The sequence below is a fragment of the Varroa destructor genome, unplaced genomic scaffold (assembly GCF_002443255.2).
Source record: "Varroa destructor unplaced genomic scaffold, Vdes_3.0 BEIS01000005.1, whole genome shotgun sequence".
NCBI lineage: Eukaryota > Metazoa > Arthropoda > Arachnida > Mesostigmata > Varroidae > Varroa > Varroa destructor.
In genome coordinates, this window is record NW_019211458.1 from 30,193,791 (window position 1) to 30,312,186 (window position 118,396).

The 118,396-nt window shown below is 39.8% G+C and overlaps 12 protein-coding genes across 23 annotated transcripts in view; 9 read left to right on the forward strand and 3 right to left on the reverse strand.

Moving 5' to 3' along the window:
* Nt5b (5' nucleotidase B) overlaps positions 1-4,228 on the reverse strand; it is an 18,422-nt gene extending 14,194 nt beyond the window's left edge. The window contains exons 1-2 of one of the 7 annotated variants that reach the window (XM_022806751.2): positions 2,319-2,550; positions 1,867-1,976 (exon numbers count right to left, since the gene is read on the reverse strand). In XM_022806751.2, the coding sequence (XP_022662486.1) occupies positions 1,867-1,896 (30 nt within the window). In that variant the 5' untranslated portion in view covers positions 1,897-1,976; positions 2,319-2,550. Of the gene's footprint in view, positions 1-1,866; positions 2,551-3,937 lie in introns of those variants that run through there. The other 6 variants (XM_022806749.2, XM_022806750.2, XM_086990015.1 and 3 more) reach the window with 6 other exon arrangements.
* A 14,034-nt stretch (positions 4,229-18,262) lies between these two features.
* Positions 18,263-21,698, reverse strand: IntS10 (integrator complex subunit 10). Of its 3 annotated transcripts, none has more exons than XM_022806735.2 (3): positions 21,528-21,698; positions 20,589-20,954; positions 18,263-20,226 (listed from the first exon to the last, which is right to left on the reverse strand). In XM_022806735.2, exons 2-3 carry the CDS (start codon positions 20,890-20,892, stop codon positions 18,434-18,436), a joined length of 2,097 nt encoding a protein of 698 aa, XP_022662470.1. In that variant the 5' UTR covers positions 20,893-20,954; positions 21,528-21,698; the 3' UTR covers positions 18,263-18,433. The 3 variants fall into 3 exon arrangements, with proteins under 3 accessions (XP_022662470.1, XP_086846129.1, XP_086846130.1); XM_086990003.1 differs by having other exon boundaries at positions 21,524-21,698; XM_086990004.1 differs by having other exon boundaries at positions 21,514-21,698.
* Positions 21,699-21,821: 123 nt separating this feature from the next.
* Positions 21,822-23,387, forward strand: LOC111250872 (diphthine--ammonia ligase). The gene is made up of 2 exons (XM_022806783.2): positions 21,822-22,400; positions 22,739-23,387. The coding sequence occupies exons 1-2, from the start codon at positions 22,270-22,272 to the stop codon at positions 23,346-23,348; spliced, it is 741 nt and encodes a 246-aa protein (XP_022662518.1). The 5' UTR covers positions 21,822-22,269; the 3' UTR covers positions 23,349-23,387.
* A 4,862-nt stretch (positions 23,388-28,249) lies between these two features.
* On the forward strand, positions 28,250-47,093 carry LOC111250871 (ubiquitin-conjugating enzyme E2 R1). Its single transcript, XM_022806781.2, has 5 exons — positions 28,250-29,542; positions 29,687-29,938; positions 41,060-41,244; positions 42,586-42,720; positions 43,121-47,093. Exons 2-5 carry the CDS (start codon positions 29,756-29,758, stop codon positions 43,371-43,373), a joined length of 756 nt encoding a protein of 251 aa, XP_022662516.1. The 5' UTR covers positions 28,250-29,542; positions 29,687-29,755; the 3' UTR covers positions 43,374-47,093.
* Positions 47,094-47,728: 635 nt separating this feature from the next.
* Positions 47,729-58,537, reverse strand: LOC111250849 (protein shuttle craft-like). 4 transcript variants are annotated; one of them, XM_022806705.2, is made up of 10 exons: positions 58,379-58,537; positions 57,255-57,358; positions 53,189-54,911; positions 52,095-52,330; positions 51,205-51,434; positions 50,747-50,932; positions 50,312-50,446; positions 49,764-49,973; positions 48,203-48,348; positions 47,729-48,060 (listed from the first exon to the last, which is right to left on the reverse strand). In XM_022806705.2, exons 2-10 carry the CDS (start codon positions 57,355-57,357, stop codon positions 47,982-47,984), a joined length of 3,048 nt encoding a protein of 1,015 aa, XP_022662440.1. In that variant the 5' UTR covers position 57,358; positions 58,379-58,537; the 3' UTR covers positions 47,729-47,981. The 4 variants fall into 4 exon arrangements, with proteins under 4 accessions (XP_022662440.1, XP_086846128.1, XP_086846127.1 ...); XM_086990002.1 differs by having other exon boundaries at positions 57,255-57,369; positions 58,379-58,531; XM_086990001.1 differs by lacking the exon at positions 58,379-58,537 and adding an exon at positions 58,018-58,355.
* Positions 58,538-58,779: 242 nt separating this feature from the next.
* Positions 58,780-68,770, forward strand: LOC111250855 (U4/U6.U5 tri-snRNP-associated protein 1). Its single transcript, XM_022806730.2, has 7 exons — positions 58,780-59,889; positions 63,881-64,049; positions 64,251-64,540; positions 64,911-65,043; positions 65,205-66,167; positions 66,539-66,856; positions 67,154-68,770. Exons 1-7 carry the CDS (start codon positions 59,749-59,751, stop codon positions 67,519-67,521), a joined length of 2,382 nt encoding a protein of 793 aa, XP_022662465.1. The 5' UTR covers positions 58,780-59,748; the 3' UTR covers positions 67,522-68,770.
* Positions 68,771-68,883: 113 nt separating this feature from the next.
* On the forward strand, positions 68,884-76,195 carry LOC147755526 (uncharacterized). Its single transcript, XM_086990029.1, has 3 exons — positions 68,884-69,557; positions 69,884-72,596; positions 72,864-76,195. The coding sequence occupies exons 2-3, from the start codon at positions 72,575-72,577 to the stop codon at positions 73,379-73,381; spliced, it is 540 nt and encodes a 179-aa protein (XP_086846155.1). The 5' UTR covers positions 68,884-69,557; positions 69,884-72,574; the 3' UTR covers positions 73,382-76,195.
* Positions 76,196-78,444: 2,249 nt separating this feature from the next.
* LOC147755527 (zinc finger and BTB domain-containing protein 41-like) lies at positions 78,445-83,161 on the forward strand. The gene has a single exon (XM_086990027.1). The coding sequence runs from the start codon at positions 79,123-79,125 to the stop codon at positions 79,678-79,680; it is 558 nt and encodes a 185-aa protein (XP_086846153.1). The 5' UTR covers positions 78,445-79,122; the 3' UTR covers positions 79,681-83,161.
* A 1,046-nt stretch (positions 83,162-84,207) lies between these two features.
* LOC147755528 (uncharacterized) lies at positions 84,208-97,679 on the forward strand. The gene is made up of 3 exons (XM_086990500.1): positions 84,208-87,059; positions 93,025-93,921; positions 94,144-97,679. The coding sequence occupies exons 1-3, from the start codon at positions 86,652-86,654 to the stop codon at positions 94,408-94,410; spliced, it is 1,572 nt and encodes a 523-aa protein (XP_086846626.1). The 5' UTR covers positions 84,208-86,651; the 3' UTR covers positions 94,411-97,679.
* An 88-nt stretch (positions 97,680-97,767) lies between these two features.
* On the forward strand, positions 97,768-117,173 carry LOC111250866 (uncharacterized). Its single transcript, XM_086990501.1, has 4 exons — positions 97,768-102,921; positions 113,662-113,910; positions 114,068-114,329; positions 116,524-117,173. Exons 1-4 carry the CDS (start codon positions 101,753-101,755, stop codon positions 117,028-117,030), a joined length of 2,187 nt encoding a protein of 728 aa, XP_086846627.1. The 5' UTR covers positions 97,768-101,752; the 3' UTR covers positions 117,031-117,173.
* Positions 102,924-105,599, forward strand: LOC147755529 (uncharacterized). Its single transcript, XM_086990032.1, has 2 exons — positions 102,924-103,792; positions 104,193-105,599. The coding sequence occupies exons 1-2, from the start codon at positions 103,780-103,782 to the stop codon at positions 104,561-104,563; spliced, it is 384 nt and encodes a 127-aa protein (XP_086846158.1). The 5' UTR covers positions 102,924-103,779; the 3' UTR covers positions 104,564-105,599.
* On the forward strand, positions 105,753-113,022 carry LOC147755530 (uncharacterized). Its single transcript, XM_086990018.1, has 2 exons — positions 105,753-108,020; positions 108,640-113,022. Exons 1-2 carry the CDS (start codon positions 107,426-107,428, stop codon positions 109,122-109,124), a joined length of 1,080 nt encoding a protein of 359 aa, XP_086846144.1. The 5' UTR covers positions 105,753-107,425; the 3' UTR covers positions 109,125-113,022.
* Positions 117,174-118,396: the final 1,223 nt, after the last annotated feature.

Sequence of the window (118,396 nt, forward strand, 5' to 3'; positions counted from 1 at the left end):
TATATATATTTATTGCATGATACTATAAACGTGAAGCTTGAGACCTGTTAATTAATATTTTTGTGAAAATTTTCACTAGAGATTACGGTTCAACAAAAACCGTTACATAATCTGAATGATATCTCAGATATAAAAATTGTAGTCGAAAGATCTCTACTCTAAGATAAAATCTGTGAGAGACTATTAATTAACTATAATGTGAAATTAAAACTTGACAAAAGACTGCTTTATGATTCCACGCAACGGCGCTGTGCTCGATTGTCAGCTATACCACAAGCATCCTTTTCTAATACCGCCCTTTATTTCCTCAACGGTAACGAAACTTGATACAAACGCAGGCCTCGCACCGGCAGCCCTTAGGACTCATAGGAAAAGCGAGGCCAAGAACCAACAACGGAGCTGAGTCGTCGTAATACAATACTATGGATGCACTTTTTGCACACGTATGTCTAGATGGGAGACTCATTCTTTCAAAAGAGAGGTCAGTGTTCTGTTGAGAGTAGCCTTTTGTATGATTGTTCAAGAACACTACTTGAGAACTTCGACTTAACAAACGAGAGATCTGAAAAAGCGGACTTCACAGACTATGCCGCATATAATTCACCGATTAGCTCACCACTGAGCTTGGAGTTCGGCTTACGCGCCATCTCAAGTAGTCGATATCAGACTCCTATATGATGACGCAATTTGTCGAATTAAACTAGATGGAGAAAAAAATCGTCATGTCCGCTTTTAGGTTGAGATAAACCCCACTCCAGCTTGTGCTTGTTGTCGAAGGAAATACCTAACAGAGGTATCGGACGAAACATTTAACACGGGTGATGTACTGTTCAGACTTTATGCAGTACGCAAATCAGTTTTATTCAGCAATACCTGTAGTTCCCACAAGCAGTATTCAACGTTATCTGCTCTGAAAAGTAAGTCTCCTGTAGAAACTAGGCAAAGAAATTCGCAAGTTCGATGATATTGAAAAAAAAAAGACAAAATGAGTTTCGATAAAACAGTTCTGTTCGTTACAATGGTTCAAATAAATGCTTGTTTTCGATAAGTGTATTGTTATGGTGTTTAGACTTAACTATGTTGCTTTGGTTTAACTTAACCATGATTAATCAATGATAGTGCTTCGATATACTATGAAACCGAAAGGCTTTCCTTTATCAGTCCAATGAACTCCAAGCTCAGTGGTGAGCGAATCGGTGAATTATATGCGGCATAGTCTGTGAAGTCCGCTTTTTCAGATCTCTCGTTTGTTAAGTCGAAGTTCTCAAGTAATGTTCTTGAGCAATCATACAAAAGGCTACTCTCAACAGAACACTGACCCCTCTTTTGAAAGGATAGAGCGTAGAAAGTGGCGTAATCATATGAATAACACGATTCACTAACCTACACGTTTTTAGTATTTCTCACCTTCACCATCAATAACTAAGGAGCGTTATTCAACGAAATAAGTTGTATAGATGTAAGATAGTTCTTCTCGACTGAGCTGTTTTTATCAATCGAAATTAGCTTGTAGATAGTTGACCCAATAAATTTAAGGTAATTATGCACCCCTCTTAAATGAAAGCTTTAGAGTAAGGAGAACCCGTCATACTTTATCTGCAGACCATCCATGTACGTAGGCGAACAACCCATTCAATTTACGCAGAATTATAGTATATATCATTAAAAGCGATATCATGAGGTCGATACAATTTTTTCATTGTACTAGTCATGTCTTACTTGCAGTGTCCTGCATTTGGTTCTATTTTACTAAATACTGACATATAACGACGTATCTTCTGGCATATACAATGCATTTCGTAGATAGCCAGGCTGTAATGATTTGTCTGTAGCTCTTAACAGTTTCTGTCAGAAAAAGAAACTTACATTGTGGTCATAGTCGTTTCCTCCGTTCATGATTCCTCTGCGTGATTTTCACCTCACTTTTCACTTGTAAACGCGCTCTGGATTAACGTCCTGACAGCGTGGTCTTTGGCCTCAAAGAAAAAAGGGGGCTTTAATACCCTCCTGACACTATGCCAGAAATCTATGCACAAAAAAGGCTTCTTATCTATGATGAGCCTGATAACTAGCTCCGTGTTTTCGTCAAACTAAACTATTTCTACTAATTATCCATAGAGCTATAGTGCAGAACACAGAGGATAGTAGAAATCTATACGCACATATGTAATGAGCCTTGCAGAGAGACTGTATTCAATGCGACTAGTCGACAACAACAACAGACACTGATTGACAAGACGGGAGGATTCAACGAGATCAACGCGCGAAGTTACATCAACTCATACTTCGCCTTTATCAAATGTGTTGGGGTAACGTACTTCGCTTTCTCCCGTCAGTTCATCGACAACCTACACATGCATTCAACCAATACGACCGCCTTTTGTTTGAACACAACGACAACAACATACGGCAGCAGCAGCAAGCGAATCAATGATATACTTTGGCTGTAGGGACTAAATACACTTCGATACACGCCACCGCCGTCAGTCACCTACAACCTGTCTTGGTCCAACGTTGTTCTGACAACATGCGGATCTGATCAACGTGCGTACCGCGACTACAATCCAGGTTTGAGCGGAAAGAGTCTTCTAACTATGACAGATCTTTCCCTTTCCCATTGATTCGTGCTACTGACGCGACAGTCATCACAGAGCGCTAATATGCTCGTAGTTATCTGGACTTGGCAAAGGGCAAGCGCACCGAATTCCGCCTGATGAACAGAATAAATGGCCACGACGTAACAAAAGGATAGACCGACGAAATGAAGTAAATTGAGAAGAGCGCGCCGCTACTAGTGGCCGAATATACAATAGGCACACAACGTGTAAAATTATGTGCTTATTCTTGCTTAAATGGCGGTCGACGATGGGTGATTATTTTGGGCGCAATTCGATTGATGCGTTGCTAGAAAAAATAATAATATAGCAATTCCTTCAATATTGCCTTTATTGATGATTATTCTACGCACCATTGTTGTTTCAAGAGATGCGTACCCACACAGCATTTGCTGCTTAATGGAAAAATGCTATGACAATATTAAACTTTAAAGTGAAGATTCATCAATCTCCAGTAATTATTCACAGATAACTTGTAACGCGTTGCAGAGTCATATGATGCCACTAATTCGGGCGTTCCATAGAAATATAACGGAACCTTGCAAGCAAACAAAAATTAATTATTTGGTTAAAAAAAAACAGTTACTGGGGAGTAACTGATTTCTTTTTTTAAGTAAGTAGAAGCATTTGCTACAAATTAACGACGGCAGAAATCCAGAGAGGTTGGTTGGCTGTTTAAGGCACAATCTGATAATACATTTAATAAAACAGTTATTACGACAAATATTCGCAAAGGGCGTTCAATAAATTATGTGTTGATCGTTGACGCACAATGTCCGACTGGACGTATCTGCATAGCGTACAGGCAAACAAAGATCGTACTTGCCTGACTGTCTTATATCAAATGTTTGATCTGCCGTTTAATATCTGCGGCAACAGAATAACTCCACTTCCACGAAGGGAGCGTTCTTAGTACTCAGTTCCTTTGAATATTATATCACATCTAAGACCGCTGATAACTTTCCTGCGAATTATCGAACTTTGGCGTTTAATTAATACTGAACTTTTTTTTTATTGATTTTCTTGTTAACTTGAGCACATTACATAAATACCACAGATGGAGTGTTTGTATAATAAGATATTCCAACAACAGTTGCTACAAATTAGCCCCCATTAGTTCCCTTCGAAATTCTAGATATAAAAAATTAAATAATTTTTTATAGCTATTAGAAAAAGTAGATTTGATCAATCCTTCGTTTATGAACCTATAAAACCTCATTAATCTATCCAGGTTGTCCACTTAAGTGTTTATACTCCATGCATGTCTTAGTTACATTCGGTAAGTAAACATCAATAGAGATTAACGAAAAAAAAAAAATTACCCTTTATGTGAACCGATCCTTATTGTTAACCTGGAGGAGATTTCTTCGTCGTGTTGTTTTTCTTTGACTTGCTATTGCTTTTACCGGCAGTGCTGAAACATTGCGCAACTCCTCACGCAAATCTGCTCCCCAATCGTTAGTGAAAGCCGCGCTGCTCACCCCAGAGTTGCCCACAGGAGTGGAAATCGTAGTCAATGACACCAAGGCTCGAATCGCAGCTACGGCACCGTAATCGTGTCTGAGAGGCCTACTTGTTGCTCGCGCTCTGACCTGCTTACTCCAATCGTTGTATGAACTAAAAATATAGAACCAGACACGACATACAGATCAGGGTTAAGTGTTTTGGAGAGACTAGCGTAGCTACGAGGAATTGTAAAGTGCGAATGTTTTTTCAGTCTGTTTTATTACAACTTTTAAATACCTATCTGGTAGTAGCGATTTATGAGCAACGTACACATGTCTATTGAATCTAATCAGCTATATTAAACACTAGGTTAGTTACACAAGAATTGAAGATTTAATGGACTTGATCGTCCTCATACACATGATTAACGCTCACTATTTGCAGAAAGCATCACATATTACACAATCTGGTAAGAAACTGTTGCTGATCTGTTCAACGGGTGATTTCTATGCATCTTTGGGCTTATAACATAATTTGTTCGTAAACAAAGCGATCCTTTCTTTGTATCGTTTGTATGTCTCTCAAAATGTACCTAAATCCTCACAAAGGGTTATTTCCACCAGCTTGCTCTATCGCAAACGAATCTCAGCTACTTTTAAATAGAACTGAATCAGTCATTGAGCAGTCACCTTTCGGTGCATTCGTATTTTTGAGAGACGTATATAAACTCGTGTATGGTAGATAAAAGGCTCACAAAAAGACGTAACGTCGCGAAAAGTTACACAGGACTCGGCATTTTCAATCCAACTTCTTGTGAGACATGTTGTTAGCTGTTTACTCTAAAAACGTTTCAAGGGAAATACGCGAAGAAGAGGACATGGTGAATTGAGAAAATTTTATTTTGTAAAGAGGAAGTAAAATGTCTATTAGGAATTCTAAACAAAATGCGCCGCCGTCAAGACTTTTTTGTAGAGTTTTACTGTTTCTTTATTAATTAATTAAATAAGAGGCAAAGCTTCCACGAAAGGTTACTGGTCGAAAACATCGGACCCTAATTAGTACCCCACGATTGTGTCATTTGTAAAATATCCACCGTGTACTAGCGAAGGAACACGCCATTAACCTTTAGGATCTATTGTTAAAATATTTTTTAGTAGAAATCGTTTTTATCAAAACATTTCTTAACTGCCCTTGTTCAGCTATGCTTATTCGAGCTTGCCCTTCTTTAAAATGTGCCTCATAAAACGACCATGAAGGGCTAACCTTTCCAAATATTAACAAATTAACTTGCTGATTATGCGCTTTCAAAGAAAAACTTTCAACAGCAAATAAACCTCTCCCTACAGTATATTTCTGTTATAATGGATTTCTCCGATAAAGATTATTTACCTCGCCGACTTCCGACCAGCCTGATTTGGGTTAAGCCACAAAATCAGTTCATTGATGAAGCTATCAGACGAATTAGAACTAGCTTGTCTAAATGTTTGAAGTTCTGTACACAATAGTTGCTATCTTACGAGTAACTTCATTACTATTACATATTAGCACTGTTCATTTAGTAATGAATCTCCCATATTATTTTTCTTAATATTAATTACTTTACCGATGATATATGAATGATGTTTACTGATTAGCTCTTTGCAGCCTGTTTACTACTATCCAAGCAATAATCTCAAGGTCAACCTTGATTCAGGAATATTGATACAGCCATTTCTATCGCCTTTATGCATACTTGGATACACAGCTGGAGTTTGAGAATGTCCGAGACCTTGTAATTCGCATTCTCCCGCTGAACTAGCAACAGCTAAACCATAACATATACATTACAAGTTATAAATTTAATACAATTAAGCTAATTAGGGGAGTTAAAAAATCTCAATTTCTCGAATTAGCTACTGACTAGATTAATTAAATCGTCAACCAGACATGTAAGAAACCTTTGCGAATTAAGACCAGGCATGTTTTCGTATCTTGATGTATCTGTGTCCCGGTGTGTTTAACTGTTTGGAAGTTTATGTGTGTATGTGTCAAAGGTACCAGGCTTATATTCCCATTTACTGCACTATTAGACTGATAATCCAATAGTTGCATCAGACTTTGCGCGAAGAAGGACAAACTGGTTCAATGAACCCGTTCTTTTTTTATGTTCTTCACCGTAATGAGAAAACGGACTCGTCATCCTTCGAGTGGTGACTCCATTCGGCGCCAACAGAATCTTCTTGTATCCTGTCTAACACAATGAGAAAGCCAGAATCGGGGTTGGCCCACGTGGCAGAAACAATAGTAGTTTTCTAATGTGTTTATTATACAAGCGACCTTCGGCTGATAAAATTAGCCTCCGTCCTTTTCCCAACGGCGTATCGTGACAGTCGTGTTTTACAAAACACTAAACGAATAGATATATCGCGCGGTAGTTAATACAGTGTTGACTTTGTCCCGTGATTTTTCCCTTATCTTACATGCATTTTCCTATTACCTGGCCCACTTAATCTAGACGATAATAGATCAATTTTTTTGTTGGGGGCATCCCGTTCTAACAGTCAGATTATTATGACTGACATTTTTGCATGAATACGTATACACATTGGTGTAATAACTTTGTACCATATCATAATAATGCAACGTATACTAACTCATTGTCTTTTTTACATTTTATTTTCTATTAGCTATCGCAGAAAGGTTATGCCTTGTGCTCTTTATTGTCGACGTTGAATTGTCACTGTCGATGTTTGAGTAGACGGTATCGTGTCTAGATGCAATAAAGATTACGGTTATCAGGCTCGACCATAGGGTAGGCAGTACCTACCATATATCGCCATAGACGCAATAGTCCATAAAAGCTAACCACTAGCGGAAAGGGAAACAGCGATAACATTACTATTAATTCAATATCGATAATAGCTACGAGGTAAACAGTGATATAGAAGATAACGAATCAGTTATATCCGTCGGTTTAAACCTTTCATACTAGTTGAAATCGAGAATTATTGTTCAGTATAAAAAGAACTTGGGTGTTGGTTCACTGCAGTCACGCGTCACAAATAGAACGTCGCTAAGTGCCGCAAAGCGATTTTAAGAGGCTTTTCTTGGCGCCAGATATTTCTACACGAGATATCAGATGATGAATTGGTCTTCTCAAGTACTGAATGAGTTGCATCCTTCCCTCACGTAGTCGAATATCTCCTTTAGATACCAGACTTCCCAAGTCTGCTGTTTACCTCGCGCATCGTTATAGTCAAGCATTACGAAACGCTTGCCGATCAGCCATTAAATGCGAAGCGCATAATTGTACACTCACAGAAAAAGAACCACGTTCATACCACAGTGCCCATACTACATAAACAAATTCTCCCAGATTTCTCATTACTCCTCATCCAAAATCTTTTCCGTGTAAGAGCAGCCTACAGAGTTTATTGTCTATTATTGGCCAACCAGATTACCGTCATTTGTTTCTGATAATTTGTGTCTATGATATCGGCGTTCGAAGTCGTACGTTCAGCTAAGCTTCTTTAGTTTCCTGCGAAGATCATTCGTTCAGTTTTTTTTCTCCAGCATGTCATGCACTAAATTCGATCTCATCCGTGATGTTGCCTCAGAGGCAATACGAAACCAGCAAATGTAGATTAAACATGAACGCGGTGATAAGTTGAGACAACCGTATTTTTTTGCGCTAATTCAGCGGAAGCTAAATTAGCTGCAAGTATACTTCTAAATAAAGCGATACATCGAATGAATAAATTTTGACGGATACATTCCTCTGATAAGACGAATTGTAACATGTTGTGTTCAGCCACAACTACGTTGTATTTGAATATCCAAAAGGCTTTACGTGTTGCTCGTCCTAATTCTCATAAAGTTACGTTTTTGTTTAGCAAGATTATGTGCAAGTATCTTGCTCAAGGCAAATATACTCGAAGGAGCTGTTTTGATAGCCATGAAAGCTAAATATAAATAGACAAAATAAAAACGTGGAAAAAACGTTTCAAATTAGTTTATATCTGTTTGCAGGGAAAACCATAGTAATTTCAGTCGTATAGACGACGTTGTCTTCGATCTGTGCTTCAGGTTTCGCGTCCGAAATCGCCTTTTTACATCATACAGTTGACCCCCAGCACCAAAGTAGATGTATCCAATCCCCGATCCTGACACATAGTTCATACACCATTCTGCTTTTTAACAACATCAGTGGATCATGCGTCACTCCCGATGACACCTTCCTGTTTCTGTTAATAAAGATCGAAAAGCCTTAATAATCCATTAACAGAGCTAATTGTGCGATATGCATAGAATAATCCTTCTTGCTTTATATGAGACACAAAACATAGTTAAATTTAATGTATTACATTTGACTGTAGAATAGAATTCTAAAAGATGTTTATGACTAGATATTGCGTCCTATATAGCGACGCTGTTTCATAGATTTGAAGATGTGCTTCTAGTATCATTCCGGACGGCCAGTCACAAGTATTTAGTCTCTAGATGTATTGTTGAATAGCCTACTTAATTATTTTTCTTTTAACCATGATGATAATTACCCATAGGATTTTCTGGTAAAATAAATTTGTGAGCGTTAAATTACTTGAACTCTGGGAAATATATGATCAACAGTAAATGTGTAACATTGTTTACCTGCCATTTAACACAGATAACGTAATTATCATCTTTATTACCAATCAATTAATATCTAGTTTACATTATCATAAAAGAAAAGGTGTTTCCGATCAAAACATCCGTTTTTGACGACACATGATCTCATTTATCTGCAGCTTTGGCGCGGTAAAGTAGTTGTGTATTTGATGCCCAACTATTATTATAATGTTTGAATCTGTCTGTCTGCCTTCTGACAGCCACTTGCGATACATTACATTTATTTTAATTCAATTTTTTTTGCCTTTTGCGTTTGTCACGAGTTCGAGTTAATTGGTATGGCAACTAGTAAGAAAACTAAAACGTTTTCCTATCAGACATATAAAGAGGTGCTAATATCGTCAACAGTAATATATCAACTGATAAGGCGCCATCAGCAGCTTTTCGCGTAACGTCAATAGACAGATTAGTATGGAGAGGCTCCGCTCATTGAGTTGTTATCTTATCGAACTCAGGTCAACCTGAAAGACGATTTCCTCGAATCATTTAGACAGTCTCTTGCAGATTATTTTTTTTTTTCTATATCTTTCGAATTTCGAATAACGCTGAATGATCACGAATCAAGCGGCGGTCCTCACGAGTTAGGAAAGTGGCATTCATAAGCGAACTTATGTAACAACGTTTAAGTCATTCCTTTTTATCCGTACGATTCTACATATGTTTTTCTCAGAATTGTATGATGCGTCAAAAATACGTTGCCTAAATTATGTATAACGTGCTACTATCAGCCACCCTATTTAGTTAATAAGGTTATTTATTCGGTTTTATTTACCCTCTTAAAGTTTACAAAACTCTGATTCAAACTTAACGACCTACAGTGATGATAGTTTGTACAACATTCGTTTATTCTACACTAGTAGATACACATGGGTAGCTAAATCATACGACTTAGCTTTACTTGATATAAAAAAGAAATCTAGAGCAGCCGGGACATATTGGTGGTCCTTATTAGTAAAAATATCCTGTTTTTTGTCAACTGAGAGCCACTGGAACAGGTCTTTGAAAATATTCAGTCCAATGCACTTCATTGTATATCTCTTCTGGAACGTAGCTATTTCATGGCTACGTTAGAGGTAGGTCTTCTTTGTAAGGCGATACCCGGAAAAGTCGCTTCTAGAGGCCAGTGCTGCCGAGCTCGTCTGCGCTATAGCAAACGACGTCATGAACCAACAAACCTGTCAAACAACACTGCAAGAATCTAACACATGCGAAACATCGCTGGGAACATGCCTGTTCATTCCAGTGTTCTCAATTGGGTGAATTGATTTATTGTAGGTTTCACAACCGCATTGGAACATGCTCTTGAGCACCACAGTTTTCTACTACTATGTCTTCGCGACGCAGTATTTTGCATCTTATTTTCACTCCCTACGGGGATGGACCTGGACCCCCTTTCCAAAACTTAGCTGAAATTATATTGGAATCGAAGGATTTCAAAGGAGATTTCTCGGGATAGACCTGTGAAGCCAGATATCACGTCTTATCCTTCCTATGTTTTGTTAGTGCACGTACATTCTAGCGAATGCACATAAAAGATTACCTAGGTAATGCGTTTACACGAATAAGCTAAAATCAGAATTTTTTGACCGTGAAAGTGATCAGCATTTACGTTGTCACTACTCACCAAAGCCTAATTAAAAAAACGGCAAAAAGATCATCTCAGAGATTGCTTCATTAGAAAAGAGTATGTAAAATAATTTTCTTTTTTTGCGTTTTTTACAAAGAGTATTCGTATTTTATTCACTATACATTTAAAATATATTTATACACCGTAACGCGGAATTGTCCGGCCAATTTTCAGATTTTATTTCTACTTGTGACAGCTCTCTCGTCTATTTATCCGCTACGAATTCTAACTTTCCAAATTTCAGAGCTCCTTTACTCTCAACACGACCGTCCGTAATAGTTTTTCAAAAAATTTTGCGACTTGTCGTCGGCGGTAACAGACTCGGCGTTTTAACAACATAAAGATAGAAACAAGGAGAAAATAATTCGTCTTGAGGCCGGTACGCCGCTACGGTATGATATGGCCCGCGGACCGACGTTTTACCTGTCCACTTCATTTACGCATACTCGTCCATCGGGATCAAATGGTGGGTCGAACTGTCGACGGCCAGCTAAGCGAATCTAAAGGTAAGCAGCTTTCGCCGCCCTGCCGCCGTCGTTGCCATCAGCACAGCGACGTCCAGTAAGAGTTGTTGGCCTATGGAAGAATTGACAAAGGTCATATTTGGGAAGGCCACACCGATATAAGAACAACAAGTATGTATTCGCTCTGCTTGTTAGATTCATGATAACAGAGGCCAAAACGCTATCGCGAACAAGGCTATATTGCTAAAATGATCTCATTATATCGACATATGTTAGTGCTTCGATCAAATACACCCTTTCTTTGGAAGATTCGCGCGAAGGGCGAAGCATGCAGAACGGACAACCGTCAACGAAGGTGCTAACTAACAAAACATCAAAATTCTTCTTTGCTAATGGGATGATACGTTCATTGTTTATTTTGTATTTGTTCTAAAGTAGGGGATATTTGGTTCATGTTTGTTCTATATGTCCCGCTTTCGTAGTGTGTATAAAGATGTTCTTAGGTATTAGCAAAGCAGTGACTTTTTCTAGTTTTTTTTTTTTTTGTCAGCATAGCTAAATCCAGTACGTGGCCACCATTGAAACAGAAATCATCATTCAGCTTTTTCTGTTTCTTCCATATCTTGATTGTATATTTGATCATCTCCGCTACATATCCTCTAAATATCACGTTGTCTTCGTAACGCTGTATGTTTGAATCGCCAACAAAGCATCTATAAAACGCACTCAGAACAAGTGCTACTTACCAATCTCGAGTTTATATTTAATCTATGTCTAGCAAATAATCATCCTAGGCCATTGGGAATATCCGCTTTTTTGTAGTCTCTGTGATTTTTTTTTTCGTTTCTTTGTCACTCTAAACCAGCAATGTCCCGCACCGACTAAAAGGAACCTAGCGGACCTTGCGGCCTTGCTTTAGCGATGTTAACTACCCGATACCGCGTACCACCCGCCCTCACCGACCCCTAAATGCCTACACTATATTCTGAAACTGCTATATTTCTCTATTAGTTCTAGCAGAGGTATTTCTCACAGCTTTCGGACCAGACCTATGCCGTTTGCTTCTGCTTCAAGTTGTAAAGTGCGGTATGTGTGTAACACCGGCATTTGGCTACGTTGTTAGGAAACGGGTGATAAGCGCTGACCGGCGAACCGGCAAACCAAACGATGATGGCTCTATTGCCGCTATTGTTGCTAGCTCAGTGGCATAGCAACCAGATAGATGTGTTTTTTTCGTGCCCACTATATGTTGCAATCGAACTGATTATCTATAGGTCCATAAGTATAGATGCTCTGTTTGACGTATGGTTGTTAATGATGTCAGTTCGCGGCAGCCGATTTACCGATAAATCTAATCCTTCGTTTAGGTTCAACCGCAAACGGTGTCCTTGATTCTACTTCTAACATTCATTTCGCCGTAACTTCATTGCAGACACAGACTGGTTTTTCGCTAAATAGCCTGAGCTGCTTAGACAGCCCGGCGAACTAAGGAGCTGTTTTGGTTTGAGCGGAAGTTTCGGCATCACATGAGGTTCACAGATAAGCCAGACCAGTTCAGTGGCTAATGCGGGCTTCAACGGTCGAACATAACGATTAGATGAACTAAATTTTTTACGTGTTCTACGTCCGGTAGTTGAGCTGTTATCTTTCATTCCAGAGGATTGGCTCCCAGCACGAAGCGCGGCATCCCTACACCTGAACTCGGACCTAAACTACCACGTGTCCCTACTTTTAGCAAGCAAACACGTTATTTGCTGCGCTATTGTAAGGAAAGGGCGAACAAACTGGCTGTGTATAATTAAGCGCTGGTATTTCGTTATAACGAAAGGTGGCCTGCTTATCAAGTGAACTCCGATAATATACATGACTTCGTGTTTCGTATACATGGGTCTAGTTGGCGAGGTGAGTAAGCGGACTGGTTACACAGAGCACGTCCTTCCGTTACAGCTAGGACCGCAGTGAGATCAGATGAGATCGATCGCATTGCACCGCTGAACCAGTCACTCAGCTCCTTTGCAATTAAATACCACCTATAAGCGGTAGAGAAACAGGCTTGAGTCGAGCTGCATGAGATTTTAATCTTTTTTTCGCAGTTAATCTTTGAACTGGCGCGACTTTTTTCACATGCATACCTGTACGTACATTTTGATCAAAGAGGCTATCTTTTTTACAAATGTCTTTAGATAACAAAAGAAATTGTATATTAACCAGCATTTACTATATATTTGCTCATACTAATGACCATACAACGTATAGCATTGATAATAACGCCGACACCTCTAATTTAATATCTCCACACTTTTATACATCTGAACCTATTAGGGCTTCATTACATAAAGAGCACAACTCCGTCATGACTCTCTTGTACAAGCATATTTTCCATAAAAAGGTTCACTTTGCAACTACCACACCTAATTTATTCATCACTTTTGGAGCACGCAATCTGATATCTTGCCCGAAATTTACTTGAAAATCTCCTACTTACCCGGATTCCCCAGAAATCCTAACAGTCCCACGGAGTCAGCGGAGAACCGGATGAAAGGCGGGAACAGGTGAGTTCGTTGGAACAGTTTCAGAAGCACTACCTTTTTCTCTTTTGGCCCTGATGTATCTGTCCCCTTCTTCACCGCACCCACTCACTCACACAAAAAGCTATCCTTTTCGTCCCCCCAACTAATACACCCTCGTAAAGTTGAAGCGTGGCAATACCTTTGTGATACCAACAGAATCAGCAGTGGTTATAATAGATGGGCGAGTCCAACTGTCCCGTTCCGTCGACGCTTAACCTCCGCCTACAACTGTACAGACACTTTACGGTATCACGGTAAGGCGCTTCCAAATAAGCTAACAACATGAACAACACAGGATGACGACAACGTCGCTTAATCAACAGCTGTACTACACTCTATGAGACGGAGCGAAGCCCACAGCGGCAGTGTTCCTCGGACAGGGGATTTCGAACGGACATTATAGCTTGTGGCTGCCGGCCGCTGCGTCTGTTTGTGTAAATAGCAGCAACAATCATGATTGTCCCGTCTCTGCAGTGCAGTCCGCTCAGGGAGAGTTGACCGGCGGCGGGACGATCGGTTCTGATCCTGCGACAAGCGCGTACCTGAGGGGGAGGGATGGTGAGAAGGAAAACGAAAACAGGCCGTACTGCTCACCTGCTTTCTAATGCTACCGCTGCCGATGCTGTTCTCTGCGGCGATGGCTGTAGCGCCAAAAATGAATTTATGCAGTAGATACGCGAAGAGCGTCACTAAACGTCGCAGGCAGACAGAGAGGGGAGGCAGGCTTAGCTGATCTACGGCCATATACGCCATTGTCAAAATCGTCGTCATAGAGGTGTCATGGATAGGACAGCTGTAATAATAGATATCTTTGAAAAAACTTGGCATAGTCGACGCAAAAAGTAGTATACGCCCATAAGTAGACAGAAAAATGGCTGAAATTATAGTAAATAAAGAATGTTCCGAGTTTTACGTCAGCTATTGCCGCTGAGTATTGTTTGGCCGATGTCGCTCCCAGTACAAAACGAATGGTAGTTTCGGTTCTAAACCAGCGCACAAAGCGTCGTTAAGTTGAATAAGCAACTACTACGCCATCACGAAGATAACTGAAATTACAGTAACTTCGCCTACCTGTCCCGTGAAGAAGAAAATACCTTCTTAACGTAATATTATTATGACTTAATGGCACAACAACATAAATAGGGTTGCATAAATATAATTGAAATGAACGATGTGGATAGCAGGGGATCACTTCTGTTAGAAAAAACATTTAACACGTAAAATTAAAGTACGTAATTAATTTAAGTAAAGTGTTGTGATTGACAATCACTTGGCCTCTTTTGCCAAATGCTATCTATTAAGTCAGATATATATAGTGACTTTCTATTTGCTACGACTGATTAACGCAGACTAAGAAACAAAAAAATGTTTCGAGTTCAGTTTGGTGCTATTTTCAACTATAATGCCTTTTTAAAGATATTTAAGGCTTTTATTATTATTACATCAGTATTAAGGTATTTGTCTAATTTTACGAAAATCTCATTTACTAAACAAACTGAAATACCTGTTTTTTTCGTACCACACGTGCCTAGTCAACACTTTATAGAGAACAACCTACAGGCATTTAAACGAAGGGTGCCTATCTAGAAAAGGGCAAATAAGAGGCCCAATACACGCTCTACGCTAGTCACATGCAAATAACTTAATACACACTCTATGTTATACATTCGTTGTTATATATATATTGTGATAGATCCATACTAGAGTTCAACTCGTACTACTCACAAGCGTAGCGCAAAATTCAAAACAAATGATGTAGCTAAGTGAAGCGTTTTCCCGTTGGTACAATGTAGCCGGTGCCATTGGCCACTTCACTGTATCAGAAACTGCGTCTAAAAAAACGGGAATGGGAACAACAAATTCGCCACCGGTGAATCATGGATCTCCACGAATACCGATGTTATTACGAAGCCCTTTTGCTGTAGAAAATTTACAGTATTCGTTGACACGTCGCCCGACTATTGTGAAAATAAAGATTACAGACTAGAAAAACAAATAGTTTATTTTCAATTGCTCACTAAATCCGACGTCGTGTGAAATACAGCTGTAACGAGTATGGCAACCAAAATTGGAAACTAACCGAAAGTTTCACAAGATAAAGAAGAAAACTTATTTACTGGACAGGAAGCAATCTGTGGCCAAGTGTCATTTGTTTCCTGCTTCGGTTTGCAGATGCAGCATCATACTTGCGAAGGATTACGCAGTTGACTAGCAACCATCGGTCTCTGGTTAGAATCCGAAAGACGCATGCAAATAGAATCGCCTGTCTCGCATCTTTGTGGATAAACATGACAGTACACTTCTTGTAATTTCTTGGTTATGCCCTACATAAAGTATCATGACCTAGATTACTTTCAAACGCATCTATAAAATATTTAGCCAATACGGAATGCATTTAAAACGCTCGATACCAGAGCAAGGTCGAAAATGCATTTTAATAAGATTCTCCCATTAGAAAAGTGACGCATTTTTTCGTGCTCACTATTAGGTGTGTTGACATTTATCGATTCCGTATTGATTATTATAGTACTTAAATATTGACACAACGACTAGCCATCTCTGCGTGAAGATAGATTGTTAATTTTGCCACTAATAGATGGCGCTTACCTTATTCGTCATTACGTTAAGTCCTAGGTCTGTCTGGTGACCAAACGAAATCGTATTTAGACCACACAATTCCTATGGCAAGTCAATCAAGTCAGGATACATTGTTCAATCAATGTTCGATCAATGTTGTCTAACCACACTGGAATTTGAAAGGTATGGGTCAACATAGATTAGTTATAACTAAATTTGTTAAGAAGTTTTGTGCTCATAGTCGGCTCTGTTAAAATACATTCTATTTGTTTTTTTAATATAAACTATGAAAAACTAAATACATTTTTCTGCTCAATCTATTCGATGTTGTCGCCGCATACAAAACGAATAGACCGAAAACGTCCAGATCAATAAGGACAGTTGATTCTTGAATAAGGCCTTCTTGTCGTAATTTTTGTCGAGCTATCAGTACTACCACCTCATAGCATTTTTTTAATACACCTAGGAAAGCCACACCAGGAGCTCATAGTACACAAGCAACTGCGTCGACCAATTGTAAAAGAACTGTAACAACAACGCTATCATTAAAGTACACCACGGTTTGAATAAGACTTTTCGCTTTAATTTAGTAGAAAGAAACAAGAAAAAATACACGCGTTGTTCTACGTACTTCGCCTTTTGCGCGGTTAGGTTGATGCGATATCGATCCAGTTAATATATTGTTTTCGTGGTCGAACGGAAACTCAGGAAGTTCACGGGAGTACACTTAGCGTAATTGTGGAAGTACTGGTTTACATAGTAGATGTTCCTCTTTATAAATAAGGAAAAGTGATTTAAAGTTGGGTACATACTAAACAAATAGCATATAGTTTCAAAGAGAGACGAAAAGGTAAAAGTGTTTATCATTTTTAATGATAAATACGAAGCAGATACTACTCAACCTGCTCATTTGTTATGTTAAGTCGTTCGGAAATCTCCTAAAGGGCCCAACACATGGGAATGATCAAAAATAATCGTACACGGAGTAACTTGTTCCTGCTTAACGATGGTAATTTATGGTCCGGCAGAAACGTCATCAGAAACGATATGCAACAAACTGACACAAAAATAATGTAAGCCAATATTTTAGTCTCTGTGTATATTAAGGGCTCAAGAGCTAACGGTTTTCCAGTCAGTAAGCGCAGCCAGCGGTTTCAGTGAGGACTCTAGCATATTAGCTTGACGAAACACCACTATACAATCCATATACCGAATTCTGCCGCAATTTATCTCTCGACAGGCAATGGTGGATGAACCGTGTTTGAGTAAAGGCTGACTTCTGACGCCAAGTTGCTGCCGTTTCCTAATAATGACACTAATTAGTTGTGGCTGACGAAGTATTCTTCACTTGGGTCAGTATAAAGCATTATTGTTCTGTTTAATGAATCTGCGCTTGCAAACCTCTTTGGCTAGTTATACATGCTCTCAGAATAAAAGCATATATAACACTTCCGGCTAAATAGTTCCTTTAAACAAAGGAGGAGGGTCTGTACAACTACTAGAATGCTCAAATTATTTTGCTGTACCGTCAGCTTTCTTGTATTCGCCACTAAACGAAAAATATTGAACGTAGTATTAATTTGGAATTGGCGTTAGGGTTGGTTGGCCTACACAAGATTCACAACCAAAAGGACCTGTCAATACGTAGTTATTTTATAAGATCAGCTGCCGTAAAGTACAATGCTAGGTATCGCTATAATGCTAAGTCGGTTTTAAAGAAACTCATTAATACATTAACACCGATAAACTTGTAAAAAGAATATGTGGTTGATTGCTTTTGTTCTATGGGAGCTTCTATTAGATCATTATAAGAAAAAAGCTTAGCGCCGAAAAAATCGAAAGTCCCGTCAATATCTAGATAATATTTTGTACTAATTTTACACCTTGATGTTATCCAGTTTTTTATTGATAATGATTCTTCTCAAGATACCACTATTTTACATGCAAAAAGGTAGTAATAATTTTTAGAGTTCGAAGGCAGCTAAAGTTACTATGATAGCCTAGCAGATATTTTAGCCTAAAAGGTTAAGTTACATGTCAAATATATGGCTATTAATCGATTATGTAACAAATGTACAAATATTTGAACATAGCTAAGTCTATAGTCAGTTCGTAATCTGAATTCAGCCTAGTGATCCATGGTATTCAAAGCTAGTTGGGCTATCTTTGTCCACGAGTTGGTTGATTTACCTAACAAATCTGGCGGATATGAACTTCATTATTCATCACGCTCACATAATTCAAAATATCCTCTTATCACTTCAGCAAAATAACATTGTATAGTGTACAATCTTCATATACCCACGAAACACTAGGTACGTTTTATCTTGCAACAAATTTTATTTACAAAAGAAATTAGTCAAACAAAATACTATCTTGGTTCGTATATGTATATACAACGGATGAATTGGGATCTATTCATTCATATGAACATCGGCCACATCGAGCATGTTTTTTACTGACCGCTATCTGCTAATTTTTCTGTTATCATCGACCCTTCGGAGACACTAAGTGTCGTTCATTAAGCAGAAATGCAATGATCAACTGGTTCACATCTTCATTAGCTCGGCCCATCTGTTTCTCCATAGCCGCACGGAGTTCTTCCTTGGCGCCTTTGTTGACGCCTCGAGTCACCGTACGCGACCTCGACCCGACGCCCTGCGTTGCTGGCAGAAGGTCTAGCTGCAGTTCCTGTTGATGGTCTGATGCGAGAAACGCGAATTCTTCAAGGATGTCGGGCACGACGACATAGTTCATAAAGAGCGGGTAGCTAAATGACTTTAAACGGCGAATATTTGCAATTAGCTGAAGTAGTTGGGCTTCATGCTTCGGCCACTCTGCCTGGCTAAGTACAATGAGGCTGCCTAGCGCCGAATCATCTCTTTGGTCTGACCCAACACGTTCTTTCAGAATTGTCATTAGTATTTTGACGAAAAAGCGAAGAACCTCATCGCGAGTGCATACAACGAAACACAGGCTTTGACTCGTTTCAGAAGTCGTCGCAGACGTCGTTTTCGTCGTTGAGCTGCTTGCCCGATCTTTGCCATCATCCGACTGGGAAGCGAATAGAGTCAAAGTTTCGGTTAGCCTCGTAAAAGCCGTCTCTCTATCACCAGTAGCAAAAAGACAGCTTGCCATCTGAAGATTTGCCTTTACTCTACTGATCCAATCTGAGCTGGTCGCCAATTCGCCAAGAAGCTTACAACCCAGCTGAAGTGCTTCATCTAGACGGTTCTGATAAACAGCAGCATCAATGAAGAACATGTTCAGAAAATAATTCCAATGTTCAGTCAGTCCAAGGAGCTTCGAGATTCGATCGAAATCTGCCTTATACGCAATAGTTAGCGTAGTCCAGCATCTTACAGCGATTTGAAAATGCGCGATGAGCGGGATAGCCACGTCTGCAGGCAATAGTTTACTAGCTGACAGTTGGCCGGGCGGCTTTTCGAGTTTTTTCTTCTTCGGTGGTTGTAGAATTGGCTCCCGATAGTCGACCAATACGCAGCCTGGCATCGTATACTCGTCACTTTCCAAAGCATTTGTGTACCGCCCATAAAAATAAACTGATCGAAGGAATAATACCAATGTTATGTAAAACTTCTGCGTCCTGTCTTCCGGAGGAGTTACTTTAGCCGAACTTCGAGGTTTCGAAAGATCAACAACATCCCCACTATGTGGCGCGTCCGCCTTCAGTCGAGTTAATTGCTCTTCCGACAAACCTGACGATCCTTCTAGAAGATCAACCATGCTCCAATTTAGCTTGGATGCAACAAGCTGACATAGCTCGTATAATCGTGCCCAAGTCTCCTTGGTATCGTCAGTCGAGGTTGGCCCCTGTTTCAACATCGAGCCATGCACCGTATACATATTTCGCACGTAAAAGACGATCCCATGTTCTAGTAGCTCTATAACAAGTAGCGCGGACAACTGCAATCTGGGCAGAACCAATGGTAGCACGTCACACACCAGAAGTCGCCTTAGTTGTGTCGCAATCAGTGATTGTTGCCCGCCGTGTTGAGTGGCCAAGAGCTCTTCAATTAGTGGTGCACCATGTTCCGTGATGCTGTCTGGGAATCGACGCAATAGGAGCAGCGTGCACTTGCAACGGTCGGCTACATCTGTGGCACGTCCACAAACTGCTAGTAAGAGAGCGTATTGTGACTGGGACGTGAGCTGGGCGAAGATCGCCGAAGCAGCGCTGGTCGTAGACGAGCAGTTGGCAACAGAAAATTGAGCAGAACTGGCGGAGTCGTTGTTTAACGCTTCCTGCAGCGGAACACCTGTAACGGCGACCAATGAACTATGGCATTAGAACTTGACGTGACTCTAAGCTAAAAGATTTAAATTTTTTACACAAACAGCCATGCAGATAAATGAATTATGAAGGATGCAGATGAATTAGTCGATGATACTTGCAGCTGCAGAAGTTAGCTAATCCAACAACTAAAATTTTAATTCTAGATTTAACTCTATTATAGTTTTCATCTACTTTTATATAAAACTTTGAGAGGCTCACAGTTGTTAATGTATAACATGCACATATTGTCTTACTTTATCATCGAGTGGCAATGATTTCCTTTTACTGAGTAGTTATGGATTCGAATCCTAGTTGTAAATAGATCTGATAAAGTTGTCTGTTCACCTGCAGTAGCACCGGCCGCAATTAATCGCATCTCTGGCCAAAGAGCTGGTTCTCTTCCAAACGCGACAAGTAGATCAGTGAGTTGAGTGGCGGCTTCAGCGTAGCGTTGGCTTTCCTTATACATCGCGTAGATAGCAAATTGCACCGAAAAACTACCCGGAAAGAGTGTTTTCGCCGTGAGTAGCCATGCATCTGATTCATACGGGTCTGAGCAGCTTGACCGTGAGATCAGGTATTCCTCCGCGCCTGTGCCTGTGAGCGACACGCCGCCTGTTCCACACGGGCTTTCCACTGGGGCTAACATTGATATGCTATTACAGCCAAACCGAAAAAAAAGCTAACAAAAGGTCTGCTGCGAGTGTTCGCCTACAAAACAGAAAAGATCAAGTGGTGTTATGGAGAGGTATTTAGTGTATTTTATTCTTTAGTTGTTTTGTAAAAGGGATATCGGATTGCCAAACCCATACAATTTCTGTGTCATTGTTATGATGATAATTAAGGATTCACTGCAGGCCTTGAAATGAAACACTGTGAGGAAGTTTCATATAGTTAGTTGCAGAGACGAATGTTGCCGTATCTCCAAAAATATGCTTATAAAACGGGTGTATATAATGTTCTGTATGCTAGATATAATTATTGGCCAGAAAAACGCTCGCGTTAATTCCTAATCCCCCTTATATCACTCCTAATCAAATATAACTTACAACAATTACATCGGTGTTCCATCCCATAATATAAAATTTCGCACATGCCTTGTGAGAGTCACATTAACTACATGTTTTATTAATTATAAACTTACTAATTCTTATCAATCGTTTTTTTGCATGGTGAGATTCTGTATTAAATTTGCTTTTATTGATATAAATAGCAATCATAAACGAATAAATAAAAAGAAGTTACTGTACTAAAACACCTTTTTACTTACTAAAACGTACATACGTTTTAGATGAATGGCCTTCCTATATATACAATTCTTTTTCCGTCATATTCACCGCACCCGAAGGTAATTCGAGGCCTAAAGGAAATACAATTTTCAAAGATTTGATTATTAATAACACAGCACATAAATTTGCTAAATCACTGAAACCGACCGGCGCACCCAAAAGTATACGACAACAAACCCTTCTTGCGCAATATTGTCCTCTTGGAGCAGCTCGGCAACTTCCGCCGAATTATACTACTTGTCGGATTCTATTTATGACTCAAACAAAGTAAGCTGTGTTGGTTGGTCGAATCTCCACGAAACCGGCGGCCACTTTTACTGTCTAATACGGCATGAACGACGTCCACGCGGAAAGTTCCTCTAATATCAATAGCGTAATATGACGATGTCATATTAATTGATAGCTAAAAGTGTTCATTCAGGAATTGTGATAAATAACTTGTTTTACTGTAAGTTAAAAAATGTTACAAATTTGTATACTGTTATTAGTTTTATTTGATAGAACTTTGTGACTTTTGAACACCTTCCAATTCTACCACTGTCTTAGGTTTAAAACGTTTATGTGCCATTACTACTCCGTGCTTCGTTCAAGTTGGAGAGAACACCAGCTACTTAATTTCTTGACAATATAGTGAGCCGCAATAAACTTTGATCAATTTTACTAGTCACGATGAACAGCTGATATGGAAAAGCAGGCTCCAAGTTTGTCTTAAAACTAAGAAAAGTGTCAGGATAACAATGAGGGTTGTGGCCCTGGTGTCCGGTGGGAAGGACAGCTGTTTCAATATGATGCAATGCGTGAAGAACGGACATGAGATCGTGGCCCTGGCAAACCTAACAGGAGGTGAAGGAAAGGAAGAGCTTGACAGGTGAGTTTGATATACTCGGTGTGTAGATAATAAAGCTGAAGTTCAATTCATAGACGAAAACGATAAAGTATGTAGCCTAGCTTAATATTTGCACATATTAAAATGTATCACTTTAGCTTTTTCGCAAAGTATATGCGTGATTATACTATATTAAATCAGAACATAATTAAATAGTAAAAGAAAAAACAGTATTTTTTGTTTACTTGGAGTCGTGAAGAAATTATTCGATTATGCCATTCGGAAAATCTTCCATTTTAAATTATTCATTTCATTTGTTAGTTTTAACGCTGTACTTGTTCTTGTATTGCTTAATTGACAGGTCATATTTTATATTTCAGTTACATGTACCAGACCGTCGGGACAAGTGCTCTTCATGTGTATGCCGAAGCAATGAATCTGCCGCTGTTCCAGGAGACGATTACTGGTATCCCACGAGATACTCGAATGGAGTATACCCCGTCTGAAAATGATGAAGTAGAAGACTTGTTTCGATTGCTGAGTAAAGTTCGCGAACAAGTCAAGTTTGACGCGATATCCGTTGGAGCGATCTTTTCAGACTACCAGCGCATCCGATGTGAAAATGTATGCGCACGCCTAGGTCTAAAAATGTTGGCATATCTGTGGCACCGTGAACAAACTGCCCTTCTTCAGGATATGGTAGATTCAGGTCTGCATGCAATTATTATTAAGACAGCTGCTATGGGTCTTCTGCCACGTCATCTGGGCCTAACTCTCAACGAGATCCTTCCTGAAATGCTGAAGCTCAAGGAAAAGTACGACCTAAACGTATGTGGCGAAGGAGGCGAATTTGAGAGTTTCACACTCGATTGTCCACTGTTCAAAAAGAGAATTATTCTCGACAGCCTAGAAACTGTGATACACTCAGACGATGCTTTTTCACCAGTGGCTTACTTACGTTTGAAAAAACTTCATCTAGAAAATAAATAATAAACAGATAATAAAGATGTATGTGCAAAAAACGTTGAATACCTATATTTTTTACTACTGTAATATTCAAACGATGGATAAACCATTTATCCACCGCCCTATTGACTTAAGCTTAATAATATATAATTGGATCTCATTTCATAGTGTAAATTATGTCTAAAATGTATTAAATGTGTCACATTTTGTTCTGGGGAAAGGTGAACTAGGTGTTTACTTTTTTGCGCAGCTAACACATGTTTCTGCTCACTCCTAGATGCAATTTAGACTAAAAGTGGACTAGGAGTAATGTATTTAACATGTTCCCTAGCGCACCAATAAGCAGCGTACGAATCTGTTTTGACTGTTAAAAGAAAACATTTACTGTCGACGAGCTGCTGATCATTGATTCCTTGTTGCTTGCTTCAGGCTGCGTACATGTTTCACACAGCCATACTCAACGCCTTTTTAGGTTCAACTCGATGATGATGGCATTCTATTTACAACCGAGTTTGCTTTATTCGCTTTTTGAGCAACCTTAGCGGTAGTCCCGTCGTATAGATGCGTACAGGAGATGTTAGTCATTTAAGGTAATTCCTTCTTAAAAGCACCAAGCGATTGGTGGCACATCCGAATCTTTAATTAACAGCATTACGGAAACCGTTTGGCACTTCCACAAAGAAAGCGTCGAAAAGTCTTTTCGGGCTCAGCATCAGTGAAATAAAATCCAGAAGGCCTTCGTACTTGTTGTAGTTAATCTTTTTCGAAGAATAAATAACACTCAGTTGAAATAGCGTATCTTAAAGCTGCTCTTCCCTTCAACTAAGCCAATAGTAATAGCCGGGAATGCTACTTATGCGTTCAACTTTTGAAGAAGTAAGCAGAGCCCTAATTAAGCTTTTTTGCGAGTTCAACAGCTAGTCGCGTTAATCACTGGCAAATCAGTTGGTGACATTCCAACCTTAATGTTGACTCTGCGAACGCTATATAGCACTTCATCATTCGTAGTAAGTCATTTCATATAAAAATGATGAATTTTTATATGGCAAAAGTCTTATTTATTACCAATAAGTTACAATATTAATTACAATATAAAACAATCTATCGCGAGGGAACAGAGACCCTTTGACATTAGTATAGCAGCACAATGGCTCTTGTGTTGCTAGTCTCGTCTTATAATTAATATTACAAGAGAATTCTGAGATCTCGAACAACAGAATTGGCCGCGAGTTTGCTTTTTATAAAATATTTTTACAATAGATCGAACAGCATTCACTCAATGTGATACTCATGACAGGTCCTAGCTTAGTGTTTTTAGTCTCCTTTAAACAATTCATTAAAGATTATGTTATAGATTGGATAGAATTGATAACAACTTCAAGTGACTATTGTATTTTAGCAGTATTAGTACCTACCAATAGACGATGGGGTCTAATGCGGCAATGTGTCGTTAACTAACCGCTAATTGTTTTGCATAGAAAGAGCTTACATTTTTCTTTCTGTATGCGTCGTCTTGAGAGTGCGCTTCGAGAGGCACTGTTCTCTTGAAAACATTGCGCTCGGGCGACTGATATATGTAAATGTAATATATGCCCATATGATTATACCGCTTAAACCTGCTCGCGTTGCAATAGCACCGAAGGGTTTATGAGGACGCAAGAAAGAAAAAGCGCTGTTAAGTGATCGACTTTTGTGACGACCGGTCGACGAAAAGGGCGCAGCGATCTGTCAAGTCTAGGATAGGTTATCCGCATAAGAAATTCGCATTCCGGTTTAACGACAGCTAGAATCTCTAAGGTTAATAGGATTATGTCGTTCAGCAAGATAGTGAATACAGCTCATATTTGGATAAGGTCGAGTTTTTCTTGAATGGATTTATAAAAAAATTATTTTACCTGAAGTGGTAGATATCTGTATTAGGGCTACATGAATAATCTAAATAGATAACATACATAGATAAATAAAAACATTAAAATAATTATGGGAGTTTAAAATAGGTAGAAAAAAAGTATTTTGTTGCATGATACAATGAAGGACTTCCATGTTTCCTGACACGTATATATTAAATTTCCTAGAATCCGGCAGCCTAAAATAAGCCTTGAGGTTGGCAAACCATCGTGACATAAGTGGGGAAAAAAGTGACTCATTCGGGCAGCCTAACTGAGTCAGCTGAAAGCAGAATTCTGTAATTTCTACTTTTCATTAACTAGATTTTTACCATTGAAATTCAGATCGATTTTGGCCGTCAGCACTATTAGAATGTGCTCTTATGTTTATGAGTCCTTTTAGTGGAGAACTTAATCGACAATAAATGAGTTTTTTAGTAGGCTTTTCATTTTTAAAACCTGTTTTTTCACAACTCTGCTGCAATCTCTATTACAGTCATATCTGCCGACAGTCTTGACGCTATCTCTAACTAAATTCACAGTAGTTTGTCCGTAGGTTTTAGCTTCCAATGGAATTCAACAATAAAAAGAACGTGCTTGCGAAAAATGACTCTTATGTTCATATACACAAAAATGGCCTTAAATTGATATGATTCGTGCTACACATGTACTATATTGAGAATCATGAGGAAATGTTGTTATGTCTCGGTAACTATAGCTGTTGAATAATGTACAAGTCTGGTAAGCTTCAATCAAGAACCCACAGCGTCTACTCCGAGAGATGATAAAACAAAGATTTCATTTGTTGGGACATACCGCTAAGGTTGGTCGTGCTCCCACTGTTAGTACGATCAGGATCGTCTTTGCACCAGCAAAAATGGATTGCAAAATAACTTCATTGAAATAACAAACTAAAGAGAACGACTAACTCTTTTAGAAAAAAAAAGGTAGTATAATATAATCTGGTGTGTGCGAGCGAGCAACAAGTCGAAGGGTATAAGACAACATGAGTTAAATACGGCTAAAAGCGGACGGGAAAGTCGACTTGGTACTTTGCAAATATCTCAACTGTCTTGTTTACATTTTCTCAACCGATGCGTTTATACTGAGGAAACATTGGGCTACCTCAACTATAATTAGCGAACGAACCAATTAGCACGCCACGAGAATTGCAATGCTTGCTCTCTCAGTTACCGTGCCCGTTTTGGCATGTGGAACTTATTTTGAATCGAGTCCAGAGCCACGGTAGCCTCAGCCACGGTATTATTTTGCTGAAAGGGTGTTTCTTTATTTGATGGAGTATAAACGTTGACCCATTTAGTTGTGTGAGTCGACTCAATTTTGTACCTTATACTAATGCATGAATTTTTGGTTAGATTAAATGTTTCGAGTGTTACGTTTGGTATTTGAACCGCTGAGCTCCTGACTATGTCATTAAACTTTGAGGACTTTGGGTATCGATATCGACCTATGAGCATATTTCGTCTCTATGATATGTCTGCACTTAGTTGTAAAAGTTGTTTTAATTACACTCCTTTGCGTGACTATCGATCGATTACTTTTACATTTTAAACGCAAAATAATCATAGGTGAGGAAATCCTTAGGATACGTGATCTGCTTTTCATAACTACGACAGAGCTTCTTGTGAGAGACTTTCAATAGGCCAAACATTAACACGCGAGGTGAGGCTTAACGACAGTATTGAATGTAAAACTAAAAAAAATCGATTAAACTAGCCACGACGCAAAATATCACTAATTTTCTCCTATTGTAGTGTAATAAAACGACACATATTAACTGTGTGCTTAATTAAAGGAATATATTTTTTCCCTAATATCAGCAGATAAAACTGCAATGTTTTTTTAGAATTAAAAGATGTTTTTTAGAAGTTCAGTGAAATGAAGGCCCCTAGAAAAACCGGAGCACAGGTTTTGTTGGCCTTATTGTGTGCTTTTTTTAGGAGAACCCTAAATTATTCGTAATAAATGTATTCTTTCAGGTCGTTAACTCAGCTCGGTTAGAAGTTTCTAGCTCCCGCTAACGTTGCGTATTCTCTCTGTGGATAAGGTGTTCCATTTGCGCTTTATAATTCTTTATAATTTTTCTTCTTTATAATTTTCTTTATAATTTTGCAGCATTAAAAGGGGCAGATATGAAAAAGCCTAAACTGAAAGTGTTCAGATGTGAAAATATTGCCAACTTGATTTTAAGTGTTCCTTTATTACATAGCTAAACAATGTAAAAATGAAAACTAGTGTTGTAAGTTCTATTGGTCAAACGATTAATAAGATTTCGAAAATATCGTGCTTGTAATTATCGCATCAAAATGCTCAATTTGATAGGCTGTATGAAGTTAGTATTATATTTGACAATCTAGAGCACATTCGACTTAAACATGGTGCCACGTTTGCCAATTGATATCCTTTGAGAAAATTTGTTTATAAAATATTAAAAGATAGAGGACTGACGTTACTGGTAATGTTATTCAATAGCAGTTTTTGTTACCTTTGTGACTCTATACTAGCAATATGGAATGCTTTGAACGCTAACGAAAGTATCGATCTTATCCTACTACCGGTTGTAGCTTGTTAAGATCTCTTGTTCCGAAATGATAAAGAACATATGGTCCGATGCCAGTGGTAGGAATAAGAAAAATAACACAATTATGCAATTTGACCTCTGATATCTTCAGTTCTTAATTCTAATATATTCGATGCTCTCTATGCGCTCTAAATAACACTGAATAAATCTGAAAACAGAGAATATAAGCCTTGTTTAGTCACTTGATGTTGTACATTGAGGCAAGGAGTTCAGCGCCACCGCACTTCTTTTTTGTTTCTTTTACTATGATCTTCTAACAATACGGCTACGTTTTTTTAAGCAACTCTTCTGAAAACTACACCTTTTACTTCGTTATGTTATCTGTCCTTCTTATCCCATTTTCATTGGGCTCCTCTATCCCGTCAACTTTTTCAATCAATCGATTTCCCCAAAAGTTGTCCGTCGATTCAATAACACACCTTCCTGTAGGTAGATACGCGGCGAAAATCTGCTACATGCGCTCTCAATTTGACAATTTCGCACCACATTCGTATCAACTGATAGCTTGTGGTACGCTCTAGAGTGCCACAGCTGCTTCCAGCTGGAAGTAGCTCTGTGTGTTGTTTCGCACTGACCAAACGGCTGTGTGGCTGTTGTTCGCTTCGTTTGGAGTGCTCCAGACGATCGCTCAGTTGAGAGCCAGGCGCCGCCGCTGTAGGATTATAAGGCCAGCACCAGTGGGCTTATAAGGGGCAGGGTTTATCCTTCGAATCGAGTGGTGTTTCTTCGGTGGCCTTGCTACTGTTGAGCGCGGCCCACAAATTCGGGTGGTCTCCCTCATGCGTGCACAAGGCATAACAACAACGGTGCTGTGCAGTTGTGTTTCAAGATAGTGCCTACGGTTGGGCCACTATTCCTCTGTTAAACGACCATCCACTTCTGTTCAACAGCAGCGGCAGCCACGGTCGTTCCAGTGGCAAACCTACTTTTTTTATTGGTGGCCTCTCAGTTGATTTTTGTTTAGACGTGGTTGTCCTGACGCTGTCGTACGACGCTAACCACACACATCTGTAATTCTGTCTAGCGATTTTTATACTGCCGCTGATGCTACTGCTGCTGCTGCCAGTCAGCGGTGCTTACTTCGACTTGCAGCGCTATATTCTTAAAAACGCTATTGGTCTTCGTAGCAGGCAAAACGGCACTCATCGTTGGCAACTCTCGTGAATCGCGTGTGTCGTCGACTCGTATCGGCAGCACCAGCAGCAGTGGTCTGTGCCGTGAACAAAAGGCAGAACAAGAAGTTACATAGCTCCAGTCAACTGGTGGCGTATAGTTCAAACCTTTTATTTGGTTACTAACTACAGCATCGCCGTCCGTTCGAAAATCCATCTTCGCTAAAGGCCACATTGGTCTGCCAGAAATAAAAGCCAGACGAGCTGTTCACTTGCACAACAAATGCCATCTTCGTGTTTCTAGAGTTTTGTGCTGGTTATACCACTAACGTGGTACTATTGCTTTACGTTCGTTGTGCGGCGTGAGGCTGCTCTGCTGATGTACCACATCACAAATTAGTTCTAGTTACGCGGGTGCTATGCCGTATGGAAGATTCTGATTCAGATGGTGCTGTTTATTGCCGTAATAGTTAGGGTTTAGAAGTTGTCTTCTTGCGCTCGATAGTTAGCAGGAAAGAATACGAGCGACGCAGAGAGAACAAGAAAAAACCGGGGAGAAGAATTTGCGAACTGTGATTTTTGTCATCGCGTCGATTGGGCACCGTATGACGCATTTTGGTGGGGTCATTTGCCGTCGATTTGTTTCAGTAAAGGAAGTTGTTCATCATTCTTATCATCATCATCATCACCCGCACAAGCTCATTATCGTGTACCTTGCGGTGGCTCTCGTTTGTGATTCCGCCTAAAGACGTCCTAACGTAGTTTCAGGGCTTGTTGGAGTGTCTGTATCGAGTAGTGGTGATCAACGAAGAAACCACGGTGGCGGGAAGGATGCAGGTGGCCACAGGGCCAACGGCCGTTTCGGTAAAAGCCCTCCAGAAGGAGCTACGACTCATACAAGAAGAGGGTGTCGAAGGCTTTACGGTGAAGCTTGCAAATGAAAACAATCTATTCGAATGGGAGGTCGTTATCTTTGGCCCGCCACAAACGCTATACGAAGGCGGCTACTTTAAGGTAAGAAGAACACACAGCACAACCAAGAATATAGCATAGAACAGACACAATATCTACTTCAACGGTACTTATAGTCCGGGTGAATAGTCGCTGCCAAAAGTACCAGCTGGACGGAGTACTGGAACGCATAGTACTATCTTATCGGCTAGGTAAGACAGCAGCTGCAACCTTGTGTATCACGATTCTTCTGTTTTCCATCATCGAGTAGAGGGATCCCTAAGATGTAAAGCTGTTCATTATGTTATATTATCCTACTATGATTTAACTCTTGTATATTTTGACTTTTTTCTTCCATCTGACGTTCGATTGATGTCAGAATGCTCTTATTTCTCATCGGACCTATGTTATCTCACTGCTACAGTCAGTCCTAAAGGAAAATCAACCCAATGCCCATAATCTGTGTTATTAGTGTATATGTGATAGACCGGCCCATACACTCGCCAAGAGAGGTGAACGAGAGTGCTTCGGCTGACGAACTCTCTCCCGATTTCCACTTTCTGCGATAGAACCCTGCGACACAGGATAGACACATTTAGCGATTATCTGGGAGGCTAGGCCACTACCAGGAACTACACAGCAGCTATGTCGTCAGGAAGACCCGAAACAAAATTAGAAAAAATTGCCGAGTTATTATGCTAACAGCAAGCACAGATTGACCAATAACACCATCAGCCGCAGCCTCTAGAGGAAAAACAAGCAAATCTGGAGAAAAAGGGACCCTTCTATGTCGTTGCCATCTGTCAAGCTTAGGTTGGAAAAGAGTGCAAGAAATCATTGCGCAACAAAAAACTTTTTTTATACCACGTTCTGCCATCCGACGTGACACCAGGATGACCATAAACGGGCTCAATTCTACGACATTCACTGTGTTTTATGCGGCTAACGTGATACGACGGGTTAGCTTTACGTTAGCCTGCGTGCAGCAGTATTCTGTTAGGCGGAAGCAGCAATGGAAAGATCGCTTCGATTGCGGAGCTATTGTAGTATTACAGTTATAACTAATGCGCCGTTGATGCCATTGTAGAATCTGTTGTTGTTATCAGCGTACTTCCAGGTTATGGTAGTCATGGTGTGAAACGCTGTTGATTTGATTACGATGTTTTGTGTACTTGGTGGCTGTATTATCGTTAGCGGGCTGCTAGCGCTGGGTTGCCTATGTGCGCTTACTATTATTGTTCCTGTCGAAGCTACCGTGAGCACAAGAAACTGAGTGGCAAATGAGAAACACGAGCATGGACGGACAGCCAATCAATTGGAGACCGCACAAAAACGAGTCGTTATGATATAGCAATAGCAGATGAAGCGAGCCAGTCGACGTGTAGCGGGGATTAGACGTTGATTTTGTTGTTTCTGCCCTTGTCGTTGTTACTACCGCTGCTGCTGGTCGCTCGTTCAGTGGAGTTCAAAAACGTCACTACGTTTTTGCGGCGAAGCGATACTCGCCTTGTGAGTTCTGGGTACCAATGATTGCAGTATGGTAATGTAGTTGCTGCTGTTACTGTTGCAGGGTCTGCCTACTTTCTCTTCCTGTATGTGGATTTCCTATGGCTGTACAGTGATACAAATACTATGAGGAGCTATGGTCGGCGGGACGGCAGGTCGTGAAAGCCTCGTGTCAGCTAATAGCAGACGCAGCGGCAAAGGAAGATGTATCAACGTGGATGCGTCTCAGTCGTCTTGAAATCTGATGACAGATAATTCGGTGATTATGATATAATTTTGCAAACACGCACAAGAGAATTTGTGAGAGAAATTGTGAAAAAAAGAATTTCTCTATACATCGCAGTAATCATTAAGTCGGGGGTTTGCTGTTGGGTCTATTTTTTTTAAAGTGTGTACGCACACATTTTTGTTGATAGTGATCAAATTAAGGCCGACGCTGCCATCATCACAAAGGGAAACTCCCCAGAATAATTTTATGATAACTGGTCTACATAGCTGAACCTTTTAAAGACACATGTGAGGTGTATTTTAAATATTGGCAGTAAAAAATGTTTGTACTGTTGGAGGGGTAGATCAGCTGCCTGATGAAGTTCTTTCTAACGGTAGTTATAGATAAATAAATTGGAAACCTTTTTGTATACGTGTGTTTTTATCTATAAACATCCTGTCCAGCTATATAGCGCTGATGTTCCCTGCGCTTCGCCTACTTTTCAAACAGCAGCAGCAGCAGTAGGAAAAGCGACTAAGGAATGGCTGGTTTACTACATATCGTGATGGCTATAGGTGATACTCTCGATCAGGCAGCGGAGCCGACGCTGAGCCGCCAATGGCGATGACGGTGGGGTTGACATCGGTCTATATAGACTGCCCGATGGTCCATTCGTCGTTGTCGTCAGCGTCGTTTTTTTAATAGTTTAATTCTTTAGCTCTAGCACAGTAGTTGTACTGACTGGCTTGTCTACTGGGTAACAACTACTCAGTCAGATAGCTGATCATGAACGTTACTGCTAGTGATGGCATTGTTCGGTCGCAGCATCAGTCCCACGTGAAGAAACGTGTGTGAAGACAGCGAATGGCCGTATACGTTTCTTAATGCTATTATCAATAATAATCATTGCATCTGGGGTCTCTATGGTGAACTGGAAACAGTAAATTTGTTTGGCGATGATAATAGCTGCGGCTGTGAAGCAAGATGTCCGAAAATGGATATCAACGCCAAGCTAGTTTAATAGGGTTTTTTTCCAGTGCATGGAGACTGTTTACCGTATCGGTTTTTCGTGGCTGATACTTTTCAATAATTGCTTTTACTTATGACGCTGCGATTCTTTCTCTTGAATAGATAGAGTGTTCTGGGCTGTGAATAATTTTGTCGTCGTGGCCGAATCGTGTTTCTGATTTGCTAACGAAGACGCGTTCAAGTAAAAAATACATGGCCACTGATGTTACCAAATTAAAATTATTTTTATTACTAAAGTATATATAACAATTTATTGATACACTGAGTGCCTCAGTTATCACTTCCCTGTGTTCTGTAAAGGAAAACTACGCAATAGTTGTTTCGCATTTCCTCTTTCACATGGCTCACGTAAGTTCTAAATACTTGCAGGTTATCACAAAAATCGTGCAGTGGTATGCTACAACGATACTACCAAGTCCGTTGTTGCTATTTTACCCGTTGTACTGAAAGTTAATGGTGTGTCCGCAAATATATTAGTTACGATTGATACCAATAACCCTGATATTTCCCTCGCTGTGTCTAAACAAGGATGAGGTGCCGCTTGAATAAGTAGTGTTTGTGGGTGTACTAATGCTTCGTCGCTAAAACTGGTGGCAGCAAGCGGAAAGCTAATCATTGAGTCGCAGAAGGACTAGACAAAAATTGAAGATCGATTAAGTGATCGGCCAAAATACAAAATTAAGGTCTCTGGTAAAGCTTTAAAGTGCAGAAGGAAACGCCATTAACATCATCATTTCTTAACTCGATAGTCGTAGAAGCGTGTACGGATGCACTTCCAGTAGCTGAAGAAAAGGGCTGCGAGTTGAGCAGGTAGAGCGGGCATCAATGACAGCTCATCAATGTTGGGAAAAATGGCACGACTTTGTTGGAGTAAACCCTAGATGATTCTTAATTGAGAATAACTCATGCCTGAAGGATAAATAAGATTTAGTTTGAAAGTGCAAATGGCTATGGGCCATATGTTGTTACACATGCGTAAGTATCGCGGCTGAGTGTTGCGGTCTGTACCATTAATACTAGGCATCTCCATCGTTATGGCTAAATAAGGACGAGGTGTTGTTTGAATAAATACCGCTTGTGGCGGTACTAGTTTGGCAGGCGCACAATTGGTTTTCTCCTGAGTCCTTTGAATAGCTGTCCCTGTTAAACAGAATAGCTAATTGTTTACGTAAACCAAGTACGTCATATGGACTCAATGTCACGATGCACTTAGTTGTACGAACAACTCATTACAGCAGAAATTAAACAATCTCGTGGTGGCAATGTGCGCTTTTTTTAGGCTAATTTGGAGCTAGGCAAGGTACGAACCTCGAACCGAAACTCTGAATAGCGCACGAAATCATATTGTTCTTATACCCGGTCTCATATCTGGCGTTAAGGTCGACTGGTGCGAAAAAGCTACAGGTGTGGAATAGCAACCCTTGGCATAGCCATCGTCCTTCGTGGAGTTGTGCCGTTTTTTTTCATATGTATCATTGTATGCTCTTGATTACTAACGAAACCACAGCTGAGCGCCAATGCTTTTATTGCCACGAAAGTACATAAGTACACGAATATACAAGCAACCTCTGTCTCGCACACCGGGTTGATAGCACGCAAGTGCCCGCAGTAAGTATCATTTACACATTGACAGCATATAATGTAGCAGGAATAATAGGAGTACCGGCATCGTCGAAGTAGTAGATACCTGCATTCCAATTCATTGCTAGTAGGTTGCACGAAAAGAGCAGCCAAGCAACAGGAGAGTACAATTAAAAGTTGACATGATTTGGTTCATTGAAGAAGCTACAATATTGTTCACGATGTGTTCCTTCAAGTTCATAGGCTTTGGCTAATATTTAGAATAATTTTGGCTTATTTCCGTTTTATTGACAACGCTCATATAACAACAAATCTTCACAAACGTTAACGTTATTATCGCATATTAAGAGGGCTTGAGATTCGCTTAAGGCTTCATGCCCAACTCGTAGAACTGTTCCTTCGTATGCTGAACGCACAATGAAACGAGACCTATACAAGAAAATGTTGTACTAGTTACAATTATTTTTAGTTTATTCTATATTGAAGTGGCTTTGGTATATTGTTGGACAATAAATCTGTTGATCCAGCACCTCCACGATTGGATAAATGAAGTTATTTTACAGAAACGGAAACCTACACAGCTATGTCATTTACTCTAGGTGCCGCTATTAATATTAGCTGGGTAAAAGAGGAAGAGCTATACGTCCGTTACTAAATACAGGCAAAGATACATTCCACTTGGCATTCTCTTATCCAATTTATCTTCCGAAATTTGGGTAACGAAATACACTTAGGCGAGAAGTGGATCGTCGGTGTGACTGCATAAATGTGTAGCTTAATGGGACTCCACGACTACTGAACTGCTGACTACTGTTGGCACAATGGTGGAAAAACTAGTTGCGTTTAAAGTGTTACGAAAAGACCTTTTACCCTGATTGAATGAACAGTTAATGTGATTGATTCTGGAGCATTGTCCGCATTCAATTAAAAAATATCACCTATGCCATATATCTAATCGCCCATTAACAGAAATATACATAAAATTGTTACGAACAGGCATAATGGTCTACTACGCATATCGCAACGAAAAATAACATTGGTAATTTAAACGCATTTCACTTAAGGACTAATTATGTTCAGTAATATTTTCGAGTCTGAGAAAAGCGCTACGGACGAATTTTATAGAGTTGTGAATATTAGTGATCGAATGAGCTGTGCGATCCTATGGGCGTATATTGATACCAGACTTGCATGGAACAGAAATGGAATCGATTTGCTAATCGATTCAGTTATTTGTAGAGTTGGATGTAAAATACACGCTGACATGCTCTTGGCATCTTAAGGTTTCATTTGAATATATGTCATCCTTTCGTTCCAAATGGCAGCAAAGTTGAAACATATGCAGGTCTGCCAGGTATTCTGTGCAGCTATTTTAATCGCAGTTATCCTTTAACATTAGCATTAGTAGCATGAGCATTAGTAGGCCTAAACGATCGTAAATATAGTTAGGCCACACGGTAGCAATAAAAAATCAAACTTGTATCTCCTCATCAGCCCAGGTTTATCCACTGTGCTCTTAGTTTTAGGAGATCACAGTCAGTTATATTTTAAAAATCTAGCAATTAAACAGAATGTATTTTTCAGAAGCCTATAGTAGAGCGAAAGTCTTGCAATATACATTAAGATATTACATTTGAGGTGCGTAAAATAAAATCTAAACTAAGAACAAACCCTAGCTTTGCCGGTGGCTTCACTTTATTAACTACTCTAATCCACAGTGCTTCAACTTGTGATAAACCCGAGCTCGCTTTGAAGTAAATCGCCTAGATGGAGACCAAATGCGATTTCGGATTGAAACTCGTATCAGACAGCCTCATGACTGTATTTCCCTTAGAGCCTAAAACATGGATAGCTTCGTGTATTTAAATCACAGGACTACGCGTATGATGTCGGGCTACATTGCCTTGCAAAGTTTGCACCTTGTTTATTTAAGATCCTTTAAATTTCTTTTATCACGGAGTGAGCGTACATAAGCATAAATGAGCTTTTCGTTTCTCGGCGGATTATGATTTATAGGTGAACGGAGTGGTTTTGCGAGGCTTTATGAAGAACAAATGCTAATAATCTCGGTCATTCCAGGAGATTAACCATAGACGCCGTCCACTTCAGGTAGTGCCGTCGTATATTCTGTTAAAGAAACTTCATTTTTCTTAATTGGGGGGGGGGGGGGGGGTAATTGCTAATAAGATGAAATGTATCATACGCGATGAGCATATTTTTCAAATCTGCAGGCAAAGACTAACTCCGACTATACCCTTATATCGTCTGCTTCTATTAAGCAAAGTGCCCCCTTATAGCAACCAAAGGACTATTCTATGAGCCATTTTTGAGTGAAAACGCTGCGTAAAACGGGGAGTTGAATTAAGGCTTACACCAGCAATCAGAGCCGTTGTTGTCTTAATTTTGATAATGATTAATTTTTAGCGAAATTAATCGTGGTCATTATGTGTTGAGATCTAACACATAATAACAATAATAATAAAAAACTTATATGCTTTGGTCGTCACCATTGACATCACTAATTAGCTTAAAGCCGACATACAGAATTATGGATTTGTTAAGTACTCCATCTGTGCAACTTCTTTATAATACATTATAACTACCTAGCTTACATCGGTAGCAATGAAAAATAAACTCCTGAAATGAAAAATAAGAATGTTGCCTAACATGATATCGGACGCGTCTAAAGATGTTTATCATCACCCCACTAAATATTTCTCTATTCGTATGGCCAAATCTTCTTCTCGGACAGAGTGAATTTGTTTTGTACGTTAGCGGGTTGATGCAGATAACAGGGGTACTTCCATGTCGAAAGAAGACTCCTCGATCCTGTGACCAGGTTCACGAATAAGAGATGGTTTAGCGGAATCAACGAGCTTTTGTCAACTTTGACCCAAGTCAACAGCTTACTCTTCAAATGAATTGCAGTTGATCACAATTAGGATAGATCGATAATGAAGGCCTCTTTAGCGAACTGCGTGGGTTTTTGTCGCGGAAACGACTACTATGGTCATAATGGGCAGAGTCTTTCGGATATAGCCAGGCAGCATACGTTTGATCCTCATTGTGTATTCGTTACCATGCAGTTGATCTGTTAGCGACAAAGTTCCGCAAATAAGAAAGTGCGAACTTCGTGTGGATCAAAGCTTTTGGTAGGCTCTCTGTTGCTTTAGTACCAACAAAATTTGTAGACAAGAATATGGCAGTCTCATTTACGGCGGTTGAGTTACGGTGACGACTGGTATTTAGTCTAGAAGTTATCGTAATATAAACATATCAATATTATGTATCGAAACAGTAGAAGATATTCACCTTGTTACCCTCATCACCAGCATCGAGAATCGGTAATATCGGTGTTAATGACTAAACGATCAATCTATCTATTGAATGCTATCATATTGTTTCATTGTTGACCCTAGTACTACGAGAAAACCTCATCGCGCCATCTTAGCTCCTCCCCCGTCTTCAACCTGCTGCTTTGCTACGGGTCTATATTTTTATCGCCGATCATACGATTATTAAGCTTGTAACCTAGTGACCGAATGGACTTGTTGTCATTGCGTTGTTACGCTGCGTGGTCCCAATAGTCGACTAAGTGCGTGAACTGTGCTCAGTTATTTTGCGTGTCTTTAGGTGGCTTTGCCCACTAGATGGAATGTGACGTTTATTCCGTCGCTTGGAACGAAATGTTGCTGATTGACAGCTTGCTACCTCGAATGTCGATGATGACTCGGTGTTGGCCATCGAGGAGTATCTTTGTTTCCATCAATGGCGCGAAAGCCGCCTGCGGCCGTTGCTGCTGTTATAGTTACGTTAAGGACCAACACTGTTAAGTGCATATATATACCTACACATATATTGTGTATATACTGTGCATATATACATATATTGTGTATTTGAAACGCGAGTGAATAAGTGAACTCAACGTTATTGCTGCTGCTATAGGTCTGTTGCTTAATTTTACTTGCTTTTCGTTAACAAAGAGCTAGCGAATTCAGGACCTAAGCGATTATCCACGTCTGTCAGATAGAAAGCTCGACACTACGAGTGAAGCGCCTGTTCCTGTCTGCAAATTTTTATAGGAACCTCGTGTAAACACTCAGTAAGGCTGATCGTCTTGTCAACCCACTGAGAACGCGTATTCACTTGCAGGCAAACGTTTTTTAAACCAGTTTGATAATTTAATACAAGCTAGACCTTTATACCGTTTAGGATGATTGTTAATATTTATAGAAACCTGTTGGCGGACTTGGGTCGTCCACCGAGCTAGCCACCAAGACTATCTAGTTTACCAAAGCATTGCATTCGAACTAACTGTCTAAGTAAAAAAACATGGAATGGACGTACGTAAATAGAGCCGAAACGTCCGCTAGGATAAAAAATCTTCGCAAATAGTTGGAATGGTGGCTTAATTTGGAGTCAGAAAGCAATAGACAATACATACGAACACATAGTAGACATCTGATTAGATACAGTTTGTGTTTCAGCTATTATATTGAAGTACTTTGAATTACAAAAATCAGCATTATATAAAACGTTACTGGATGTAGATAATACTCTGATTACGCACTTAGTTGAGGAACTCCAGAAGCGTATGCTATGTTAAGAGTGAGAAAATACACGTGTTAATTTTTTTGGTCACATAATAATTGTATTCAGTGTTCGACGCAAGGTAACCAAGGTGTCGCTTTCCTACCCTTCGCATAATCGAACTTCTCCCGGGAACCTGTAAGGAACACCCGTTAACTAACTATGTTTTGATTTCCAAGTGACATCACGCACCGAAGCTACGCTTTGAGGGTTTTAAAGTTTTCCGTAGCAGTCATCCATTGTGGGGTGAAAACGTCAACCTTCTAGCTAGGTACAATGGTACAAACCAGTGCCTGATTAGCAGGAGAAGACAAATGAGATTAAAAAAGTGAAATGGTTTTTACGCATATTATGTATAGTGTATATACCGTGGACCCAACCAGATACATTTTGTGGTAACAAAATAAATGCAATTGACACAAGTTTCTTCTTTTTTTAACAAATAGTCTTTATTACCTTGAATATACAACACATGCCTATAGAAATATTGTTATGTATTTTTTCCTTATCAATCTAGTTCGTTAATTCGCCATTGTACCCGCCAACAGTACTCAATAGTGCCATTGTGAGCTGGGTTATTTTACATAGTCTGAGCTAAACTACGATCAGGCAGAGACATCATGAATATCTTACATGCAAGGTAAATCATAGTACAGACCATTCACAAACATTTCAGTATTATTCAAGCCAGTAGCGTGTCGTCTGACTGCATCGGTGCACTAGGTTATGTCTGAAAGAGCTCCATAAATGAAACTAGCCCTTGATATGTTTCACTCGCACTTGAAGCTTTTTTAATCAGGTAAAGGGCCGCTTGAACGGTATAGGAAACGGTTAGAAGAAGCCTTTTTTTGACGACAAAAATACATCGTACATTTTTCTATCGTATGAGTTTTACTTAAGTTCTTTTTTATAGACACGCTATGTATCACTCTATATACAAGTGATATTATTCTTTACCTCTTTTAGTTTGAGAAAGTAAATGAATTGCCTTTTCTTACGTGAGGATTTGTTAAATTTGTTTTTTTTTAATGCCCCTTACTGTTGCTTCTGTGGGAGCAAATTCTCTAAATCACTTCTTCGGTATAGCATCAAAAACCTTTCGTTCCAAGTGTGCATCTAGTACCTATTTGATAGTGATATTATCGAAGTTAAAGTATTTTTGTCTTCGCGTTTCTGCTGCGTTTTAAATGCGTCATCATTGAACACTTTCATCATACCTCAATAGGTTACTGACGTAAAAACATGTCATGTAAATAAATCATTACTACTGAACGAAGAGTTCATCTCCAGAAAAACACAGAGAGAAAAAGAATAATGTTGAAAATATCGAAAGCGAGTAAACATATAAATTTGCGCAGCTTTAATTTTGTTTAGATATTGGTAGTATAGCATGAGGACATAAGAATTCCTTTCCAATTTCATAATCTGTAATATAGGTCAGCGCTACTGAATGCGACATAGATTCACGATGCACATCAAAGTGAGTTAAATATAGAAGTTTAATACGAACTTTTTCTGGTCATTGTAACACTATTGCTTACCTAAAGTTAGCGAAAAAAAGCAGCGAAGGAGAAACGCCAGAGGTGCCAAGGTGATAAATAAGCTCTAGGGTTTTGATGCCTTGTTCATGTGTCCAGATCGATACAAAGGCTGACCTAGAATAACAAAGGAAAGCTTCAGTATAGGTATAGTCTTGTGTATTTTTTTGTGAAATGTGTGAACTGTATGCCAAAGGAAGACATATTTTTTAAATCGCTTTCGCTTTAAATAAATTTAAAATTAGCAATCGTTGTTTTGTCATCACCGCCATTACTGTCATACCTTATACATCTGTCGATGCGATTATGTACAGCTGTACTTCGATGATGTTAGACGTTGTTTTTTAACCTATAGAAGACAAGATCCTGAAGCGCTATGCTTACTGTTGCTATTAAAGGAATTCATTTCTTTTTTCACCATTTTCCGCGTGCAAATGTGTGAGCTACAGTTAACGGACGGAGTTGGCTCATATAACCTAGATACGGTTAGTAAAAGATGTGTTTTTTTTACGATACCGAAACGTCTCTACCTTATTGCTGATAGTCGTAACGATAGCACGTATTTGCAAGTTATCAGTAGAGCGGTAGTCATAGCAGTATTCACGTTAGTACTACGAAACTATAATCAGACTCTAATAATATATATTTAGTGGCCGTATCTGATTAATCCTTAAGTATTGTCTCTAACTTTAAAATCACGCGATGTGTGCCGTTGTGGTTGTATATTTGCAGTTGTTAATGAAGTTCCCAGGCGATTACCCATACTCGCCTCCTTCTGTTCGATTCTTAACGAGGTTGTGGCACCCGAATGTTTATGAAAATGGTGATCTCTGCATTTCCATTCTTCATCCACCCGTTGATGATCCGCAGTCTGGCGAACTGCCTTCGGAGAGGTGGAATCCCACTCAGAATGTCAGGTCCGTAAATCTTTATGAACTGCTTCATAAAAAGGAACTCTCAAGGCGTGCCAAGACGTAAACTTTATCGATTGGAGTATTGGATTATGAAAAAGTATTGATCGTTTTATTGTTTTTACTATATTATTATATTTATTTACTTACTAAAATCGAAGCAAATATTGTTATTTAAAATAATATGGCTAATCAAAATATGCGCCAGTAGAACGCCAAATAAAATTTTTATCAATGGTTTTCTGCTTATTTTTCTGATAACATTATAATTCCACCATTATGGATCTACCATGGTTTCTGAGCAAACAATTGTGACAAGAAATTTTTGTATTTTTCCATTAAAACTAAATTAACAGCATTAAAAGAGCCTTGCAGAGACTGGAGCAGACGATATGGATAGGAATAATGTACGATCTTTTTCGGTTCTATCCCTACACATGGCATTACTTTGTTTGACGTCAGTCTGTACACATTTTCAAGTTTTTGTCATTTGCGCATTACTATCGTATTTAATTCACCTTTCATCACTAGTAATCAACCGCTTCAGAACAGGTTTACTTGCGTTTCTGTAGGGTTTCTCAGACGGAATTATCTTGCGCCAATTTGTGTAGCACAAAAACACTGTTTTCTTTTGAAGCCTTTGAAGGTTTCGTCAAATAGTGCAAAACTGTTTAGTACTAGATCTGTAGTTCTTTGACGATTTTACAGCTAGTCACTCGTCGATCTTGGTTAAGTTTCGCAACAATTTCATTGACATTTTCTGTGCCTAGTCGACCATCGCATTTTTCACAACGAAATTTTCAAAACAAAAACGACAGAACAACCTTTTTTTTTGCATTTAAGCGTAAGCTGTGCAATTTTTTCCATTGATGCTTATATTTTAATAATGCAGTAAAATCACTTATTTCTAAGGCGCTCCGTCTTAAGTCTAATAAGGGCATCACAACAATAAGATGGATCTAAACTTTCAAATAATATCAACGCCAACCCGCACCACTATATTATCTGAGATATATAATTCTAAAGCCATCTAGCGAGAAAAATGTTCAATACTTTTTCAACAATTTAATATTAATATTATAATTGCTCATAGATAAGATTTTCATCGTGATTACAACTTAATTAGGCTTACATTCTACCATCACCAGGTAATTTGCTCAAATATATTATGTCATCAAAGAGCCTTAGAGCATCGTTGACTGTTCTGTTTGCAAATTTAGAGAACAAGAACGCGTTCGTTGTAAACAAGTTGTACCACTTATGCTCTCTGCTTTGATTTCTTGCCGGCTCATATTATCTAGTGGAAGTTTGAAGGGTAGCACTAACTTGATGAAGTAACTTTTACAGGACTGTTCTACTATCCGTAATATCATTGTTAAATGAGCCCAATACGTTCTCGCCTGCAAATGTGGACGCTTCTGTGATGTATCGTCGGTGGAAAGAAAGCAATGGGGAAAATAAAGAGTACGAAGAATACGTTCGGTTAGTAAAAGTTCACTTTACTTTCCTTCAATTTCGGCCCCGGCGTTTGACCGGTAAAGTAGATCTGAAGTCTGTCAGTAGATAGCAAGAAATATTCAGTATTATCTGATCTATATACAATGAAACTGAGAGTTTACAATACAGATAATGAGACTGCTGTTCAGTTTTTTAAAGTCTATAAAATGCTGTTAAACTTTCAGTAGATCCACTGACTAGGACTAATTATCCTATAAACGTTGTACGACTTTGATTACTACCTATTTTTTTTTTATTACTATACGATTGTTATTAGGGAATAGCGATAGTGAGTAAGAGAAGGAAACCCACAACATCAAGTTGGGCCTTTATTAAATCAATATACGTAACATGTGTTTACCGATATTGCATCATCCATTTACAGAAAACTGGTGGCCGACACCCAGGTTGAGGCGGCCCGTGACAATGTCAAGGTTCCAACCACCATTGAAGAGTACGTCGCAACGTGGCGGGCACCCGGCCATGGACACGGCGGCGGAAGCAGTCATCACAGACAGGATGTCCCCGATTGTGATTTCTATGACGACGATTATGACGACTATGACGAAGACGACGATGAGGCAGGTGACGAAGACCAAGATAACGGAAGCGATGATTCGGGTAACGGCGAATCGTGAACCCTTCCGAAGCCATTGAGAAACAAGTCTGGCCTTAAAAAACATTTAATTGTCCGGGTTCTTCGGCGTCATGATGCAGATGTCAGAAAAAATGCCAATCATTGCCGCTGTCGTTGTCGGAGACGCCAAAGCGTGATGTTGTTCAAGCAATGCTAGTATCGAACATAAGTCAAAGCAGACTGTTTATAATGAGCAGAGGATGGACGGGTTTTTTTTTCGAGCCAGCCTGGTCCAAACAAGACTAACCACAAACATCTGCCTTTTCTGCCTCAGAAAGTTCTTAAGGAGAAGAGTGGGAAAACGGGAACCAGCCGAATCTGATATCATTCATAAAGGAAACCATATGACCACAGGCAGAAGAATGCTCGCAAAAACGATAGTAGCCAGAGCAAAGATTTTTGACAATAATAGTGGTGGTGATTATGTTGGTGATGATCATGGTAGTGATGTCGATTGTACTGCGAATAGCGTGGTACGCTAGAACAGAACAATCTATCTTTCTCTCCCATCACCACTCCGCAGGTAGTGTTTGGCGGTCACGGCTAACTGTTTCGTCGATATATTTAGCGCAACGAAGACAGATATTTTGTGGCGGGGGTTGAAATCACCGATCGAAATTGTGCCCCATACGCCTCCTGTTCTTGTTTTCACGGGCTAGTGTGATGCTATGGCTCCAAAACCATTTTTAACTTCCGAGTCTATTGATAATCATTAATCAATTACCATCATCATTAATATAGATCGTGGTAGAGATAGTCTCATAATGTTTGGTGAATGAACCGTAATTACACTAGATCATCAGTATGATATAATGCAACAGCAGCACCTACAAATACATGACACTCACATACACACACACTTGAGAGTAGATAAAAATGAACGCAAAACAAGCACAGGAAGGTTTTTCGTAAAGAAGCGCCTAAGAAATACATAAATAGTATATAGTCGTTCTATAAGCAGCTGCTCGGCGGCTCTACGCCCTGACACGTTTTCTGTCTCCTTGACAGAGTCTTCGTAGAGTCTCTAGAAGTTCTCCGCTAAAGCCCTCCCTGATAAAGTTCCGATCATTTATAGCTTGGTAGTCGCGTCCTCCTTTGAGTGTTTCAAATTAACAAAACGTGTAAAAAATGTGATTTCGTTTGTTCCCATAACTTCTAATAGCGCATCTTTTATAGTATATTTGGGCATTTCAACAATACACACAATAATGTACAGAAGAGAAATGAAAAGTATATGAAACATAAATCCACTTTTCCCTCGGATAGATCTGCACACTGCTATTAATTTGAGCATCATAATTATCATTGCTGCTTATTATGACTGTCGTAAGATTACTCTCCAATGTGATAATACTTCTGCAGCACGCATGACACGGTAAGGATTCAATCGCGAAAGAGGTAAGGAGACGATGGCTTTGAAGGTGATTGATTTGGTCTGCGAGGTGATACCTATGACAATGTTCTTATTGACTGATGTCATTTTATTAATGAATAATTATAGGTAGCAGTACGTGAGCTATCTACGTAGTGCTGAATACAGATGCGAGATAAGAATTATTATTAATAATAACAATAATATAATAATAATAATGACGCGGTGTGAACGATGGTACGGTAGAAATGGCAAATAGGTCGTTTGCTAACGTCGATAAACGGTTTGTAGATATTGGAGGATATAAACGATAATAATGGTCAGGTGTAGCAAGATATATAATACCTTGCCGAGGAATGGCTGTACTTCACATGAAAATGGGCTATATATATATATATATATATATATAGGCCAAGGATGATAAATAAAACGTAAAACAGGAATGAAATATTAAATGTCTAATAGGTCGTTCAATTGGATTAAAATTATTGTCTACAAAAAGTTTATAAGAGATCGCTGCGTTGGTAAATAAATATATAGACTCTTAATAAAGAGTGTTGTACGAAAACCACTAGCAACAATAAATGAATTGTCGAGCACGATACTGAAAATCGTTGTAGAAAAAACAAAAACACATGGTGATGATGGTGGCATGAGCAATTTAAGGGAGTGGTATCATGATAAGAAAAAAAAACTCTTGTCCAGGCGAATATAAAATAAAGAACTTGTAAGGAAACCTACCTATTTGCAAAACATGAAAAAGGATTTGAGGGCAAAGGCTCCATTTAACTATTTTAGTCTTCAGGTTTTTACTGAAGTTTAGAGAAGTTTTTTAAAGCATCGCTTAGCCTCACATATGTAAGATAACAGCAGTAAATCAAAAGAAATTTAGATACCCATACAAGACAGCAACAAGATCCAACAGTGGGTAGAGTTGAACAAGCAAAAAATGCAGGTTAGTACTAGAGCCAAATACGCCCAGGATGGAGCGGGATGGCAACAAAAAAAGGCAGAATAGAATAAAGGAACAGTAAACAAGTTACATTGACGCTAACAGTCGATATTGGGCAAAAGTGCTGAATGATAGTTTCTATTGCGTATCTCTATATGCTTAATCGGTTGTTCTCCAATCCCTCTAAGCAATTAAAAAAATTGTAAACGTACGGCTGTTTCCCTTTTTAGTTGAGTAAGCGCATTTATTTGTAAAAGAGTGATGTTACGGATTTTGTCGAATCGCGTGTAAAAGGATAAGCCATTCAAGTACTGCTTTGAGCCTCACTGCGGTGTGTGTGCTGCACTATAAGCATAAGAAGATGAAACTCTTTTTACCTATGTTTTAAAGTACACATAATGTACAGAAAATAATCTTCCGCGGCTCCTTTTTATCCGGCATTTTTCTCGACGAATTCGTTTGCATATGATTTGTTAGTATAGCTTTTACTAAAAATGATCACAGGATTCCTGGAACTTCGCAGAATGCGTCACATTCGCTACATTTTAAGACAAAACGACGACCGTTTCCGGGAATTCCGCAGAGAACTGAGAAGCTACTGAAAAGGACCAATGTTAGGCTGCAAAAATTTCTACTAGAGACTTATATAAGGATTATAGTGCGGGATGCATGTAGCATGCGATGCAGCGACTCAGTTTTTCTACAAGCAAATTGACTACATGTAAAACTGGACTCGCGGAAGAAATATGGAGTTCGCATTAAAAATTGTCGACATCATACGAAAAATAATTTTTAGCAAATCTATCATTTAATTGAAGGGTAGGAATAGCGTCTTGGAAAGGATAGGTTTGCGGGCTGTGTACTGCCATTAGTAGCCTACGGGGCAACTTTCTGAGATGTAGTTTTACTTGTATTTGTCTGGAATTCAAACATTGAAAGAGACTCTTGATTTCAGAGCCTACGAAGAAGGTAGCAGCTTTGAAGGACGTCCAGCCCCAGCAAAAAATAATCTGTGTATGCCGTAGAACATGCGTTGTTACATTTAACTTTGAATGGATTAGGACGTAAAAAATTAGCGAATCGGCAAGGTTCTCTGTTGTATGCATGATTTTCGACATGAATAGGAATGTGTCAAGAAGAGGCCACATGACGAAATCTACTAGTAAGGATATTTTTCACCGGCATAATAGGGATTTTGACACTGAACACAAGCGATACTGTGACGAAACGTCTGCTTCAACAGCAATTAACCGAGTGTCACAATCTTTCGATAGCCAGGTCACTCACTTGTAGTTCATTCGCCTACAAAAGTTATTCATGAAGAAAAGCTTTTATAATAACAGCTAGAAATTTTAAAGTCAATTAATAATAAAAAAGCAAGGGAAGTGTCTCTAAAACATTGCGAATTTATTTGGAAGATAAGAAATGGAAGAACCTGATACGAAATAGCATCATGCAGAAATGCATTAACAAAGAGCTGACGACTTTGTTGTCAGGTAGAGAGCACCGGGTCTTTGTTTACATGACGTGAATGTCTCTTCAAACAGTTTATAATATAATGTGTTAGGCTGTTCTGAAAATTATGATAATTTTTTCTATCGCTTCGCTTTTTTTAATTGTCTGTTTTTTACTGGTCAAATGTTAAATATCGTTAAACCGATCTTACTTCGGAGTCTATATTCACGGTAAATTTTTATAATCCGACAACGGTTTTTAGCAAGTAAAGAGCCGTACACCATACTTGAGTATCAACAAAGAGCGAAAAAAACAAAGTGAGACATAAAACCGCCATTACTTCTCGAACAACCTAAAATATTAACAGTACGTTCAATTTAGCTAACACCTTTTTCCGTAGCTGCAAAAAATAGCAGGAATGCCTATATATCATTAAAATAGAAAAGATTTTCGTGTTCATTGTCCGGTGCTTAAAGCCAATACTTGGATCGTCCAGTAACTGGTGACACTTACAAGGATTCATCTCGTTTTCGCCATTTGAGGACTAACTATTATCGATTAAACATGCCAGTCAATATTACCAAATTACATCTTTTTTCATTTTATTATTAGTAAGGAATAACAGCATAATTACTGTGAATTGACATGGACATATGCGCGTCCATATGCCGTGCTCTTCTACTAATTGCTGTGAAACACTTTAATCATCTTTGTGTGCTATACATCTATATTTTTCGTCTTAAGATTATGATTAGCGTAAAGATTATTATTATCGGCTTACGACAGACTGTGACCGTAGTTGTGGTAGTGGTGAATCATCGGCCATCACATTACATCTTCCACAAAGGGATGGGGTTGACAATTCCAATCGCACTTGCCAGGCTCATTGACGGAATAACAGATTTATCCCTAGAGAGGAACCCGATATTGGTCAGAATGGTACCACAAATAACGTAGGCTTTGTCATAACATAAGAATGTAATACACAGTACCAAGGATACAGTGATTATAAAACCATGACAGAGCAGTTACTGCATAATTGAAAACTCACTTGTAAGCTGTTACCACGATATTTCTTTTCGGTTCCTGGTCATAGCTTTGTCCAGTGCAGCGATACACTTCGAGGAGCTCATATATAAAGCGGCGTTGCTCACGAGGCATCGGTTCAAATCCGTAAGATCGACTTGCTTGTACAGACTGAGGAGCATAACGTAAAAGAATTAAAAAATAGTTTCAATTGCGATCACACTTTCGGAAAATACTAGTCACATCCAGCAGTATGATCATTACTGTGCCTTTTATTTATTTATAAACGATGCTATGCGAATACTTCCTTTATTGACGATTTCTTTAATAATCAGTTATCGCTAGGCGCCTAGCAACAGCTAGCTAAGCAATTCTATTTGGTGAAGCTATATACATATAATAGCAAAAGCTATTCCAGCATATAAAATACGCGCCAGCAGACGATTTTATTGAATTTTACTCCGTAGCACACATACTTGAGAGTGACGGATTAAGATACGTGTATAAACCTAAAATTTCGTTGGCAAATTATTAGTACTGCGAGTATCAACGTCAATAATATTTTTTAAAGTACGAACTGCTAAGATATTCTAAGTCGAAAATCTGCTCGCAAGGAATCAGAACGTCGCTTGCTTGCTTGCAGTACTGTATTCGTTATGCCTATGAAGTACGAAATCTCGCAAGCAGTATGTTGCGGTTCACTTATGCCGCCAAAAGAGTCCGCGCACATGACGGTTTGAACCAGACAGTACAAGTTTATGCAGCCGAACGCTTAAAGTTTCACTTGCTTGAACGAGTTACTAAGGTTGTCGTCTAATTAGCCAATCTACTTATCTGATACATAATGCCTTTTTTAAAAAGGTGACGGGCTAACGAATTATATCCAAAAATATCCAATTTCACCCCTAATAAGGTATCCGTCTGGTGTTGGAGGACCCATGCACTAAACTCGGGACCCCATTTGTATGAGCCCTGGTTTGGGACGAATTCTATTATTACTTCAGGGGTACATAACACTAAAACCGATGTATGCCTGATGGTCTGTAACGTGAATCACTCCAAAGCCTTGTTGTGTTGATTTATGAAGTGAGATGGAGTTTCTAGAAAAGGAGGACAATAAGGAAGCCCTTGTGGGCTAAAGCCCACGGAAACACGTCATTGTTTTCAGCACACAGGCTAAGTAGTAAAGCAAATGCGGGGAGCTAAAAGTAACCTTCGCAACGGTCAAGATGACACGCTCACTAAGGAAACGACAGGAAGGACATTTTTTCATGTCGTCTGAAACGAAAGCTGGTAACCGACCAGTTGGTAAAATGCAGTAACGAATGCGTATAGGCGAACACGTATGAAAAATGAGCAAAACAGTCAGGTTCGTCCGTTATGTGTGTCTAGAGATAGATCAGTAAGACAGATGAAATGAAACCATATAATTAAAAAACAGATTATTTAAGGCATTCTAGTTTTGTACAATGATTAATTGCATTGCAATTGGTTACGAGTCTCGGTACTGAAAATTGAACAGTAACATAACTGTACTACATATATGACTGATCTAACAATATTACCTAGGAGAAAAAAGCACTCACATTTTTTGCAAGTTCCACAAGATCGTTAAGTTTGTTGACAACTTTTGACGCAAAGTGCCAGTTTTTCCTTGCTTCTTCCTTAACAAAATCTGAGTAAAGCGATAAGGTGAATACGGGCGCATCTGGATTAATTTTAAGAGCTTCCGCAAAACGCCGATTTCGCTCCTCTACTGCACATCTTTCTACACACTTCAGGATACCCTTAGAAAGCTAATAATCAAGGGACAAAAACAAGTTTCAAACGGAATGTTAGAGATACGCGGAAATAATTTTCAGAGGTGGGTTATTTTCTTATTTCTATCTACTCTACGATCAAACATTTATCCGTGGTCTCGAGATGTATATTTTTTAAAAGCTCATATTTTGTGAACAACTAAAATATAGTAACTGCTTTTGTAATGCACGACGTTTGGAAAGAAAGGAAGATAACAGTTAAACCATACCGCCATTCCCATAGTTACCATTTTCATCCCCTTCAAGGTCAAGTAACAATAAACATTACCTACAGAGAGGAAATATGCTACATTCCGAAGCACGTGTTGTCGTACCTGGCTGAGGTCTTTAGCGAGGTTGACTTCCTCACCTCGGCGAACTTTTTGTTGCACTATACTGCTGACTGCTTGTTGGAACTCATGGCAGGTGCGCGGTTCTACTAACCGTCCACATGTACATGACACTTCAACCTGAATCATATCAATCCGTTAACAAATGTATTATTACAAATGTGTATTGTTGTAAGGTATGAAAGCTTTAAGATAGATTCGGTTTGCAATATCAATAGGTTTCTGCAAAAAACCATTAATGGATTTTTACGAAGAGCTAAGAAACTTTTTTTTTTATAGATTTCAAAACTCGACCGCATGCAACAGCAGAAAAGATGAAATAGCCGCTTCAATCCGAATCCGCTCTTTCGCTGCATTTAAGGTACTTTATACTTACATATCAATAAAAAAATTATATACATATTTATAAAGTAGGGATACCTGTGTGAAACATGTGCTCGTCGGGCATTCGTCGTGACATGGCAGTTTACAAGGGTGTCCACATTTTCGAGGCACCTTGCAGGGTTGTTCGCATGAGGTCGGGCATTCACCTGCGTGGCACGTTTTGTCACACGAATGTCTACCACATGACAGAGGCCGTCCACAAGGGCGTCCACATGAAACGTTCTGTTCGAAAGAAATGCATAAGATGAACACGTTCAAAACCTGACTTAACATTTCAGCTGAGCTTAGCTACGACGTTATAACATGTAATGTTAATATGTATTTAAATTCATAGCTTCAGATAAACCGAGAGCATTGTTAGTAAAACGAATATTTTTCTCTACAAAGTTTAAAAGACGAAAATACGTTTTCATTGTGCTGCATAAGTTATTGTTCTTTTCTTTCGGTCGTTGCAGAACAACGACATACTTTATGTTGAGTAGGCTGCAACTTACATCAAGATGGCAAGGTATATTTCTTCGAAGTTCGTGCCCACCATGGCATTTCTTCTCTGTTAGTGAGGTGCATGGAGGACATACCGGCTCTGAATGGCACGGATGAGTCACCGGATGCCGGCACCGATGCTCGCGTGCGCACAGCTGTTTGCATTCCGGAACCGGAGTGTTGCAAGGCACTGGCGGGTACACCACCGAATGTCCGCAGTGACAACGTAGCTCGTCGAAGCCTAAAAACATGTCGTCCAAAATATAATAATTACATTGAATATTGTAAGAAACAGGAACCACGTCGTGCGGATCGTACATTCTTCACCTGTGTTTTATTTCTCGAAATTTTGACATAAAGTACCCTTCTGCAAAGCAGAAGCAAAATCATTGTTAACAGTATTTCTATTCCGTGGAATAATCGCAGCTATTTTGCACACGATTTTTTTAGACAATTTAAAGCGTAAATCTATTTCAAGAAATCAAAACGTAGATGTTTTCTATATTCTTCGTGGCTTAGTGGTTATATGTAACGTTAACATTGTTTTATTGATATTTATAAACGTTTTGAGTTTCACGTCCAGTAGTGTCAAAAAGAACCGCCTCAACTGTTGATATTATTTACATATAAACAATAAGTAAATAAATTTTCCTATTCACACAAATTCGCCTATTCGCAACACATATATACGCTCCTTGGCACACTTGACCCGAAATTCCTTGTAGCATTCAGGTGAATTAGCTATATAATAATCTAGATATAATTAACGATATATTCGCCAAAGGTTGCTCAATAGTTTTAATTTTTAAATTAATTTCAGCGGTGACTAGTAAATCCAAATTGGAGTCATAGAAAGGTAGTCAGAAAGTAACAAAATGCGTAAAATATAAATGATACTTACTGACGTGTTGGCATTTACGACATATTCCTTTGTGACAAAGAGTAAAACATGAATGGATACCGCAAGAGAGTTTTTTTCCGCAGACAAGATCGCAGATGTGGAACTCCTTGTCACAACACTCATCGAGGCATTTATGCCGTCCACAGGTTTTTTTCTTATTGCAACGCCTTCGACAAACAAGCACTTTCTCGCCACACTCAGCCTCTTCTACAACCGCGCCACATCGACATCGCCTCCTGCATAACAACGACTATAATATTTAAGGGTGCTATTCAATAAATGTCTAGAATTGACTTAATGAGCTGAAGCTATTTTTTGGTACCACATGCATTTGAGCGAAGCTAACCACCCACATGAAAAAACACATGGCGCTTCCATTTGAACTGAGAAATTGCTCTTGTCGCTTAATTCTAATATAGCTAACGTTTCATGAAAACAAACTTGCTCGAAAATCCTACTTATGTTTAGTAGAAGCTAGATTTAATGAAGTAATATTTTTTGAGAAAAACCTCTACTCGACTGATATTGCTCTACATTCAAATAAGTTTTTTATGGGAACTTCTATTCTCAATGTTTGATAAGAGTCGTCTGCTTGTCGACCCTTAATATGAAATACATTTGATTCGTTTAACATTGTTATTGAATGACATTATTCTATTGAAATTTTTTATGAACTGTATACGCGTAACCCGCTTTTAAAATGCAATGAAAATCTAAAATTGCGACTTAAACACCCTCTATAACTGCTGAATTATAAGCAATCATTTTTCTTGTCGATGCTTCGAATGAGCGTTAAAAAGACTGCAGTCAATTACAAAAATTCTTAATACCATATTCTATATAAACTAATAGCGAAGTAAGAATTTCAGTTTTCATGTGCCTGGCTATTTGACACGTCTAGTCAATGAAATTGCAACTTAGTGAGTTCCTAAACCATTGTACTTTCATCTATATTCTGCAAAAAGATATTTTGCTGACGGAACCGCTTGAAAATATATACTTTGCTTGTAAAACCTGCACAGAGAACTCGGCCACGTTCGAACTGTTTAGCTATCTAACAAACTAGAAACAATGTAAAGTTTAATAAAACCAACCCTTTCACAAGAGCAGGGCATGGGGGACAATCTCCCTCGTGACATTTCTGCTCGCAAAGATGTTCGCAATCTTGAAATTTACGTCCACATTTGGCATCGCACAAGGGCACTGGCTTCGAACAATCCCAACCATTAGGTATAGAGCTTCGACCACAAGGGCATGACTTCAACAAAGATAACTGACATTCACCGCATTCACCGTTACGATGACATGTCTTCTCACAGTGATGATTACCACAGGACAACATTTGTTTACAGATTTGATCGCAGCTGTAATCATTGGGCTCAGCGCATAACACTTGCTTCGTGTTCTTCCCACAGAAACAACTAATATCCTTGAGCTCTTTACACGATTCGCAATCCCCGGGGTGGCATACTGTTTGACATTCGTGCTTAGCGCATGATAAAACCATTCCGCAGACTTGCCCGCAAATAAGCGCAATTTTGCTGCTGCACTTCACGTATTTGCTAGTTTTCCCACATTGACAAGGCTTCGATACGCTAGCTTCGCACGGAGGACATCGGCCCGGGTGGCAAAGTTTATTGCATTTGTGCGGACAGGATCGTGACTTCTGACATAGTTCAGTACAACTATGGGGCAGTGACATCTTTGATGGTTGGGGATTCTTCTGTTTGCGACAGAAACACCAGTAGTTCCTTGGCACTTTGCTGTTCTCGCCCTGACACGCCGGACACCGCCAGGTTTTGTTATCGTCTGACAGCGATGTTTCGGCCCATTCAGCTATGCAACGTAGATGAAAAATATGAAAACAAGCCTGGCAGTTCCATATCGACTGTGTTGCGCGTATTCGGCTACAACAGATGACACAGTCGTAAATGTCTTTTAGGAGTTGTTCCTCCATTGACTCCTTTTGCGCTTTACTCTCTTCTATTGGTTGTTTCCTTGCAACTGATCGGGGCGGATCACGTCTGACTTGTGACATGGCCAGCATAATCGTCCGGGGCACAGAAGCAGACGTGTCCCCGCGACCATCATTTTGACTGAAGCCGTCCAACCTGCTATTTGATGTGACCAAATCTCCATTCGCCTCTGTACGTTTTGTAACGCCGGTGTCATTCTGGGTCGCCGCGCAAGCACCTTGTGCTGATGGCGCACGCATCGCTGGGGTAAATTCTTGCGCGTGAACATTTAACCTTAACACCGGCTGGATTAAGTCAACATCCGAATGTGCGCTCTGCTGGAAACCATGTTGGAAACTAGTATTTCCATTTGCGCCATCAGCTTCTCTAAGTACAGCACAGCTTCCACTTCGCCTGTCTCTGACATGACCTCGACTGGTTGTTGCATTTTCCTCATCGTTACTTTCGTCCTTTTGCATTCGTTTATCTCTACGTGGTGGTTGTTGTTGTTGTTGCTGGTTCTGTTGTTGTCCTTTTTGCGAGCACGGCAGTTGTTGCTTTTCCTTCTGTGACGACGGCTGGTTTGGCTCCCTAACGTAATCCTCAAATAGCCGATCGCGAGGTTTTGTCAATAGACGCCGATTGCTGCTACCGCTGCCGCCGACACTAGGACCTCTTATAAAATCTGCGGCAAATTTAGTAGTACCTGCTCTGTTCTCTCGCCAATTTTTATTTAGGTGACTGCTCCGTCCTTGGTCACATAGTCGGTCATCATTTTGACTTGCTTCTCGGTGGCGGGCTGACGTCGAGAAATTACCGTGCCTCAATTGGAGTGCGGAGTTACACCCTCGATCCAATTGGTCTGATAGCCCCGACGGACATGAAATGAAAATGATCCCTTTTTAATGACTCGAAATCCACGGATAAAAGTAGTTTAGACGAAGGTAGTTTTATGTCTCCCCTTACTTTGGGGGCTGGTATTTTAAAAATATATTACGTTTATTCTAAGCGCCTTTTTCGATCAAAGCTCTCCATTAAGACATTCACCGGGCCTATTAGGGCTATTTTTATAGTGTTTTAACGCTTGAATACAGAATTTGTCTAATGCGAAATGTATACCACAAAGTATAGTATTCGCGATAGAGCAGAAGGTAACCTGATAATTAATCCCTCGATCAAATTAACACCCTCGATCCAATTGGTCTGATAGCCCCGACGGACATGAAATGAAAATGATCCCTTTTTAATGACTCGAAATCGACGGATAAAAGTAGTTTAGACGAAGGTAGTTTTATGTCTCCCCTTACATTGGGGGCTGGTATTTTAAAAATATATTGCGTTTATTCTAAGCGCCTTTTTCGATCAAAGCTCTCCATTAAGACATTCACCGGGCCTATTAGGGCTATTTTTATAGTGTTTTAACGCTTGAATACAGAATTTGTCTAATGCGAAATGTATACCACAAAGTATAGTATTCGTGGTAGAGCAGAAGGTAACCTGATAATTAATCCCTCGATCAAATTAACACCCTCGATCCAATTGGTCTGATAGCCCCGACGGACATGAAATGAAAATGATCCGTTTTTAATGACTCGAAATCGACGGATAAAAGTAGTTTAGACGAAGGTAGTTTTATGTCTCCCCTTACTTTGGGGCTGGTATTTTAAAAATATATTACGTTTATTCTAAGTGCCTTTTTCGATCAAAGCTCTCCATTAAGACATTCACCGGGTTTATTAGGTCTATTTTTATAGTGTTTTAACACTTGAAAACAGAATTTGTCTAATGCGAAATGTATAGTACAAAGTATAGTATTCGCGGTAGAGCAGAAGGTAACCTGATAATTAATAGTAAGAGTGCTGTAAAGAAATGCGCAGCTTCTGTAGGATAAATATTGTACAACAGTCTTCTAAAAATAGGCACAACTTAATATTTTTTTCTGATAAGGAGAACCAGTCCTATTATCCATCTAATTTAGGGCTTTCTGGTTTACTAGATCAGCAAATATTACCTGGTATCATTTGTACTCTAGAGAACTAGTGAAGCAACATCCACAATTGTGAATTCTGTACACAAAAACAAATTAAGCTAATATACACTATATATGCTATTTTGAAATACAACCATCTGAATATATAATCAATCAAATTACAGTTGTTCCCATAGACTACACATTGGCAGCACTGATAGGTAGGTATCTATTAGATCGACTTCAAACCAAATACGGGCCTTTGTGCAAAAAGCAAAAAAATTTTTTAAAGAAAGGTAAAGGAGCAGCAACGGTTGTGACATTATCGGTACAGATTTTTCTGAGGAAATACCTGTCCAATTTAAGGTTAAATTTAGGTGCATTCATCTGGATGGTTGTCCTTGGCTTAGCGAAATGTTAGAAGCTTGTAAGTATGGCAAATCGTTAATGAGCTGGTAATAAGTACTTGGAATAAAATAATTTGAATGTACACTTATATGTATTACGGTTATAATCGAATGAATATAATCATTTGTTTGTATGTTAAAGAAAACATATTGCTAATGACTGTTAATATCATTACTTTACAATGAAAATGGAAAACCTAAGGTGGTGTTTTTTTACTTGAATATCATTAGTAAAAACTTCAGGCGGAATAATAAAATGTCACTTGTTCTCAAAATCAAGAATATATATATAAACTGAATGGGTTGGAAAATACCAGCAAAAGATTAGGAAATGCTCCTTATAGGTCAACCCCATGAATGAGGTTAGATTCGCGTACTTCATGAAAATTCATTTGCAAAATTTTGTTGGCGCTTCACAATCCGCCACGCAGATCTTCACGAACCGCTTAGGCACTCATAACATAAGCTTGATACGTATCGAAATATGTTGGATCGCTTGGGTTCATTCGTACGAAATCTGCTTTATTTTACCACAGTATGATCACGACAAATCCTATCTTTTTTCGATGTTCGCTATTTGCCAGTACGTTGAAATAATAATTATCGGTACGTAACATACGAATAAATAGCACTTTTTATTCACAAAAATTGTATAGTATGCAGGCCGCTAGTACACCTTTTTTGCATAGTACACTTCTGGCCATTAAAATATGTACATAAAACGGTTAGATCCAACCCACGAAATATACCTGTCTTCATTGTCATCCCCCATTTATATGCTCCATTTTCGAAATAATTTTACCCACACTTCCATGAGATGGTAACGTACCGTTGTAGTCATAACGTTGTCTGCTCCTACAATCTCGATGTGTCCCGTTAGCGGGAGTCTCTTTCGAGAGGTTTCCGGAAGCGCTTGAGCTCTCCGCCGACATGCTGTAATTAATCTGATAATAAAACACCTTGCAATTTTATGAACACACGCGAGCGTTATTGTCAAGTTGTGACATTAAAGATATCAATCTCTCTTTATTTGTCACAGGCACACATTAAAACCTTCAAGAACACCCCCCTACTCAGTGACCGTGGTATAGCGTGTGCACCCTAACAGGCCAATCGAACTAATCGAACTCGAGCGGACCTGTGTTACGAAGTACTATGAGCAAGTCTATGCATCCATTCTTATTAAATATAGCAAAGGAGCCCTAACAAGTGGAAGGGGCGAACGAGACTAAATAATCATTTTTAAACGAGTGCACTATTCTCGGATGGTCCGGATTAGAAAATAACAAACAACGCATCTACACTACTGTTGAGTCATGCTGTTGCTGTATGAACGCTAGCGATCGACTAGTCATCGTGGGTGATCACAACAGCAAGATATTGTCCTCTGATTGGTGGAGTCGGGCGACTTGGCAGATAAGAAAAGTTGGATAGAACAGATAGATAGACTAAAAAATACATGGTGGGGTGTCCATAATCTGCGAATGAGCCCAGAGCGTATAGCAACCGTCAATTATCCTTGTTACACAACTATACTATACTGGCGGTATATGAGCTTCACGAGCACGTGAACACTTCAGAACTAAACACACTTGCACATTATCGAGTGCCGTTCTTCTATGTCACCCGCACTCTCAACCCGATCCGAAGAGTGATAGGGTATCTGCAACTAAACGCAACGGTGACATGTCTTCAAACGCTACAAGGGCGGATCAAGGCTTGGCACTTTATAGTGCTACCGCACATTATTAGGCAGCGTCCCAACGAAACCACTCCTGTTCTAACTAGATTGGTAGGCACTTTCTAGGGTCGCAACGGTGCTATTAAAAGTAAGGGTCAATATGTGATAAGAGATCTTTGCTTGAATACAGCTGTTCGTCCGAAGGTGTTCAAACCGACCACGTAAAGCGAACGCTAGAGGAGCCTTAAAAGAGGCGCAACTGATAATCTTACAAATTTGTAGATAAGCCGAAATGGGGAGCTGGTGCTGAGCGTTTTGCACTGCCTGGCCCGGCGAATTATCGGTAAATATCAGAGAACGGTCTCGCGCAAAAGCTTCCCCTGGGCCTCTTCTTACCAGGGCCCATTCAAAATAACGATCTTCTAACTTCCGTCAAGTTTGGACTAGTTGGCGGTAGTTGTTGGATACGCAAAACGGTACATAACAATATGCTGTTGTATGAAATTGTCAACCTATTTTAACTTAATAAACTTCGCTGGATTGAACATTTACTAATATCGCAGCAAAGATAATGCAAGTAAGCACACTTGAAGCTAACTGCCCGAGCGTATGAGAAGGCATTGAAGTTCATTCAAATATGGCGCCATTGAACTTGAAAAGATTGTAAACACGACAGATCCAACGACGATCATTGTTTGCCTGCGTGAGGTTTATGCTACAAGAAAAGTGAAAATTCTATATTTTTCAATTTTGTGCGTTGTTTCTATTTTTTCATAGAACTCTAAGAGCCTATCGATACGTCAGGGCCAGGCCCTGAGTAGCTGGGCAGCTCCGGAGGCCGATATTGAAATTGCAAATTTTTACGTGATTTTTCGTCGGGGCGTAAAAAATCGCGTCGTGAAGGCGTCTACGTGACGCTCAATGCTGCTCAGTGATATCGCGCCTCGAACTGTGAATTCTCGGCCGATTCGATAAAGGTGCCGCACTATAGGCACCCTAACTTCTATGAATTATAGCGGCTTCCATACATTACGTGCACCGCTAAAATTCCCCGATGTTGTGACGGGTAGATGTGTGTTGTGATGTCGAGTGCCTTCCACTATACGAGTTTGTTATGTGTTTGCTTAGTGCTCTCTGCGAACCGAAGTTACCCAGAAGATTTTATTAGAATAGCATCTACTTAATACTGCCGTGTAACTTTCCGTTCTGTGTGCACTCTTGGAATTTACGTGTGTGCGTGCTTATCGCCGGAATTCTGACGTTTATCTATCTCTCGACGGTGTTGTGCTTGTGCACCAATCGAGTCCGTGGTCCACAGGAGTAAAAATTTCATGTTTATTTTTTGTGGCCAGTATGTGCTCAGTTAGTGCGAGTTACCTGTGTATTTTCCTTTTCAGTGCCAATATTACCCGTGGATACCAGTTTGTCGATGTAGTGTTGTGTATGCTGGTGTTGTGATTCGAACATCGCTGTTGCTTTTTGCGGTTCGTTGTTTGTTATTGTGAGTTCCAACGGTGGCCAGTTGGATCGACACCAGTGTCTTCTACGAAAGAAAACATATCAGAATATACGAATAAGCACAAGACGTGCTTAAGAGAAACAGCGCCGTCACTAATACTGCATAACTGACCGTCAGCGAAAGATGGGTTCGAAAAAAAACCACAAGGATCGCAAACGGAGCAAGCGCGACAGACGTTCGAGATCTCGATCGTCCAGCGCTAGTTCTCGATCCGAGAGCGAAATCTATGAACGTCGCCGAAAACGACCGCATCGCGAGGAAGCCGTGAGTTGGTCTTCAATTTGGAACGGGGCGACCCAGCCGGTCGCTACGTAAGAAAAATAGACGTGAAAAGCTTTATTTTCAATAAGAAACCTGCCATTTATCGTTATATTGATTTGAATATATTTCCAAACGATTATCTGTTTTGGGTGTGATTCTGGCTGTGGTTTCTGTTACTACGGAGAGCAAGGAAAAATTGACATTTGTCGAAACGAATCCTATTGTTTCAAAATGGCGTAGAGGAATCATGTTATAACATGTACACCGCGGTTCAGTAGTGGAGATATAGTGGGGTCGATGTTTAGAGCAAAGAGATGACGTTTTTAATGTTCCAAACAAGCCGTAAGTTCAGTTTTCACATTTATGTGTGTAAATCGCTCGTTATCGTCGTTCCAGACACGTACACTATATTATACATCCGTCAATAACAACAAATTATGAGTGCGTGCGCAAGAATATATGGTTATCATTATTATTATTATAGAAAAAGTTTTTCTTTTTTCTAAACTTTCTTGAGCAGATATGTACTATATAAAAACAACAAAAGAACCAGTAGAAAGTGTAGCGAAATTCTCAGCACAGATGCTGCAGCTGTTGTGTAGTTCGCCTGATGCCTACCGTACGAGGTTGCCCCGATAATCGATGCCGCACGATGTACATAAAAGATGATTTTACACACACACAGATCTTTGCGCGTGCTCGATGCGTACATGTGTGCTAACAATCCCCTACTTTCCACTGGATACATTAGCACGTACATATTCAGAAACTATTGTTCCGTTTTTTATCGCTTCTGCTGCCTATGGCTGCAATAAGTTCGTGTAAATTTCTGGCCCGATTTGAGTTCCATGGGTCATTTTCGCTAATAGCTCTCATCATCATGTTTCATGTGCTCACTTGATTGTTTAGATCACGGGACAATTCCATTCACTTTAGTATTCTATGCGCTATTTTTGTCATCACAGTTAATTCTGCCGGTGATGCTGGTTTTATTTGTAACGCAATTAGATGCGATCGCATATATTCGTTTTTGAGATCGCCACTGTTATTGTTGATCATTTTGGTGTTCTACTGGATCTTTAAAAAGAAACAAAGAGATCCAAAAAATGATCATGGAAACAAAATAGAATACTGCATCACAGGTATACAGTAGTGTGTACCGATTTTTTGTCTGTTCGATTCGAATGCTATATGGTGAACAGCCGACATCGTGGGGGTATAAATGCCTTATGCTCTTGTGTAAGGGTTCTTGGCTCGATACAAAACGCTTACATAGCGCTTGTCGGCTTTTTTTGGCGGGTTGCAGCGCGGGGTGTTGACTATGTCTCGTGGTGACAGCGTTTCACCGTACTGGCTGGCGTGCTTCATGATAGCGAACAGCAGCCGCAGTGCATCATGACAGAAAGTCGTTTGGTTTTTTTTTACACGTATGTCGTTGCCGGTTAGTGGCGACGTCGGTTTGCCCGGCTAGTAATGCTACTAGTTATTTTTCTTTGAGTAGCAAGGTGCTAAAGAAGTGTCTGATTTCGCATTTGTGGACCTCTCTTAATAAATGTTGAGTGCACAGGAGTGATTAACAATATTGTGCGACATTCAAGTACGATATGTGAAAAAAATATATCGATAAGCATATCATTACATATGATTTTCACTCCCTTCTATTGAACACAATTGCGTGTCCATGTCTTGGCCATTGCCGTTAACCTTAGTAGCTGATAACCTAAGAGAAGCTCTGTTTTATCAAATCGTAGCATTAGAGCTGGTCTACAGAACGTATAATCATGCATCAGAGCTGGTGTACATGAACCCAGTGTTGTCTATTGTTCAAAGCATACATGTAGCAATTCGTCAGGAATAGCAGACAATTCAGAGATCACACAAAGTAGCCGTCTATCATGGCTTGTCTATATCATAAGTTCTCCTCCTATTTCCTCTACGGATCATTTTATTCCAACAGCTCCAGGTATGCTCTGATAATTATGATATGTGCAGATATGTGGTACCGTTTGTGCTTCCTTGGGCTGTGCATGTCCAAACCAACTTTTTATACTTTTATGTGTAAACATGTATTGTTCTTGATACACAGCGTTGTCCCGCCATTTGTTTTCAATTTCTCGATGTTTATTAGACTTACTTTATCGATGAGCTGCTGAAATATTTCGGGCAGATGGTGACGAGAAAGTTAGCTACGAGGTTCTTTTACTTGTGTATGGTGCGATTGCCTCATGCCAAGAACGGCATTGCAGTTGTGAGAGCTTTATGAGAATTTCTTTGAACATCGTTGTGTGGTAACCACACTTTGGATTGACAGTGTATGAAAATGCCGCTAGGCTGTTTTTATTTATACGGCTATATTTCTTTTGATGTTGTCAGGCTATTCGTGCAAAGCATGTCCGCTTTATTAGACTTGTTTGCATATATTGAATTGTACATTATGATTTTAATAAGCTACTCGCAAAAATAAATAAGCCATGCACAATAACGTAAACAGAGATGACGTTTAAGGGCCTAAAACCTCATATCATGGGCTTGTCGCTCAAGCCAGGCGGTATTTCACTGTTTCGAAATTATTTTTATTTTCACGTAGGCGAGGCTGCCAATTGTTAAGAAGGATCTGGATAGCTAAAAATTAAACTCACTATCAGAATGAAGTGAAATGCTGCTTTGACAAGCGCTGAGACTATACGTAGCCAAAGCCTTCTTATTCTAAAGGTAAATGGATAATATGCAAATTCAAAAATGACAATGTTTTAGAGGATTTGCCATTTTTACATGACTGTGTCCATTTTCAGAAAAATTAGATGCGTTTAATTGAACTTGACTGTATATACCTGCTTAATCATAGGTTTCGCATGGCTCCACGTTCGACCCGAAAAGTATCCATGTTTTAAGTCATTTCGTATCTTTTTCTGTCGTACCAGAGAAGAATGCATTGCGAAAAAATACGAACGTTTCGGCTACATGCGATAGGTTTGCTCTGAATTTTCCACAGAAGCTTTCGTGCTGGCTGCAGTTTTGCGGGTTTATCGGTTGGAACCCCCTTTTAAAATTAATAGAAAAACGTTTCGTATCAGTCCCAGCTAAATAACGATCCCAGAATCTAATCACATTATTTTCTTTTCAGCTCTAACGTTTAGGTAGCTTTGTAGACCACAGCCGAATCTCTTAGCCCTAAATGAGGTGCGCGCCCCGTTCCTTGCATGCTATTATTTCTTTTCAGCCAACCTGTTGCCTCAAAGTTGTGCGGTCTGACCAACCCTGCAATTTTGAGGCAACATTATCTTACAGGGTTTCAGGTTTCTATTCCTTCCAGATTGGACAATGCTTAGGTAGAGCAAAGATATTTTGTATATGTTCATATGTGATTTGTACATATAAAATAATAAGATCGTTGAAATGCAAGGAAAAAGTATTCGAAGCTACCAAAAGTTAGCTAAAGATGGCTGTGTGAATACACGATGAATGTAATATAATACGCAATAAATGACGCACATGAGCAGTGCGTAAAAATTGTCGGTATAATTTCTGTGTCTATAGGGGATGAGTGACCTGGTAAATTTTCGGTTCCTGCCTATGGGACGGTGCTGTCTCCTGAACGAGTCGTGAGATGGTGCTACAGGTATACATGTCTATGAAGAGGAGGTGCTTTTGCTCAACAATCCTTTTTATTCCCGCTTGGCGGTAACCCAGCTGGGTTGCATTTTTTTGGTAACAAAAACTTGAAGAGGAGGTTTCTTGCCCGTCGATTTTCGCCTTTAGTGGCACTTTTTTGCTTTTACCAACTTTTTTCGGCTATTTCATCGCGGCACAAATATTTTACGCCATCGTTTGCCTCGTGCGCAAACGATCTTACACCGACAACAACGCTACGATCATCGCATCGACGTTCAGCCGGATATTCAGGTCGGTTTAGTCCACAATGGAGTTATGCTTTGGTTGCATGCGTTTTCAAGAAACATCATAAAAACTTTCTTTTATGTTGACTGTCTTAAAGCGAGAAGAACCACGCAAAGATGCAGGCAGGGATTGTCATGATCGGAGGCGTTCTCCATCCGAGGACCACGGCAGGGTGGTACCAGACAGTTCGCGTTATGCCTCCTATCGAGAAGAGAAGGCCGAACAGAAGAAAAGGGATGATACGTTAGATAGGAGAATTGCAAAAGGTACTTGTTGTTGACGTGCAAACTTTAATAGATAATGCTTCCAGTTTTACTCTCGGTATTACCGTCAAGATTAATACACTTTACTATGACGCTTGATACGGTGTCTTCTGACATTTTGATATTAATCACTCTTGGAAATGACTGTATTCGTTAGACGTATAGTTTTTTAGTGTGTGAGTTTGCCAATTTGCTTCTATCCAGAGCGAGCTCGGAGTGCAACACCCGAAGGACCTTCACAGGAACGCGAGGTTACTCCTGAGATTGACGATGGAAAGGAAAAGCTTTCTATGAGTATTGAGGAAACCAACCGACTCAGAGCGAAGTTGGGCCTCAAGCCACTTCAAGCCGACAGTGAGGAAAAGAAAGACGATGAAAATAAGGAAGTGTTTGTACGAACTGAAAATATTTCCGAAAAAAAAGAGGCCGAGGCGTTTCGAGATAAGATTCGCACTCTGCGCAAGAAGCAAGAAATCAAGCGGAGATATGAGAAGGTGAGCTATATTACAGTTGGACTTTTGTATGCCCTATTTTTCCTGTGTGACTTGAATCAATATAAGATAGTGCTTTTCTATTTCAGACATATATATTAGTTCAGTTGTTTTTGCATATTACTGTTCGTATTATTACTAGAGTACCCTGAAAACTTGCGTGTGTTGACTATATTGGAATATGTGTGTTCTTTTGATTCCGGGTTCGATGTGAAATAGCGCTGTTACGTCGAGTATGATGAAAAAAGCAAGTTCGTATTACAAGGAACTGTAGTATGTCATAGATTAAATAATATACATATCATGCGTTTGTATTACAACAAATATGGACGTACGATAAGAAGTGTATTATTATCATGCGATTTTCTTACAGGTGAAGGGTTTGGCTGATTCTGATGAAGATGACGATGCAGCAAAGTGGATTGCAAAGTCCCGTGCCATAGCTGACGAAAAAGCAAGAGCTGCTAAGCGTGAAAAAATGCTCCAAGAGATGGAAAATGAGCTCGGTATGATCATCTAGCTCAAAAATTGGCATTTGCAACTTGCAGCTAAATTATGACACAGTATATACTGTTGACCTTAGCCCTTTTGGCGTAAATCTTCTTTCTAGGATGGGCCAGTATACAATACATATGTATATACTGTGAGATAATTTTTTTTCTTTCAGGTATTGATGATCTTGTCAAGAAAGAACTTAAGTTGCCTAAGAAAGACTACAGCGCTAAGGACCTGGAAGGCATCGAAATCGCTCACAGGGAAGACCGTATTAGGGAAGGCCAAACAGTGGTGCTTACTCTAAAGGATCAGGGAGTCCTCGACGATGGTGAAGACGTTTTAGAGAATGCGAATCTTATAGATGACGAACGGGTCGAAAGGAACAATCTAAATAAAAAGCTAGGCGTCAATACCTATAATCCATACGACGACGCTGAGGTAGACGAGTTTGGCATTGTGCATAAGAAAAACGTCCTCTCGAAGTACGACGAAGAGATCTCCGGAGCAAAGAAGGATAGTTTTAAAATTGGTGTTAACAAAGAGGAACGCCGCCAGAAAGAACTAGAAGCGATTCGAAGTAAACTCCAAAAACAGAAGGAATCGCTTATTCTTTCGCTACCAGAAGTTGCAAGGGACTATATGACCATTGATGAAATGGCATCATTCAAGAAACCAAAAAAAAAGATTCGCAAGATTCGCAAACGCGAAATCCTAAAGGCGGAAGACCTAGTGCCAATTGGCGAAGAACCTGCTGCAGGTAGCGACATCGATCACGGGTATAGAAGAAGGCGTGAAAGGCCCACTGATGATGATGATATCTTGGGACCTGACACTGATCTATCCAATATTAAAGTCGAGGATGATTTACCAGAACAAAGATATCGTGAGAAATTGAACAAGAGTAAAAAAGTCGTGCGTCCTGAGGAGTCAATTAAGCAAGTGGCGTCGCAGATAGCTGCTATAAAAGAAGAACCCGAGGAGCAGATTACCAGCGGCGTGAACTTTAGCTCCTCGATGGTTCTTAATGCCACAGCCGAATTTTGCAGGACACTTGGGACTATCTCAGCGTATACTCTCAAAGAGGAGCGTTTAGAAAAGAAGCCCAAAGAAGAAGACGAAGTGGAGATCGACGATGGTACCTGATAAGCTTTTCTCTTTTTTAAACAATACGTATTCATCGATCATTATTTTTCAGTTATTTAGAATTTTAAATATGTAGAAACAAAACGGGAATTTTGCTAAGAAATACGTTCAGTGAATACGGTTTTTATTTCGTCTGGAATCTAACGTTTTGGCACAAGTTTAATTAGAATATAGATCTATCTTAGAAAAAAGAAATATGTTATCTGTCACTGGCGATTGTGACGATGTTATAATAATACAATATTTGTGATTTAGAGCGAATGTGTAATTTGGCATTCCTTTTTCATTGTTACTTCGCCAAAATTTAGGCGTTGTCAAAATAGCTATTCTGTAAATAAACGAAGAGTTTATATGTTATCCCAGGTAACGGAGAAAACGTGCCCATGGAAGAGGAGGAAGAACAACGTAACACTTGGGCCGAAGTAGATCCGTCGGTGCAGAGGCATAGGACACTGTCTGCACGAACAGAAGATCGAGTAACGGTCTCGAAGGAGGCTATGCCGATCCTTGAGGAAGAACCAAATGTGTCCTTAGGAGTGGCTGGAGCCCTTGAACTAGCTAGGAAAAAGGGCTATATTGAGGATGGGTCCAAAAACAAGCCTGCCACTGTGAAAAAACTACAAGATCTACAGGCTAAGAACTATACGATCGAGGAAAAATACTACGATGATGAAGGTCGAGGTAAGCTGCTGAAAACAATTGTCATCTAACATTTCCAACTTGTCGGCAAATGTAGCTTGGGTTATCAGGAAAATGCTAAAGCTTAGATTTTATACAAAATGGATAGAATGTTAGCTAGTCACATTGTTTATCTGCTGGAGATACCTACGGACGTCAAAAAATAGATGACAGTTTTCCTTTGAAAACTGTCGGCTATTTTCTATTTATATTTTTCTATATTTCTACAGGAAAGTAATTAATAAAGATAAAATCAAGATAAAACAATTTCAGTATTTTCAATATTGTCAACTCTTTCAGGTCGCCGAAGTGGCGGAGCAGGTCATTATCATGGACCCGTCTCTGACTTTAAGGATAAAATTAATTATAAGCCTGAGGTTAATATCGACTATATTGATGACAGTGGGCGTCCAATTAATCAGAAAGAGGCTTTCCGTTACCTTTCACACAAATTCCACGGGAAAGGCTCCGGTAAAAACAAGATCGACAAGCGGCAGAAGAAAATCGAACAGCTAAACAAGCTCGAACAAATGTCCAGCGTAGACACTCCACTTAACACGTTGAAGCTTCTACAGGAAAAACAGAAACAATTACAGACGCCGTATATTATGCTAAGTGGCGGAGCTGCCAATGCGCTGACCGGACCCAGCGGGCTCAGTAAAAAATAGTTCACGAAACCCTATGGCCGAAATACGATCTTCAAGTTTTGTTATCAGGCCACATAACTTCGATAATAGTTACAGTTAGGCATTTCCGGCGAGGTATATAGTCGGAAGATGCACGCCATCAAAAAACAAGAGACCATCACGAAACCAGGATTCATCATAAGACGTGGATTAAACCGGAATCATGACCAGCGAACGCAATTTTGCGTTGACATAATTACTGTGTTTATGTTGAAGATCTCATAACATTTTCACCTTTCTACCGCTTTCGAATATCAAAAACGGGGAATTTTACTTAGCCTGTCTGTTCGATTCGACCTAGTCTTACACTCCGGTTTACTGAAACATGGCCAGTTAACTTGAAGTTAGTTTGATCGAGCTGGAACAACCAGTTAAGGTTATTACATAAATCCCATTTACAACGTTAATTAAAAAAATATTCCCTTAAGCATTTCTTAGTATAAAAACAGCTGTAACTAAAACAGCTATAATCACCACAATTATAGATATTTGCAGAAAGTATGATGATGTCTTCCGAACCGAAAAACAGGAATTAAATATTGGGAATGCAAACCACTATTCAACTTCGCTTTTGATTTTCGAAAAGGTTCTAATTAATAATCAATGATGTTTGCTAATATGTTAAGGTAGTGATAGGTTAGGTGGTAAAAAAGATAATAAACAGGATACATAAGAATATTAAAAAAGGACTGAAAAAATAGATTCCTTGGTTGAGAAAATGGGGAAAAACTTGTTGCTTTAAAAGCAAAATAAAAGGTATTAGGCAGAAAGTAGAAAACCGAGGAAAATATAAGTAAACAATTTGTGTCCAGCCTCTTTAAAATAGAAGCAGTTCTACTAAATTACATCGCTCTTTGAAATTCAACATGTTTAGAGTTTTTAGAGACATTTTGTTTTTTTTTTCTATCTCACAGACATAGTATGTTCTATTTCATAATATGTTTAGATCGATATTTTTGGGTTAATTTTTTTTTTTATTACACGGATACATAAAGGCTGGAGTGTATGATTTTTTATATGATATTATAATTTTTTGAAGAAATAGCAAGTTGGAGGCGAACCACGGTAATTGGCGCTTTCTCGATGAGAAGCTACAACGGGCAGAGATAAAGGAAGCTAATTTTGTATAAATGATAGAGGTAATAATGTTTTGTATCATGACGAGAAAAACTTTATTCTCTGTAATACTCCATAATATACCAATACATGTTAATTGTACTATTAACGCGAATGTTACGTGTTTTTATTGCGTTTCGTGTATAATACCCCTATGGCAACCGCAACTGTTTGGCAGCTTAGCCTTTATAGCTGAAGTAAAATGGTTTGCATAAGTGAAATCGTTCTAACGTTGTATTTTATTTCAGATTAATATGCTCGTCAACATTGTCACCCAGCGCACCGCTGCACTTGCACCCATGATATTGATCTTCTCTTGTTTACGTTACCTTTCATAGATTATTTGATTGCAATATTTTTTGGTTGGTTTTGCTCACACAATAAAATTGGTTATTGAGTTCGCTATTATTACAATCTTAAGGTTGGATGGTTCTCATAACCAATTGGTTGTATCAGTTCATCATGAGTTGCATGTTTTTTGTTTCCAGCTGCATAATGACGTTGTGTGCAAAAGCTTGATGTTTCAGTATCGTCCCTTTTTTCCTTTATTCCAGTATGTCCCTTATTTCCTATTCCTAGTAGCGGAATAGGGAATGCTTTCCCTTATGTCAGTTATCACAATCGTAAACCAGTTGAGATTTTCAAACCTTGACTTTATCGATGTACAAATACGTGCAGGATGAACAACAATAATTACTTATCAATTAGACATGGGGTAAACCGATAAAGCGCCGACTACAATAAACGTTGAGGACTACCTGGCCAATCTTCAATGTAACTAGCATTTCTATCCTGCGAAACAGCCCAAGTGCTTATGTCAACTCGGAAAAATGCATGTTAGGGAACGGCTTTACAAGCGCCGATTTTGCTCAGTGACGGCAAGGACATCGACAAGTTTAAAGGTAGCTACGATGAAGAATCGGAAACGATATCATACAGAAAATATTACGCTTCGTTCATGTCGAAATGAAGTAGCATCGTTTTTACCGGTGGTAAAAAATAAAAATATAATGACCCTTCAAGCATTAATCGAAATATAGATTTTCTAAATTAAATACTCTGTAGAGCTAAGGTCTGTCATTGGCAGTCAATCCGAAGCGTTTGGATCAAGCTAACTAAATATATATATCCGCCTCAAATTGCTAATGGAACTTACACGTATATGTTAACTGCGATCTGCCAAATTTTAAGCCAATTTCGAACTAACATTTCGCGTGATTTTTTTCAGGTTCATGAATGGATTTATACAAACGCATAGCCTCGCAAGTGAATGCAGAGTCTGCTATAGAAAAAAGCCATCGCTGCGTGAGCACCATATCGGATTCGCCTTCTCCAGTAGTCGTAACCTCAAGAGTAGAAGCAGTAAAAATCGCCTTAATTGATAGCAAAGTTCGAATAAGCACGACCCTAACAACATGAACCTTGTCCGCAGACTGTTCAAGCATCAGACAAATGATCTATTGAGAAACAAGATTTGGCTGAGCGGTAATGTAACAGTTGACGACCCTGCATAACCCGGATTTGTACTACACATTGCCAACTTTGAGAGTTGGCTGTTCATGCTTGGGTACGAGGTACCATTATTACTTAAAATGAGCTCGTTTATTAAGAAATGTAACAACCCTAACTGATACTCAATTAGCTTAAAGCAAAGTCAGGTATGACTAAGATTCATAGTGCATTACAGTAGCACTGACCGTTCTGTAGCGAAGTTGTAGGTTAACATGCGATGACTGTCCGGCTTTTGTCTCTATTGACCTGACGCATACGACAGATTGTACAAAAAACATTGGTAGTAGTCGTAACGGCATCAGCTCAAGCGCCCTCTTCACGGACACATATCAACAGAATGATTCTTGTATTTCGTGAATAAAGCGTAAACTTTGAGAGAAAACGTTAAAAGATTTATCACATTCGTATTGACACACTCATAACATTACACGATAATATTACTGGTATTATATTTTAATTGAGGTAAATAAGAATAGTCACGCCTTAGGTACTGCAGAGTTAGGCTGCTAGCAGTTGCAGTTTTCGAGCTTACGTGGCTGCATTTGCTCAGCCAAAAGAATTGCAACTTTGTCACTTTACACATTTTTAATTCGATATGGTATGTGTTTTGTGAAAAGTGTAAAACCTACATGTGGGTAAAACAAAAAAGGACAAGTTGAAGTTAATTAGATATATTTTAAAAGAGATATTAAGGTAAATTTGGTGAAAAATCGTTGGAAGTTATAAAGGCTGTTGGTAAATGTCATTGCTCTTATCTTGATTTACATGCCTGCTCCTTTTTTAGGAACTTCTAATTAAGACCGCTCTGACGATGTATGAGTGCAGTATGAGATTTCATAATTTGCTTTTCTTATCCGACATCGTGGAAAGGAACCGGCCAATTCCGGTGCAAGGTATTGCTCATGAATATACGGTTCGATATATTGTACCTATGGTTATTTTTTAGTTTATCGAACATTTTTATTGTGTTTGTTATTATATTTATTATTACTATAGAATCGTACGAGAATATGCGAACAAGTTGATGTATCAAACAACGTATGCTACCTAAATTTCTTGGTTTTGTTCAATGCTATTGTCATCGCTATATATATAGTAATATGAATCGTTTGAGCTCGTGTATATATACTTAGAGTGGACTATTTTTAGAGTGGTATTAATCTTGTGACAAGGACGAAACTATTGCCTCGCATATATGGAGCAAATAAACGTGACTGTGGGCCTAGTTCAAGCCAACATGAATGAAATAGTTTTTTTTTTGTATGCCAGTACGGTCGCTGCGTTAACTAACTTCAATAAAGTTATGAAATCGAAATCATGAAACTGCTGAAATTGGTGAACCATTCTAATATAATAATAAACTCTAGCAAATGTAGGTTTAACCTTTTAGGTAAACGGTACTCGCAAAGAAGTTGAATCGGCTAAATAAACCTGTGATGCTAGCTATCGCTGTTGAGTAGTAGGAATAGTTGCATCTGCAAGAGTGCTAGTAAAAATAGAGCATGTGCACTAAACTTAATAGTCAGGCTCCGTCTGTAATATCAGTCCCGTTCTGAATAAAAAACTGTTCTAGCTTCAAGTTGTTGCAGATATGCCTATTTTTTTTATTATCGCTGTTTGAAATAAATGCACCCTTACAAGTATCTAATAAGTCAGGAAAGACTTCGTTTGTAAAACTGATCTATTCCGCAGTCTCTGATACATTAAATGCGTTGCTCAGCTAACATATAAGAACTCAATAGGTCGCGTGTGCGCATTCTAGTACAGCTTCTAATACTGCTTCTTCTTTTAGGTTGTTTTAAGCATGCGGATCTTCTGCGACGACCTCTTTCCATCCTGCGTAGCTATCTGAAATTATAAGTCTGAACATACGCGTTTTTGCGTCAATTTATTATATTATTTTTATTCACATTTTGTTGTTTTTACGGTTACTTTTTTGCATTCATAGAACAACATCAATGACTTCCAGCACGTTTTGTATGTTTTTCAAATTCTAATATCCACGCACTTATTAGATCTGCAAGAATTGGCTATCAATCCTACAGTAGCTCAACAAGTGAGCATCGAGTTTGGACGTACGCAAAACGAATACAGTGAACAAAACGAGAACAGCAAGATTCGCCCGTTGACAACAACGACGGAAATAAAGACGACCCATCACATAAGCCAGAAGCTATTCCATATTATCGGATCGTGTCTGTATGAAAAGTTTTAATTCAGATCGTCGTGTAATATCAGAAGTGAGAACGCATACCGTTATTTATAGCAATATTAAAGCTGTTCTATTTTTAGATTTGCAACAGTTACGAAGGCAAGCCCCTAATGACATTGCGTGTCTATTGCAGTCGCTTCCGGCAGCGGAATTCTGATCCCCACGAGTGAAGCTGCTCCCGTTGTTGACACGGGCATGGCGGGTGTTTCCATTCTTGGTAGGTTGCTGCTCAGCAACCCAATTAATCGGTCCCAGCGTCCAACGAACCTATATCCAATTGTCATATCTTATTTGCAAACGAATAATAAGTACTGCAAATATCTAATTACCATATGTCATTTTCTTCGTTCGTCACACCTGTCTAGAATGCATTGCCTAAATGCGTTGATGATATCATATAAGCTTAAGCTAGCCTCTAATGATAATGGAGCAACCGTTAACTTCACCATTTCCATATGCCCTCATATCTGCGGATAATCAACAGCTCAGCGGCTTCAGGCGCGAACACCTCCTCCAGACGACGCAGCATCGGGTCCACCTTTACTCTCGTCGGGTAGCGCAGCGTCTGCACTGGCAGGACCGTCAGCGTCTGCTGCTGCTGCTGCGGCGGCGGCAGCTGCTGCTGCTGCCGCCGCCGCCGCTGTCGGTCTTCCAGCAGCATTAGCTACTGCGCTCGGGGATAACCTGCCTCCCCTTCCTGCGTTACCGCCGCTTGCGACACTTGGACCTCCACACGGGGGCCCAGTGGTGCCTGGCGGACTGGGGGCTTGTACAGCAGACGCTCGTTGCGTGGGATGCGGGTTCGAAGCCAGCGACGACAACGCGTTACTTGTGCACTCGTACCAGTGTGGGGTGTTACGACGAACGGTGCGCGGGGGATGGAGCCAGCAGTCGGAGATGCGGGCGCTTGGCACTCACAAATGTCGCTTTTGTGATTATCGCGACTATGCCGAGTACAATGTGAAGAAACATGAGCAAAGGAGCCATTTTGGCCTCCGCTGATAGTAGTAATAGTTGGATAGTGTAGTATTAGTAACTAGGGTGAGAAGAGTGACGTTGTTACAGAAAAAAGTGACATCAGTGCATGATACGCAATATTATATGACTATGAACGAAATAAATTAAGTGGGGTGACAACGAGTGCAACTGGTAAAGTAATATATAATAGCCGAGCTAGTGGATGATTTCAGCGATTAGTAACGGGGTGTAAAACGTGCAATCGATTGAGGTATTACTATACATCATAAGTGTATATGATTATTATTATGTAGTAAGTTGAGAATGGCTTTGGGTGTCAAACGTTGACAACAGTATAAAAATATGTGTATATTAGATAGCATTTTCAACAAGTGTTTTCGTATTGCTTTGAATCAGGGCGATAACAAACTGCAAACTATTTTGAAAAGTTGGCAAGAGCTGAATGAGTCTGCGTACCGATGTTGATATTACTTCGTGAAACAATGCACATATAGAGTTGGATATGGAGTAGAGTTCTTTTGCCTATAACAAATAACCCGTAGGTAAAGGTTCTTATATAGGTTAAGTGGGGAGATAAATAAAAGCTGCTCTATTAAAAAAGAAGCTTTTACCAATATGGTGGCGTTCATTAGCACTGAAATTACTTGTAAATTGATGTACCCGGTCAATGCCGCTTTTAAAGGCCTACCTAAAGAAACTCTTTGTGATAACAAGATGATAACTTATGATCAAAGGGAATTTAAGTTTTGACTTCCTCAACATGGGCATGGATTTGAATTGTGGATTCACTCTAGGCTATAAGAGGTTGTATGTTCAGCGATGAAAGCAAGAAAATTTGTGGCTGTAAAGAAGAACGTCTTTAATTGTATTCGAACAAAAACGAAGAGTTTGGAGCCTATCTAGAGCTGTGCACCTGAGGAACATGAACCATAATTCAAACTAATAACTGAGTACGTAAAGCAAAACTATTGATGGAGGGTCAGCATAAAATATCTTTAATACTCTACAATAATAATAATTGCTCTATTGCATAATTGCTATATTATGTTAGAAGTCGCGATTTTTATTACATCGAAGAATTGCGCGTAGAATTGCGCTTCAAACCGCCATATCCGGCCGAACATGCAACTCAAGTTATGTCCACGTACCAGGAAGCCGGGTCCATACAACTATATATAATAATAGAATAACTGTGTGCTTGTGCTTACGACCGAAACATAGGCTGTGAAGCATTTGAAAATATTGCAATACGATTATTGTCCGATTGTAATAATGCCATGCATTTATGGAAAAACTTAGTAATGGGATGTTTGCGATACTTGCGTATGATGTATTATAGAAAATATTTAAAATAGCTTCAGATCGATAAACCTTGTTTTTGGATCGTGACTGCGGTCTTCCATTTTCTTTTGGCTCTTCACAGTTTGAGCAAGGCCATAGCATCTAACTGTTGATGGTGACGTACCTTAATAAAAGTCAGTGTTTCGCTCTGTGTGGGTAGGATATGTGCGCCCGTGTATTTCTGAGCCTGTATGTGTAACGTGTAGCTGTGACCGCGTGAAGTTTTCAATGTACGAGGGCTACGAGCTCATTGAATATACTATAAGGTTCTTCTCAATGTGGGGGTATCACAGCGTATTATATTTAATAGCTCCTGCCTTAGAAAACAAGATAAAAAAAAATCGAAAATCTTACAAAGTGAGAAATAGGTATTTATTAAAAAAAATTTTACTACAATGTGGTACTTTCTTGCGAATCTACTTGCCCTGCTCTTTTATGTAGCAATTGAACCGTAACTTTGTCAGGAAGTGTTATTCCTCTTATCTTTCTATTAACCTGCATATTTTCTGCACGTTTCTCATGTGTGTATGGCTCAAAAATCGTATCTTACTAAAACATGGCCAGATTTGGTTGTACATTTGTTTGCTAAAAGATGATGCTTGCCAACTACGACGTCACCGAACGGGCTGTGGTATTTTCCCATAGAGAGAAAATCTGCTTTACTAAGCGGACATGATTGCTATTTCTTGCCCCTGTGGCGTACGAAAAATTACGTGCGTTTCGAACCATATTCAATGCGTTCATCCTGTTCATAGTAGACTGTTGTGTGTAATTTATAATTACTGCTGAGATGGAAAAAGCCAACGATAACGAATTAGCACGGCTGATGCTATGTATTTGACTCCGCTTTTGTTTGTCGTCGTAGTGTACAATGACTTCCTTCTATAAAAATAGCAATGACATATATTTATAGGCAAAGAAGCCGGTTTGGACGGACCAGTCGAAACATAATCAATATTTTTGTACATGGTTGTCCACTTTTAAAATAATTATCACTATTTTTACCAACATCAATATTAGAAAACGACGTTGAAATAAGTGATGAACCTTAGTTGTTTGGTGTTGTCCCGTAAGCTCCAGTGGCTTTTGTTTGCATTGTGAGTCCTGTGTGTTATCATGAACTCGATGGTAGTAAACGTGCGAAATGGTTATATTACCGAAAACAGAAAAATACTAATAGTTTCTGTATTTTATTACTAAGTGATTTCTTTTGATAACCCTAGCGTACTCGTTTACTTCAACGAAACATAAACATTTAATATATTTATTGACTTTGGATTGTATCCATATATGTAAAAGAAATTTATTTTTTGCGCAGATTATATTTACAAAGCCAATCTTTACATACACATATTTATATGTCTATATACATCTTGCTCTCAATATATACACACCCACATATATACATAAAGCAAGTATACGTACATTTACATGCGAGACTTCACGTGTTCGCTTATGAAGTATGGTAAAGTAAAATAAATATATTTCTCAAATCTATTAGCTTGGAGTTTTAATTTTGCAATGTTGTTTTGAGGTAAGCAGTTCTTAATTATGCGAGTGTGTTATATAAAATTCTATTTAAACGTATATGTAATGCGTACATATCTGTTTTTTCCAGCTATAAAAATCAGATACCCTGTTGAATAACACTAGTTGGACATATACTACGAGTAACAGTTCTAACAGTTCCCTTTACTTACAGGTGATACGGTCGCATCTTTGAAGGACACGTCCACGGCATAATTAGCTTCTCTGGCAGCATTTTTTGTGTCGACTATGTCGAAATTGCAAGATCTAGAAACTGCATAAAATGATATACTAATCAATCCGATAGATTTGCAACACCTTCAAGTTACCAATACACCACAACTGAACAATATTAACAAATTTTAATGCACTAGATCGACAAATTTTGCTTATTCTCAACGTGCGGCTTACGGTTTACGGTGCCTAACTTTCCTGAGGATAACCGGTACACCACGAACGTCTCACTTATGCACACCACTATTTAGGTGGGATACTTATAATGGCAATAAACGCAAACATAAAAATTGGTTACTTACAGCTCGCATTACGTTGTACTTGTAAACAAGTCGGAGCTATTATTGGTTTTCCTCGTTGACTTCCTCCATCCTGATTCACCTGACATCCGATCGATTGACCCTATTACTGTTATTGTTATTGGCATATTTCCAGGTACACAAGCGGATGTTGTTACGGTTGCAGCTGCCACTGCAGTTGCTGGATCAGCTGCTTTGCGTCTGTCCATAGCCCGACTGGCGGACGAAGAGCTTGAGACAATGGAGATCCCGGTCGATCCCCCACTGGACCTCGCAGTCGCTATCGGCTCTGGTGATAACTGTAACGCTGTGTATCACGCGATCGCGCAGTGCTTTCGCAAAGATGAACGCTGCTTCGTCTGCTGCTACTGTACGAATTCTTACAGCCAACTCACGCAGCTGCTTCTCCACCTGCAGATGCATCCGGGCCGGCGACCTTACCGATGTCATGCGTGTGGCCAGGCATATAAGACCTGGAACAACCTCGACTCGCATCGAATGATGACCCACGAACGCGGCCTGTACACGTGCGACAAGTGCAGCTACAAAACGCAGTGGGGTAGCGAATTCTCATTTCATGTTGACAACGAATGTTAGAAAAGAAAACAGACGAACAACTTACTCAAAATGTATTGCATAGAAGCAATGAGGAAATCATTACTATTATTAGGGAACGAGAAGAGGCATACGGCTAAACGAAAGCAACCGTATCAAAATTATATGTGGTGCTAATGAGGACAAAGTGTCTTCTTATCTGGAACTAATTACTTCATCAATTCATCACTCCCGCAGACAGTGCGGCATAGAAAGATGACCAGATTCTTGTAGGGGTCTTAATCTCTTCTTGAAAACGTGTAATTATCAAGATTTAACGACAGATTTGAACGACATGCTTATAACATTAGGATATATTAGACAGTAGCAGAGAGAAAACATAAACTTCTACGAATGGTTAATCTGGTCTTGGACTGGTATCGTCTGTTCCGCAAGAACGGGTTACGAATTAACGATAATCTACGGAACTGAATCGCCTGTTTTCCATTTGATTAATAGTAGCACTGAGACTTGCTGCATTACCATGCTTCACTAATCTGACAGTACATATTAATAACCGCATATTCAAAGATCTTCACTTGTGGTAATATAATGGTGATTCCCCTCAGTTGTTAATAATAAACTGAAATCATCCATTGCATTTGAATACTTTACCACTTTAGGCAGTATAATTTAAGGATGTGTAGAAATAATGCTGCCTAGGAACAGTCGGAACCGATGATTTACTAGCTTACGTATTATTGATTAGACATGGAAGCAGTGGGAAGCTAACAATGTGGAGCGAAAGAATATGTATACAGGGCCAAAGAAAATGTAGGTAACGATTTCCAGCGAACTGAATATCTATTTAAGAGTGAAACAGGTTAACGCTTTTTTGTTGTCTAAAACATAAAGGACATACTCTTCTTCTCTAGAAGAGGTAAGGAGGTTACTAAAATGGCAGCTTCCTACTCAGGCTTGGATCTACATTTATGTATATTACGATGAATATATATGTATGACACAAATATATGCCAACGTATGTATATATATATATATATGTATATATATATGTATGTGTATATATATATATATATATATATATCAATGAACATTGACGAGGATATATCATTGTGTTTTCCTTTTTCTCATAATAGTTCTTTTTATGATTTTGTAAGGTTTCTAAACACAGATTTAGTATATTTTAATACCAATGTGATCGCTACCGCTGCAAAGTGCGCATCTAATTCAATTTACCCCTTCCAGAGACCGGCGAAGCAGTAGAAACCATGTACATGGTGGCACGGCAATCTCATCATTTGTTGGCCAGGATAACTGTCGGTTTTTTTTCAAGCGGAACAACATAGCTTCTAGTACGAATACCTATCAATAAAGTAATTCGTGTTACTTAATTTGACTGGTATTATATACATGCTAAATAGTAACTGTCGTAGTCAACTGAGTTTTGACTGTGCTTAACTGGCTGAAGAGTCCTTGTTTAAGGCACTTAACCGCTTATTTTTTTACACAGGCTAATTAAAACTGAATACACATACACTTGTATTAGTATTCAAATATATTTGGTAAAATTGGTGAATCAAGTATGACTAAGGGTATAACAATGGAGGTTCCTGTCCAACTTATCCTCTTGCTTCCACTGTGTAATTAATTCTTTTATTGCGCTTCTGTCCTTTACACCATATGCCTGCCGCAGATATCTGTGCTACTCTTTTCCTGGACGACATCTTCCAAAACGTTTAATGCATAAAAATATCTCGTTGGTTGACTTAGTGTTACTTTCTTACCTTCCTGGTGACCCGTCCCTTAGCAATGTCCGTGGGTATTCTCGGCACCCGAAGATGCGCGCAGCCAGTACTCTGTCTCGACGACTCGCTCGAAGCGATGGCGACGCCGTCGTCTTCACAACCATGCATTGTTCCTGCAGGCACCTTATCCTCGGATCCGTACGGCAGTGGCGTCGTTGACGACGAGCCTACGAACCCCAATGCTGTGGGGCCACAACGCATTTCCGTTCAGACAATGGAGCAGATCGTACAGCGAGCCGTAGTTCGCAATAATTACACATGCCCTATCTGTCAGTACGGCAAAGCCAAAGGTAAGAAGGTGTTCGAAGCGCATGTGATGACGCACACGGGAGAACGGCCATTTAAGTGCGACTATTGCGACAAACGTTTCAACAAGGTTGGCATCATGGACACGCATCGGTGGACACATCCAGAGGCTGAGCCCTTCTCGTGTCCATGCGGTACATTTTCGACGAGATCTCGCCGTGAAATGAACACCCACCAGACAAGATGTCAGATATTCGCCCAGTTAATGGCAGCGCACACGAAAAACGTTGATGATGTCGTACTGCTCGGAGGTTAAGAAAATGACGAAAATAGCTATCGACATTATATAATTAATAGATGGCTCGATCGGATAAATTGACGTGATGAGGTGATTGACGGAGCGCGATTGCATAAATGAAGGCCAAAGTACGAACCACTTTTTCATATGAGCGCATAGCACTTTATTTACATATGAAAGAGCAAGGAAATTTAAGGATGTCGCCACAGGATCTATCATAATAATAAGATTACTATTTTGCTTTCCTTCTGTGTCTTTCTCTCTCTCTCTCTCTCTCTCTCTATATATATATATATATATATATATATATATATATATAGAGGAAGAGATAAATACAATAGATTGGAGCAGGAGAAGAGCAAAAAATTGCAGTTATATGTAAGAGACTCTACTTGATATTTGCGCGGTGTAAATCTGAAAAGACTATTATTTATGATTGAAAACAGCACGTGACAGATAAAGTTACAATGCCAACTAATGAATCTTTTACAATCGTATGCGAAAGTTTTTCATAACAAAAACATCCGCAAGAAGAATTTTTTTAAATATGAACAGTTTCAATTTACGGCGGCAAACAAGAAGTCCATATACATACATACATATATATATATATATATATATATATATATATATATATATATATATATACATATATATATATAGCAGGAGCGTCACCACTAATATTATTTCTCAGTGTTTTGAATGTAAGAAGAAAACATGGCAATACATATATATATATATATATATATATATATATATATATATATAATTGTAATTAGTTGATAATAGTTTTGAAGGAGTATTTTATGATTGCAGTCCGTTAACAACGTGAACAGAAGAGCATTGTAAATCGCTTGCGTTTGTATGGTAATAATAGCATATAATTTCGTTATTGATTTATATACCTGTAATACCATACAAGGTAATGTTATAAACAGATACAGCCAACAAGCGAAGATCAAAGGGAAAATCAATTAACTTTTTTAATCAATTATACTATCTTCAATATTTACTATTTATTTTCTTAATCGATTTTTTTAGACGTTCAAGCCCAATGCTACATAGTCAAAAACAGGAATTGCGAGAAATTTGAATGACATGTCGTCATGAATTGGAAGTATTGAGCAGGCGATATTGGATCTGAAAATCTGCGAGCTGCTGTGTCTAATAGGCCAATTTTGGTTAAGGAAACCGCATAAAGTACCTGTTGTGTACATTCTTGAGAACGAACACAATCAAAGAACGATCTTTTCTTCAATGCTCTAATTTCTGCTTACTGAAAAATGTTCACTGGCAGTGAGTTATCTTGAGCCCATAGGGCCACAAAGAATTTCATTGTTGTTACTCGAGCTTTTGAAGATACGATGAAGGCGCAGTATGAACTGGAGCCGAGCTGGGCAATATGTGTGAGCAAAGATCCCCATCAAAACGGTTTGAATCGTACGTGATATAGTGTAATTTCGAAGTACCCATAATAATTTCGTACTTTGAAATCAAACAGTAAGTGTTTTTCCGAGTTGTGTTTTTTGTACATTTGTTTCTTTTGTTATGTCGTCGCGTTTCTGTGTGTACATTTCAGTGTGCCTGCAACAATCTAAATGTTTTTTTTTTGCTAAAACGGATATCGATGAAACCAGGCTGAACAAAACTATCATGTTCATATTAATTAAGTTTTATACGGTACGTACCTATTTTCTAATACCCAGTGTGACACAGGGATATGTTAGAGCTTTTAAAGCTTATCGAGGCAGACAGGAAGTCAGCAAGCCAGTGTGTAAGCGTATGTGGTTTTGTTTTATCAATGGTTTATGATAACGATGTTCATAATAATAATATGATTATTATTATTATTAAATATGTGTTGTGTGCATGTGCCCATTGCTGGGTTTTAGATGATGACAGTATGAATATACTTGTAGATCTTCATGTAACAATTGTGAAAGGGAAGAACCTGGTACGGTAAATTAATATATTACACATACAGTGATGAAAATGAGGACGAAATATAGTATAATAAAAATGGTATTATGATAACTAACGAAACAACATACATTGAATTTGTGTAATATTTATACCCGTGTAAGAACGATTATCAGGAAAATACGATACTTAGACTGGTAATTATATAAAGTAATAAAACCTATCAAGATATGTTTTCCCAGCTTGTGCGCAAATGTGTGTTTGGAAGGGTCCATGTAGATTTTGAGTACGAAGATAAAGCTTCCAATGAAGTCAGCTACATGCTATTAATTAATTAAACATGAACACAACATGAATAAAATACTGGAAAACTATAAAAATATATAAATAATGGGAGTAATGTAACTATACTACTAAAACAATTAGGATAGTGATAATTATGATGAAGTTATAATATGAATAACGATGATACTGGTCATAACCCCATCGTTGCGCTAACCGAAGATCTGAATCCTAAAAAAAAAATGGAAACAGCGTTTATGTACGCATGATAAAAAGAAAATATGTATATAGATATATATATACACATGTATTTAAACAGGATTTGTGAGCGTTTACAATGAGTTTTGCATCTACAGAGTAAATTGTATTTAATAAAGCAAACAAATTATACACGTACACACACAAGAATTAATCTTCAGGAAGAAACAGATACATTGTAACTTTTGAAATAAAAGAACAGAAAATACTGTGATGCAAAAAAGGTTTTTGTGCTTTTAAGGGCAAAGTTGCAGTACTAAGGAAACCTTGCGACGTTGATTTCGAATAAATCCTAGATCGGAAAAATAATTGTGACTAACATCCTAAACCAAATATCATGTTTCCACTTTGGACCCCCAATATATATATATATATATATAAAATCAAAGTGGTTATAAATAGCGCACATAATGTTGCTGTCCCGTTGAATCCTAATGGTCACTTACTGAGATGAATCTACTCAATGGTAAAAGAAGATATTCAGAAGCATACTCTATTCTGCTCACGTGTATATGATTTTCGCAATCAACGGCCAAGAAATTGACTCAGAACGTGCTACTTTTGTGTTGAAAGCAAAAAACACCTTTTTGTATCGCAATCAAAGGGCTAAAAAGAATAATATATGCGAAATACCTTGAGGCAAAACAAAAACAAGTTAGAGGAAAAACAATGATTACTTTCTTTCAGATATACATTTAATGTAAGTGTCGATGTCTAAACACTAAAACTACTCTTCACGAAACAGTGAATGCTAAATGCAATTCAACAGAGTACGTGTGTCCGCCACAAAAACCTATACAGATATTGCTAAAGATTTAAAAGCGAAGAGTATCGAAACGTCGAACGGTCTCACTGACCATATATATATATATATATATATATATATATATATATATATATATATATATATATATATATATATGGACGAAAGAACATTAAAAGAAGGAATGAAAACAGCCTGTGCTTTAGTTTGTCAGCATAAGTTCGTACGACCTTGTACAAACAATAAAGAAGCAAAAAGTCAGAACCCAACCATAAATTTGAATTGATTCAAGAAGTAACTTCTTTAAATTAACATAAGTTAAATCAATGTTTTCACACGCTTATTATTGCTATTCCTGCTATGAATGCTAGTAAGGGCATTGTGATGTATATGAAGTTGCGATTCGATTGATTGGCTTTCTCGAGCTTGAAATAATCATTGAGCAAATACTAATTTCAGTGGTTTTCTTCCAGATTTTCAAATGAACCCGCAACTTCAAACGGATATACAGCAAAATCATCAAAGACCCACCCAACACACAAATTCAATCGGCACGTAATAAAGTTTAGCCAACGAAACCCAAACACTTTTATAAGACAATCAGTATGTAAATCATTTTAAGAATAACTTACGCATGGTTTCGTTGATTTCGATATGTTCAACATTTTTTGCTGATTAGCTCCGTTTCGTCTTCATTGTTGCAGCAGTGTTATCGTAGTAGTGATACTACTATATTATACATAGATGCAAACAGGTTGTACGCGTCTTTCAAATCACCTAATTCGATTTCAATAACTATCGACTGGAAAAAGCTCCAGACTTGCTACTACATACACAATGATAAACAGAGATATAAATGCCGTCGACGTTTTCGCATTATTTTTTTTTTGTATTGCTGGATTCGCCAACGCTTTTGCAGTGTCGTTAGGGGCGGCCGCAGAGGCTGCCGCGGCGGCGGCAGCCGTCGTCGCGAAGTGGGGCGCGTCGGCTGCGGGTGCTTGCTCATGGACAGCCGAGTTGGGCTATTACACAATGGACGAAGCCAACTGTCTCCGGCGACTCACCCCCGGACCAGACCAGCTGTTCGGTTGTGCTCTGTGCGGATATCGGACAGCGGGTACCTACAGTCTTCGACGGCATTTTCGTGTCCACACGGGCGAAAAGCCGTACGAGTGTGACGTATGCGGGAAACGCTTTTCACAGCGATATAGTGTGGCTATACACAAACGAACGCATTCTAGAGAACGGCCTTATGCGTGTACGCGGTGCGGGTATCGAGCCGCTGATAGGGCTACGTTGAAAAGGCATCTTCAGACGTCGCATTAGCGGCTATTGTGAGCCACCGCAGAGGGAAGGAGGCAGGGGTCGCTAGTAGCTTAGAAACAAGGGATAAAAGAAGGGGGCGTAAAATGGGACATTGATAGCGAGATACGGAGACTGGTAGTAAAAGTATCTAGTGATCTTCTCAACAGCTTGTCTAGACAACAGTTCGGGAACTGTTGTACGCAGAACAAAATGGGGAACATATGTAGCTAGCCAAACAACAACATTGAGCTGCGGGGAGTCACATAGACAAGCTGATCATAGCTAGCATGGGTAAAACGTAATAACAGCTGATTTACATGTGTTGTATGTACATTATGGTGCAACAGTTGTAATACTATTAGAATGTGACGTCGGCACGCGGTGTATTGTAACAATGTAACATGTGACTTTGTTCTTAACGGCTGCAATACGCTATACAAGTTCCAGATGAAATGTACAGCACGGTATTACATTCCTGAGATTGTGGCAATGGGAGCGGGTACCTATTACTGTAATGTATCTAATGATGAACCATATTGAATAAGACAAGCAGGATGTTTGGCATCGTTAAAATGTTTTCTTGTGACTAAGTAATCCTGCGTGTGTGCGTCTGTGTGTCTGTGTCAAACCCGAGAGCGAGGTTAAGCAGCACTCGCACCGCTGACTGTGGGTCTCTCAAATCAAAAATGCGTCTATACGCAATGACTCAGTGAAGTGCAATTTCAGGCGAGGCTGTTGTTTACTAATCACTTGCTACTTGCATTAATGAAAATATGTTTTTCCGGAAACGATTTTCCGCTTGCTTATCCCCAAGCTCGAAGTTAAACAAACTAAGGTGCACTGCGATAAACCTTCCAGCACAGTGCTTCCACTGCCGGGTAGCCCGCTGGTTTTTCAAGCAAAACATACTTGTGAAAACCTATAATTATGAAAAAAAATCAGTTATACGCAGTGTAATGTGGCACAATAATTCGAACAAACCTAAATAGTGTTAAACAGAAACATCTGCTACCTCTAATCCAACCGCGCCATGTGAGACCCACCGCGAGTTGTTCGCATATTAGCATAGATGAATGTGATAAACGTCGTCGATGGCAAATAAAGCGCCCTCTGTATACTCGGAAATGATTGCAGCTCTGTACACTTGTGGTCTCAGAGTCTATGTATTACTATTGTTATTAGTACTATTACCTGACTAATCAAAAATAGCGTCATATGTAAGTTATTATCATTGTGTGTAACAATATCATGATGGACAAATGGGTCCATTCAATGAGCGTATCGAACGGCTCATTTTTACCAAATCAAATAGAACCATTCAACCAGGGCCCGTACAGTTCGACTGGTTGATATGATTTCGATACATGAGTGTATAGCGTTATATCCACTACGTACGAAGTGCTTTCATGCAAAAGCAATTTCAACTGATGTCGATGGATCTAGGCCACCTGTATTAAGGCACTTCATACGCACCAACGTAAGCGTATGTATGAAAAAATGTATTCACTCTTTCGCGTGAACGATCAGTAAGAAGGCATTTACTATAACAACTTTGCTGGCAACCCTAATGCTACTTGTGAATGTAAAATGTCTGTCAGTGTATCACATGACCTGAGGGCGTGTAGCATGTATAGAAGCACGGTGGTGTTATACGTGCACGCAAAGGTAGAGGCTATGAAAAAAGTAAACAGTGGAATTCATATGAAAAAAAGGCGATAAAGGTTACAAATAAATATGTGATGGTCTGATTTTATTGTGTCAATTAAGAAAAATCAAGGCGTGTCTTCTTTGTTTGGTCGCATTGAGTGAGCAAGCTCGTCGCAATTACAGGATGAACGATCGGAGGTCGTCCATTCTCATAGCAATGGGGAAAGAGTTGACGTGCACTAAAATTTTTCATGGCGGCACCTGTCTTCATCATTGGATCTCCATGTTACATATGCTCACTCTACCCATGAAGCCTTTGTTCTGAGTTCGAGCTAGTAATAAAGATTAGTTTTCATTGTTTGTGTTCTCTATTGTCCTCCTTTTATTGGCTTTGGTTCCCTGTGCTTTTACGTACAATGTAATAGCGGAGCACAATTTTTAAGTTGTTTTTAAATTTTTTTGTTTCATTTTTGAGTTTTGGAAATATATCTGGGAATCAGGTATGTGTACTTTTCTGAGAACTATAAATCTGTTGTAATCGAGTTTTCCTTTAAATTGTTACTTGCCTCTAACTTACCGAAAATGATGTGGAGTTTTTATATCGATTTTCCTTGTTTTATTTGTTTTTTGTTCTTGTTCACCTCGGTTTATCCCTTTTGTGTGCTGGATCTCCGGACGAAATGAATCGCCTGTTCTGTAATCTTCTTCATCGTTGTCGGCCTGACTGGCGTACCCCACCGGCGGGTTGTGGTTTTTTGTATGTTTGAACCCTGTACGCTTTTCAGACGACGAGATCTTCTCAGTTCCGAGTAACATGGAGATGCGAATTCTTCCCGAACCCGATTCGTCCCTTGAAGAAATGGCTCCTTTTGGCTGGGCCCTCCCTGACGGCATGGAGATGAGCGTGGTCGAGGAGGGCAAATACTTCAGCTGTGACTATTGCCCCTACCGGACGCTAGTTGCATCGATATTCCAGAGGCACATGCGGGTTCATACGGGCGAAAAGCCATTCCAGTGTGACATCTGCGGCAAGAACTTCACAAGGAAAAGCAGCGTTGAGACACATCGGCGGATTCACACCGGTGAGAAACCGTTCAAGTGCAACTTCTGTCATTATTCATCCGGTGACCGAAGCGCTGTACGCCGTCACCTAATGAGCTGCAGTGAACTTTCGAAAAAACTGGAACGGAAACACGACCGCGACACGATGAATACTTCGCCATGACTGTTCTCCGAGAGCACAATTCTTAGCTTGTGTAAAACAAATTTGTATTTTGATTGGGGATAGCTGACGCTTAGTAAAAGTGCGATCCTATAAATCATCTGGTACAGCAAATGGACATAGGAACAGGAACCAAGTCGCAGTTACCGAACCTACTACTGTTGTCATCATTATTATTAATTTATGTCATACAAGTCTATATGTCACGTTCAACACGACAGCACGCTAAAAAGCACCACTATCAAGCGGGCGTGTGGGGCTTTTTGTATCTCTTTTGTTCCCGCTCTATTCAAAACGAATTAGCAAGAACAACAAACAATACTGACATTATTGACACTTCAATACTACTGGATAACATTTCATTATATTTTAAGTGCATTATAAGGATTATGGTTGATAATGACGACAACAAATACGACAACGAAAGCGACAACAATAACAATAATAGCAGCAGCAATTGCAGCGATAGCAATAAAAATAAATGCAACCAACTGTGAAACGCCGAACAGAAAAAGGAACAATGTGGTGGCTGCTAAGAGTGCTATATGCTATCTTGATTAGGTCTCCTCTAGGTTTCAATAGGTAGAAAGAGCAAGCTTGAGGATCGAGTGACGATAATATTACGTAGCAACGAAAAATAGAAGCTATTGATAACTACTCGACGAGACGTTTTGTTTCACGACCAGATCTTCGATGTCTGTAGTGAGGAAAGTGACAAGAAGTACCCCCCGATGTGTTCTGTGCTAGTAGAATTGAGGCGAAGGAACCTTTTGTATAGACTGTTGGCATCCTTATTTTTAATCGCGGTGTTTGTTTGGCAACAGCAAAAAATTACACAGCATAGCATAGATTCAGGGCAATAGCACCGTTGGACACATTGAGAATGCTATTGCAAAAGATCACGAACGAGCCTGCTGGTGAAAGGGCAAACGAGTTTTATCTGTACGTAATAATAAGGCGGATATGATAATGCTAATTAGATAAATTGGAACACGATGAGTTGGTGAGTTGAAAGGCGACAGGTGATGAGTTGTGTTCAGGTATCGAATTGAGAGGCCACAAACTCGTATCGCCAAGCCAGAGATCAATTTGAAGTCATCAGTGGATTGTCTTGCAGTAGGAAAATACCGCAAAAAAATACAACACAAATCACAAAAAAATACAACTACGACTGTTAGACACGCATCTCAAGCACGCACCCCTCCTTGCGGGAAGAAGATGCCCTGTATAAAGTTGGAAATTGAAGTTAATTGAAGAAGGTAATTGAAGGCTTTATCTGTCCCGGTGTCCCCTGTACTAGTCGGGGAACCCTTTGGAGCGTCGGGCCCCGCACGATACGATTCAGAACCGGTGATAATATATATATATATATATATATATATATATATATATATATATATATATCGGAGGAGGTGCATAAAATGGAGAGGAAAATGGGCGAACGAAAATGTTTACACTTTTTTTGCCTATACTGAAACAACCCAAACAGATGCGGCCCACTGTTGGGAATATATAGGCGTTAATGAACAAAACAAAAAGCATTCCTACAATTTAAGTCATGACGAGTGAACCTGCGACATATTATATTTTCATTGTATTTTGTTTGTGCTGAGATTTATCAGCCGGAATTCACTCCAATATATTGCACGCGTCCTTTTTCAGTGTGCCGTTATACGTGGTTAACGTGCTTGTCTGGTGGGACACGCTTTTGGTTTAGTACCTTACGAAGCAGCAGGGGCGCAATACATGCCGAAAAAATTCGCGATATCGTAAACCATGCGTTTACTTTGCTAAGATCGAGATCTTTGGTCCAGATAGGGTCACAAAAGCCAGACTCATGCCCCATTGTGTCATTGGCACTTGATGGCTGGCCTCAGTCTCCTTAAAAAATGCTACAATAAGTTTAGGTAGGAAGTTAAGATTACAAAGGTTATGAACTTGGGCGGAAAGTATAGTTTCTACGTTGTGAATTTTCAGGTTTGGCAGATTCTGATAAAACAGTGTCCCACCTGGCACCCTATTGCGTCGCTATATGGTGTATGCAGTGAAACGAATCTCGCTGAATCTCATTTGTCTCTATGTTAACATCATCTGAATAGGTCTTATTATACTGGTTGTAAACAAACATGTAACGGCGGATTCAAAGCGATAATCTGCTGTTATGACGAAGTTACAAGAACGGCAATATCGATTATCGTCTAAAACTTCGAGGCGGCATTCAATCAATGGGTATTGACATGAAAAACCGAGGTGACAAGTGATGATCGGGAAGAATGGGTGTATTCGTAACATTCGTGACATTTAAACATGCAGACTAAGATGGCCCTGCGCTTATAAGGCAACCGTGGATATACACGGCCGATTTATGATTTGAGCAAACCCTTTTTTGCTTTTTTCCACATATTTGCTTTCGCCATTTGACTAAGAAATGCGCGCGGACGCGTACGTCTTCTTTTAGCCAGAACAGATCTCGAAAAATAAATCACTGGCACTAGATACTGATTCGGAATTTTGCTTGCAAAAAATCATGAAAATCTGTGTCCCGACCCGAGAGGTGATGCGCACAACAATTGGACAATTAATTTGTTTATAGGATTGCACTATTACTTTAGCATAGTAGTCTATTAGGCGCTGTAAAAAAACGAGCATCTGAGATAATTCGAATTAGCAGCGTGAAGATTACTCAGTAGCCTCAGAGCGCTGGGGAGGTTTTTACTTTTTCATACATCGGCTTGTTTCCGCAAACCAACTTATACATACTGAGAATTCGTTTATTCGCCTTCGGGCATTGGCACCGAATTTGGCTGAAGAGGTTTTTCCTTCACGCAGCTTCTATTTGTTAGCTCTTTTTTGACTACGATAAGACGCCTATATGCTAAGAAACCATGGAAGAACCCATTCTGTCACCGGTCTTCTGCAGTTTGCACTCGCCCAACATATCGGTCTTCCATAAGCGAAACTTTCACCGACTGCGCTATAGTCGCATAAGCTCGAATGGCCAGGTCGTTCCACACTAAAAAAATTACTATAACGTGTATATCGAGGCATGTTTGCCTGGCAGCGTCCTTACTGTTAATACAAGTTTCTGAATCTAAATTAGTTCATTCAAGCTGAGATAGAAGAAAAAGCGAACTAAGAACTGCCCTTTTAATCCATTCCTTCGCTTCACCGTCCCTCACGGAATGCCCAGTCCAGTCAGAGAGTATCCCTCTCAATGATATTCCTATTACTATTATATTATATATAGCAGTTATGATCATAACAACTACACGCATTGATATTCTGACATTATTTTTACTATTTCAGCGGTACGTACACCACTTCCGTCATTACTATCATTACAATATAGAGATGTATTATTGCTATGTTATTTTACGGTCGATGACGTTTAGAGACGACGTACCGAACGTGGTAACAAATTAGCGTGCACGCAATTACTTCTATCATCATCGATACCTAACGTTAACCGATTGACTAATTAACTATTCTATTTAGATATAGTTCGGGTGCGTGAACACCGAAGCTGTTCTATGACGAACACAATTGTTATTATTAACTGCTATAGTATTCCCTGTATAATTATCGTTAGACTATAGCATATACTGAAAGGTCGCTGGCATATGTGGTGGTCCTTTTCCGCCTAATACGCTCTGTATGGCGACACCGTGTCGATTTGTCCCACCCAGCTGCACTCACCGGCGGTATCACCCCTTTTTAGCACGATCTGTATAAAATTCACTCTGTTATTTTAAGGATAGAAATGGTGGCGTTTGCGAACTCCTAGAAAGAAGTGGACTTTCGAGTGAGGGAAGTTTAGAAAATCGAATTTCTCATTTGAAAATTTATAACCTATTAGAAGTAACGAGCAAAAGAAGTTCTTGACCTTTCTGCCACTTCTATTATTAGCAGGCAGATGGAATAGAAAATCGGCGCGCATGCCATGTCACAAGGTTATAAAACGATCAAGCAGAGAATGAGACGCGAGCGAGCGACCGACCGATCGACCACAGTGAGGGTCGATTACAGAGCGCGCACAAAAGCATGGTTGAGCGTTCACTGTGAAAACTACTGTTCCCTCATAAGATAACCCAGCCGAGGGTGTGGTATTAGATTTTTAATTAGGTTCAGTAAAAAATTTCTGTCGACTTTTGTTTCACTTACAACGCTACCGTTCAACCTTGGCGTTTTTTAATCAACCTTTCATATCACTATGACTTCGTACGCGTGGCTGCATCATTTCCTTTGAGATTTTATACAATCAGATGACTATCGGTACTATTTTTATCATTGTTATTATGTATCGCGTTGAATTCTCAAATACCCTACGAAAGCATCAAATATAATTATTGTCACTTTTTTATAGAAACATATATTGCTAGTTTTATTGTTGTTATTATATGATAATGATTAATTTTGCATAAGTCGGAGTAGCATACACAGCATCATAAAGAAGAGACATACATCCGCAACGTGTTGAAGCAGAGCTGCTTCGACCCCACTGTTTCGCCTGTGCAATTTTCTGTGGCACCCAGTCCTAGCGGTCTCATATTTTTGTTGAGATACATCAACGGCGACCACATCTATACTCTTATTATCTCCTGTTTCTCATAAGATAATAACAAATCATTAGCGACTAGCACAAACAACCCTATAACAATGTCACAACATACAAACTACAGTAATGTAATGAAGAGCGATATATTTGTACACACACACACACACATGTACAAACACGTTATTAATGACAATCATAGCGATAGTAGCAACCAACGACCAGGGCAACGAAGACAAAGCTGGGAAAAAGTATCTTCCGTACCACCAATATGTCACATTGTCGTTCTGAACGTGCAATTTTATTTGCAATGATAATCCACTGAACTAATATCAGCATAGATATAATAACGTTATTATTATTATCATCATTCTGATTATTATACAAAAGATAATGAACGCAAAAACCGTGCGGTGACTTCTCCATATATGATGTGTATGCTTGCTGAAAAATGGATTCTTTTTACAGGTACCGTCAATATATTGAAGCGAGTGGTCCATAGAGTAGTGTACGAAGTAGAGATAAAGTACTGAACTAATGTGATCAAAGGCAAACGTTCCATCGTGTAATTATGTGATTTATATTCTCGTGGACCAAGAGCGGCTTATGACGCCGAAGGTGTGACAACACCAGGCGAAAGGTCGGCAACGTACAAAAAAAAACCCGAACACGAAACCTCGAATTATATTACTGCTATTATTGTTAGCATCATTGTTACTTCATCTAAACAGACGTATGTTATTCGTATTGGTGCACAACAGCATATTGGAGTAGTCATTTTTCGGTTAGGGGTATCTTTACTACCTATTCATTTTCTATTGTACTTTATTCTATAAGGCGTTAGGCTTATATATCATCCGGTTATGAAAATAAAGTATCTATTTATTTCTCTAATCTGCTGTATTCTTTTGTCTAGAGTAGAACAATACTGGAAAAGCCAATCGTCTGAGAAAAGCTGACGCTGGTGGGTGTGGACAAATAGTCCAGCATTGAACATCGTACTGATAAACTGCTTTTCTTTCAGAAGACAGTGTCGGCAGTCCTGTTGGTCCCGTGTCGGGTCGTCGGAAATCAATATCGAACAGCCGCATGTCAGATACATCCAGGCTGGCCTGACTGGCAGAACATGCATTTGTAATATACCAAGAATGCGATAAAAGTTACTTCGTGTCACTCTGCTGTATTGAATGAGAGAGCTCGGTAGACTGACTACAAAACACAAACGTTCCAACGTAGAGGCGATCGTAGCTTTCAAAAATCCACATTTCTAGTTCAAACTTCATATGTGTATCTAACTTCTCTAACATGTCGTCGTCGTCGTCGTCGTGTTACAAACTAGCAGAGAAACAAATCTGCAATTTGTGCTATATTATTATATATTTCATTAGAACTGAAGCATATTAACACCCGTTTATATCTCGCCCTGGCCGAATTTTCCTTTTAGGAGTCCGGAAAGTATCATCAAGCAAAAGCATGGAGCTCGACCTTATCGTTCCTGATGTGGAACCGAACAACAATACGAGCAAGGACACGAAATGCCCCAGCCCTACGAGCTTGGTCACGACGAAGATCGTCGGTAGCAGTAGTGCCACTGCTCATTGTGCGAACTCCGCCAGCGTAAAAGTTGGCAACATGTTGACAGTCAACTCCTCACCTTCGATGAGTCCCGCGGCTGTTGCGGCTGGAAGTCAGTGTTCCGTTGTCAACGTGACTAGCCGCGGCCTCGTGCCGTCAATGATGATTCGGCCAGTCGTAACCTTGGCTCCGTCAAGCACCGGTAACGCTCTCATGCTCCCGCAATTTGTCCCGATTCGCCCAACGTCACATACGAGACAGACAAACTTGCAGTTGCCCACAGTGCAGGTAACACCGTCTGTACAGATGCAGGCTGTTCCAACGAACTCAAAAACACTAACGCTTTTGCCTAAAACACATGTCGTGCAATCAACGTCGACCAGTGGTTTGCCGCTACCGGTTGTCAACGTGCAGATCACAGGGTCACAACACCAACAAACTCAGCAGCAGCAGACGGTACAGCATCCACATCAGGCTCAGATGACGTCTTCGGCTCATCAGGGAACCCATCCTGCGGTAACTGTCGTGAAACTTCCGCCGGGAACGGACATCGAAGCGCTGACGACGACGGCGGCGGCGAGCTCCGTTAGCCAGAGTAGCGGCAGTGATTCGAGAGGAAAGGCCGGACAGTTTTGGCAGTACGTCTGCGGGGACTGTCCATATTCAACGAGTGACTACAAACTCTACAAAAGGCACCGGTCCGCAGCGCACGATACCAGTAACATGCAGACAAAGGTAGGCAACCAATGCAACCGCTCGAATAGGCGTCAACAGGTTATGTTTTGGGATACGCGTGTTAGCCTTGACCAGTCAGCTGGCTTGTCCATCGTTTCTGTATAGATGATGTTACACGTTTTCTAACGAATCTCCATAGCATAGCTTTGTTTGCTCAACAGACTGAGGTTAAGGCTTCACTTAATGCGCTTATGTCATTTCATCTTTCCAAAATATGAGAAGGTGTGCCATATCTGCAATAAGGGCTTCCTAGACCTGGACAATCATCTCAAGGTGCACGAAAATGGACGTAAGCACGTCTGTGACGTATGCGACCTCGGCTTCCATTCCCCGATCGAGCTCGAGAACCATGCCTCGCGAAAGCACCAGGGTCGGCAATTTCTCAAATGCGGATACTGCGATGTCTCTGTCGTCAAGGAAGACATATCCCAGCATCTTAACACGTGCGAGCTTTTCCGCAAGCAACAGCAACATCAGTCTACGAAGTGACCACACGACAGCGTAGGTTCAACAGAAAACTGGGCTCTGTGACAGTAATGCAAAGAAACACAAAGACGCAACTTTGTTAATCAATGCAACAAAGCGCAGGACACAATAGGGACAACTGCTACAACGACCGTTGACCTACTGATCTAAGCCAACAAAATGATAAGAACTTCGTTTTAAAAAAAAAAAAAAGACTGAATGATTAATAAAGCCAACAGCGATTGCGCTGCAACGAAGTTTTGCAACAAATGTGATTTACGGTATACTGCAACCCAATCGTACTTTGTTTGACCTGAAATGACATGCCCTGTGTTGACATTATGACAAAATTTTAAGGCGCAAATAATATTGCATTATACAATGGGTTTGATTAAACAGCGGACTAAAAGCACTGTGCCTGATTCGGATACCACACGAAGAATAAAGGCTTGCGGTTCATCACTCTCACCCCACTCGATGAATATACACCATAATGAACCATCGCGAACGTCGGTCGGTAGAGAGAGAGAGAGAGAGAGTATTGATATATATATATCAATACTCGGCTAACATATAAAACCCGCCCACGCTCCACTATTTGACTCGATTGTGTATTGCGAGTATTTTCGATTAAATAAGTGAAATTCAATTCATCGTCAATTTATGGAAAAAATTGTGGGTGGGGAACTTATTTTTAGCTGCCGCATGATAACTGAATGTTAAATTCCGGCTAGCCAGTTTTGCACGCCGTTCGTTCCTGACCTCAGCTGACGTATATACTGGGTCAGATTAGATAAATCAGCAGAATGTTCGTTGTGCTAGCGAAATCAGCGCATCTACCGCATAGTCTCACAGCCCCGATAGCGAAGGAAATTCTTTAAAATCGATTTTGAAAAACATAATTATTATGATAACTTTTGAAACGTTTCTGTACAATGAAACGCGGAAAAATCACATTAAAGGAGCGATTTACATGAGAGTCCTAGGTGGATATGAGGACACTATGGTGGCAACACCAGCCCACTATTATTACAGTGCAAAGGGCTTTCATTATTAGGAGTAGTATTGATAATTCTATAATATACAGAAACTACACAATTGACGATGCTTCAATGATATAATAAATGCGGTGTTTTTATTGTAAGTACACTGATATGTATTATCGAATCTATATATATATATACATACGTATATATCATGTCGTCAGCTAAAACATGTTGTTTTAGCGTGCATTCTGGATGAGTCAGCAATCGCGTGAGTGGGTCGTGTTAATACAAGTAGAAAGCCGTACTTTTGGGGGCAATTGAACTCTGTCAGACGTCGGTTATTGGGTACTGCGACAATTGGGTGTGCTCCTTACATCCTCCGATGAGAAGTTCCTGCAACTTTCCTCTCACAGATCCCGTCTTTGTATAATAGGCGAATTTGACAATTGTTCAAACAGATAGAGCTCTCATTGCGAATTTGATAATCGTAGTGGTTGTTCTAAGTAATTAGTGTGCATTTGGCGTGATGTTCGTTTTATGACCCAGACCCAGATTCGGAAAACGAGACCGACGAGGATTATACGAACGTTGTTGGGTATCACTTGTGAAGGTATTTGCAATTTCTAAATTTTCCGTGTCTTGAATTTTTCCAATGCAATACTGCCAAGAGGGGTTTTCCTAGCGTTCGATTGAAGCGTCAATTTGTTGCAAAGCCGGTTTAGCCGTTAATGTGATTACAGTGATTTGAAATGAACAAGTATCGGTATCGAGTTTGTGGTATTCTTGTCTTCGCGAAACGAGAGAAGTAAGTGTATTTATTGCAAACTAATAAAATATGATCTAGCCTAATTTTGTAGAACGCTCACGGTGCTGATTACTGTAGATGGGTAGGAAGGGCCCTACGCCATTGTAAGAATCTTGTTTATGTACAACGATGTGGACTCGGTTTTGATTGATGCTTGTTGTATATGTACCGAAGATGCTGAAATGATAGTAGATGTCGACTTGGCTGTTTCTGGACGCGATACGTTAAGCATAACGAGAGTACGTAACCGTCACAAAGTTTAACTCAGCATTACCATAAGGGAATATTCATTTTGTGTATATTAAAGGCACGCGCATAATCAGCATTCTCCATTTGTCCGCCCGAACGATTGGACGAGTGCTAATATCTTATTTTTTGACTAAAGAGGTTGGAGGAAACGGGAAGGAAGTCTCTCCGAAGAAATGATTTAAACGAGATGGGTCAATGTTGACTAACTGATAAGCGAATCTTGGCCCTGTAAGACTAGATAGCCGAGTTGAATCGCTAGCGTCCCAGTCCCGTGTTTTACCTATTGTGGATCCATGAACTACCATGGTTTTTGTTTATATAGTAATATATTTATGAAAAAATGAATAGTGTGTACATCTTAACTCGAGTACAAAGATAGTGCTGTGTTAGATGCGCGGAAACGTTACGCTCTATCGTCAAGAGCAAGCGGCCTCAAATGAATTGTCATACGAAATCAAAATATGTACGAGACTATATGAGCTTGTGACGAAGTTTTAACAGGGAGATGAAAAACATCTCGCCCTTCGGGACGACACGAACAAAGACTACACTCAACTTTGAAGAAAGCTAAATACAGCCAACATGTGGACGAGGGTTTGACACTGTACGTGTGTGGGTTTTCAACGATATCTATACATATCCCGACCATAATAATTAACGGAATACATATATATATATATATATATATATATATATATATATATATATCCATGTTTTCATCACATCTGTATATCATTACGGCAAATACATACAAATATTCATTAAGTGCAGTAGAATCGTTAATACTATTATGGATATAAATATGTAATTTCAATATTATCGCTTACTGGTTCACCCATACGTGTTTTTACTGACCAGGCGGTGCAAATTAACTGCAATGTATGCCTTGTAGCGAAATTGCCCGCTCCTCGAAGAATGCGCTCTATCGTCAAGATGGTGAAGTTTCCTATAGGCCCTCACTCAACGCTGAAATGATTAGGATTGTTTACCAAACAAACTTCGACTTCGGTGAGGAAGGTGCTTTCGTGAACAGGAGACCTTATCGTCTGTTTCGTTGGTCCATTTTACCTTGTCCTCTCATTGTGCTACCTTTCATTATAACGTTCAATTCATAATAATTATCGCGATAATGATGATATTCACATTATTTTTTATATACATATATATAATATACGTATACATATACAACAGAATGTAACATACATGACAATCCAATGTGTTTGCAACTATAAAGAAAAACAGTTTATGAATGAGCCAATGTTTCGTTCTTCTTTTTAATAACTAAATCCTGAAGCGATAGATTAAGATAGAGCGTGGACATCGTACTCACAGAGGGCGTTTCTTACAGATTTATACCTGTCTACAGAAGTAATGTTGACCAGCTGATCCTCTATCGATGCCTGGCGGGTCTGATGAGCCTGTTGGACTGCGGAACCAATCACCGAGGAATTCAATCGGACAGCATGTATTGCTTTCAATAAAAGCTGCTCGTGTTCTGATGAAGCTTATAGACCTTTTAGCAGATATTATTCAGCCATAGTAAAATCAACTGCAGTAGAAGTATTATCACGTTTATTGGTAACATATTCTATCTGAGCAGGTTTCTTCGCGACGAGGCTGTCGTGTGGCCCTTTAGGGCATCGTACAGCAACTGCTACACAACAAGAACAGTTTCGAATTGTAAGCACATTGCCCTCCGCATTGGCGCCATGACTTCATCAATGCCAGTCACATCTTTACTAAGACCCACAACGATTGCCTCACAGCTAACGGAAACCGTGCTTTTACGGCTGCCCAAGAACTGCAGCTGCATCAATAGCAACCAGAAAAAAGTTGGTCTGTGAAACCGATCTCAATTGATTTAACAGAGGACACCGATAGGGAAACGTTTGCCCGTGAAAATGAAATCGAAAATCGAATGGGAAAACTTCCTAGAAGACGAATTTCTTAGTCCTTTATAGCCGTAGCGGGCTATCTTGCGCCCGGCTGCCCCTCCTTCACAACGGCCATGAACACCGACCCTGCGCATTATACTTTAACGCCCACCAACATCTCAGATGGCCTTGCGAACCGATACGTATACCGCACCATCAACTACATTCGGCGATAGCTCAGTGCTCATTTTAATCGACACCTTACACTAGTACCGTACCTAATACGAAGATCTGTAACGCGAACGATAATTTAGTGGTAGGCAAATCGAACAAGCAATCAATAGAATTAGCGAACGCTCCTGCAGCTGCTGCGTCGGTTCCTGGAAGCTACATATCAATAGGTTATTTCGATCAAAACTCAGAATGCGTCTGCGAGTTTGATCACGAGCGTGCCGCAGTTCCAACTGCCCTTTCGCTGCTGCTATCGCTGGTTTGCCCTGGCCAGTCTCTTGGCCGCACCGTACACCGCGGCCGGCCCTTACTCCGTTGTTCGGGTCATGCCCCGTCTTCGTTGCCGATATTATCAGGTTCATCCTTCGGTGAGACAAGCTCAACGAGTAGCATCTCGAATGAAGTGGCCACTTTGTCACGAAATGACGCCGGCCAACTGGAGAAAGTCTAGCGGGCCATAGGCGGCAACCGAAGTCGGCAATTAGGACCAGCTTTTGGGACCCGGCTGTGTGTCGCTTCCAAGCGGGTCTTTGTGCTCGTACGTTTAAACCATCAGCGCTAAAAAAATAAAATCTAATAGATGCCAAGAAATCTGTTGTATACGATTTTCGGTGAGAAGTACGCTAGAGCTTGTACGTAACCAAATGAAGAGGGGCGCTCCGTAGTGTTTCACCCCCATTTGTATATAGGAAAAATAAGCTAATTTTCTAAAGCATTCAGTGATGGGATGACGCGTAATTACGGACTCTACACGCACATGAGACATAATCAGCGCGTAATGTAAATAATTATTGTCGCGTAAAAGTTTAAAGAGGCAGAGAAACTTCACAGTTATTCGCTTTTAAAATCTTACAATTTTGTGTTGATGCGTTGTTGAGCGTTGCTTACTTGTTCAATGTATCAATTCACTCGATCTTAGGCAAATCCATACCTTACCTTCAGTATTGCCATATAATAGCCATATAATTCCAAGTACCATCGTATGGTATAGTAATATTTTTCTTTAAATATTCTTCTTCTTCTTCTTCTATTTTTTTTTAAACGTTTTATGTTTATATGTTGAGACCTTACACTGTTAGCTTTGTACAAGTACGACACCAATGTGATTATTAGTTACTGCAAAAAAGATGCCTGTATCTTTTTTTTTTTTTCATAATCCTCTAGAAATGGCCGAACTCAATTTCTCTGCAGAGTTGACATTGGCTTCTAGACTTGGACGTGTCTGTTCTGTGCACCTAGTTAATGAAAAGATTTTTTCCATTTTATTATAGAAATTTCGAATATCCTTATACCAAAAACTTCTCGATGTGGTTGCCCCATTTTCAAACCCGAAAGGTAATGCGGGTTCTGTTTATCGATTGACTTTGACAGCAACAACAACAACGACTATCGTTCATTACGAAAATAGCAATCTAAGATATGTATAAACGTACCCAAAAAAATATGCGGACGAACGGAATGATATAAGGTGTAACTTAGCCGTGCTCGTTATTGAACGAAGTTTTTTCAACAATATCATGTTACGTAATAATGAAGGGAAACTTCGTCGTGTATATCTAAGAATGATTTATAGATGCATAGCTATGTTAGAAGTGATGAAGATAGAAGTTGCTGATATGCTCGTAAAGGAAGCTCTAAACAAGTCAGGAACAGTGATTTTGTGAGTTATATATGGGCAAATGGTTCCTATCCACAGTAGAATCACCTTGATTGATTCCACTAAGTGTCTTCCACTAAGTGCTGAAAATCCGGTATGATCCAAAAGGTATTTCTCGGCAACGCCGTATATACTAAGGCCTGAGATATTACAGTGGTACAATGTACAACTACAGTAATAGTAATAATAATCATTGTTATTATTATGTAACAATCTAACTAACATACGTTGTATGTTACAAAAGCCACCTTTGGAATATTGTTTGCGGTGGTATCGCAGACGGTATCTAAATCAACCCTATACAAAACTAACGTTTCAAGCTGACTCCGAATATATGAATATGCCGAAAAAGAACAGCAAAATAACTTCGTAAACCATGACTGCCGTGAACAAGGTTACAGTTAGTTTTGTGTGTTTAGGTATCGAAGAGGGCCAGAGGAACTTGTATATTTCCGTATTCTGACGGATGAAACCGGAATCATGGACCACGATCTTGACGTGCTCGCCAGCACTTCAATTGATTTAAGCCGAGCACGAAACATTCATACAGCCTTTGCTGCCGCAACTTATAAAAGAGCGAGAACGAAATCAAAAAGCAGTTTATGAAAGGCCAGAACTTCCTCGGACACCAGCCGCTGGATACGCTCGCGCTTATTACTCTCAGGCTACACAGGACAAATCGAGCAGCTACATCGGAAACTTGATGAGCCTCGTCATAAAAGAGAACCCCCTATATTCCTAAAAAAAATTGAACTAGTATTTATATATCAGTCCTTATAGGCCGCCTACTGAAGGCGAACCGATTCGAATCCTGTAGTATCGCATGCCATCGTAAATCTGCCGACTTCGCCCGCACGGTCCACTAGTCAAACTACGTACAACGATATCTAAGTATGCCAATTGGGAGATCTTGTATCACAAATCTCTATTGTAGGCAAAATGTTTACGCTTCATTCTGGAGACGATGACAACCTCTTGATCCTCCGTTATTATGGATCGATTAAATCTGAAATGATACTAACGCACAGGTCGGGATACTTTCAAACACGCACTCTTTTTAAGCATCGCTATCGAATTGCCTCGTAGGGTGTAAGTACAATCTAATTTTTTCTAAAAAGGGATTTTTACAGAAGTCATACACAGGTTGCAAGTTACCTATAAACTAACACGTGTTTTTTTTACAGGTTTAGTTTACAAAAACCTTTGTGAGGAGCCATCAGACGATCTGGCCTAATTTCAAACCTGAGCGCTAGCTGAGCTTTAACGACAACTTATAATAAATGGTTAAGTTTATTAAGAAATAACTAAAAACGTGTTCGTTGAAATAAATGGTCGATGTAAGGAATTTAGATGGTTATTAATCCACTGTTTTCACCTTTGCCATGTGACTTTTGTTGAGTTCTGATGAACATAGGCCTTCACTAGGAATCTAACCCTGGAAGAAAAGACATGTTGGATACCGTTCATTCCTAACCTTCACGCTGTGTGTCTAGGTGCTGATGCCGCCCAGAGAAGCTTATCTAATATAGATGGGTCGAGCAGTTCGGCGAGGGAAAATCGCTTTATGCCAGCAAATTGTCAGACATTGGCCTCTGCTGTGCTCAATTGGGCCACAGGAGAGTGCACTGAAAAAGCTGAATCTAGTAATCCCCAAACAAAGTGGGAATTAACAAAAGGTTCTTGTTCCCGCTCTATGAGCACACGTAAGCAGGGATTGTCAATAGGTACCGGCCAATCGACTAATGTCCGCAGCTCAGAATGCATCGTCCAAGAGTATGTCAATTGTGAAGAGGCGGTACTCTCGGAGCCCCAACAACAAGAGGATCAATGCGAATTTTTGCCAGACCTAATGTCTGTAGATAGCAGCATTTTTAGCTCTCCTCAATGCGACCAGACAATGCCAACGATAAGCACTACCGGCGAAGAACTCTACGAAATACCTATAATGTCGTCGGTCAAATGTGAACCCGCAAGCCCATCGTTTGAATCGACGACACAGATGAAAAGGCGTCGATTGATGCCGACTCTTGTATCCCACCTTCAAATGCCGTACGCAAAAAAACCAGCGCCCTCTTCTATTCTAACCAGTTCCAGTCCGATTATCCTTAATACGACGACGGCTACTACATCTACTAATTTTCTTTCGTATGTAAATGGACGATTTCGAGAGACTCCGTCTGTTGATGTTTCGACTTCGTCTTCACCGTCACCGGCATCAGCTCTATTGCCAGCAACATCAAATATCTCGTCAGACACTTTTCCCAGTAATAGCGCAATTGTAGGCGGCAGGCTACTTCGCGCGCGTAGAAACGCTCCGGCGTCAGTTGGAAGTTTGTTAGCATTATCATCATCATTTTCGTCGTCGTCGTCGTCGTCGTCGCTCGAATTAATGCATGCTGTCACAACCCTTAACAAACAGGATCGTGAAGACTCTGACGAATCGACTACCGACGCAGTTAGCAATTCTTCGTCAGCAAAGACTTCACGTCAACAACAACGACCACAACAACAGCAGCAGCAGCAGCAGCAAAGCCCGCCTGCAGCCTCCCCAGTCAACGAGTTGCAACCAGCTTCGGCTGCCAGCCACTCGTCTCGATACAATTCGGCGGAGCGTTTTGCAAACCTGAAACGAAGTTTGAAATTGACGTCGCCCGCCAGATTCGTCTGTAGCAGATGCAAGATCAACCTGTCTGGTCGTAGTGAATGGGCTAAGCACCTCGAATCCCATAGAAAGTGACGTATATACACATATTTAATTCTGTACAAATCCTATAACCCAAGTATAGGCAAAAAAATATGAATGCAGAGTCTGAATGATCTTTTGAGTGTGACCGCAAACTATGACCTACGCCGAGTGTCTAGCTTCCCGTCACTAAGGCCAGTGAGACTGTCGTAAGTGGTCAGAGGTATCACGTGTGTCATAAGGTGTTCGAGAAAATGTCGTAGGACAAACAACCGTAATATTCAAATATTTGTCTCATTTAAAAGAATAATATTAAACAATGCATTGTCCAAACTTCAATAAAGGAGCCTGAACATGTACCTTCTACAAGTAGAAACGTGTGTTCAACATAGTATACGTATACGACGATATATAACATCTTAATGAATTCTTTCCAAGATGTCCCTTTTTGTTAGAAACAAACAGAACGGCAGACATTTTAACTTAACTAGAAGTAAGCTATCTATAATTACTGCATAGACGTTACAAATTAGACATATGCTTTATAATCGCGTAGTTGTTCAGTGCACCCGCAACCACATTGCGATATTTAGATGCTTATCGTATAGAACTGTCTGCCTTTTTGGGTTTTACATAATTTGTTTTTTAATGAAATTGATGTTCTTGTTTTCCTAACATAGTCCTTAGATTGTTTTTGTTTCGGTAGAAGCTTAAAGCTATTAGCAGGGTGTTATCAACGACCCCTTCTTCGATAATGTCGATCGTCTAAACATTGACTTGTGTGGCGTTATGGTTTCCTGTTTGACGGAGTCTAATAAAGCTTTCTTCTTGTAGGAAATCTGGAAACGACACGGTCCCAAGACTAAGACGTACCGCGAACCTAGGCTGAGCTGATATGACCATACAAAATGCCCAGAACCCGTACGTTCAAGATGCGGGACCCCGGATCTCAAGGCCGAAGGCCTTAAATGATTTGCTATGTGCTGCACTATTGCTTTTTTTTTTAGGACACTGTCGTTTTAATTAAAATTATGACTACGATAATAGTTTAATCGATAACCGGCTAATTTGATACCGTAACTGACTAGATAGTTGTTTTCGTAGCTTCAACTGATCATCGTGTCCGAAGTAAATGACAGACAACCGTTGGGAATCAAAGCTTCTTAAACCTTCGAGGGTACTTTTCAATGTTTAAACACAACGTCCGACATAGAAAAGTAAACTTTTCACCAGCTATCCAGAAAAGAATTACTTACACTACTAATCTTGATTAGTGAAAGAGGATGCACTATTAAAAAGCAAGCTCTGTGACGTCTTGCAGATTCGCTCGATGATCCTGCAATAGAGGAACCTATCGAACCAAACCTTTCCCGGATGCATTACCGAGACTCGTTAGGGGCAACCTCCACGATGAGGGCTTCGGTGATTTCGTCAAGACGTCGCAAAAAGGTGGAGCGAGCTCAAAGTGCCGGGTGTGGTTTCATCGGCACGGGACCGTTTCGTTGTGGAGTTTGTGGAAAGCTTAGCTCGACTCGAGCTAAAGCTATGGGGCACTATCGGGTTCACACGGGCGAGCGGCCTTATCAATGTGAAGTGTGTTTCAAGACTTTCAGCGACGGAAGCAATTTCAAACGACACCGCCGACTTCATCTTGGGTCCAGCGTGGATCCCGTTGTGACGGACATCTTGTGACAGCAAGTCCTCACCTCGTTTATGAGTAGTGATGATGATCTATAATGACGAGTCTATTGCCGTGAATTTGCTGTTACTGTTACGTCAGGTTCTAAAATGATAACGATGAATCGATTTTCTCTAGTGAGCAGAGGGTGGATCTGAATATGGAGCTCATGGAAATGCTGTTTTTGGAGACAACACATCGATTTGCAACAAAAATAATCTCGGGGAGCTGAGGAAGACACTGTGTAGTTTTGTAATATTACGCTTGCCACTTCGGTGATTCCTGTATATAGCGGTTGCCTATCGGCGTGTGTGCTAGAGTACGTTTGTTCGATCCAATGGGGAGGGTATAGTTGTTTCATACGGCATCGAAATTCAGGTTCACTACCATGGAGCTAAAAGAACTTTTTATGGAGCTTGATTAATTTGTACCCGTTAAAATTGCCCGACAAAATTGACGAGTGTGTTCAACGACGGCATATGAAATTTTAATAATACCATAAAATAACAATTTCTATTAAGTCAAAACTGGTTAGGATAGGATAGGTGTGAAGGCGCTTCGTTGTCCAATGTCAAATCTGTGTGATCTACTGTGCATCCGTCTGGTCAAGGTTTATTTTCAGTTAATCAGAGTAACATGCATGTGTTCGTCCTGACTAAAAGGTGTTTTTGTAAATAGCCGTGCAGATTTATATTTTCATCTGAACTGCAACACTGACAAAAACTTTCTGAACAAATGTGGAGTCTGTATAATGATTGTTGCTGTTGGTTTAATTGCAAAAACTTGAGAGCTAAAGAAAAATCAGCACGATCAGGAAATAGGGGAAAAACATCTTGGCCGATCGGCTGTGACGTATAGATGTAATTATAATGGAGCTATTTTACGAATGAAAGTTTTATGTAACGACGTCAAGGTCACCACTTCGGAGATAGACGACACTTTACAGGATATTATTTATTCTAACTTACTGATATGTGTGTATGTGTGTGTTTACGCGCTTATATGTTTTTGGATATTTTGTGTAATAAAAACAAAGTATACGAAGTTTTATCTACGACTACTTCAAAAACGTACCGTTTACGCTTACGATTTGTATTATTGGAAGGCAAAAATTACCACAAGTTCACTAATTTGTCTTACCTTAGTGCGATGCACACGAACTAAATAGAATGAAACACGAATGAATCGAACAAGCTTTCGTTTAGACAAAAAAAAATAGGGCAATTGCAGTTAATGTTAAAGCATCCCATTAGAGTAAATAGAACCCTGCTCACCTTGAAACAGACAGCTTTCTTTCTAACGAGGCGTATGTATATGCCGTGTTTCGAAACTGAAAAAATATTGCCTATTTTCTGTGTTGGAAGTTTCTTTAACTTACGACCTCTCTCGCACGTGTCATGCACTCGGGTCTTTTTTTTTTTTTATAATTTCTATAAATAAGAAAGGTAATTGTGTTTGTAATGTTAGAGTGAACTGGAAAATAGCGTTTGTGTTCTGTGGTTGTGAGCATGTTCACGGTATGTCTCCAAAAACAGGCTAGAATTAGCTAAATCGTTGACATTCACTGCAGAAGATTTCTTACGGCCAGTGCTGTCGAACTTCTATCTGCCGCCTCGTTAGGCGGTGTCACCGGTAGAAGTGTGTGACAACGACAAAAAGTATGATATATGTTACATAGAATATGTAAAGTAAAAAAACAGTTGTCGTTTTTAGTATCAGCTATGACTAGCATTAGGATAAACCTCGCTGCGGAAGATCACGAAGTACTATTCTTACTGATCTCAGATTGAAATCCGAAGATATTTAACTTGATAACGAGATTCAAAAACTTTGACGAACGAGATTGCGGATTATGTATAACCAACTACTATGTAACGCAGCTTACAGAAGTGGACGTAACGGAAAGACATCTAGTCGTGCAGGCATAGTTTATGCAGATCTTAACTCTCGCACTATAATTGAAGGGAAAAATAATTGCAGAAAAAATTGCTGAGCAATAAAAATGAGACAAAGCAGAAATAAACCAAAACACACAGTACCGTATGAGGACTTTTATAAAGCTGCTATCTTCTACTTTTGTGGAAAACCGCGCGATAACACGAAGTTATTTTTGCTTGCTAATCATATATTTTTGCCAATAAGAGGATTTACAATATGAACTGAAGAAAAGATTTAGCCAACGCCGCTGTCTTGTACAAGTACGGTATAATATTATCTTCAGGTGATCAGTTCACTCTGACCTTACTAATAGTTTGTTCCTTTTGCAGCAGTCAACGGCGCTCGATTCGGGAAGACCGATGCATAGAGCTTGTTTTTCGATATGGGTGATATCGCTTCGTTCCTTGACCGATTCAATCGTGCTTGATCTAGGAAAACAAATATGACACAAAACAATATTATCTTCAGGCAAAGCATGGCTTCGAGCAACACGAATCAACTGATGTAATTTTAGTCTAATTAATAAATTGTGTAATCTTCTTAGGTGCTGCTCTTTTTTGGACCCGCAGTTTTGTACGCTAATAATGCGGAAATCACTGTTGTTAACAGAAATCAACAAACTGAACCGGACATTTAATTTCCGCAAAAGGGTACGATATGCCGATTGTAAACAAATAGCTCACTGTGTAAAAATATCATTTCTATTATATGCATTGACGAATGATCGGTTGATTGGCCATCCCCCACAGTCTGCACCGTAACTCTGTGATTATCGGCCATCATTGTCTCTACCACGCAGTTTCCAATTGATATGAGTTTTTACATTAACAGCTGCCCGCGATACGTGTGCTAGCAGCGCAATAGCCGTCGTAAAAACTGTCTTCAGTCTGTAATGCTATATCTATACGATCCTATCACTTATCTATTCTATAACACATATGTATATGTGTCTGTGTGGTACCTTATTTCGTGCATCCTACCCGCGTTTTATCGATGACAAAAATTCCGACAACGGTACAGGTACCGATAACGCGTCAACGTATCAAACAGTCATCCGCCGGGTGGGGCGCTTCAGTATCTCGAAGATCGAACACGACCGTGACAAGGGCAGCGATAGCAATGACAATAACAAAACAGTGAAAGAAGCGAAGCGTAGCGAGACACGGAAGGACAGCAGCAAGTCAACTTCTGCGTCGACTGCTGCTGGTGGCGACGAAGGGGCAGGACGTGACGTAGCCGCTGTAACTGCAGGGACCAGCAGCAATCAGGCCGCTAGGGACGCAGCGGTTCGCGCCAAAATCCTGGTCGCTTTACCACCTCCGGGCACAAGCGGCTCAGATGAGGACGCGGCCATCAAATTGGCGGCGGCCACAGCCGTCGACGAGCTTTTGGCGGCGTACGCAGCCGCTGCAGCCGAAGAAGAAGATCTGGAAAGTGACCTAAGCGCAAGCTCAGGCAGTGCGTCCGAAGACAAGGAAAACAATAATCCATCAAATGATGACGAAAGTCTCGACGAGTTGGCCTTTGAAGAAGGTAAGGGAAAAAAGAGTACCTGATTGCCGCGGTGGTTATTTTGAATTAATTTCTTCTCAACCGGTTTTCGCTCACAGGTTTCTAGGGGCCAGAGAATTTGTCAGCATATTTTGTCTGCTAGTAGCGCGTAGTTCAAAGCAAGAAAGTTGTTCAATTCTAAAGTCCGCCGGATTCACTTGTGATAACCTAACAGTTTCAATGGAGAGATGCAAAAATCATTCGTGATCATCTTGCACTGGAAAACCGTACAAGTTCTAAAGAACGAGACTATGGTGTTTTCAGGAGAATGGCAAAAAGTGATCGATCGAAACGGTGCATACTGAAGTTCAGTAATCTCAGTTCAATATAAATAATTGTGTTGAAATACTTGCTTTAGCTTAAAAGCCGTCCATACTTTTCAACCATTCATTACGAAAGTTATGAAAAGGTTATCCGAAGACATTTTTTGCTCCCGAGAAGAGTAACAAGGCTTGATTTTTCTGTCGATTCGAGTACTTGTGTGGAAGTATCGAATAGTTTTGACGATGACAGTGTTACCTAAATTTGTTGATTATTGAGAGTAATACCATCGCAACAACCCAACTGATCATCAATTTCTCATAATGGATTTATTTCACAGAGGGCGGTTGCCAAGTAGAGGAAGCTCTAGGAGCGGCACCTGCGGTTTTCATTTTGCCCCTGATCTGTGGCCACTGCAATTATCGGTCGATTTCGCAGCGGGACCTAATCAATCACATGAACACCTGCAATAATGGCAAACCATTTCCATGCAAGTACTGCAACTACTCGTGCGGCAACAAACGCGACCTTCGGGAGCACGAAAAACTACACAAAGAGAGCAAATTCGTCTGCGACATATGTGGCAAGCTATTCCGTGATCCGATGCGTCTCGATGCCCACCGTGACGCTCATGTTGGCTCAATCACTTGCAGTTTATGCGGAATGTCATTCCCGACGCACCGTAGCTTCAACGACCACGTCCGTTCACATCATCCGGAACGAGGCGCAACGAGTGGCCCCGCTGGCGCTGGGGCTGCCCATTCGACAACCCGCCATCATCGTGAGGGGGGCCGAAGCGCTAGTGCAGTTTCGAATAGAAGTTAAACAGCATCTTCCTTTTCTATTGCGAAGTATTAACTATTAAGGTTTTGTTCATAACAGGTTGAAAATGTTGACGGAAGGCAGTACGAATTGGAAATTACAAATAGAAAGAGTCAATATGTAGGAATTTTTTTGAAGCGATACCGTTACTTGATTGACTAGATATGATGTTAGCTGCCCATTTTCGTGTAAAAAGGAAGCAAAATCGGATGTGGCCTGTAACAGCTCACGGCACTCGGAAATAGAAAACTATTTCGATAGCTACAAACATAAACAAAAAGCCTATATAAATGACTAGGTATAAAAAGGTAATTAGTAGGACAAGCTGAAAGGCCAGAAAAGGTACTAGCGAAAAAATTCCACATTTATAGTGTCTTATTTCGAATGGACTGCTGGGCGCTGACTTAAGAACCCAAGTGTCTCAAACACGTGACAGCGTGTCACAACTTAGGTGGGCAGACGAAGATGGTTTCAGATCTTTGTCCGTCAGCACAGCCACTTGGCATATGCTTGGTGCCGCTATTTTCGGGACCCCGAGCCTATAGTAGGCACCTGTCGAAACTCTATAGAGCTTCAGATAGTACCATAGTCAATCTGCCTGCACCGGTGTCAGTAGGCCAACGGTAGAGAGAGGTCTGATAAAATATGTTTGCGTAGCAACGTCTGAGAAGCGTGTTACGTATCACATCGTTAAGGAAGAGACATAGGGCAAAACAAAATGCCGGTTAATGTTTTCCATGATTACTTAGCGAGTATGATAACGGGACTATCCTGAGAATTCGTGCGTAGAGAGGGGTCTACCTAGCCTTGTAGAGAGGGCGTACTCATAGTATACCTCCATTAGCAGTTGCTTAAAGAGACTGGAGTTGCTTGAAGCATTATCGCAGATAATTACTTACTCCAGCATCGCGAGATCTGTTGATGGCCTGGCTTACCTCTTCACGACGTGACGGGATGGTGCGGTGACGTACATCGACAAGTAGTTGTATTGCCACTACGACTAGTTGGAAAAAAATTGCCACAGACTAAAGACAATGCCGATATACTTGCTTCGAGTGAAGGTCAAGCCGTATCCTGTTGTAAATCAAAATGCGAGAAAGCTAAAGAGGTACTAATAAGATTAGATTGTAAAAACCTTTCCCGTTCCCCCTTTTGATGGGTCTTCATCTCGTTCTCGGAATGCTACTCAGCGAAATTGATTGCGGTGGAACGGCAGGCCTTGGCTCAGTACAGTGCGAATGTGATTGTCCTTAATAAGAGGCTACTGCCGGAAGTTGACTTTTGGGCACGAGAACCTTGTGCGCCTGCCCCAATACCGAGGGCAAGGCTGTGTCGAGCAGGTGTACACGATGGCTGTTACTGAACCACGGTACCGACAATAAAGACGGTGACACAATTGTCGTATTCACCTCGTACAGTCAAAGATGGCTAAAGCATAAGAAGCGAAACTTCGAAACGGCAAATAGGAGGCAAAGTGCACAAAAGCCTAGATCAATTGTGCACATAAATAAAGCTGATACAAACCTATCTACTAAAGTTTAACTTTTGTCGCAAGACGGAGAACAAGACGGTGTTGTCACCGTAATAATACTGAACAGCTATAATGACAAAAATATCAAGATCTACACAATCACAAGAAAAACAATTGGGTGCAAGGACGTTACAACTATGAAAAAAGATATAATAAAAACACGAATACCACGGTGAACAAATGACTAGAACTAAAAACCAACAGGTTTTTGAAACGATACAGCTGTTTTACTAAACAATACAGCAAAAAGAACTGACCCTACTCGAACTTACCCTACCCCCTCACCTTATGGGGGGTAAAAAAAGGTGACAAAGTGCACATTTGACTTTTTTTTATTACTATTTGTGCGCATTAATCTCGCTAGTGACGATACAGCGTTATCTATTTCATAAAATAACTTACTAGTCAAACAGCCAAAGAACTACAACTTGGGCTGTCGGAATTTACTGTTATTAATATCATGATATCGAGTATAATTACTGCTATTATCGTATTGCCAATAAAAAAATCATTGCTCGCGAAGGTGATAAAGCTCAATTGACCCAGTATAATACAGCCAGAAATATTAACTTTGTAATAATAACCTCTTCTCGAGCAATCATACATAAATAGGACGAGTACTCCGCTTCTATAATACATAACATATTTAAACAGTTACGTTTTAATAACGACGGCCAATTTACCGGTCGCCTCTAATGTTTCATTTTATTTTGGGCTAGAAAATGAATGAGTGTTCTCTCTGGTGAACCGAACAAGTATTCTCTATTCTTTCACATGACAAAGCATGTTATTACGATATATATATATATATATATCCCACTGTTGCTATTGGTTGGGGCGTTTGCTTGACTTCTGTTCTGAAGCTTTTCCTCAGAAGCCAGAGCGAGACAGAAAAATATAGACAGAAGAACGAAAAGACGACTGGAGACAGCCCGAGAGAGACGGACAAAACGTTCGGTAGTGGTGTCTGTAAGCAGCGGCGGTATCCAAAATGACAAACAGTCAGTATTTGTCGCCAGCAGTATATATATCTATATATATACGATCTCGAACCTTTAGCGTGGCAATACAATGGTACAACAGGTCCACAATTATTATTATGATTTCCTCTTTTCTCTGTGCTTCAGTACATGGCCAGACTAAATTATTATATATACGTATGTACAACATGCGGATTTCCCTTATTATTAGTATAATTATTACTATATGAAGATCGCTGGACAATTCGTATGTTGTTGTTTGTGTCTACTCAGAATTTTGTCAGAAGACAGCGAAGGTTTCAGTAAAGCAATCTCTTCAGTACCATGACCCACAGCAGCTCCCTCTACGGTCAAAATAGTGAAGTTTGTTACACGGGGAGTTTCGTATGTACGGTACATAGGATAGAAAACTAAGCAGGAAGAAGAGGCAGCAAAGTTCGTATGGCGATCTGCGGTAATAGTTAGGGTTATTATGATTTAGAAAAACACCAACGGAATGCTTTAGTCAATGACGACGCAGAAACAACCCTATACGGTCTCAGAGCTTTTCTCCAATGCCAGAGACAAAAAAAAGTCTCCGCCGAATAGAGATTAGTTACGACGCGGTAAGAAAGCCGTGTTTTTATTGGACGTACCCACTGCTAGCTATGACAAAACCTTAGTATGCATTAGCTATACAGCCTATTGCTAGTAGCAAATATTAAGCTAACAGAACTAATGTAGTAAGCACACTGGGAAAAAGAACAGACGTTCACGGTGACGTGAGACAAAGAAACATATAACATGAGAAAAGTCAAGTGAAGGAATTATCCAGCTATAGGCAAGAAGCTCAGACAGAAGCAAATGCCATCGGCTGCACTGAACTTGAATAAAAACTAAAATGGGCATAATGAATAGTGGCTTAAAGTAAAAAGCTTGTTCGCCCGTCAGATAGAATGAGACCTTTTAATCGATCTCTAGCAGCAACTGTTAAAGTCGTGATAGCAAATAAAATTCTAGTATCCATGAGCTAAATTACGTGTTACATGACGGTACTTTGTTGATGTCTGTTCAGCTAGCGGTTTCAGCACCTGCATTAACACCTTGCAGCACGCAAGATGTAAATCGGGACGTGTTCCCGCGAACGATTGCTATCAGAAAAACACGAATAATCCCTTTTCAATGACTATCAAGACGCCTCAATATATAATAGATTCCCCGCGGCATCGATCGACAAATGTCTCCCGAACCATTCTATACTATACACAATGATGACTCTTATTAAAGCTACGAGTGCTAGTATGATTATTAATGCAGATATTGCTAATATATGCCAAAAATATAACACGCGTTGCCAGCTATTATCTGTCTACTAGGAAGTACTATTAAATAAACAACGTAGTTGCTTAAACATGGTTCAACGTTATTTCCGACCGTGTAAGCACAATCTCTTTTCGCATGCTTTAACATCAGTGTGGGATTTCTTGCATAAGCTTTAAGGGTGGGTACAAAATTTTCCTTACGGGAACGAAATTGGGTGATGCTGTAGTATAGGTACGATGATTGAACGAATGAACGCATTACTGACCGATCGTTCTTCTTTCAGGTACGAGGCAGATTATTTGCTATGTTTGATGCTCGGTTGGATCAATGACACTGGGCTTTATGGCCATCGTTGAATACTCGCGTTAAAGCGGCACCGCTAGCTCAAAACCATCATGTGCAATAAAGAAACAGAATCGGCTCTAAACTATCTGCAACGTTTACTCCCTCTATGAAAAGTTCCAACTTTATATTTCGATTCGTCGTTTTAATGATTCCACATTTTAATGTAATGTGAGGTAAAATGTTGCTATACGGTACACTAAATGCTGGAGCTCAAACACTATGCACATTGGACTTTTTCTTTTTTATACGATGTAATGGGAAACTATCACAGACCGGCTACGTTTATTGGTGGTCAAACCTCACGTATTAAAGTTGTCTTTCGATGAGCATCTTCCCCTACGAACATGGCTTTATTCGGTGTACAGTTTAATAAGATTTATTAAATTGGATGTTGTCTATACGGCGTCACCCTTTTAGAAGACGACGAGAGCGGCGAAGATGAATACGAACTCGATGGAATCGTCCAGCAGGAATTCCTCGTGGGCGACCCTGACCTCATCTTGATGGGAAGTGATAAAAAGTTCACCTGTGAACTCTGCTCGTACTCAACCAATCGTAAAAGCCATTACAACGAACATATGGCTGTACATACGGGACATAAGCCTTTTGCGTGTCAGTACTGTGACTATCGGTAAGTGTTGTAGATCGGATGATGGCTGCGTAGGCCGTTCTGTGTGTTAGTTGGCTGTTTGCACAACAAACCTAATCTGAATCATAACAGGTGAAGAAAACCGTACGCGGTACCTTTTGTGTCCTCTGCTGACCTTTTGTTCTTTCGACTGTTGCAGCTGTACAAAGAAATGTCACTTGGCCCGCCACGAACGTACGCACACTGGCGAAAAACCCCACGAGTGCACACAGTGTGGGAAAAAGTTCAATCAGCGCGCCTCGCTAAACGTCCACCTTCGTGTGCATACAGGTGAGAAACCCTACACTTGTCTCGGGTGTGGCAAGTGTTTCGCCCAGCGCAACGGACTCAAGGATCATGTGTATGCTCGCCATATGGACAAAGCCGACGTTCTACTGCAGGTGGCGCCACTTGTCAAGCTTTGAACTCTAATAAAATAACTATACGTAGTCAACACGTTACCCAAAAAAGAAAGCCAGCAACCGCTTCGATTCACTTTGTGTGGTACAATTTATTTTGGAAAATAGTCGCGTCATCATCTATTTATGCTATTATAGAATTCAGGTTGAAAATAATGCCGATGGTATTATTTTGGTAAACGCGTTAATCGCTGCTAATTTAAAAACGGGATTAAAAGTTTTCTGAAATCGATACGCTGAGAGAAAATAGTCCTGTTGTGGGAGTTGCCTTCAGAGCTTTACGGTCGAACGGTTCTGAATTTCGCACTATGTCAACGTCTAAATGTACGCGGAAAATGGCAGTGTTCAATACAATAACAGTTGAAACGACCGTATACATTCGCCTATCAATGATAGAACATCAGCAAAGAGTTCTGGTAAGTCCTTTTGGTTGCTGGCACGATAGGTGCTCGTGCAGTATGCATTCTGCACAATATGAATATTGTGTGATTGATTACGCCGTACCGGAAAAGAACCACCTTAGAGAAATTAGATTGTGCTATATTGCTTCATAATATATATATATATATATATATATATATATATATATATATATATATATATATATAAACACACACACATAAACCTGTAGAAGAAAATTAATACCGCACCATGGGACACAACTCGATATCTAAATCCATAAGGAGATATACATATAAGATATAGAAAATAGTAATGCTATTTTGGATTTATTGCTTTTGACAACGCGAACCGTGAAAGTAACATAAAAGCTATATCTATATACCTATTTAAAATTAAACATATATATATATATGGAAACGATGGGTTTCGTACACCCTGTTGATCTCATATTATATGAACACAGTCTTCTTAAATTACTTACAGGGATTATTATAACTACTACTGCTAGTACTATTCCAATGTAACAAAAGACCTTTTCGAGAAATAAACGTGCACAGAATATCTGCGCAAAAGCTGACGCTGAACGAATTTGTCAATGTTGGGTTTAAGCCTAGTTTTATTTTGTTTACGAGGCTTGTTTTTGTTGTTCGTAACGTGGTTTCGACACCAAAATGGTTATACGTTCTTGGCTGGTCTCTACGACGTATGAAATGTTTTATTTATGAGAGTATGAATAAAGTCTCGGTTGCAAAGATAAATTCTCCTGGTTCCCTTGCTTGTCTGCAGGCAGACACAATAGTAATGATCTCGGCCATTATGATTTATTGAAATGTAGTTTCTCCGCTTGTGACTCATCTAACAGACTGTTTACTTCCAGGTGTTGGCGACCTATGACCTATGTTCGCCCACTGTACGGCCCCCACACTCGTTCCACAATGATCTCATAGTAGCGAAGATACAAACGGTTGTTTGAACCTTCATAAGACCATGATTGGTACTAGCTCTTTCTTTCGACCTCGTTCATTTACCCTAACCTACAATCAGCTTTTTACCTACAATTAGTTTTCGATAATCATAACGTGTTTAGGCAAGCAGCGTACGTGACGCCATATCGGCACTTTTCAATCAAAACCTCGGAATAGTGACTAGTAGGTGCCTGTGTTAAATAAAGCAGACTACGCCGAATAATTGTATCGCGTCATCAGTTGCTCGTTTTCCAGTAATCTGACTCAGTTCCGTTTCCTTCGTGTCACCTAACTAGCCAAAGCTTCGGAGCTTTACACGAACGATTACTAACAATTTGTGTCGCTCGCTGTGCCTTGGCCATGAGCAATTGAGTGCTGCTTTCACAAATCGGAAATCAGTGTGCAAAGTGTACAGTACGCCCATGCCTTTTTGTGTGCCTACCAATTGCCATTGCTTTTCTGCGAGCTAACCCCGGATCGTACGCTGACTAACATCATTAACCATGGAAACGACAGCAGGAATAGCAGTGCCAACAAAGAGTATTCGAAGTTAAGCATGGTCGTCACTGCGGCACGACTCACAAGGCTACTGCTGTTCCTGTTTGTGCGTATCGTACGTAAGCTTATGCTTGGAATAATGGACAATTAGGTGTGATTTCAAAGTGAATGGCCTTTCTTCTGGGTGTATTCAACAGCGGCTCCTAACACGCCAATAACGAGCAATACACGATATAAAGGGCCAGTAAATGACAGCAATGTTCCCAATTGTTTTGTTTCTGATGGCACCGTCACCTGCATCGTCAATTTAACTACTGTTGTCATGGGGTTGATTCTCGATCTGCTGTGCAATCCCGATTTGGTTCTGCCTTCATCATTTCGCTTTGTGGTGGTTCCTGATTTGCGCAGGGCTCAATTTGGCTGTTCTTACGCCCCTGCTCGCTGAGTTGGCGTCCAGCGATGACTTGCCAGGGCCCTCGTTCCAGAATCGCACTTGCCCGGTCTGCGGGAAAACCTTCTCCCAGATGTCTTACCTCAACTCCCACCTTTTGCTACACTCGGGCCACAAGCCATTTGTGTGTGGCCTGTGTGGTAAAGGCTTCACACAAAAGACGAATTTACGCACACATGAACTCAAGCACTCAGGTGCCAAACGTTTCCGGTGTGAGTACTGTTTGAAGGAATTCAGCAGTAAGTACTCGCAACAAGTTCATATTCGAATTCATACAGGTGAGAAGCCCTACGCTTGCACATATTGCGCTTATAAAACGGGCAATCCCAATGGCTTCAGAGCGCACTTCAAGATATGTAGCGCTAAACATGCCCGAAGAAAGGAATAGCGTGGGCCTCCGGAGAACGAAGTAGTGCTACAGACCCGGTAGACCTCAGGCGAGAGAGATTGGAGCGTTGCGTGCGGCATCAACGCAAGGAACTAATTTTGCCATTAAAGAGGTGTTTTTATGAACCACTGGTTGCCTTGCTATGAAGTCTCGTTTTTATTACATACTAGAACAGACGTGGGAAGTAATTTTACAATATCAAAGCTTGCTATAAGTATCATATCTATACTATTACGGTAAATTCGCTCGATACGGGCCATAATAATGAATGCAAACAGAGCGAGATTATTATAATAAATACGCGTATAGCATGCGAAGTGCGGCTGCTGTATTTTGATATGCAGTCGTGCGCAGAGCCGTGTCATCGTGCACCCGGCACCCGGTGACAACTACTAAAGAGCAGCACAAAAACCGAAAAATCAGACGAATCGTGTAGAATTTGTTGAGATATCAATGTTATGCGCCAGCGCAAATTTACCATTAATTTGTTTTTATATATATATATATATATCTCGTATCATATATACAGTAAGAGATAAGTACACGATATGTCCGGTACTAATTATGGAAATTACTAAAGATAAAGCTGCGCTTTTTTGGAAGGCATTATCCGCACACCCAAATCATTCAAGCACTTCGAAAGACGCGCGTCTAATTCGAAACTATTAGTGTTAAAAGCGTATTGTGTGTAAGGTAAATTGAGGACGTTCGTTTCTCGCGTGAACGATCCATGAAAGGGAGCATTTTATAGAAGTCGCACAATCTAAGGACGGATAAAAATCATTGCTGCGTCACGCAAATTCCTTACTCGTTTTTTTCCCATTTTACTACATATACACAATTGTTAATACTTCGCGGTATTTTGGGCCTTGTGACCCAAGTGAGAACTTGAAGGGCTTTCGAGGATTTCGCGTGTTGAATCTCGTATGATATCACTATTGGGAGCTTGAAAAATTTGGTTGATTTCGCTATGAGAGTCGGGGGAGTTTGACTTCATTCTGAATAAGTTGAGTACGATTTGCATCATGTTTGACTCGTTCATTGGTCGAGCTTGAGCTAGAAATAGAATGCTTGCCAAAACCCTACTCATCACTGAGATCAGTTGGCGACCGTATGAAAAATGGGTATTGAACGTTTTTGTCATTTAGCTCATTTTGTTCATGGAGGAGCAACAGCGGCTGCATCGTACATTTGTTTTGGGCATTTTCGTGTTACTTATTTCCCTATCGCTGTATATTCTTTTTGCCTGTTAATGACGACAATCGAAATTGGAAAAGCGCCGTACCCTGACAGCCCGGCGCAGTTGTTGTGTTCGATTCAAAAGACAGCTATATAATCACCTGTTAAATATTCCTATATATATATA

What these genes read in the sequence shown, in the direction of transcription:
- LOC147755530 (XM_086990018.1), top strand. Translation starts at nt 107,426, where the DNA reads ATGTATATGTGTCTGTGTGGTACCTTATTTCGTGCATCCTACCCGCGT. An exon ending in CGAGTTGGCCTTTGAAGAAG is followed by an intron (nt 108,021 to 108,639) that starts GTAAGGGAAAAA and finishes TTTATTTCACAG; the next exon opens with AGGGCGGTTGCCAAGTAGAG.
- LOC111250871 (XM_022806781.2), top strand. Translation starts at nt 29,756, where the DNA reads ATGCAGGTGGCCACAGGGCCAACGGCCGTTTCGGTAAAAGCCCTCCAG. An exon ending in ACGAAGGCGGCTACTTTAAG is followed by an intron (nt 29,939 to 41,059) that starts GTAAGAAGAACA and finishes GTATATTTGCAG; the next exon opens with TTGTTAATGAAGTTCCCAGG. An exon ending in AATCCCACTCAGAATGTCAG is followed by an intron (nt 41,245 to 42,585) that starts GTCCGTAAATCT and finishes TAACTTTTACAG; the next exon opens with GACTGTTCTACTATCCGTAA.
- LOC147755526 (XM_086990029.1), top strand. Translation starts at nt 72,575, where the DNA reads ATGGCGGGTGTTTCCATTCTTG. An exon ending in GGCGGGTGTTTCCATTCTTG is followed by an intron (nt 72,597 to 72,863) that starts GTAGGTTGCTGC and finishes GATAATCAACAG; the next exon opens with CTCAGCGGCTTCAGGCGCGA.
- LOC147755528 (XM_086990500.1), top strand. Translation starts at nt 86,652, where the DNA reads ATGGAGATGCGAATTCTTCCCGAACCCGATTCGTCCCTTGAAGAAATG. An exon ending in ACACGATGAATACTTCGCCA is followed by an intron (nt 87,060 to 93,024) that starts TGACTGTTCTCC and finishes TAACACCCGTTT; the next exon opens with ATATCTCGCCCTGGCCGAAT. An exon ending in CCAGTAACATGCAGACAAAG is followed by an intron (nt 93,922 to 94,143) that starts GTAGGCAACCAA and finishes AAATATGAGAAG; the next exon opens with GTGTGCCATATCTGCAATAA.
- LOC111250849 (XM_086990000.1), bottom strand. Translation starts at nt 57,780, where the DNA reads ATGACTAGTCGATCGCTAGCGTTCATACAGCAACAGCATGACTCAACA. An exon ending in TCGCTAAAGACCTCAGCCAG is followed by an intron (nt 49,974 to 50,311) that starts GTACGACAACAC and finishes CTTGATTATTAG; the next exon opens with CTTTCTAAGGGTATCCTGAA. An exon ending in TTGTGGAACTTGCAAAAAAT is followed by an intron (nt 48,349 to 49,763) that starts GTGAGTGCTTTT and finishes TATGCTCCTCAG; the next exon opens with TCTGTACAAGCAAGTCGATC.
- IntS10 (XM_022806735.2), bottom strand. Translation starts at nt 20,892, where the DNA reads ATGTTAGCCCCAGTGGAAAGCCCGTGTGGAACAGGCGGCGTGTCGCTC. An exon ending in TGCGGCCGGTGCTACTGCAG is followed by an intron (nt 20,227 to 20,588) that starts GTGAACAGACAA and finishes TCGCCGTTACAG; the next exon opens with GTGTTCCGCTGCAGGAAGCG.
- LOC147755527 (XM_086990027.1), top strand. Translation starts at nt 79,123, where the DNA reads ATGTCCGTGGGTATTCTCGGCACCCGAAGATGCGCGCAGCCAGTACTC.
- LOC111250872 (XM_022806783.2), top strand. Translation starts at nt 22,270, where the DNA reads ATGAGGGTTGTGGCCCTGGTGTCCGGTGGGAAGGACAGCTGTTTCAAT. An exon ending in GGAAAGGAAGAGCTTGACAG is followed by an intron (nt 22,401 to 22,738) that starts GTGAGTTTGATA and finishes TTTATATTTCAG; the next exon opens with TTACATGTACCAGACCGTCG.
- LOC111250855 (XM_022806730.2), top strand. Translation starts at nt 59,749, where the DNA reads ATGGGTTCGAAAAAAAACCACAAGGATCGCAAACGGAGCAAGCGCGAC. An exon ending in TCAAGCGGAGATATGAGAAG is followed by an intron (nt 64,541 to 64,910) that starts GTGAGCTATATT and finishes ATTTTCTTACAG; the next exon opens with GTGAAGGGTTTGGCTGATTC. An exon ending in AGAGATGGAAAATGAGCTCG is followed by an intron (nt 65,044 to 65,204) that starts GTATGATCATCT and finishes TTTTTCTTTCAG; the next exon opens with GTATTGATGATCTTGTCAAG.
- LOC111250866 (XM_086990501.1), top strand. Translation starts at nt 101,753, where the DNA reads ATGCCAGCAAATTGTCAGACATTGGCCTCTGCTGTGCTCAATTGGGCC. An exon ending in CACCTCGAATCCCATAGAAA is followed by an intron (nt 102,922 to 113,661) that starts GTGACGTATATA and finishes TAAGATTTATTA; the next exon opens with AATTGGATGTTGTCTATACG. An exon ending in TGGCGCCACTTGTCAAGCTT is followed by an intron (nt 114,330 to 116,523) that starts TGAACTCTAATA and finishes TCATGGGGTTGA; the next exon opens with TTCTCGATCTGCTGTGCAAT.